This window comes from Bombina bombina, chromosome 9 (genome assembly GCF_027579735.1).
Source record: "Bombina bombina isolate aBomBom1 chromosome 9, aBomBom1.pri, whole genome shotgun sequence".
NCBI lineage: Eukaryota > Metazoa > Chordata > Amphibia > Anura > Bombinatoridae > Bombina > Bombina bombina.
Window position 1 is genome coordinate 186206437 of NC_069507.1, and position 144179 is coordinate 186350615.

Below are 144179 nucleotides of genomic sequence, written 5' to 3' on the forward strand. Positions count from 1 at the left end.
TTTAGAAATCAGTTTGAACCTACCTAGGTTTAGCTTTTGAAAAATACCACCAAGGGAACTAAGCAAATTTAGTGATACAAGTCTATTGGAAAGTTGTTTTTTTCATGCCCTATCTGAATCATGAATGTTTAATTTTGACCATACTGTCCCTTTAATAACCCATATATTCAATGATACTTTGTTGCTGGTTCTAAATAGCAAACAAGCACTTAACATTTTAATGTTTATATTTACAGCATCAAGATGTTAACTCTTAAACATAAAGCAAATGTATTAACTAAAATTACAAAGAAAAAAAAAGTTTTAAACTCTATCAAATAAACAAGAGCTGTTTAAGAACCAGTTTTAAAAAAAATAAAATAAAATTGTAACTGTTCCCCAGTCACATACAGGGACATTGTGTAATATGCCATAGTGCCATCTGTTGGTTGAAAGTTCCTTGACATGTGTAACACAGCTCCATCTATTGGTAGAAGGTTCATCACAAAAAAATGGGTACTGGGGAAATATACTCATTTGCATATATTTTGCATAGAGTAATTCAATGTATGGTTGTGAGTTTTATCGTTTATCCCTCCCCCGAATCCCCCTTCTTTTTGTTAGAGTTATATTTTATTATTATGTTGTTTTCTATATGTTTTCTATATATGTATGTTTTATGTTGCATGTCACCCTAAATTAAATAAGGTATTTTTAGAGTCTAGTACAGAGTGATATACAACATATTGAGTACCTCTATTTGGAACTGGTTGTTTAGCCTGGCTCAATCAGGTGGTATTGTAGCAGTCTTTGGAATTGCTACATGGTCACTGTTAAGTATGCAAACATTATTTTAAAGCTGCAGTGTGGCTATTATAATATTTCCTGAAAAAGTGCACATTAAATGAATGCATGTTTGAATGTTATATAAAAAATTTAATGGAACAGCATTTGTAATATGCTGTGTTGAGTACAAATTTGCCATAATGAGGTACAAAGGGCTTGTCACTATGGCAGTACCCTTAAAAGGCCAAATATGCACCATTTTCTAAGGGTACAATATAGTACCATAGGACTGAGGTCCAATCTAGTCACCAAAGGAACATATTTGCCTTTGAAAGGTACAATCTGCAAGGGTACCAATTTGTACCCATTTTAAAGGGTACTGCAGGTGTACCTTTGAAGGTACTGCCCCAGTGACAAGCTGTTGTACCCTTAAAGGTACAATTTTTGCACATTGTTTCTGACAGTGTACTTCCATGGAATGTAGAACCCTGACCCTCTGGCATGCTGCACAGTGATTGGTTGATATGTGCACTCATTATACATTTTGTATTGTATTGTATTTTGTATTGTACAACATGCATTGCTTTGCAGCCCTCCTTTGTACAACTATTGCTTATCCTCTGAAACATAGCAAATTTTACATATGGAGCCTGTTAATATATTTTATGCATATCTGTCACAGAGTCTGGTTTGTATTTATTTAGTTGTTTTTGTTTGTTATCAGAAATTTGTGAATTATGTTTTTCAATCTATCAAGAAATCTATTTGTCCAGTTATTGAAACCCACACAGGGTTGGAAACAAGTTACATAAATTTTAGTATTCTGCAAAGCATTTGGCAAAAATATGGTCATGGCATTTAGATTATGATATAATTCTGGATATCAGATGTATGTAATAATTCCTTACACAAAATGTTAAGATAGATTATTTGGCTACTAAAAGACAAATAGCATTATGTGTCTATTGTTTATTCTGTCCTTGAATTTTCATTGCAATAAACAAGTAATTAGTCAAATATATTACAATAAGGAAAAAAATAAAAGGACATTAAACACACTAAATTAATTTAATTCCCCTTTCTCTAATTAGGGATGCCACCATTTTGTAACCTAGGTATCATTACAGGTATGCTGTACATATGCAAACACATGTCAGCACTGGAATCAAGGGAAAGATAGATTTCAATATGGAGGAAACCATGACTAGAGGTAGAGGATAATCTCAATACTATATAAAATGTATTTTGTGCTTACAGTCCCTTTACACCCCACACATAATTTGCTCAGATAAAAGGGGTATATATTGACCCAAATTACTATAGAATAGTTAATATTCACAGTGCTCCTATATTAATACCTTAAAGGGACACTCAAGTCAAAATTAAAGTTTCATGATTAAGATAGAACAGGACATTTTAAACAACTTTCCAATTTACTTCCATTAACAAAGTGTGCATAGTCTTTTTATACTGAGCATGTGCAAGAATTCACAGAATAAACGTATATGCATTTGTGATTGGCTGATGGCTGTCACATGGTATGTGTATGCATTTGTGATTGGCTGATGACTGTCACATGGTACAGGGGGAGTGGAAATAGACATAACTTTTAAAATTGTCAGGAAAAAAATCTACTACTCATTTGAGGTTCAGACTAAGTGCTATTGCATTGTCTTATTATCTTGCCTTGGTTGAATATGCATATCTACTGTGTTTACTGGTCCTTTAAAGGTACCAGATGCTGAAGCCTTTTTACACTGGGCGCCGCCATCTTGGAGATAAGGTATTCTCACACACAGTGATAGAAATGGCGCACACTCACAGATCAGTGATGTTGCTTGCTTTTTTAGAGTGGTATCATTTGCTTGGGTCTAGTGTGCATGATACAGTGTGTGAGCTTTACATCTTTTTACACAGTTTAAAATTACACAAAATATATTTTAAAAAAAAAAGCACTCAGCAATAATATAGAACGATGCAGCCGCTACAAAAATGTAAAGATGCTTCTCGGCATTGTGCATGTTAATCTGAAACACATGATATAGTTGTTAAAAATCTAGAAGCCTCACTGTAAATGTGCACTGTTTCTGACCCTGGGTGGGAGAATTTATGAGTTCCAAGATAGGGGCCCTCAGTATGAGCTGGCGGAGCTTCACCACGTTGCACCTTTAAGGGGTTAAAATAGGAGAATGGCATTGAAGAGAGCTAAAGGAACAGGAGGAAAAGCTAAGCTATTGTAATTGTTTCCATAAGATTATGTCCCTTTAAATATGTACCATGTGTCAGTTTTATTCAGTATAGATGGCCCATAGCTAGTACCTTTGATTATAATATGTTTACAATAAATTAATATCTTAAACTTAAAGGGACACTGAACCCAATTTTTTCTTTTGTGATTCAGATAGAGCATGACATTTTAAGCAACTTTCTAATTTACTCCTATTATCAAATTTTCTTCATTCTCTTGGTATATTTATTTGAAATGCAAGAATGTAAGTTTAGACGTCGGCCCATTTTTGGTGAACAACCTGGGTTGTTCTTGCAGATTGGTGGATAAATTCATCCACCAATAAAAATGTGCTGTCCAGAGTTCTGAACTAATAAAAAAAGTTAGGATGCCTTCTTTTTCAAATAAAGATAGCAAGAGAATGAAGAAAATGTGATAATAGGAGTAAATTAGAAAGTTGCTTAAAATGTCATGCTCTATCTGAATTACGAAAGAAAAAATTTGGGTTCAGTGTCCCTTTAAGTTTAAGATATTAATCAATATCGAGGCATCACTGCAATACCCTGAAAGCGATCACAATCGCTTCCAGTGCTTGAAACCCCAGAGGACGTGTCCTTAACTGACACTTTTTGTAGGATGTGCCTGACAAATCCTTTGTCATTAAGAAGTTAAAGGGGTTAAAGGCGATATGGAACACTATTTTTTTTTCTTTCATGATTCAGATAGAGCATGTAATTTTAAGCAACTTTCTAATTTACTTCTTTTCTTTGTTCTCTTGGTATCTTTATTTTAAAAAGCAGGAATGTAAGCTTAACAGACACTCTGTGGCCCTCTCTGCATCAGTCATCGATGGTGCCAATCCTTGGTGGGTGGGAGCCATAGAAGGGAAGCAGGTGGGCGGCCCATTGATGGTTTATTCCGGGTTCCTGTCCTCCACAAGTGTGCGCGAGGTGGCGGGTGTGCGTGGGGGGGTAGCGTGTCACATTTACATTAATTACTTGAAAATGTATGGGAAGGAGGGAGGGGGGGAATAAATATTGGGCAAGGGATCTGGGAGGGGGAGGGTATTGAGGGGGGGCAGCTACACTACAGAATTTTTTTTTATTATATATATAACAAATTTATATTTTTTTTTGGCAAACTGGGTACTGGCTGACAGCTGCCAGTACCCAAGATGGCAGCAAATAGGTAGAGAGGGGAGGGTTAGAGAGCTGTATGGGGGATCAGGGAGGTTGGGGTCTAAGGGGGGATCCAACACTTCAGAATTAATATAAAAAATAAAAACATTTAAAAATAAAATGCTTTTTATTTTAGTACTGACAGACTTTCTGCCAGTACTTAAGATAGCTGTGACAATTGTGAGGTGGGGGAGGGAAGAGAGCTGTTTAAGGGGGGTCAGGGAGGGATCAGGTTGTGGAATGTGTCAGGTGGGAGGCTCTACACTAAATCTAAAATTAATCCTACAAGCTACCTAATTAACCCCTTAATTGCTGGGCATAATACAAGTGTGGTGCGCAGCAGCATTTAGCGGCCTTCTAATTACCAAAAAGCAACGCCAAAGCCATATATGTCTGCTATTTCTGAACAAAGGGGATCAAAGAGAAGCATTTACAACCATTTGTATTATAATTGCACAAGCTGTTTGTAAATAATTTCAGTGAGAAACCTAAAGTTAGTGAAAAAGTGAACATTTTTTTTTTATATGATCGCATTTGGCTGTGAAATGGCAGCAGGAAGTATACCAAAATGGGCCTAGATCAATACTTTGGGTTGTCTACTAAAAAAATATATTTACATGTCAAGGGTTATTGGGATTCCTGACAGATATCAGTGTTCCAATGTAACTAATTGCTAATTTTGATTAAAAAATTATTTGAAAATAGCAAAGTGCTAATTGTACTTATTGCAACTTGCAAACAAGCAAAGAACATATAAACATTTGGTATTTTTAAACTCAAGAGAAAATTTAGAAACTATTTAGCATGGATTTTTTTTGGTGGTTGTAGATGTGTAACAGATTTTGAGGGTCAAAGTTAGAAAAAGTGTGTTTTTTTCCATTTTTTCATCATATTTTATAATTTTTTATAGTAAATTATAAGATATGATGAAAATAATGGTATCTTCAGAAATTCCATTTAATGGCAAGAAAAACGGTATATAATATGTGTGGGTACAGTAAATGAGTAAGAGGAAAATTATAGCTAAACACAAACACAGCAGAAATGTAAAAATAGCCCTGGTCCCAAACGGTAAGAAAATTGAAAAATGGTCTGGTCACTAAGGGGTTAAAGCCAGCCCTTTCCTGGAATCATTGCCTGTTTATAGTCAAACTCTGGTGTGACTAATCTGGCTCCCCATTGCTAAACTCTGGTGTGACTAATCTGGCTCCCCATTGCTAAACTCTGGATTCCCTTTGACTTCTCTTCTACCTGAACCCTGTTCCTAATTGAATTCCTTATCTGACTTTTGGCCAGGGCTCTTGTTATCTGCTGTTTCCTGATTTGGTACCTTTTCTGCGCATATATACTTTTGATCCCAGCTTGTTATCTTGACTCTGTTTTTGTCTTTTACACTGGTACCTCTGCAGATCAAATGGACTTGACACCTGGGGGGCATACACTGTCGGCATTTAACATTGCACAAGCATTTCTGTGAAATGCTTGTGCAATGCCGCCCCCTGCAGATTTGCGGCCAAGACAGGGGGTGTCAATCATCAAGAACGTATTCAATCAGGATGATTGCTGTCCGCCATCTCAGAGTTACGACCGCTGCTTCTTAACTCTTGTTTCAAGCGATCTTGAAACTGTAGATTGCAGCATCCGCTGCTTGTTAAATCTACCCCCTTGCCTGGACATTTACTACTCTTTTTCCATCTCTGGTCACTTTCCAGTCCCTAACCACTCTGCTAGACTGTTAAGCCCGTCTAGCTCAGGATCCTATTTTGTGAACAACCTTGCAGGTGCTGACAAATAACACCTTTATAACCTACCAATTACCACAATGGTTCACCACAACCAAATCTCTGCTATTGCTTCACCAAATGGTCATGTTCAAACTCATCACCAAGGATCATTTTGAATCTCCCACCATAACTACCATGTGAAACCTCATCCCTTGATCATCAATGTCTTATAATTTGCAATTTGAATAGTTGCCCTTTGGGAAATATGCAAAGCAAAACCAAAAGATAAACGTATAAATAGGGAACACATTCTTCTTGCCTAATTGTTTTATGAATATTCTTCATATTCTTATCCTCAGTTCCTAAATTCCTAAAACTGGAGATCTGAAAGCAGGTTCCTAAGGTGCTATTTACTGATTCCTTTTAAACACTTTATGCACTTGTTGGCAGGTCTAATTGAGCCACAGTATGTCTTTCAGTTGGAAGCTTCAATGTGCTTGAACAGTTTAGCAACTGAGCTATTTATTTGAAGACTGTTGGATGAGTACTTACATATGCTGTTCTTGTTCTTCAGCAAATACTATTTTTACTGTCATATTTCCTTTTAATATAAATAGAGCATACCTACTCTTAAAAAAAGATATCGGGATAATTTTCACCCAAGCTGAACATACCCGACTTCAAAGGAAAAAGATTAACAGAAATGTTAAAATCATCCAGTTTTGTGTGTTTGTATTATTTGACAAGACAGGCAACCTTGATATTCTACTTGAATATTTACTTTTCATTTAAAATAAATAAGTAGGTTTTGATCTATTTGAATGAAAATATGGTTCTATATTTGAACCTTAATTTCCCAATTTGTTAAATATTAATGAGTAAGACTTTTAGAAACATGAAAGCCTACACAGTGTTATCAGAAAATGCAGGAACATGAGTGGCAATACTTTCTTCTCAGTGTTATGCCACTTCTTGGACAAGGAATGAAAAAAGTATGCTTATGTTCCTTTCCATTAACAATTCCCTTTTCCTTCTTAGTTACATGTGGTCTAGGTTATAGATCTATTGAAGAACCAATTTTGATTAAGCTCATGTAGTCAAAGTTCTTAAATTCTGTTCCATTTAATCAATAATTTATCAATATTCCATGAAGTGTGGCATGGGTTGGTGATTTGTTTTGCCACTGGGCAACTTCTACCAGCACATCAAACAAAAAGAAATGTCCTTCATACAATTTGACAATTTATACCTTCTTCTTTTCACACAAATGGATGCATTCCAAATCTCACTAAAATGGTGAGTGAGGTACTAGACTGACGTTTGCTGACATCTGATATACCAAATTAGTCCATCTAAAAAAAAAATGCCCAGATTATAATCACATAACTCAATACTCATGAACATTACTGTTATTTTAGACTATATTGCTATACTTTAAAGGGACCCAATTTTTTTCTTTTGTGATTCAGATAGAACATGCAATTTTAAGCAACTTTCTAATTTACTCCTATTATCAATTTTTTCTTCATTCTCTTGCTATCTTTATTTGAAAAAGAAGGCATCTAAGCTTTTTTCTTGGTTCAGACTCTGGACAGCACTTTTTTATTGGTGGATGAATTTATCCATCAATCAGCAAGGACAACCCAGGTTGTTCACCAAAAATGGGCCGGCATCTAAACTTACATTCTTGCATTTCAAATAAAGATACCAAGAGAATAAAGAAAATTTGATAATAGGAGTATATTAGAAAGGTGCTTAAAATGTCATGCTCTCTCTGAATCACGAAAGAAAAAATTTGAGTTCAGTGTCCCTTTAAGATTTCCAGTTGCACCTAAAACAAATATCTGTATCCCTGTTTCCATTTCAAAAAGATGGTAATAGATCCTAAAAATAAGTCCACCAACTTTGTTTTTCTGTATCAAACAAACTTGAAAGAACCCATTAATAAACTAAAATCAAAGTGGCACAAAACAAATTATATACAATTATATAAAAGTGCATATGCTATAATGTGTTAGAGCATTTTTATTGCACTATTCCTTGTATGTAAGTGTATGTTTAACCCCCACAAATGGATTAAACACATAGTAAAAGTCAGCTCCAGTCAGAGCAGCAATACACCACTGGGAGCTAGCTTAACACATCTGGTGAGCCAATGACAAGAGAGAAATATCTATAGGCACCAATCACCAGCTAGTTCCCAGTAGTGAATGATATGATGATATCAAGATACAAAGTAAATTTGAAAATATTGGTTAATGTACAAATGTCTTAAAATTGCACACTTCATCTGAATCATGCAAGTTTAGTTTGACTTTCCTATCCCTTTAAACAGCTATATAATACCACAAACTAAATTCTAGAATACCCTATGGATAGTAATGTATCTGGCTTTATAAATCCTGACAACTGGCTAAAATACCTTTATTACCTTTGTGGCACAAGCCATTGTATGCTGTATGTAGATATTATGAAATATATTCACTTGTTTTTCATATAAAATAGTTCTAAATATGTATAACTTTCAAATTTACTCAAAAATATGTTTGTTCTATTTAAATGACAGTATTTCAAAATGTATTTCAGTTATGTAACATTAGAAAAAAAGGTCAATCCTGTGCTGAATAAACCAACTTTTTCTTCTCAAGCGTGTTGCTCTCCACATGGAACTGCATGAGGTGTCTATGGGCTCCATTTATAAAAGGACAGGCGGACATGATTCGCTACCTCGCAAATCATGTCTGCTAGACCTTGCTGCGAGCAGACAGCATACACTGTCTGCATTTAACATTTTACAAGCATTGTCCAATTGGCCACTAGCAGGGGGTGTCAATCAACCCAGTTGGATTGGGATGATGTCAACCTGCCACATTGTAGATGGTGGACAGGTTAACTGTTTTAAGACTGCTGCTACTTATCTATCATTTCAGGTAGGGATGCACCGATAACGATACTAGTTTTGGTATCAGTGCTGATTCTGAGCATTTTAACAAGTACTTTTACTTGTTTAAACTGCTCCGATACATCAGCAGATACTTTGGTCACATCTTACTTTGGAGTGCTGTAAGGGAAGGAGGGACGTGACGTGAGGGAGCTTCAGCCGCGCTATGACCAATCAGAGAGCGCGCTAGAGTAGATGGGGGCGGGCCCAATGAGAGCGCAATTGCAGGAAGCTAAGGAGCAGCTAACATCTACATAGTTCAACAGCGCGTGGAGAGTGCAGACTTGCAGTCAGGTTAGGGGATTACTCAATATAACCCACTGTTGTTTTTAGTAAAATCTGTATATGCTGTTGGGGCGATATGTGTATTATGCACCTTTGTGGTTAGTTGAGTTGCACTGATGATTATTTACATGATAGGAAACAAGTGATATTCCCTGCTAAGCTGCTACACGCAGTGAGATATGTGGGATACGATTGTTGCTGTATTGTTGAGAGGTTGATTGTAGATGGGGTATGTTTAAAATTAAACTTTACATACAACTCTTTCAAAAACGCACAGATCTCACGCCCCCTTGCATGCCTCACCAAGTGTCAGCCAATCACGCATTGCATCACCGTGTCTAATATGCCCAATATCAACCTTGACAATATGTAGCCATTGCCAATCCCCAGATAATATCTGGGTATTGGCAATGGCTACATATCGTAAAAGTTGATTTTGGACATATTAGAAATGGTGATGCAATAGTGAATAAATAATGATAATTAGGGTGGGATTTCACTTTATGAAAACTCCCTTTAGTTTGGGGATTGTAAATGCTCAGAGTCATTCTACTAGAAAAATGTTGCATGATTACTCAAACAAAACGCTTTGGGTGCATTATGGGAGTTCACTTGAGCTGCAAGTACCCAACATGCTACACTTCAATTCAGATACACCAAGGTACTATCGGGTGATTCTACTCCTCATAGTTCTACATCATCTGGAATATAGCACTTAATTCTGCAGTATGCGCCTTCACTTCTAACAGGAATTGGAAGTCCCACAACGCTTTTTTTTAATGCACACATATGAGGGTAAAAAGCACTTCTAAGATTCACAGAAGCAATTTATTCAAACCACACACAAATAAAATTCCACTGGATAAAATCACTAAATGCAAGAGAACTGTACAGGGAGCTTTTACATGCATTTAGTGATTTTTATCCAGTGGGATTTTATTTGTGTGTGATTTGAATAAATTGCTTCTGTGAATCTTGGAAGTGCTTTTTATCCTCATATGCGTGCATTTTTTTAAAAGAAAAATATTTTAATTATTTATTTTCTCCCCTTCTAATTTAACTATAAAATTGTGGGACTTTAAATTCCTGTTAGAAGTGAACTGCAGAATTAAGTGGTATATTCCGCACAATCATTGGTTGCACATTCTAGAGTAGTGACCCATGTGTAGCTTTCTCCAACTAGCCTTAGCAGAGAAAGTTTGGTAAAAGAAACCTAGGTTGAACATGGCTGTACCTATTGGTTTATAGACAGTCAATGATAATGATTCTAGCTAGGAATGGATGAATAATGGATTTGTCCGTTTTGCTTATATAGTTCTTCTGGGTGAAGGATGCACCTCCGGGTGCAGATGCTTGCGCTGAACTATATCTTTGAGATTAGTATTTTTTTATGCTTACATTTTTGTTTTGATTTGGGTGTGAATAGGTGGGAGGTGCACACTGCACACAGGTGTGTTTGATTTATGGCTGCAATCACTGATTGGATGCAGTTATTAGTGTGTTTGTGGTGGGGTATATTGGTGTGGGATTTATAAGTTTGCAATGTATTAAAGGGCCATTAAACCCAAAAAATTTCTTTCACGATTCAGATAGAGAATACAATTTTAAACAACATTCCAATTTACTTCTATAATCTAATTTGCTGCAATCTTTGTATATACTTTGTTAAAGAAATAGCAATGCACATTGGTGAGCCAATCACATGAGACATCTATGTGCAGCCACCAATCAGAAGCTACTGAGCCTATCTAGATATGCTTTTCAGGAAAGAATATCAAGAGAGTGAAGCAAATTAGATAATAGAATTAAATTAGAAAGTTGTTTAAAATGGTATTCTCTATCTGAATCATGAAATAAAAAAACGTGGGTTTAATGTCCTTTTAAATATAATATAAATACAATTGCATCCCTGTAATAGCCAATGACTGATGATAAACATAGCAAATTAAATTTTACCATGTTTAATTAGCATAAATCATTTGCTAATACAAATAATGTGTGTTTTTTTATATTAATAAACTATTTATTAATAACAAAACAACAAGTACAACAACATATTTCTAATGTATCTCTGAAGTGACAATATTTTTTTTATTCCTTAGTCTTTCTGTTATATATTTATTTTAATATTTTATTTAAAATGTTCTGTTAAATGTTCTGTTACAACTTTGTGACAACAAGCCAATAGAACTGGTGTTATATATTTCATAATGTGTTTTGAGTTACAGTTCTTCATACTTATAAAGAAGCTATCTTCAAACATTAGTTAGTCTGACTTTGTGTTTGGGAAACTGTCACATGACAATAAAAAAGTATCAGTAATTGGTATCGGCGAGTACTCGAAAAAAAGTATCAGTACTTGTACTCGGTCTTAAAAAAATGGTATCAGTGCAAACCTAATTTCAGGCAAGCCTGAATCGCCAGGGGCACCCAAGTTGCCTTCTCAGCTTGATAATTGGAGCCCTATGTTAGTCAAAGAATACCTAGGTATCAACTTTCTCGAAAATGGATATCCAGTTAGTTTTAATTTAAACATAAACTATTTTTCCTCAACCTTTTTCAGCAAATTTAATTGTTTCTCTTATGCATAACAATTTTTGTACTATATATTTCTCTAACAGTTTGTGTATTTGTCACACATTTCGAAATAAAAATATACATAAAGCTGATGAATTGATTAAAAATGAACTGTACAAAAGAAAGCTTTTTTTTTTAATAAAAAACTTTATTTGCAATCCTTTAACAGCTTTGTAATGGTCATTTGTTTGGAATTAGAACATATTTCTAAGCGTTCTTTTTTCCCCCCAACTGTTTGAATAATGCCAAAAATCTAGTTGGTTGCAGTATTATTTTGCCAAGCTTTGAATTACAACTTTTCTTTACACAGCCATGATCTAATTCTGAAACAAGGTGCATATTTCACGGCCTGTTAAGCATATCGGAAAGAAGTATAAAACCTTGAATACAGAGCTGGTAAAATGATGTTCAGATAGTAAATTTCATATATTTTGTACTGTAAAGAAAAGATCCAAAACAAGAACATTGCTACATTTTTAATAAAAACCTATCTCCTTTTCTAATGCCAGAATGAATACATAGAATAATAAATCTGCCAACCATGGTGACCAGAAATGAATATTACAGCAGATCTATAGTCTTACATACCTTCTACTAGCACTGGGTTATATTTTCCAGTAATTAAACTGACAAAATTACATTTGCATCTTATGAACTAAAAGTCCATAATTTGGCATTTATGTCCTTGGAACAGGTGCTTTATTAAACTCAGCACGCAAATGTGGTGTTGTGAGGGGTAGCCGTGGAACAAGTGACACCCTCTGTATGGGAGCAGCGGCACAGCTGGCAGGAGGGAGGGGTTAATTGAAAAAACTAAATAGAGCTAGATGGGCATAAACAAATGAGGACAGACACTATGAATAGTATAATAGATGCTTAAGCAGGTGATTAGAATGAGAATGGAAACAAATATCATTACATATTGCTAGTTATTAGCCCACTCAGTGTTTAAAGGGACAGTATACTCAAGAAAACAGCAGTTAAGAGTTTATTGGATTTAAAGCTGATTCGGGAAAATCCTTGGAAAGGGTCTGGCTCTCTCTACCACCATCTACTGTGAGGTTGATTTCTTATGATGCCCCTTGTTTACATGGTTTTTATTTAGCCACTACTGCAGTATGCAGAATAATAAAAAAAATTCAGATGACAAATTGGAAGTAAAGGATATATTTGTAAAAATTAATCAATTAATATAACATTTTATAGTGCAACATCCTTTAAATACAAAAACCTAAAACCCAAAGATTGGTAAAAAAATATTTGCTTTCTGTTTGTTGTTTGCAATGACAGAGTTAAACTTACCACTCTGTGTGAATTTCTAGCAATAATGAGTTTGTTCTCTCAATTAAATGTGTGGCACAAATGTTTGCCTCATGTTTTTTGGGGTGGGTAGAGAAAAATATAAAAATGTCCACAAGAAATAAATAGCAAAAAAAAGCTGCTTGTTATAGGCATGAGCTCCACATCATTTGAAAAATGGTGGCTTATAGGCATCAAAAGGTTGACTAAAATTGGAGTGTATCTTCTTCCTCTTGCCTCAACATGGACGCCCATGCAATGGGGGTTGATGAAAGAAATAGGGTTAACACAGAGTTTAGATTGTGTATTACAGACAGAAAAGAGTTAACAATTAGCTTTGTGAGCTGCAAAAATGAGAGACAAAAATTATAGCAAAGTAAAAGGGAGTAGCAGATCTTTGTGTGCCTAGCGCAGCATTAACCCCTTAACAACCAGGGCCATGCCCTGTACGACGCTGGTCGTTATGCCCTTAAGGACCAGTGACCTGTACTACCACCCTGTACGTCGCTGCAGTCCTAGGCTTCTCTCTGCCGCAATCTCGCTAAAAATAATGAGATTGCACTATTTCCCAGAGAAGCATTTACAACCATTTATGCCATGATTGTACAAGCTGTTTGTAAATAATTTCAGTGAGAAACCTACAATTGTGAAAAAGTTAACAATTTTTTTTTGTTTGATGGTGGTGAAATGGTGGCATGAACTATACCAAAATTGGTCTAGATCAATACTTTGGGTTGTCTACTAAAAAATATATATAGTTTTGATAGGTAAATAAAAAAAGGCTCTATTTCTGTTTAAATGTAGTGATGAGAAAAATGCTAAAAATGCTCTGTTTTTGTCTGAAATGCCTGGTTCTTAAGGGGTTAAAGGGACAGTCTACACCAAACTTGTTATTGTTTAAAAAGATAGATTTACTACCCATTACCAAGCTTTGCACAACTAACATTGTTATATTAATATACTTGATAACATTTAAACCTCTAAATGTATGTCTGTTTCTAAGCCACTATAGACAGCCTCTTATCACATGCTTTTTTATTAGCTTTTTACAACAGGAGACTGCTAGTTCATGTTAGCCATATAGATAACATTGTGCGCTGTCCTGTGGGTTGTGAATTACACTGCAGTAATTGGCTAAAATGCAAGTCAATAGAAATTAAATAAATAGCCATGTGATCAGGGAGCTGTCAGAAGAGTCTTAGATACAGGGTAATCACAGAGGTAAAAAGTATATTAAAGGGACAGTCAAGTCCAAAAAAAACTTTCATGATTTAAATAGAGCATGCAATTTTAAACAACTTCCCAATTTACTTTTATCACCAATTTTGCTTTGTTCTCTTGGTATTCTTAGTTGAAAGCTAAACCTAGGAGGTTCATATGCTAATTTCTCAGACCTTGAAGACTGCCTCTAATCTGAATACATTTTGACAACTAGAGGGCATTAGTTCACATGTTTCATATAGATAACATTGAGCTCATGCACGTAAAGTGACCTAGGAGTGAGCACTGATTGGCTAAACTGCATGTCTGTCAAAAGAACTGAAATAAGGGGGCAGTCAGCAGAGGCTTAGATACAAGATAATTACAGAGGTAAAACGTGTATTATTATAACTGTGTTGGATATGCAAAACTGGGGAATGGGTAATAAAGGGATTATATTTCTTTTTAAACAGCAAACATTCTGGTGTTGACTGTCCCTTTAATATATCCATGCTGGTTATGCAAAACTGGGGAATGGGTAATAAAGGGATTATCTATTTTTTTAAACAATAACATTTTTGGAGTTATGCACAACACAGCACTAATTGATAATAGATAATAAATAAATAGCCATGTGATAAGGGGGCTGTCAGAAGATGCTTAGATACAAGGTAATTACAGAGGTAAAACGTATATTAATATAACCATGCTGGATGTGCAAAACTGGGGAATGGGTAATAAAGGGATTATCTATTTTTTTAAACAATAACATTTTTGGAGTTATGCACAACACAGCACTAATTGACTAAAATGCAAGTCAATAGATAATAAATAAATAGCCATGTGATAAGGGGGCTGTCAGAAGATGCTTAGATACAGGGTAATCACAGAGGTAAAACGTATATTAATATAACCATGCTGGATGTGCAAAACTGGGGAATGGGTAATAAAGGGATTATCTATCTTTTAAAACAATAAACACTTTGGAGTTGACTGTCCCTTTAAATCTAAGTACAAATTAAGTAAATTGACACTTCCTTGCTAGTTAAACGTTTTAGAACACTTACATTTCTCCAGTGTTGATTCAAACTGTGGAAAGCCTAAATGTTACAATTGTAAATGTTAAACTGTCAGAGGTTAAAGAAGCACATTTAGGTTACCAGAAACTGAAAAATAATGTACATATCAGAGCTATAAACAAAAGTTATTTTCAGGGAACAAGTCATGGATTACAAGTGTACAGGTGTTCTGTAGCAATGGAAATTAGGCCTTTAAAGTTGATGATAACAATTCCTATAGGTGTCCCAGGTTTAGTTGATTACTTAAAAACCCTATGTAAAAACTGTTACTAACTAACTTAAGAATTATTTGGACAATATTGTACTGCATGAAGTAGCATATTGCTATAATAATGGCAAGAAAAATGCAGTTAACAAAGGAAGACAGACAGACAGACCATAATCTCTTGGATTTGCAAAGAAAGCCAAGAGATCAGTGAATACAGTTTCCTACACCATCAAAAGGGATTTAAGTGGGGGAAACTGACAGAAAGAGGCCTGTCAGATTCAAAGCCACAACAGAATAAGAAGACATGTTTCTGATAGTCAACACCATATACTTTATGATAGGCGGCTCAAAGGGCAAATGCTTCCAGCTCAGTTTAACACTGGTCAAAGTGATCAAGTCTCACTTTCAACAGTGAAGAGAAGACTTCAAGCTGCTGGTTTGAAAGGTCAAGAGGCAGTAAGAAAGCTGTTGCCAATATGGTGAAATAAGAAAAAGAGTCTTACCTGGACCATGAAGCACCATCTGAGGACTACCAAACACTGGAAGAAGCTTATGGACAGATTCATCACAATTTTAAATCTTCAGTTCATCACACAGTTTTTTTGCATAGTGTTGAATAGGGGAAAGGAAGGTCCCTTATTGTATGATTCCAAATGTCAAACATGGAAGAGGAAGTGTGATGGTTTAGGGCTTTATTGCTGGATCCAGAGTCAGTGAGTAACACCCTGAACTAAAAAGGACTGCCATAAAATGTTTCAGCACCCTGTAATACCTTCTGGTAACTAGCTGGTCAGGGGTTTATTCTACAGCAAGATAATGACCCAGAACATACCTGCAGAACTACCTTGGAAGGAAAGGCCAAGATGGTAATCTTCCCATTCACTTAGGGAGACTAAATCTATAGAGAAAGAGAAGCACGCTCTCAAGCAAACTCTTTTTCCCGAAGTACCTTTTTTTCAGAAGAGTTCTCAGTTGCAAGGGTTATATTTCAATGAAAGGTATATTAACCCCTTGAGTGCTAACGACGGCTCTGATCCGTCGCAGAGTTTCCCACTCTGGTGCTAACGACGGCTCAGAGCCATCGCTAGAACTCTCCCACCTTGAGGGAGATCTGGGGGCTCCCACCCACTCCTACCCGGCGATTGAGCCTTCATAGTGACAGGCATCGTCGGGGCTTCATGTTATGCGTGGTGACATCACGCACAATGACGTGATGATGTCACCGCGCAACTTTATTTAAACGTAACAATGTTAAGTATAGGAGCAGGGGGCATTGTGCTTAGAAACCTGTATCTGAGGCATCTAAGCAGCTACAGACCCCCAAGATCCATAGTTGGAAAGGTAATCGCCTAACCTTTCCAACAGTGTAAGTCTTGGGGATCTGAAGAAAAAAAAAAGTTATTTTCTTTTCCCAAAAATAATAATAAAATAAAAAAACTTAAAAAAACTTAGCACCCAGGTGGGAAACTGTTTAGCACTCAAAGGGTTAAAATCTTTTTTTTTTTTTTTGGGTGGGGGGCAGTCTATTCCAAAGCCCACACCAATGTCACAGAGATCAAATTTAAAAACTAAAAAGTATATTAAAAAAATGTTATGCCTTGTAAACTGCAATATGCTATTGTTGAAATAGTTATTATTCTAGAATAACTATTTATAGATTCCCATATTACAAGCATCTATTAATCAATATCTGTAATACCTTTGTCATATTATTTTGTTGTCAATATTTAGGGGCATATTTATCAAAGCGTCAACTGAAAATACGCTTGAATCCCACGTCGTATTTGTCGCGAGATTGATCCACCGTATTTATCAAAGCATCAAGATCTTCAAATGCTGAAATTTTTGACGTAATATATGCCCCTGCGATCTCAATCTGATGCAGATCGATGCTTGTATCATTACAGATGTTTCAAATTCAGATTTGACTCTATTTGACCCTTTTCCAAATTGATCAAACATTTAACAGGTACGCTCGCGTCTATTCAGACACAGCGTACCTAGTTTTCAATCCGCACCCTTGAGGCCGCAGATGCCATAGAAATCAATGGGAGTCTGAAAACACAGAAAGCTTATGTTAGATGCTGCAAGAGAATGAAGTATATTACATAATAAAAGTAAATTAGAAACTCTATTAAAATGAAGAAAAATCTATGTGCACCATGTTTAAGCCATGTAATACAAGTCACACTCTCCACTTCGCACAAATTTTGACGCAACACTTTTTGCACCAATTATGACACAAATTCCTAAACAACCCACACACTTTTGATTGGAATATGCATAATTACATGATTTATGACATTAGCCAATCTGATTCAAATATACATTTTAAACTATCACTAACGAATCAAATTGCTCGATACTTGTGTCATTGATCACTCATCAGAACTTGTAAGTGCCATTTGTTACATTGTGTATTATACTTTGAAAGTATATATATGTGAAATTAGTGTTAAAGATGCTGACATTAGGACACACAGTGTAATATTTTAGACAATGATTTTACAATTCAAATTGATGTTTGATTCAATATAATCTTAAGATGATAGCTCAAAGGGATAGCCCACATAACATTAAACTGTCATGATTCAGATACAGCAGAAATTAAAATCACCTTTTTACTGTCATGCTATTTTCAGTGTATTTCTTCCTTCTCTTAATTTTTTTTTTCAGTAAGAAATGTCATCTTATATGCCAGCCCATTTTATAACACCTGTGTTGGGGTGGTTTTTAAAACTAGATTGCAATCAGGAGGGGTTACACAGGTATAGAGAGAAAACTGGCTTAGCTCTTAAAATATCCATTGATTGCAAATAAATACATATGATTACCCTGATTACATGCTATATTCGCAATTATTCCTGCTCAGAATAATAATACATTCACACTATATACATATAGTGGTATAAATAAACACAGATATATGACAGACAACATTGTTTCGAACCAAAAATGGAACTTAGGGACATGTAAATATGCAAAAGTTTTCTGACATATATATATATATATATATATATATACATACATACATACATACACACATACATATATATACACACACACACACAAGTATGTGCAAATATATATGTACAAATTCTAGCATTAATAATCATTTATAAAAAAAAAAACATGAGATAACGCGTTATTGATGACTGTTAGTTAACAGTCCGATGCTCATTGCGCCATACTGGACGTGCATGTTTATGACTTTTTTTTATAAATATGGGGATTGTATGTGGATCTGTGTCAGCGATGTCTGGCGAGTGTATTGACGCCGGTGAATACACTGAGATTGACGCTTTGATAAATATGCCCCTTAGTCTCTAGCTTGAGTTATCTCCCTGTACAGCTAGATTCCTTCATAAGCCTCTAAAAGTTTAAAATAAAAAAATGACTCTCACCAATAAGGAGGTGCAAGTAGAAAACGGACACTGAGAGAGCGCTCGCTTCATCAGAAATGATACCTACCTCATCTGTATCCTCCTGTAATAATAGATTGATTTCAGTTATTTACAATATAAGCATACTCATTGCTGATAAATACATGCTATACATTTCACCAGCACCACAATGTTGCATTTTCAATAGTTTTCCAAACCATTTTCAGAATACATTATGGTGAGTAAAAAGATAAAGAAAAGACCTCCTTCCACTGACAGTTTAGTGACACACAATATATAATTGTACAGCACATCTGCACATCTTCCCATGGGAAATCCCACTCCACTGGAGCAGAGGTTTCTGGGTAAGAATATACAAACAAGCTTCATATTTTGCTTAGAAATATTCATTTTTTAACATGCCAGTGCAGTGCTGATCTAGACAGCTTTAAAGCACAGCAAGGAGAATAGCAATAGAAATTACAGATGTTGCATAACGAAGCCAATTTGCCAATATGACACCACCTCAACAATTTAGTACCCAGAAGAAACAAATTACATTATTATGTGTAAAGAAAGTGACACATAAAAAGCACAAATGTATAAAAACATATAAACATAATATGCCCTCTAAATAAACCTAATATTTAATAAATGAGCGTGTTGAACAATACAAGTATGAAAAATTATAAAATTTGCTTTATGAACAGAGGGACAGTCATATTTAACCCTAATGTACATTGGCTTGAAAATAAAGTAGTATGAGGAATTCAACATGGAAGGGATCAGAAAATACTTTATAACCACATAAATACATGCTGTTAATTAACTAATTTGTCACCCATTACCATTAAGCCTCTTTCTGTTCTCAAGGAATATAGACTTGCCCTGAAGCTATATATAACTGATTCACCCCTTCTGCTCCATCCTTTGGGTCATAGGCCTTGCTAACCCATCCCTAACTGTCAAAACTAGGTATAAGAGAGCAGATGTAGTACTCTTGTATCATCTAATGCACTTCAGCCTTGTGTACCAGACATTTAATCATTAAGAAGTACCAGACTATCTGACATGACAATGCCTCTTGGGTGGTAAGAGGCAACAAGCTTTTTCAAGATAAAATTAGCAAAACACCAACACTGAAAAATTATTTTCAAGCAATACTGTTGTACAGCAGCACTATTTTTATTAACTGATATTTTTTTCTTTAACACTGCAGCAAAGACAGAGCCTGTATAAATCACCTGCAGGGATTTCACTCAACCAAACTGGCTAAATGCAATAAGAACATTACCAGGAAACCCTCAAATTCAGCTCTCCTTGCACTCCTATCATTTCATTGTGTGTGGCACATCTTGCACAATGAGAGTCCAGCGCACCTATGTCACAGAGCACACTGTAAGAGGATCGTTACCCCACCTTATTCAACAATAATAATGAAACAGCAGCACATGAAAAAACATTATTATTTTTTTTTTTAACAAAAGACACATACCATGGTTAGATTTATTAAGCAGCGGATGCTGTATTCTATGCCCATTGTTTCAGTCATAAGACCACTACTCCTTAACTTATCCGCCACCTCTTAGGTGGCGGACTAAAATCATCCTGATCCGATCGGAATGATTAACATCCCCTGCTAGTGGCCGATTGGCTGTGAGTGAGCAATAGGTGGCATTGCACAAGCATTTCACTAGAAATGCTTGTGCAATGTTAAATGCAGACAGCATATGCTATTGGCATTTAGTGAGGTCGAGCAGACATGGTTCACTACAGCGAATCATGTCCGCTCGACCTTCAGTAAATCTACCCCCATGTTTTTTTGTTATTAAACTAAAGACATTTTTTACATGTGTTGTTGTTTCATTGTTATTCAGTCTTTCTTGTAGACCAAACAAACTTTTGACGCTGGGTGTTGCTGCGAAAGAGAATCCATTGCTCACCCCCTTTCAAAGGAAGACAGCTTCTGTCCTCACACCTCATCTGCACTTTTTCTGTAATTTATCTCTGAAAGTCATGTGTTTCCCAATCCTCAGAACTGGAAATACACAGTGCAGACTTCATAAATCTAACTCTTCTACATATATGTCCCTAATCTGCCTTAGTAGAGGTGATAGCACACTGTAAAACAATGCAAGTTTTGTTAACCACATGACAGTCTTGAACGTTGACTACTCCAGAAATAAGACTCTATTAGTGTCTCCAAATAAGTCAAATAGATGGGGTTTGGTCACTAAAAAAAACAACTACAGCAAAGAAGGTGTCAATCTATTTAAAAAGTCATCACTGTTGACTGGTATGCTTATTTATTTTAAGATAAGCCTTGCAATTGCAAGGTATATTTTACCCCTTTAAGACTTGGCCTGTAGTATATTATAAAAGATCCCTTTAGGCATAAAACAAGGAGAGGAGGCAGACGAAAGAGGGGGAGGTGGTCATTCCTATCCAGGCAGAAAAAGACAGAGAGGTCGAGGGGGTAGATACAGGAACAGCCCCCGGAACCGAATGATAACCAGGAACCAGAGCAAGGACCTTCCATTTTAGGAAGGTACCAACAGGCAGAACAGACTATGGACGACATGCTAGTAGTTAATCTATCTAAGGCAAGATTAAGTTTAGCTCATGCCAATTTACTTAAAAAAGGTCTTACCTACTGCCCTTCTAGTGGTCTGGATAAATACGAATTCCTTAAAGACCTAAATTTATATGCAAGGAAATTACTCCTTAAGAAAATTTGGAGTAATAAGACAGATAAAATGTTAGTAACAGATGAAGCAGATGCCAAGGGACTGGACAATTTAATTTCTCTGCTGGAAGAACAAGATGAGGAAACAGTGGAAGATAGTTATCCAATAAGGACTAGCTTTAAGCCACCTTCGAAGTATATGCCACAGCTATCACTGTCTTCCAGCATACAGACTTTTGTAAAATGTGTTGAGCAAGATATTAACAACATTAGTCTAATAAGAATCATCAATGACAATTTAACAAATCATGAGAGAAAAGCCCTTAAAGAATTAATGGGTAGAAAAGACCTGCAGATTAAGTCATCCGATAAGGGTGGATATATTTTTGTATTAGATCAGGACAGTTACATGCAAGAGGTACAAAGACAGTTGCAGACTAAAGATCAATATGAAGAGGTCAGTAGATCCACATACGAAAGATCTTGCAATAAACTTCTGTTCCTGTTAAATAATGCGAGGGATAAAGGACTAATTTCAAAAAAAGAACGACTTCCTAAATAACCACCAACCAGTTGTACCGACCTTCTATTGCATCCCCAAATTGCATAAATGCATGGACAAACCTCCAGGATGTCCCATTGTCTCTGGTATATGGGGACCAACAGAAAGGATCAGTAAATAGGTGGATTTTTATCTGCGTCCCTTCCTTACAGAATTGTCCTCCTATGTCTAGGATACTGGAGATGTACTCAGGAAGCTTGACAAGGTAACGGTAGAAGAGAACATGCTTTTTCTCACATTAGATGTGGAATCACTGTACTCTTCGATTCCGCACAACGTTGGTGTGGAAGCTGCCAGCACTTTTTGGAATTGAGAGGACCTGATTACAGTGATAACACATCTTTTGTCCTTTTACTGTTGGAATTTGGTCTTACCAACAATATTTTTACCTTTAATGGCAAATCTTACAAACAGATTCAGGGAACAGCCATAGGCGCCACATGTGCCCCCACCTACACCTTTTTACATCTGGGGCTTTGGGAAACCAAGTTGGTCTTCCAGGAATTTGAGAAGTGGGTGGAGACACATGTGGTACTCTGGCTCAGATATGTGGACGACATATTCATTATATGGAAGGGAGATGTTACATTGGCTGTTGAGTTTGTAAAGGCTCTGAATAAAAATTATAGGAATCTATATCTCACGTACAACATAAGTGATAGCGTGGCCACATTTTTAGATCTTAAAATAGCAAAAGTAAAAATGGATTGTTACCTACCAAGATATATAGAAATGAGACGGCAACAAACAGCCTATTACATGCTACAAGCCATCACCCTGAGTCCTTAAAGAATGGGATCCTGGTGGGCCAATTCTTAAGGCTCAAAAGATGTTATTCTACAGTAGAAACTTTTGAAAAGCAGGCAACAGAAATGGCCCAATGATTTATTCAGAGAGGGTACTCCAAGAATCAAATTAAAAAAGCCTGGATCAGGGCTAGATGCACACCCAGAAATCAATTGCTATATGCAAAGAAGGACTCACAAAAATACCAGACCTATACAGGACTTATAACTAGTTATAATTCACATTGGGGTAAGCTACATGGTATCCTGCAAAAGCATTGGCATATACTAACTAATGATAACACCTTGAAAGAACATGTATCTGATTACCCTCTCCTTACTGCAAGGAGAGCCCCTAGTATTATGGATAAATTAGTCCATAGTGAATTCAGGAGAGAACCTTATACCAATTGGTTAACAAAATCACAAGCACAAAAAGGATGCCACCCATGTGGACATTGTGTATAGATTTGAAACTAATATTGAAGGTTTAAAATATTTCATCAACGAAAGGATCACATGTAACACTATGAATGTTATTTATCTTTTACACTGCCCATGCACCAGCTTTTATGTTGGGAAAACAACACATGAATTTAAGAACAGGATTAGGGAACATAGGGATGATATTGAAGAAAATAATCAAGATAGCCCTGTAGCTAGACATTTTCAGAAATATCATAGATCAGACTTCTCTCTTTTAAAAGTTTTAGATATTGAACATATCAAACCCAAATGAAGAGGGGTAATATTGATAAAATATTGCTGCAACATGAATCCAGGTGAATACATAGGTTAAACACTTTAGCACCAAACGGACTAAATGAAAAAATGGAATACTTTTTGTTTTTTGTAATATCTTGTCTATGTTATAAGAATGGCCTTAACAATATAAGAGTTTAAATGATGAGAGATATTAATATGCCTACAATTGTAAAAATGTAAAGAGGAATGGATTTATGTATTCACTTTCTTTCAGTCAATATGTAACAATTTTGTTGTAGTATCTATTTTTAACATGCCATTGGATTCATTTGTATAATAGGTATTTGTCACTCAATATATATATATATAAATATGTAAATAGAAAATGTTTCAATATGTTATCAACAGACCAAAAGCAGCAGTATAGCCCTTTAACAAATAAGGAGCATATAAGGAAACGTCACCGCAACAGGTATTTAAGGTGCATTAGTAACAGTAATTACACACATCTGACGAAGCCTCTATTCCAGCCCTTGAGGGGGAGGGGCAAAACACGTAATGGTGGAAGTTTACTTTCAGTAACAAGTTATGATTGTTGCCCAGCAGTTCTTCACATGGATTTTGTGAGCTCCCTACCCACAAACGTGGCAAATGAAGTCCCGCACCAGCTACCACGTAAGTCTGTGAGTGAAAGGAGGACCTATCGGGCACCGGAACCTGTTATCACGACAAGTGAGTCAGTTGTGCGGCTTGGAGTCTTGCATTGTAGATTCGCAAGTGAAGCACCGCAGGAACCGTCATACATGAGCCGTGAGTAAAGTAGAGGCCCATTGGGCACTGGATCAGAAAGGTCACGGTGAAAGGTAATCGAAGCAGCTCCTAAGTCTTGCAGTGTAGTTGTAGGAAGCGAAGAGGAAGGAGATTTCTCATCACCCACTAACAGGGAATATGGACATTTGTTCTAGTATCCGTCATACAGCTGCCCCATTATTTACACAAGCTGCTTGCTGATAGTCACTGGAGCATGTTTTACACTTGAGTGCCCGGACTGTGATCTCACTGACTGTTGCTATAGCCGGCTTTGGGACGTGTTAGCATGTGGGGTTAATTGAATGTGCATTTCCATGTGTTTTATCTGTCTGGGAAAGTACTTTGGTACTGTGATCTTTTTGTAAAGGGGTAGGTGAATTTTAGGTTGTTTGTTCTCATTTAAGCAATATTTTTATATTCAGTGCTGCCGTGTCCTACTTTAGTAATTGTTATTCTTCCTGCTTCATATGTATATATTATTCTTTATTGGGGCTGTAGCATGTATATTAATTGCTAAATTCATAAATTGTGACTGTGTGCACCCTACATATAGAAATTCTATATTATAAAAGACTGTTGTATATATTGCAATAGCCATGGGTTGTAATTTAACCCAGATCTTGCATTTAAAACACTTGGGCTAATCAACAGCAGTTGTCTAAGTAACTAGCAGTCTTTTCATCTACACCAATAAGTTACAGTAACATGAGATAGTGTTTATAAATATTTATCTACCCAGCGGTTGCATGATAGCTGGATTTCAATCTTAAGAAAAGAAATATTCTGATATGACTTTTCTTTATAATTGCTGCAGCACATTACATCACAAACACAGCAGCATGTGTTCCGTTAATGTTATGACTTGAAACATGCAGAATGCTAATTTTAACGTCAATTTGTTCCAAACATGTGCTTATTTGATGCGGTCATACGGTTGTTTGAATAAAAGTCTTTATTGTGCTCAGAGTTCAGTCTTGTAGCACGTGCGTTACAGGATTAACAAGCATGATTATACTGCTAAGGGATACCTTCTAAAATCATTTTTTTTCTCTCTACAGCAGTATTTTCCCTTCCAAGCATGTCACCAGTTTATTCAGCTGATGAGTCACTGACCTTAACTGCCTTAATCTTTTTTTTTTTAAGAATACTGTTGGTTACAGCTATGTCACATTGAGTCAGTTTTGTGTTTTGAACTACAATAGAAAAGGCAAAACAAAACATAACATACACAAGAAATGGGAAGTTTTTATTATTATTATTATTATTATTATTATTATTATTATTATTATTATTATTATTATTATTATTATCATCATCAAGTATTTGTGGAGCACTAGCAGATTCCAACAGATTCTTTTACTTGCAGTGTTTTTTTTTTATATATACAAAAAAATAATAAATGAATGCAAATATTAAAGGGACAGTCTACTTCAAATTTTTTATTGTTTAAAAATATAGATAATTCCTTTATTACCCATTCCCCGGTTTTGCATAACCAACACGGTTATATTAATACACTTTTTACCTCTGTGATTAACTGGTTTCTAAGCTTCTGCAGACTTATCACAGTTCTTTGACAGCCATGCATTTTAGCTAATCAGTGCTGACTCTTAAATAAATTCACGGGTGTGAGCACAATGTTATTTATATGACACACATGAACTAGCAATGTTTAACTGTCAAAAATTTTCAAAATGCACTGAAATAAGAGGCAGTTCAACGACTTAAGAAAATAGCATGTGAGTCTATGTTTAGCTTTTCACAAACAATACCAAGAGTACAAAACAAATTTGATGATAAAAGTAAATTGGAAAGTTGTTTAAAATGTGCGTACCCTTGGAAACATGAAACTTTAATTTTGACTAGACTGTCCCTTTAAGAGCCATTGTGTAGTTTAATGCAGAGCAGATTTGTAGTGTATACAAAATTTTGTATTATAAATATACATTAATGGGAGATCAATTTCAGAGTTAAACTCCCCATAGCATTATGAAAGGACTATTAAAGACAGTAGAGTAGCATAATCAAAAAATGCATTATAAAAAGATAGCACAAAAGCATTTGAATTTCATAAGGGTAGTAGATTATTTCTGACAAATTTCAAAGTTAATTCCTCTTCCTGCATCATGTGACAGCCATCAGCCAATTACAAAATGCATATAGCCTGTGAATCTTGCACATGCTCAGTAGGAACTGGTGCCTCAGAAAGTGTGTATATAAAAAGATTGTGCATATTTAGATAATGGAAGTGAATGGGAAAGTTGTTTAAAATTGTGTGTTGTGTCTGAATCATGAAGATTCATTTTTACTTAAAGGGACAGTCAACACCAGAATGTTTGTTGTTTAAAAAGAAAAATAATCTGTTTATTACCCATTCCCAAGTTTTGCATAACCAACACTGTTATAAAAATATACCTTTTACCTCTGTGTTTACCTTGTATCTATGCTTCTGCAAACTGCCCCCTTATTTTAGTTCTTTTGACAGACTCACTCCAGGGTAACTTCACGTGCATACACTCAATTTTATCTATATGAAACACATGAACTAATGCCCTCTAGTGGTCAAAATGCATTCAGATTAGAGTCAGTCTTCAAGGTCTAAGAAATTAAGGATATAAATTCAGCTTTCAACTAAGAATACCAAGAGAACAAAGCAAAATTGGTGACCAAAGTAAATTGGAAAGTTGTTTAAAATTACATTCCCTATTAAAATCATGACAGTTTTTTTGGACTTGACTGTCCCTTTAAGTGTTCCTTTAACAAAGCCATGCAGAATATATGCATTATTAATATAGCCTGCTACACTGTAACTTACAACGGCAAATTGTATTTAACCCTTCCCCTCCAGAAGACTGATAAAGTTGAATTTTGGCGTTCATGTCCCTTTAAGCATACAGTATGTATGCTTAAAGGGACATGAACGCCAAAATTCAACTTTATTGGTTCAGAGTATGGGATTTTAGCGACTTTTTAATTTACATCTATTATAAAATTTACTTTGTTCTGTTAATATCCTTTGTTTAAAAGGCATACCTAAGTAGGCTCAGGAGCAGCAAGTCTGTCAAAATAACTGAAATAAGGAGGCAACATCCAGAGGCTTAGATACAAAGAAATCACAGAGGTAAAAATTGTATTAAAGGGACACTGAACCCATTTTTTTCTTTTGTGATTCAGATAGAGCATGACATTTTAAACAACTTTCTAATTTACTCCTATTATCAAAATTTCTTCATTCTCTTGGTATCTATATTTGAAATGCAAGAATGTAATTTTAGATGCCGGCCCATTTTTGGTGAACAACCTGGGTGGTCCTTGCTGATTGGTGAATACATTAATTCACAGCTAGAGGGCATTAGTTCAAGTGTGCCATATAGATAACTTTGGAGTTATTTAAGAGTCAGCACTAATTGCCTGAAATGCAAATCTGTCAAAAGAACTGAAATAAGGAGGTTGTCTGCCGAAGCTTAGATACAAGATAATCACAGAGGTAAAAAGTATATTAATTATGGAAAACTGGGGAATGGGTAATAAAAGGGATTAACTATATTTTAAACAATAACATTGTCGGTGTTTACTGTACATTTTTAAATGCAAAGAAAGTCAGATTATTTTTTTCCATGCCGCACGTATTAAAGCTCACTAATGTCACATTTAATTCAAGTATAATTAGCTGGTCAATACTTAATAGCTGTCAATAACCCCTACAACAATATATCAAATCATTTTCAGATCTGTGACAAAATGTTTGCAAGTTAGATAATGGCAAATTTTCAGTTTTCCTCTACAACTTTAGAATCAACAATCAATTCTTAGAACATTTGGTTGTTCATCATAGGAAGAAAAAAAAACTTGCCAGACTGTTTATGTTTTGGGAATGAAAATAATAAGTTTACTATGGAAATAAGATTGATATACTGAGGACCTACACTGTATGGTTCAATGGTTTTTCACAGCTCATGGATGGATGAATACAGAAAATATATTTACACTTTGTAGACAGATCAACAATTCATATCACAGTGTTTCTCATGGGCAAAGAAAGATATGTGTGAAATTATTTTTAAATTATGTGCAACTGTGTCCTACTTTATTTTTTAATAATAAAGTATGCCCTTTATTTAGTTGTAATGAAACTGGGCTTAAACTCTGGACTTAGACAATCTATAGATATAAGGCACTTTAAGCTTAATGGAAAATACATTAACGGACCGCTCAATGCAGTAGAATTACATCGTTAACAAGTACATAATAATAAAAAGACAATTCAATAGCCCTTTCTCTGAGTTTCAAATAAGAAGTAGCTTTTTCTGACAAATTATTTTTTTCTCCCATGTTCTAGCCCCCTGTATCATGTGATAGACATCAGCCAATCACACTAGTATACGTATACCCTGTGAGCTTGTGCACATGCTCAATAGGATCTTGATCCCCAGAAAGTATGAATATAAAAAGACTGTGTAAAAGTTGATTATGGAAGTAAATTGGAAATTAAAACGGCATGCTCTTTCTGAATCATAAAAGTGTATTTTGACTTAAGTGTCCCTTTAAAGAATCATAAAAAAAACACACAAAAAAACACATCTTATAATAAAGATGGTCTTCTGTAGGATATTGGTCCATACAAAATTGCATAAGGATAAAATAAAGCAAGTCATGAGTTATAAATAAAAATGCAATTATTAGTAACAATGAACGATTAATAAGAATAGAAACAATTGTGTAGTTATGTAGAACTATTATAAACTCTTTCTCTTAAATAATAGGGAATAAAGAATGGAAGTCAATGTATTTCCTTTATATTGCAATGATAGTATGGTGTAATGATTGTGTAGAATTATCTGTAAAGTAATGTTTCAGTAATAGCAAAATATATGTGTGTATGAATATATATATATATATATATATATATATATATGTGTGTGTGTATTTATATATTCATTTATTTAGATTTAGTCCATGAGATGCTGCAGACATTCAGAGTCAGATTATGTTAAACGCTTCGGGGTTGGGTGTAATTTTTTTTTCTTTAAAATGAGACTAATACCGAATAGCATGGGCAACGAATATTCTAAAATTTCGTAACAAAAGATTTGGCCAAACTGATTTTTGTTTTGCCATTTCATACCTCTAATATATATCTATTTCAAAAAGAGATACTTAACACACATAATGCCCTATTCAGAAATTTTCATTTAAAAACGCATTCACACCGGTGGGTCTAACAAATTAAACAATACAGAATTGTTATCAATGGAGCTTACAATTTGGCCAGAAGGCAAAAAGCTTTTTTTAGAGCAAATCACTGATAAATTGTAATTAAGGCCGTAATTAGATATCTAAAATACACTTGAGCAGCTCATAGAAGATAAGGAGACTTAGATGGGTCAGCTGATACATTTCCACTAATTTTAAATGTCTCAATCTCTGATCCATTGGGGCCTATCTATCAAGCTCTGAATGGAGCTTGAGGCCCCGTGTTTCTGACGAGCCTGCAGGCTCGCCAGAAACAGCAGTTATGAAGCAGCGGTCTAAAAGACGCTGCTCCATAACCCTTTCCACCTGCTCTGATGAGGCGGACAGGAATTGCCACAATTCAACCCGATCAAGTACAATCGGGTTGATTGACACCTCCCTGCTGGTGGCTGATTGGCCGCGAGTCTGCAGGGGGCGGCGTAGTGTATTGCTCTCCGCATTAAGCGATGTCTGTCGGATCTGATCCACACTGTCGGATCAGGTCCGACAGACATTTGATAATTCGGCCTCATTGAGTCTGTATTCAATTGCTCTGGGCCTTCTAAAAGCTTCATGTCTGGGTTCTTCCTTAGGATTGATCTTTTTCTTAAGGTCACCCATCCCTCTTTCACCACATCACATGGACCCAGTCTTTCTCACAAACTTTGCCCATATTAACCCTCTTCCGAGCACAGCCTCTGCCTCATCCTGGACCTCATTATAATCACAAAAGTGTACATATGTTTAGAAAAGGCAATCCTAATCAAAACAAATGTAAAGTGTTTTCACCCCCCATTCAGCCTAGTACTCATCCACTATGATATTACTTGCCCAGCATCAATTAGAGGCTCTACTGCTCTGACTCCTCCCTACTTGGCTCATTCATTGGACAGTGCTTCTCTCACTCATCCTCACTAGCCCTTTCCTCACACACATTATGCCCCTCTCATTCTCCAAAAACGCATCATAGTATCAAGCAGAGGTAGATTAAGCATGGCATTGACTGGCATGTCCATTTAACTGATGTTTTTAAGTGGCTAAAAGGGACAACAAACACTAAATACATGTCATGCATCTGATTATAGGTGCCACCATTTTGGAACCTAGGTTTCACTGCAGGTATTACAAGGAGTGCTGCTGCACATGTGCAAACACAGCATCACTGGAATATAGTGAAAGCCAGATTTCAACATGGCTGAACCCATGACTACAGGGAGGCAGGGATAACCTTAATACTATACTTATCAATGTTTTAGTGTTTAATGTCCCTTTAACCATCATAATTTGTGAAAGATATACACTAAACCTATTTAATATCATAACAACACTATGTAGCACATTTTCTAAATGTTAAAGCATATTTGCAATTTGACTAACCTTTACTAGTAAACATAACTTGTTTAGTATGTTAAACATGGTTATTTCTTAGTGTTTATTGTTTAATTATTAACTGCAACGTGTTTATTTGAATGTACAGCGCATGCATGAATATTTCATCAACTGATCAAGCGCTCAAACCGCAAATGGGTTTGTTCATATTTGAATTGAACATGTGCAAAAATTTAAACACTGAAGAAAACTTGTGAACAGCCAATTTGTAATGTAGGGTCAAAATGTGTTGAAATGTGTTTTCAAGCTGTCAAAGTGGTTCAAATAGCAAAGCCCAAACATCAGGTGAAAAGTTGCTTGAAAGGTATTTTCTGGCGGATTAGAATACAACTTTAGATTTTTCAGATGTAAAACGTATTATTGACACAGGGAAGAGGCACTTGAAAACCACATAGGAGTCACATTTTAAAATGTATTAGAAAGACTTAGCAGAAAAAGCTTCTGATAGATTAGAATGGAGGCTGTTACATATCAAAAGTGTATTATGGCTTAGATCAGTGTTTATCAACCCCAGTCTTGAAGAACTCCTAACAGGCTAGATTTTCATGGTATCTTAGCTAGACCACAGGTGAAAGGTGAAATAGTCAGCTGATGGATGACATCAGTCTAGTACCTATAGATACAGTTGATTATGTCACCTGTGCTCTAATTTACCTACCATTAAAATCTCCCAATACTTTAAGACTGGGGTTAAGAAACGCAGGTTTAGACTAACTAAGCATGTGCCTAGGGCAGTAAGAATTGACCATCTCAAATGCTATTCTGCATGTCTAACCACACATCCAACAAGCCTAGCCGCACATCTGAACTACTGACCCCTATCTTCAGATAACCCATGACTCTATGTCTACCCTGACTCAACCCAGGGAACACCAGGGGCTTTATCCATGGATGTCTCTGACTTAGCTCCCTCTTTCCTTGCCCTGCATTAAGCAAATGTGGACACTACCTATGCATTAAAAAATGTTTGATTTAATTTATTTAATGACAAATCAGTGCAATAGTCACTCATTTTTAGTTGAGCAAATGACAACTCCATGTGTCCCTGGTCTCTGATTACAAGAAATGTATGAATCAAACTAGAGCTAAAAATTGTTGGAGATGGGAAATTTGGAGTGCAGCAGATCTCCCAGTGCCTATAGGGCATCACAAAACCTAAATAACACCCCTGAGGAACATTGCAGATTCAATTATTCCAAAGGCCAAACCACAGTGCTTCTTAATTTACTTTCTTTGAATGGAAATTGTTAGATATGAATTAATTTGTTTGATTTAAATATTATGTCTAACCACAAATTAGGTTGTTTTACTGAAATTAGATTTAAATAATTGATCAGTATAATGTTGCTGGTACTTGCATTAGGAAGTCACCTATTATTACAATATTTTTCATTTACAAAATGTCAGCATTTTTTTGTAGAACTCTACAGTGAGTAATGAAAATACTATAGATTTATGACAATACAGGTTTATATAAACACAAGGGACAAGACCAGTGCTTTTAAGAGTTTACTGTATGGTAATGTAAGTGCTCTTTTTTTAACAAGAAAAAAAAAGTCTTAAAATGCATAAAAAGCACTGCCTTTGTACAATTAAGATGCATTATATATGACTTTGAAATACAACCAATTATACTGTGTCTTGGGAGAGCCATGATGCATTTTATTAAACCTATCTGCGTGCAGAATATTTTATAGTGGGAAGAAAATTATTGTGCTTATTAATGTGTCACTGGTATTAGAAGAAGCTGTTCTAAATGTTAAGATATGGTTTATCAGATTCATTGAATTAAAAAAAAAATTGCAGCAACTGGAAGCCAAAAAATAAAGATTACGTATAAAAATAACATTGTCTAATTTCTTAGAGCATCTCATTTTTACATTACTGATCCTAGTTATTTGTTTAACCCCTGCAAAGTTGTTAAACACATAGGTACAGTACCACTTGTGAGCCTATGATTGGTGGGTTCATGCAACTTAGGCTCCTGATTGACTCAGTATCAGTTTCCTGCTCAGTAGCTATCATTTTCTCAATTTATAACTTAAATGGATATGAAACCCATAATTTTGCTTTCACAATTCGGATAGAGGGGCCTATTTATGAAAGGTCTGTCAGACCTGATCCGACAGTGCGGATAATAATAACTAGTATTTATATAGCGCCTTTCTCCCAGTGGGACTCAAAGCACTTTCTCTTGGAATTCACCAAATCAGCAGCTGAATAGTAATAGTTGTTATTATTACCCAATTTAAAGGTACTCATTTTATCGACCTCGGAAGGATGAAGGGCTGAGTCAACCCTGCCAGGATTTGAACCTGTGACCTTGGATCTTTTAAACAGGCTTTTTGTTGTAGTCAGGGCATTTACCAACTGAGCTACCTCACCGGCCTCGCTGAATGCGGAGAGCAATACGCTCTCCGTATTCAGCATTGCACCAACAGCTCTTGTGAGCTGCTGGTGCAATGTCGCCCCCTGCAGACTCACGGCCAATTGGCCGCCAGCAGGGAGTTGTCAATCAACCCGATCGTAGGCGAGCAGGTGGACAGGTTATGGAGCAGCGGTCTTTAGACCGCTGCTCCATAACTTGCGTTCCTGGCGGAGCTTGATAAATGGGCCTCAGAGCATTCAATTGTAAAAATACTTTCTAATTTACTTCTATTATCAATTTTTGTTTGTTCTCTTTGTATCTTTTGTTGAAAATCAGGGATGTTTGCTTAGGAGCCAGCCCATTTCTGCAGCACTATATGGCAGCAGCTTTGCAAGAATAGTATCCATTTGCAAAAGCACTAGATGAAAGCACTATTTCCTGCTATATAGTGCTCCAGGTGCCTACCTAGGTATCTCTTGAACACAGAATATTGTGGGAACGAAGCATATTTCCTAATAGAAGTAAACTGGAACTTTTTAAAAATGGTAAGCTCTGTCTGAATTACAGAATATTTATTTTGAGTTTCATATCCCTTTAATTAGACTGTATTTTGTGTATTCTTAGTTATAATTATTTCCAGTTTAAACAAATTCAAGAAACAGTGATTGGCGCTAGTTTTTCACCATCATATGCAGATTGTATATAAATACTTTTATAGAATTTGTACATTTGGAAATAACATTATTACATATTATACAATATCAGTAATATTGTATTTTGGGAGGGGGGGTGTATTTAACAAAGATGCACAGTGTTGTTATGTCACTGATGGCAGCCATCTTAGTTAAGGTTGCTGGCTGATCAGTATTTATAATAGGCAGAGTCCTACATGCCTACTGTGTCTTATTACAAATACAGCCCTGCAGTTATGGGGTTGCTGTTGATGTGGATATCCGAATATTCTGACACCGGATTCCTTTATCTTCATTCATTTATTTTTTTAATGGTTGTGAATGTATATTTATTGTTTTTCATTTTTATTTAGGTTGTTAGATACTGCACTTTGATATAGCTTGCAATACGTCTGATCAGCGTATTTTATTGATGTTTTTATGTGAATATATGTAATAAATTGTCATCTTTTTAATACTCCTTAGTTTAATTTATTTTTCTTTGGGGCCAATTTTACTATATTATTTATTTTCGAATTGGAATTTGTATCTCCTCTGACACTGGTCATATATTTATCTAGTCACTGATTTAAGCTGTATTTTTCAGCGCTGTGGGTTTTTAGTATCCTTTTTACTTGTGAATAGGATATTATTTTTGTTTTTGTGTACCGTTTGGAGAAAGGGGAATCTCCTTTACCCACTGGCTTATTGGTCTTGTGCTTCCCTGCGCAGGGTAACACAATTTGTGTAGTTCATCAAGAACTTTGACAGTTTAAGGGCTTTCCCTTCCCTTATGAACTTGTGATAAAAACAAACCTATGGTTTAAGGTTGTAGGGCTATTACTTTTATAATACCAGCTGAACTGGGGAAGCAAATCCCCACTGACGTATCATTATGTTTTTCACAATTGGGCACAGCAGTTTACCACTGTAAATAAAATACCTCTGTATTGATCCATAACAATCTCTCCTACTGTGGTTATGGAATGTTAACTAAAAGAGAACATTTTATTACTCAATACAAAGAAAAATAAATTATAAGCAGCAATTAACCTATTGTGCTTTTTACTGCGTTGGGAATGACAAAAAACGTTGCAGTGTATAATTTGCAGCTGTGACCGCCTGCTGGCTGCAATATTACCATTTTATCGACTAGCTTTAAATTCTGATTGTTTAACTCCTCTTGTTCTGAAGCGATAAACAAAGAATTATGCTCAATGTCTTTTATGATATAATGAGTTAAAATAATAAGATTATAAGTGGAGCGCAATATATCGCTTTTGCTGAAGCGATATTTGCGCTCCACTTTGTAATACCAGTGCACACTAATGTGCGCTGGTATTACAAGTTAGGTGCAATGTGAACACGCCCTTTGTTTGCATTGCATGGAAGCATTGGGCTCATGAGCACATGCTTCTATAGGCTTCAATGGGAACCTCGTTCTGATGCCGTCAGAGACGGAATCAGAACATCACGCAGCGTAGGAGTAAGTAGCTCAGCGATGGCAGCATATTTGTAAATATATATGTATATGACTATATACATATATATTTAGGTGTTAATATGTGTATATACAAATATTAACACATAAATATACAGGGAGTGCAGAATTATTAGGCAAGTTGTATTTTTGAGGATTAATTTTATTATTGAACAACAACCATGTTCTCAATGAACCCAAAAAACTCATTAATATCAAAGCTGAATAGTTTTGGAAGTAGTTTTTAGTTTGTTTTTAGTTATAGCTATTTTAGTGGGATATCTGTGTGTGCAGGTGACTATTACTGTGCATAATTATTAGGCAACGTAACAAAAAACAAATATATACCCATTTCAATTATTTATTTTTACCAGTGAAACCAATATAACATCTCAACATTCACAAATATACATTTCTGACATTCAAAAACAAAACAAAAACAAATCAGTGACCAATATAGCCACCTTTCTTTGCAAGGACACTCAAAAGCCTGCCATCCATGGATTCTGTCAGTGTTTTGATCTGTTCACCATCAACATTGCGTGCAGCAGCAACCACAGCCTCCCAGACACTGTTCAGAGAGGTGTACTGTTTTCCCTCCTTGTAAATCTCACATTTGATGATGGACCACAGGTTCTCAATGGGGTTCAGATCAGGTGAACAAGGAGGCCATGTCATTAGATTTTCTTCTTTTATACTCTTTCTTGCCAGCCACGCTGTGGAGTACTTGGACGTGTGTGATGGAGCATTGTCCTGCATGAAAATCATGTTTTTCTTGAAGGATGCAGACTTCTTCCTGTACCACTGCTTGAAGAAGGTGTCTTCCAGAAACTGGCAGTAGGACTGGGAGTTGAGCTTGACTCCATCCTCAACCCGAAAAGGCCCCACAAGCTCATCTTTGATGATACCAGCCCAAACCAGTACTCCACCTCCACCTTGCTGGCGTCTGAGTCAGACTGGAGCTCTCTGCCCTTTACCAATCCAGCCACGGGCCCATCCATCTGGCCCATCAAGACTCACTCTCATTTCATCAGTCCATAAAACCTTAGAGATATTTCTTGGCCCAGTCTTGACATTTCAGCTTGTGTGTCTTGTTCAGTGGTGGTCGTCTTTCAGCCTTTCTTACCTTGGTCATGTCTCTGAGTATTGCACACCTTGTGCTTTTGGGCACTCCAGTGATGTTGCAGCTCTGAAATATGGCCAAACTGGTGGCAAGTGGAATCTTGGCAGCTGGACGCTTGACTTTTCTCAGTTCATGGGCAGTTATTTTGCGCCTTGGTTTTTCCACACGCTTCTTGCGACCCTGTTGACTATTTTGAATGAAACGCTTGATTGTTCGATGATCACGCTTCAGAAGCTTTGCAATTTTAAGAGTGCTGCATCCCTCTGCAAGATATCTCACTATTTTTGACTTTTATGAGCCTGTCGAGTCCTTCTTTTGACCCATTTTGCCAAAGGAAAGGAAGTTGCCTAATAATTATGCACACCTGATATAGGGTGTTGATGTCATTAGACCACACCCCTTCTCATTACAGAGCTGCACATCACCTAATATGCTTAATTGGTAGTAGGCTTTCGAGCCTATACAGCTTGGAGTAAGACAACATGCATAAAGAGGATGATGTGGTCAAAATACTCATTTGCCTAATAATTCTGCACTCCCTGTATATGTATATTCTTATATACATACATATTTACTGGGAACACGCAGTTACCATAGACTGCAGTTTTTTTCCAACACCTCACTCCCACCAACTGTAGACCCCTAAAAACTGCCTATTGCAGTTTTTTTTTTATCTTAAAAAAGGCTATATTTTTTAAAATAAAAAAACATAATGTCTTCTATTTTGAGGGCATTTGGGTCACTTTAAGAAAATTGACCAGAGATCAGATCTCGGGTTAATTTTCTGAGCACTATTTACTACCGCGAGCTTGCGGTAGCAATAACCAGACACTTGTAATGCAAATTTGCCCCTTTAAGGGTGCACGATAATTTAGCCCTAAGTGAGTAACAAGACCATTATGAACTGCTGGGTAGAATAAAATATTTAGGAAACTGGTACTCAGTTGTATCAATAATATGACAAGACATATTAATACCATACTGATTTGAATTGTGCATATATCATTTAAATTTAAATAAAAAAATGTTTAGGTCAAACTGTATATAATTATTTGCAGTACAATGCAAAAAGAATTCATTGATACGTTGTTGATAACTGGCACATCGTAATTAGGGCTTTTGACAGGTGATTCTAAATACACATTCAACAGTTATCTGATGTCGCTGAGGTGTTCATTATCTGAGAGTTGGGCACAAGCGGTACCTGTTGTGTTGAAATAAGTGAGTATGTGAAGAAACCAAATAGATTGTTCTCAATTGATTTATATCCAGCGTTGACATTTAATCTTCTCTATGACCTTTGTAGGAAACATGCATTGATGACTTTCTAAAAGAAAGAAGTACATATATTTTCTTTTCACAGTCTTAGAATAATTTCTTTATAAATATAAATAAATATATATATATATATATATATATATATATATATATATATATATATATATATATATATATATATGTTATAACATGTGTGTTTTATTGTTTCTACATATTAGAATAGATTTTAATTGCAGAAAAGAACCAGAAAGCTTGTCTGGTCTGTTCACATTTTCTTTTTATCCAATTATAGGATAGCTTTATACTTATGACAGGCATTCTTGAATTACATTACCACCTCTTCTGGAAGTCTATTCTATTGGCTCCATTTATTTAGCAGCGAATGCTGCTTTGGAGACCCATCGTTTTAGGTCTGCCTGAAATAGAAGTTAAGTAGCAGCGGTAGTAGGTGGCAGACTGAAATCATCCCGATCCTATATGATCGGGATGATTGACAGCCCCTGCTAGCAGCCAATTGGCCACCAGTGAGTAGGGGGCGGCATTGCCCAAACATTTCAACAGAAATGCTTGCACAATGTTAAATGCTGACAGCGTATGCTGTCAGCATTTAGTGAGGGCGAGCGGACATGATTCGATACAGCGAATCATGTCCGCTCGCCTTTTAATAAATCTACCCCTATGTATCAACCAGAGATCAACCAGAAATACAGACAAATAATTGAAATTGATAAAACCACCTTGAAACCACCTATGTTCTTGGGATGCTTTTTAATATACTAGAATATTTAATGTCCCTTCCTTTTCTCCTCTAATAAATATATGTTAAAGGGACACCTTAAAATTACTAAAAATGAATTAACTTTAATCATGTGAAGCCGGCATTTAAATTTTCATTTTGCTCTGGTCTAATGATTATATCTTGGGCTCAATCTCCAGCCTAAGTTGGAAGCTTTTTTTCAGATCTGAATGAGCAGTTGGTCTGTCCAATCAAAATCTGTATCTCTTGCTCCTAGACTTCAGTAAGAGAACACTCATACTGCTCTGCATTATAGGTTATGGTTCCTGTACTATAGCCATGAAAAGGAAAGCCACCAACAGGGGACTGGCAGTGAGATAGATTCACAAGATCTGAGGCTAAACAGAGCCTTTGTTGCCTGTTTTTTATACAAAATGTATGTCCTAAATTGCTGCATGCATTTTCAATCTTTTTAAAGTTTTGCTCCCCTTTAAGATTATGAAGGATTTTCACGTAAAACATGAGAAACACAGTCAACCACTGCACACAGTATTCAAGATGAGGCCTAACTGATGTCTTATAATGTGGCATAAAATTATCCCTTTTTGTACTGCTAACATATCTCTTTCTGTACAACCAAACATATTATCATCCTGGTTGCTGCTTTATTGCATTATGCAACAATGATCAAATCATCTGAAAAATTTAACTTCAAGGTCTCATTCCTCTGCCTTTACTGTCAGTAAATGGCCATTGAGCCTATAATTAACCGTATGGCTTCCACTCTGAATGTATATTTTGAACTTTGAAGGGACGCACTTTAGATAAAGCTCATTTGATTATTCATCCTGTTACTTTTTTTTTAAATATCATTATCATTAATATACTTTGATCTCCCCCTACTGGAATGTCAACTCTGTCATAAATATATATATATATATATATATAATCTATTAGACATACTGAACTCTTTGACAGCTACATAAAACCTTACCCTTTATATTCACTTTACCTATTTCTTCTATAAAGTACATGTCAAATCCTTCATCCTTTACTGGAGGCCTACAGGGAGTGCAGAATTATTAGGCAAATGAGTATTTTGACCACATCATCCTCTTTATGCATGTTGTCTTACTCCAAGCTGTATAGGCTCGAAAGCCTACTACCAATTAAGCATATTAGGTGATGTGCATATCTGTAATGAGAAGGGGTGTGGTCTAATGACATCAACACCCTATATCAGGTGTGCATAATTATTAGGCAACTTCTTTTCCTTTGGCAAAATGGGTCAAAAGAAGGACTTGACAGGCTCAGAAAAGTAAAAAATAGTGAGATATCTTGCAGAGGGATGCAGCACTCATAAAATTGCAAAGCTTCTGAAGCGTGATCATCGAACAATCAAGCGTTTCATTCAAAATAGTCAACAGGGTCGCAAGAAGCGTGTGGAAAAACCAAGGCGCAAAATAACTGCCCATGAACTGAGAAAAGTCAAGCGTGCAGCTGCCAAGATGCCACTTGCCACCAGTTTGGCCATATTTCAGAGCTGCAACATCACTGGAGTGCCCAAAAGCACAAGGTGTGCAATACTCAGAGACATGGCCAAGGTAAGAAAGGCTGAAAGACGACCACCACTGAACAAGACACACAAGCTGAAACGTCAAGACTGGGCCAAGAAATATCTCAAGACTGATTTTTCTAAGGTTTTATGGACTGATGAAATGAGAGTGAGTCTTGATGGGCCAGATGGATGGGCCGTGGCTGGATTGGTAAAGGGCAGAGAGCTCCAGTCCGACTCAGACGCCAGCAAGGTGGAGGTGGAGTACTGGTTTGGGCTGGTATCATCAAAGATGAGCTTGTGGGGCCTTTTCGGGTTGAGGATGGAGTCAAGCTCAATTCCCAGTCCTACTGCCAGTTTCTGGAAGACACCTTCTTCAAGCAGTGGTACAGGAAGAAGTCTGCATCCTTCAAGAAAAACATGATTTTCATGCAGGACAATGCTCCATCACACGCGTCCAAGTACTCCACAGCGTGGCTGGCAAGAAAGGGTATAAAAGAAGAAAATCTAATGACATGGCCTCCTTGTTCACCTTATCTGAACCCCATTGAGAACCTGTGGTCCATCATCAAATGTGAGATTTACAAGGAGGGAAAACAGTACACCTCTCTGAACAGTGTCTGGAAGGCTGTGGTTGCTGCTGCACACAATGTTGATGGTGAACAGATCAAAACACTGACAGAATCCATGGATGGCAGGCTTTTGAGTGTCCTTGCAAAGAAAGGTGGCTATATTGGTCACTGATTTGTTTATGTTTTGTTTTTGAATGTCAGAAATGTATATTTGTGAATGTTGAGATGTTATACTGGTTTCACTGGTAAAAATAAATAATTGAAATGGGTATATATTTGTTTTTTGTTAAGTTGCCTAATAATTATGCACAGTAATAGTCACCTGCACACACAGATATCCCCCTAAAATAGCTATAACTAAAAACAAACTAAAAACTACTTCCAAAACTATTCAGCTTTGATATTAATGATTTTTTTGGGTTCATTGAGAACATGGTTGTTGTTCAATAATAAAATTAATCCTCAAAAATACAACTTGCCTAATAATTCTGCACTCCCTGTATATACAATCACTGCAATTACCCAACTACTTTGTACATTATCAGTACTATCAAATCCGGTTTCTATCAAATCAGCCACCTTTATATATTCTTTTTTTTTTTTCTCCACATAAAGAGCAAATTTTTTTTCCTACTCTGTTCTTTTTAAATAGAATGTAATCAGGTATGACTTTGTCCTAATAATGAAACCCATTGTACCATGACTCTGTTACCGCAACCAAATCAAAATTGTCTCTAGCCATTATTAAAATATCCCCTAAACTGTGGGCATTAGTACACATTGTATCATGAATATTTCTACTAGTAATGTTTTTTTGTAGATTATTTTGATTGTTCTATACATGATTTCATATGTTTAAGAGAGGGTTATTATTGTCTTACATTTTGGTATATTGTTACATTTCTTCTTATGAAGAATTTAAATTCTCATCTAGAATCTCTATTCTTTATCATCCAAGTGGAAATTAACCACTTTTAAAAATGTAAAAAAGAAAGATACTTTACCTCAAAATGTCTTAAGTATTCATACCCCATTGCAAAGGACTTTAAGCAGCAAATCAGTATGTCTGTCCCGGGACAGGCAAGGGAGTGAGCCTCATGCACACTTGTGTTATTTCCCTATTCAGTTTAAGGAAGTTTACTATGAAATGTCATGAGAGTTAAGTGAAATCTCATGAGATCACAGTAAAAGAGTTTATGACCTCAGCACTGTTGATGCTGATTGGCAGCTGTTCATTTCATATTTTTTTTTTTTTACCTGCAGCTGGACAGCAGCTGAAGTATAATTTTTTACACAGCCCTTACTCTGGGGAGTTGAGGAAGTTGGGAGGTAAAATATTTTCCTTTTTTTACGAAGAGATGCTCAGGTGATATTTTCCACTCAACTTTTTACAGTTATGCTGCATCACTTTCAAATGATTTCGCGTATGAGTATTATGTCCCTTTAAGTTTCTAGATTGGCAATCATATCAAACGTTTTTTCACTTCTTATCCGTACGAGCAGTAGCTCCTGAAAGACATATACCCAAATGCACATGGCTTAAGTTTGTAATACGTACAAGTAACTTTGTCTTTTGTCTTTGCAATTCAGACACCTATATCTGTCATATTTTTCTTTATTAGCCTCAGGTGGATTCTTCAAGAACAGCATACAATTTTTTAAAGTGTTAAAAGGACATGAAATCCAAACTTTTTCTTTCATGATTCAAATATAGCATGCAATTTAAAAAAACTTAAAATTACATCTGTTATTAATTGTTCTTTAATCTCTTGGTATCTTTTGTTGAAAAGCAGGGACATGAGCTCAGGGCCATGCACGTGTCTGGAGCTCAATATGGCAGCAGTTTTACAAGGATGTTATCTATATGGCAATAGCACTAGATGACAGCATTATGTCCTGCCATGTAGTGCTTCAGAAACCTACCTAGTTATGTATTCAACAAAGAATAACATGACCCCCATATTAGGCACTTTCGTTGCGCTTAAATAAACACATGACACAAGAAGGTGGGGTTACAAAGGCCGCAGCTTGCTTTATTGAACACCATAAATAATATATCCATAACATTACCGAATAATCAGTTAAACATTTCCATAAAAACCCCAGGGTGCCTGCCCATCCACAAAGCATGCCGATCTTACCACTAAGAAGGGTACGCCCCTTGTATAAAAATTCTCCCCTGCCAATCAAACAGGAGGTACCAACAATCTACTCTGATCCAAACCACCACAAAATAGGTAAGCACCCTCCGCCACCACCCAAGCTGTGACATACAGATCAACCACATAGAAAAAGGGGAGGGAGGGAGGGCGGGAGCTTCTTCTTGTGCATCCTGGTCGCCATTCGATGCTCCCGGTCCTCCGCTGATCAGCACTAACCTACCAAGAAAAACAATTCCTGACAGCAGGACAGGTAAGATCCACCTGCTGTTCACCAGGTCCCGCCATTCAGCTGTGCACAGGAAAGCTTCTCCTTGCACGTTCTGATCCTGAAATGCCACACTTCTGTTACCTTCCACCGCCTACCCTCATGGGGCCCAACCTACTGACCCCCATATGAACCCTTTACTTGGCCTCCATGGGGGTCACAGAACCCTTTCTTCAATGTTTTCCTTCAGGGTTCCTCTTGGGAACAAACTAAATTTGATAATAGAAGTAAATTGGAAACTTTAAAAAAAATAAAAAAATGGTATTTTCTGTCTGAATCACAATATAAATGTTTGGGTTTTATATCCCTTTAAAGTGCCATAAAACATGTTGAGATCTGTGCATATCCTAAGAGGGCTAATTTAGTAAAAAATAGTTTGCATAAAAAAATTGTTTAAAAAATTGCTGGCAAGTATTTTAAAATAATTTTTTAAAATAAGCAAAATGACTTAAATAGCTCTGCTGTCTGGAGTAATCAGATCCACCCCCCCTTATCAGTGTTTACCATCAGAAACACAGGCATTGTATTTTGCAGCAGCTTATTTGCTCCAGCAGATAATCACTGTGTACTTCTGCATTCTACCAAAACAATGGTAGATATAGATACAGCCATAGAAGGAAATTGTGTGTGTGGGGGGAGTTAGAGCTTTACAATTCAGAAATGAAAAAAAGGGTTAATGGCGAGGCACTGCCGTATAAATTTGCAGGTAAAGTAATTAAAGTACATATTATTATATTTTGTCTCTATCCCAACTTGTTTTTTGTCCCTTTAAGGTTAAAAAAACAAAATTTATGCTTACCTGATAAATTCATTTCTCCTGTAGTGTGGTCAGTCCACGGGTCATCATTACTTCTGGGATATTATCTCCTCCCCTACAGGAAGTGCAAGAGGATTCACCCAGCAGAGCTGCTATATAGCTCCTCCCCTCTACGTCACCTCCAGTCATTCGACCAAAGGACCAACGAGAAAGGAGAAGCCCAAGGGTGTAGTGGTGACTGGAGTATAATCCAAAAATTTTTTTAGCCTGCCATAAAAAACAGGGCGGGCCGTGGACTGACCACACTACAGGAGAAATGAATTTATCAGGTAAGCATAAATTTTGTTTTCTCCTGTTAAGTGTGGTCAGTCCACGGGTCATCATTACTTCTGGGATACCAATACCAAAGCAAAAGTACACGGATGACGGGAGGACAGGCAGGCTCTTTATACGGAGGGAACCACTGCCTGAAGAACCTTTCTCCCAAAAACAGCCTCCGAAGAAGAAAAAGTGTCAAATTTGGAAAATTTGGAAAAAGTATGAAGAGAAGACCAAGTTGCAGCCTTGCAAATCTGTTCAACAGAAGCCTCATTCTTAAAGGCCCAAGTGGAAGCCACAGCTCTAGTAGAATGAGCTGTAATTCTTTCAGGAGGCTGCTGTCCAGCAGTCTCATAGGCTAATCGTATTATGCTACGAAGCCAAAAAGAGAGAGAGGTAGCCGAAGCTTTTTGACCTCTCCTCTGACCAGAATAAACGACAAACAGGGAAGACGTTTGACGAAAATCCTTAGTTGCCTGTAGATAAAATTTCAGGGCACGGACTACATCTAGATTGTGTAGCAGACGTTCCTTCTTCGAGGAAGGATTAGGACACAAAGATGGAACAACAATCTCTTGATTGATATTCCTGTTAGTGACCACCTTAGGTAGGAACCCAGGTTTAGTACGCAGAACTACCTTGTCTGAATGAAAAATCAGATAAGGAGAATCACAATGTAAGGCAGATAACTCAGAGACTCTTCGAGCCGAGGAAATAGCCATTAAAAACAGAACTTTCCAAGATAACAACTTGATATCAATGGAATGAAGGGGTTCAAACGGAACACCCTGTAAAACATTAAGAACTAAGTTCAAACTCCATGGCGGAGCAACAGTTTTAAACACAGGCTTGATCCTAGCTAAAGCCTGACAAAAAGCTTGAACGTCCGGAACTTCTGACAGACGTTTGTGTAAAAGAATGGACAGAGCTGAAATCTGTCCCTTTAAAGAACTAGCGGATAACCCCTTTTCTAAACCTTCTTGTAGAAAAGACAATATCCTTGGAATCCTAACCTTACTCCATGAGTAACTCTTGGATTCGCACCAATATAAGTATTTACGCCATATTTTATGGTAAATCCTTCTGGTAACAGGCTTCCTAGCCTGTATTAAGGTATCAATAACTGGCTCAGAAAACCCACGTTTTGATAAAATCAAGCGTTCAATTTCCAAGCAGTCAGCTTCAGAGAAGTTAGATTTTGATGTTTGAATGGACCCTGGATCAGAAGGTCCTGTTTCAGAGGTAGAGACCAAGGCGGACAGGATGACATGTCCACTAGATCTGCATACCAAGTCCTGCGTGGCCATGCAGGTGCTATTAGAATCACTGATGCTCTCTCCTGTTTGATTCTGGCAATCAATCGAGGAAGCATCGGGAAGGGTGGAAACACATAAGCCATCCCGAAGGTCCAAGGTGCTGTCAAAGCATCTATCAGAACCGCTCCCGGATCCCTGGATCTGGACCCGTAGCGAGGAAGCTTGGCGTTCTGACGAGACGCCATGAGATCTATCTCTGGTTTGCCCCAACGTCGAAGTATCTGGGCAAAGACCTCCGGATGAAGTTCCCACTCCCCCGGATGAAAAGTCTGACGACTTAAGAAATCCGCCTCCCAGTTCTCCACTCCCGGGATGTGGATTGCAGACAGGTGGCAAGAGTGAGACTCTGCCCAGCGAATTATCTTTGATACTTCCATCATTGCTAGGGAGCTTCTTGTCCCTCCCTGATGGTTGATGTAAGCTACAGTCGTGATGTTGTCCGACTGAAACCTGATGAACCCCCGAGTTGTTAACTGGGGCCAAGCCAGAAGGGCATTGAGAACTGCTCTCAATTCCAGAATGTTTATTGGAAGGAGACTCTCCTCCTGATTCCATAGTCCCTGAGCCTTCAGAGAATTCCAGACAGCGCCCCAACCTAGTAGGCTGGCGTCTGTTGTTACAATTGTCCAGTCTGGCCTGCTGAATGGCATCCCCCTGGACAGGTGTGGCCGATAAAGCCACCATAGAAGAGAATTTCTGGTCTCTTGATTCAGATTCAGAGTGGGGGACAAATCTGAGTAATCCCCATTCCACTGACTTAGCATGCACAATTGCAGCGGTCTGAGATGTAGGCGTGCAAAAGGTACTATGTCCATTGCCGCTACCATTAAGCCGATCACCTCCATGCATTGAGCTACTGACGGGTGTTGAATGGAATGAAGGACACGGCAACAGAATCTATCAGAGTCCCCAAGAAGGGAACTCTTGTGAGTCCACAGTCCTCTCACACATCCTATCTATTCGTTGGGTGCAAGAGAATGACTGGAGGTGACGTAGAGGGGAGGAGCTATATAGCAGCTCTGCTGGGTGAATCCTCTTGCACTTCCTGTAGGGGAGGAGATAATATCCCAGAAGTAATGATGACCCGTGGACTGACCACACTTAACAGGAGAAAGGATGCCTTTTATCTCAATGTTTACTTATTTATAGCTATTGCTAGCCAATTTCCCACTCCTTGTTGTTATTTTGATTAGTGGTATTTCTTCCAAGTCAGACTTGTTATAAACCTTAACTTTAAGTTTAGCTATAACTTCCCTTATAGAGAATTCTGCATAAAGACTGGACGGCATCTGAGTTTCTAAAATTTAAAAAGACTAAACATTTAGTGACATATGATTTTAGATAAAATGGTATATTTTGTGATTTAATTGCATTGCCTTATTTTCTATTTAATCATTATTAACTACCAAATAACTCAGTCTATCCTTATCAGCTGAGATCATGCAGTGGGAATATATTTTAATGCATTGCAATAGCATACAGTGAGTATACCTTTCTTTAAATGAGATGGGTATGTTTTTAGTGAAATGGGTATACTGCACAAGTATAGTTCCAAAAGTATTTAGATTATAGCATTTTTCATAATCATCCAATTTATAGTAGAACTATGGATATAGAACAGTATAAATAATACCCTACTGGTGCTTAACATACAGTGTAATAAAAAGCTAACTTTTAAAGTTCATATAATATCAAATTCATACCCTGAATCAAAAACAAATAGAAAAATAACCACTTAAATGGAGAGCAGATTAAACCATCAATTCAGATAATGTTTCTAAAGGATTGTTTCTTCCAACTGAAGGAAATCAATGAGTAAATATCTCACGAAACCCAGTAAAATGTAGTATTTTGCTGACAGAACTACTCTCCTGAACTTACAATACAATAGCCAAACAAAATCTCATTTTAACATTTGAATTTTAAAATGTACAAATATAAAACGTATATGCTAAATAAACTTGTTAAATTATATTTGCATCCTTTTTTTGTAAATGCTTTAGCTGACCAAGACCTAGTTTACATTGAGGTGGTAAAGCTTGGAAACTGTGATAAAAACATTTATCTCCATTAAAGTCTATGGAGATTTTTTAAGTTACCACACTTTACCACCTCAATGGAAGCTAGGCCATATTCTGCAGCACTGTACATGGGTACAATTTGTATAAACAAAATAATAATACAAGACTTGTAAGAAAGAAGACATTTGACAAACAAATACAGGAAGAATTGAGGGCCTTATTCCCATGGGAACTTACAATCTAGAAGGGTAGGAGGGGGGAGAAACAGGAGGTGAGGACTGCAAGGGTGAGAATGATGTTAATACAGAGTTAGATAAGGGCAATTATTAGGTAGGTGGAAATTAAATTAAATTGGAGTAGGTTTTATATTACTACCTGACACAACCAACCCCCCCAAAAAAAATCCTAAACACTGACCCCCAAAGATCCACTTACAGTTTTTGAAGACCAGACATCCATCCTCAACAAAGCCGGGAGAAGTCTTCATCCAAGCGGCAAGAAGTCCTCAATGAAGCCGGGAGAAGTCTTCATCCAAGCGGCAAGAAGTGGTCCTCCAGATGGGCAAAAGTCTTCATCCAGACGGCATCTTCTATCTTCATCCTTCCGACGCGGAGCGGCTCCATCTTCAAGACATCCGGCGTGGAGCATCCTCTTCTTTTGACGGGCTACTGAAGAATGAAGGTTCCTGTAAGGGACGTCATCCAAGATGGCGTCCCTTGAATTCCGATTGGCTGATAGAATTCTATCAGCCAATCGGAATTAAAGTTGAAAAAATCCTACTGGCTGATGCAATTAGTCAATAGGATTGAGCTTCAATCCTATTGGCTGATCCAATCAGCCAATAGGATTGAGCTTCCATTCTATTAGCTGATTGGAACAGCGGTTTAGGGGTTAATATTTTTATTATAGTGGTGGTGATGTTGGGAGCAGCAGATTAGGGGTTAATAATTGTATGTTTGTGTTTGCGATGTGGGAAGGCCTCGGTTTAGGGGTTAATAGGTAGTTTATGGGTGTTAGTGTTTTGTACCCATAACTACTGGCTTTCAGTTTACGGTACGGATCTTGTAGTTATATGCTGTACCGCTCACTTTTTGGCCGGACTGGCAAACTCGTAATACCGGTGCTATGGAAGTCAAATTGAAAAAGGACTTTTGGAAAGCTGCGGTAGTTACGTTGCATTACGGCCAAAAAAGTGTGCGGTACAGCTGTACCTGCAAAAATCGTAATACCCGCGGTAGTGAAAAAAGAGCCATAACGCTGCTTTTTCACTCATAACGCAAAACTCGTAATCTAGCCGTATGTCAGCACAATCTTTATTCTGCATCATTTTAAACCATGGTGTTAACAAACATTTTAATAAAAAAATAAAATAAAAGGGGCAGGGAACCCCAACATTTTATTTCATGCTTTGGACAGAACATACAGTTTTTTTTTTTTTTTTTGTAAATCAAAGTTTTTTATTGAGGTTATTAGCAATACATCATTCATTACATGACAACATATATATTAATTCTGCAGACATATGACACCATGGATGATCTCTGCAACACACAATGTATAAAGAATATCATGCCATTTCTAGAGATAGTTAAGTCTACATAAAAAATAAAAACAAAAGAGAGAATATATACATAATAATGAAACCTCTTTTTCTTTAGCTATGTTCCTCATCTGCTTGAAGTAATGCTCTTGAACCTGTCAAGGCTAATGATAAAGGAAAGAGGAATGATAGTAATGACCATAGCTGTGAATAAAAATATATTGGACATTCTTGTAACATATACATCCTATAGTATGGTAAACTAAATATAACATACAGATGTAAGAAAAACTTATAACAATATATCAGCAATTGCGGATAAATACCGCTGATTTGTTCACTTGCAATAAGGGTGAACCCTGATGGGGGGGGCAGAGCCATGTGGGATACCTGGATAGTGGCGTGTTACAGGCAAGACCATTAATATACTAGTTTCTGGTCATTGGTTTTCAGGTTATAGGTGAGAAAAATGGCGTAGATGGCTGACTAGTTAACAGTTCTCTAATAAGTCCATTAGTTTCATGGAAATGGGATAGCACTTGGTAGTCAGTTCTGTGGCCTCTACTGGGCCAAACAGTAGCATAGAATGCAGATGTGCAATATATAGTAGTTAAGACTGTCTAGTCTTTCTCGGCCGCAGAAAGCCAGACAGTTACTCCACATGCTAGCTTAGTTGCACAATTAGCTACACTGAAATAATACTCCTGAACCTAAGCTGTTTTTGTATATGGTTAAAGAAGGAATGAGCATTAGCAGTACCATAATTATGCATGGGGACCACAGTATAATATACCTATTTAGGACAGCAATGATACAGGGCATGTTAGCCTATTGCAGGCAGGAAGACCATGCCTTCCTATATCTGAATATAATTGCATTTTAGCCCATTAAGAAGGAAGCTATTTATTATAGGTAACACTCCTTATCTAGACCATGCAGTTAAAGCTCACATTAGTGAGCAAATATATTGTAATATAAAGCACTCAGGTATTTAGTACATTAAAGAGTATGTGCACTAAAGAAACTGATCATGCATCGGTATTGGAGGGGGTATGAGCAATTCCAATCTTATCTAAGGTCAGTGGGAACTTAAGCCCAGGACCCCAGCAAGTACAGCTACTCATTTGGATGAGTAAAATCTTAAGTTAACATGATATGTGGGGGCAACTATATATTAATATTTAAGTACGTCTATAGTGTACCTGTTACCCAGCCACAAAGTGTGGCAGTGCTGCATATGAGCTATAGGGTTCCAAATGAGAGAAAATATGCTGATGTTCGGCAGATATTTGTAAAACAGTTTACATATCTAATCTAGCAAGCATGTTAAACTTTACACACTAATAATTGTATTAACTTTAATTTAAACTGGAAGTGCGTGAAGTGTAATTTTAAAGCTCTACCAGTGCACCCAGACAAGGGATGTAAAATAGCAAGTGACATAATATACAATGTGAAACTGCATATAGCTGCTTTAAGATAGATTTAACCATTATGTAACAGCTTTTAGATTAAACAGACCATAAGTTAGGAACACATATATGTTTGTTAAGACACACAGTGTTATGCGTGAGGAATAGTTAGGCCACATATTGTAATATTTAGTCTAGAGTGAGGGGTCTAATTATAGCTTAGTCAGAGAAGAATAGCATGGGGAGACATATTTTCTGTATATCCAAGTGTAACTCTCAAACAGGAATCCACATGCAAAACATATTATGTGAGTAGGTTTACCGTATTTGCTGCAGTATATATAATAACTGATGTCATATAACTTATGAAAGATTAACCCCCAGAACTATATTTTGCGTATACATTATGACAGACCACTCAATAACACACAGGGCCAAGGTAGCACTGTTACCCAAACAGATAAATAGTAAACATACAATATAGATAAACTTTAAGTACAGTCCTGAATGATTAAATAGGGAGGCACAAAACATTATTAATCTTAAACATACACATTAACTATATAGTGTAAAGGTATATTATCAGGCATAATACAGTAATAACCTAGGTGAAGTATAATAAGCGAGCATAAAAGTCTGTTCCTCGATAAATCGTCAAGCTAAGCAGCTGTCATTAGGGAATGGAGGGTTAAAATGAAAATGCTACAGGTCACATATTTATACTTGGTTAGAGGAAAGAGTTTAATGCCGTGCACCGTTTGAAATGAATTTGCAGTTGTTTGACTAGGGTGCGCTAATCTATCTGCTCAGGTTTGCAAAAGCTGCAGGAGGGAGCTGTGTAGATGCACTAAAACAGTGATAGGGCATACACCTTAGCCAGATACATAGATTTAAAATAACATTTCGCTTGTTGTAAAGGCCTGTGAGAAGAAAATATGCATCTATGTCTATGAACATCAGTCTTTTAATCCGGTGACAATCAGATCTCCTGTAGTCAGTTACAAGTAAATCAAGCGCTCATCTAGCTTTAATGGGTGTTTTATGCCTGATCCCTATTGTCATGTAACGGCAGGGATAAAGAACCCATCTTGAATATCTTACATATCTCTAACCCACACCCCTGGCACAAAACACCTGGGAAAGGCCTATCTTACAGCAGATGCTAGTCCCTTCCGATAAATACCCTAATGGAAGAGAGCCTGTCCACGAGACAGTGAGGACATCCAGAGCAAACCTCACTGTCCTAGCATCAGAGGGATCTTTATGGAAACTTATGCAGCGAACCAGTCTAGCTTCATCTTGGCTGAGGAGGGTATGTGTGACGGCTATCTGTGGTCTCACCCAGCGCTTCGGTATGTAATCCAATCTAAGTCTCCTCTCTAACGGTTGCTTCTCGTGGGAGCTCAGGTTTGAGTTCCCCTTCGTCTCGATCTTGGGTGTTGCGCAACATTCAGTGGCGATATCTGGTAAGATTTTCCCCAGCTCTAGGAGTGGTGTATCTAAGCCGGCAGGCTCGCGTGTCTCAATATCAAGACCTCCACTGCACATCTCCATCAAGTCTCTCAGAGTCTGTGTAGGCTCCGGCGCTGCTGTCATCTTCGGATCGTCCTCCCGCTCTGCTCTCAAGGTCCGAGTGAGAGAGAGAAAATGATACTCCATCTTGAGCTCTAGCATTTTTAGGAGGACCCTGGGAGAAGACTCCATTTTGAGCTGTCTGATGTTTCTCTGTTTATGAAGAGGTAGTGGTATTCAGAATGTAGTATATTAAGGGATCCGGTAGTGTGTTATCGTCCAGCAAACTCACCAGGTTTTATTACCCCTGTGCCTAATTAGTTGATCCGCCAGTGGGGGAGTGTTAGGCAGGAGGCTTAGGCTGCTAGTGTCGGTCACAATCAATTTGAGTCTTCTGACAATGGGATCTCAGCAGTGCCGATATTATCTGACTCCCCAACCCCTTCTCAAGGTATATGTATGTCCATATTGTAGGATGTCGCATATATTTCAGGATATTTATTAGATAAATTAGTTTGCCTTAGGAGCTATAGAGAAGAGCGTCTGGACATGGCTGCGGCTTGGCCCCCAGAACATACAGTTTTAAACAACTTTCCAATTTACTTCTATAATCAAATTTGCTTAATTTTCTTGTTATCCTTTGCTGAAGACATAGCATTGCACTACTGGCAGGTAGCTGAACACATCTAGTTAGCCAATCACAAGAGACAAATGTGTGCAGGCACCAATCAGCAGCCTGCTCCCACTAGTGTAGGATATGTGCGTATTCTTTTTCAAGGGATACCAAGAGAACAATGCAGATTTGAAAATAGATGTAGATCTACAAGTATCTTTAAATGACATGCTCTATCTGAATAATGCAAGTTTAATTTTGTCGTTCCTATCCCTTTAAATATTCCTGATTCAGAAAGAGTATGCAATTTACTTGTATGATCATTTTTTCTTAGTTCTCTTGGTATCCTTTGTTAAAGAGTAATCCTAGGTGAGCTCAGGAGCGTGCAAGTGTATTTAGTCCTTTGGCAGCAATGCCTACAACAATGTTTATAGCAATGTTATACATATTTGCAAGCTTTGCTGCTATAGAGTTTCTGTATCATTCTACGGCAGCAGTGTATGTAACTATGTATAACATTGATATAAACATTTTTGCAAACACTGGTGCCAGATGGTGAAAGACGTGTGCATTCTCCTTAGCTCACCTAGGATTACTTTTAACAAGGAATACAAGAGAACTAAGCAAAATTGAAAATAGAAATAGATTGGAAAGTTGTTTAAACTTCTATACTCTATCCAATCCATTTAACTTTACCGTCCCTTTAACTACAGACTAATTCATTATTTAAATAAACAACTAAACATACATTGTCACCAAATATTATCAGACCAAAATAATATGTTCATTTAGTAAAAGCTATTTCTCTGTATCTGTCTTCTAATCATTTCAATTTAAGTTCTGTTCCGTAACATAAATCTCAGAATAGATATATTACACACAGAACTCCGAAAATCGAAAGGGGAAAATAGTTTCACAGCTTCAGGGAACAGGAGCTAGTGTGGGAGCTGGAGAATGATAATAGGAGGAATAGGAGTCTCTGATCTTGTGTGGTGAGAGCGTTGATTGATGCATCGCTGCATGGTATGGGATTTGTAGAGCGTTCCTTTATCTACTGAATAGAGAGGCACTGAAGAAACATTTAACTTCACTTCCTTTGATGAGTTAAAGTACCAGATGAGGTAAAACTAAACATATCACTCTGATTGTCAGAGTCTTTTGTTCTTTTTTTTTGTTTTTGCTTATGGCTTAACATACAGTGTTAAAAACTATCGGCTAGATTACGAGTTTTTGTTGGTAAGGCTTGCGGCTCTAACGCTCCTTTTTTTTCCCACCACTCCCTTAAGTTAACGCTGGTATTACAGGTTTTTTTAAACCCGCCATTAGCCGCAAAAAGGTGAGCGTAGAGCAGAATTTAGCTCCACATCTCACCTCAATACCAGCGTTGCTTACGGTAGCGGTAAGCTGGCTAAACGTGCTTGTGCACGATTTCCCTATAGGAAACAATGGGGGAGAGCCAGCTGAAAAAAAACCTAACACCTGCAAAAAAGCAGCGTTCAGCTCCTAACGCAGCCCCATTGTTTCCTATGGGAAAATAAAAAATATGTCTGCACCTAACACCCTAACATGAACCCCGAGTCGAAACACCCCTAATCTTACACTTATTAACCCCTAATCTGCCGCCCCCGACATCGTCGCCACCTGCATTATACTATTAACCCCTAATCTGCCGCTCCAGATACCGCCGCCACCTACATTATACTTATAAACCCCTAATCAGCTGCCCCCAACTTCGCTAACACCTACATTATATTTATTAACCCAATGTCGCCGCAACTATATTAAATTAATTAACCCCTAATCTGCCACCGCCAACATCGCCGCCCCCTAAGTCTAACCCTAACCCTAACACCCCCCTAATTTAAATATAATTTAAATAAAATCTAAATAAAATAACTACAATTAAATAAATTATTCCTATTTAAAACTAAATACTTACCTATAAAATAAACCATAATATAGATACAATATAACTAATAGTTACATTGTAGCTAGCTTATGATTTATTTTTATTTTACAGGCAACTTTGTATTTATTTTAACTAGGTACAGTAGTTATTAGTTATTAACTATTTAAAAACTACCTAGCTAAAATAAGTACAAAATTACCTGTAAAATAAATACTAACCTAAGTTACAATTACACCTAACACTACACTATCATTAAACTAATTGCCTAAACTACCTACAATTAATTACAAAACTAAATTACGGAAAAACCCCCCCACTAAATTACTGAGAAAAAATAATTACAAGAAGTTTAAACTAATTACACCTACCGTAATCTAAGCCCACTAATAAAATAAAAAATCCCCCCAAAATAATAAAATGCCCTACCCTATACTAAATTACAAATAGCCCTTAAAAGGGCCTTTTGCGGAGCATTGCCCCAAAGTAATCAGCTCTTTTACCTGTAAAAAAAATTACAATACCCCCCCCAACATTACAACCCACCACCCACACACCCCTACTCTAAAACCCACCCAATCCCCCCTTAAAAAAACCTAACACTACCCCATTGAAGATCACCCTACCTTGAGCCGTCTTCACCCAGCCGGGCACAAGTGGTCATCTGATGGGGCAGAAGAGGACATCCAGACCGGCAGAAGTCTTCATCCTATCTGGGCAGAAGAGGACATCCGGACATCGGATTGAAGTTCAATCCGATTGGCTGATTGGATCAGCCAATGGAATGCGAGGTCAATTCAAACATTAATTTTATCTTAAAGGAACATGAAACACAAAACATTTATTTGATCATTCAGATAGAGAATACCATTTTAAACAACATTTCCAATTTACTTCTATTATTTAATTTGCTTTATTCTTTAGATATACTTTGTTGAAGAAATAAAAATGCACATGGGTGAGACAATCACACAAGGAATCGATGTACATCCACTAATCAGCAGCTTTTTAGCCTATTTAGATATGCTTTTCAATAAAGGATATCAAGAGAATGAAGCAAATTGGTTAAAAGAAGTAAATTGGAAAGTTGTTTAATAATTCAAATCAATGTTTCTATCTTTCTATAAGGTTCAGGTGCATTGTCAATGCTGGTACAATGGGCTGAAGCCCTGATTTTTCTTAACTAAAGCTTTGAGATCTATTTGGGTTTTACTAGTGCACAATCAAACTAAGTTAACACCTTCATGATGGACGCATGAGCGTCACTGTTTCATAAATGGCACTGATTGGTTCCGGGGAGACTTCCTGCGTTGCTAGGCACGTTCCCAAGTCAGATCACAGAATGGAGCAGCATGCTGCAAAAGTTAGAACTTTCCATGCCGTCCTAAAGGCATTTAAGCCCAGAACTTTTAGGACAGCATGGAACGTCCTAACGGCATCTAGATTTATTTTCCTGCAGGGTGCCCTATGTTCTCACAATAAATAGCTACTCAAAATAGATGTGGCTATAGAAAATCTACCCAAGAAGTGGTATTCAGGGAATAACTAAGACAGGAATATATAGTAGAACTTCTTTAGGGGGCCTTGACTTTTGTTGTGGCCTTTAGCCAAGGTCTATTAGAGCCTATTAATGCCCCTGCTTAAGTAACAATCCAGTAAAAGATTAAATAGATCAAGGAGGACCAAAACAGATGTTTTCCCCTAATGAGTTTCTATTGAGTTGTTATACCAGCTGCAGGGTATAAAATATATTTTAAAATATCATTTAAGTTTATTTTCTATATGAAATAGCTGTTCTTGCTGTTTAAATCATGACTCATTTAAATTGGCTAAGCTTTAATAGAGAGAAGACACTCTTATCTTATCTTTACTTTTATGCACAGTGACTTCATTCTATCTGTTAAATAAAAACCAGTACTTGGAGAGAGCAATTGAAAATAAGCATTTTACTACTTATCTCTCTCACTTTGTGCCACTGCCACATTTTCTTGCTTATTTTTTGGCTCCATCTGCTTGCCAGCTGCAGAGGGTAACCTAATCAGCTTTTTACTACATGAGGCTACTGGGCATACAACTCCTGGCCCTAACTCTATTTGTACCTCTGTTTTTATCTAAACCTACTGACTGTTTTGATAGCTGTTGACCCAGATTGTTCTACAGACTCTGCCTTAGGATTTTCCTTGTTGCAAAGCCTACATTGTTTGATACCATGGTTTTTTGACTCCTTAGATTGGACTTGGACTCTGCCTCCTGATTACTTGACTCACCTCGGTACTTCCACTTCAATGCACATATTTCTAGCCCTGGTTTGGTGGATTTGGTGTAACATATTTACTTATATATACTTAATGCAAATGGTTGATACCTATGGAATTTTCACACTATGGTGATTTAACATTGCTTGAGTGCACTCCACACTTCTTCCAATTGTGTGCTCATATTTCAAGTCCTAATGTATTTTTGTGCTTGAGCAATAGTCTAGTGTGTGCTAATATCTTCACTTAGATAATATGGGTGCGTTAATTCCCACTTTTATGGGAGCATGTGGTAAAATTAATGTTGGATAACGCTTGATCACTAAGCCTATAAAGCACAAGCAATCTGCTCAAGTTGTGTATTTACTTTGTGCTGTACTATTTAAAGTGCCCCTTCCCAGTCCTGCCCATTGTGAAATAACATATTTTCATTATTAAACCTTTGTTCCCTAAGTAGTAATGTAAATTACATCATTTACATAATAGTACACTCTACACTACCCATTAAAAGTATAGGGTACTGTAAATAAGTTTCAGATGATACCCAATATATTATTTAATTCAGATAGAGCATGTCATTTTAAATAGCTTTCCAATCTACTTCTTTTATCTACTTTGCTTAGTTTGCTTGGATATCACTTTTTGATTAGGATACCTAGGTAGGCTCAGAAGCTAGGAACTAGCTGCTGATTGGTGGCTGCACATATATGCCTCTTGTCATTGGTTTACCAATGTGTTTAGCTCACTCCCAGTAGTGCATTGCTGCTCCTTCATCAAAGAATACCAAGAAAATGAAGCAAAATTGGTACTTGAAGTAAATTAGAAAGTTGTTTTAAATTTTATGTACTATCAAAATCATGAAAATTTCAGAAAACTAAGGAGAATCACACAAGGAGTGTGGATATCTCCTGGAAGTATGCACCTGAAAGCACTCTTAGCCTAGACTCTGTGGCAGTAATTCCAGAACGGGTAAAATTAAAATATAACTTTTATTATGAATTGCTCTTAAAATAAGGGTAACACACAAATTAAAAACGACACTAGCACCTCCAAGACATCTATTAAGTGGTTCACTCTTTAGGAGGACTTATTAGATAAAAGGCCTAATGTATATAATTATATTCTCCTTAATAGAGTTATCTTTGTTCTGCTATACTGCTGCTATTGGGTCCAAATAATGTATGTGTGCAGTCATAATATGACTACCACCCTATATAAGGATATTTGGCTACCCTAATGACTCTGGATCATGTGGTGTTAGCCAGAATTGTGTCTGTTTGTATAAATATTTTCTGAGAGGACAATAACTGATTGATTTCTCTCAGTGAGGCCAAATATCCTCACTGTTTAATGGTACAACATGTGAATGTTTATTGAAAAAACAATATTCAGTGTTGCTTGTATCTAGATGTATACTATTTAGACTCTGTACTCTAAATAATAGTTGTGAAGTTTTGTGTGCAACACTATAGTGTTATATTATATTGACCACATATGTGAAATAGTTTTCTGATATCTAAGCTCAATATAATCCCCAACCGTTTACTCAGTGCAAATCCTTGTTGTTATATTATTACTATTTTGTTCAGTTATCATTCACTTTGTAAGTAATATGGGAGTGCTCTCAGTCAAGCTAATGTTACGGTCACTGCTTGACTACTGATATATACAGCATTAGCACAACAGCACTAAACAATATCACTATAGAGTTAATGTGGGTTACAATATTTTCTTTTATCTTAGCGCTGCATCAATATCCTTTGTGGTATCTAGTATTGGTTGCAAAGCAGCAGCACTGTTATTGTGTTTCTATTTTGTATCACATTTCAGTTACATTCAATTCGTGCTGTAAACTTGTAACTAATTCCTATACTGGATAGTATAGTTCTATTTGAATTGGTTGGTATCTATACTCGTGTCAATTCAGATTGCAACTGACTCGGTAGGTTCTATTATACCCTCTATTGTCCTGCACAGTAATAAGTAAGACTGATTGTATTTCAGTTAGCCAAAAATTCTAGCTAAGTCTGGCACAACCCAGACTGTACAACAAGTTAACTACGTATAGCAGATATTGAGTATTAGATTGTCATTGAGGTGCTAGGCTTTTAAAAAAAATTTGAGAGCGCCCAAACACTCGCTGTGACTCCTGACTAGTTTCGCCCCTCCGGGCTTTGTCAAAGCCCGGAGGGGCGAAACTAGTCAGGAGTCACAGCGAGTGTTTGGGCGCTCTCAATTTTTTTAAAAGCCTAGCACCTCAATGACAATCTAATACTCAATATCTGCTATACGTAGTTAACTTGTTGTACAGTCTGGGTTGTGCCAGACTTAGCTAGAATTTTTGGCTAACTGAAATACAATCAGTCTTACTTATTACTGTGCAGGACAATAGAGGGTATAATAGAACCTACCGAGTCAGTTGCAATCTGAATTGACACGAGTATAGATACCAACCAATTCAAATAGAACTATACTATCCAGTATAGGAATTAGTTACAAGTTTACAGCACGAATTGAATGTAACTGAAATGTGATACAAAATAGAAACACAATAACAGTGCTGCTGCTTTGCAACCAATACTAGATACCACAAAGGATATTGATGCAGCGCTAAGATAAAAGAAAATATTGTAACCCACATTAACTCTATAGTGATATTGTTTAGTGCTGTTGTGCTAATGCTGTATATATCAGTAGTCAAGCAGTGACCGTAACATTAGCTTGACTGAGAGCACTCCCATATTACTTACAAAGTGAATGATAACTGAACAAAATAGTAATAATATAACAACAAGGATTTGCACTGAGTAAACGGTTGGGGATTATATTGAGCTTAGATATCAGAAAACTATTTCACATATGTGGTCAATATAATATAACACTATAGTGTTGCACACAAAACTTCACAACTATTATTTAGAGTACAGAGTCTAAATAGTATACATCTAGATACAAGCAACACTGAATATTGTTTTTTCAATAAACATCCACATGTTGTACCATTAAACAGTGAGGATATTTGGCCTCACTGAGAGAAATCAATCAGTTATTGTCCTCTCAGAAAATATTTATACAAACAGACACAATTCTGGCTAACACCACATGATCCAGAGTCATTAGGGTAACCAAATATCCTTATATAGGGTGGTAGTCATATTATGACTGCACACATACATTATTTGGACCCAATAGCAGCAGTATAGCAGAACAAAGATAACTCTATTAAGGAGAATATAATTATATACATTAGGCCTTTTATCTAATAAGTCCTCCTAAAGAGTGAACCACTTAATAGATGTCTTGGAGGTGCTAGTGTCGTTTTTAATTTGTGTGTTACCCTTATTTTAAGAGCAATTCATAATAAAAGTTATATTTTAATTTTACCCGTTCTGGAATTACTGCCACAGAGTCTAGGCTAAGAGTGCTTTCAGGTGCATACTTCCAGGAGATATCCACACTCCTTGTGTGATTCTCCTTAGTTTTCTGAAATTTATCTACTTATGCATTAGCACCATTCCCTATATAAGCAATATTTGTTTCACAAATACATATTATATAGTCTGTAATTATTGAATAACAGGGAAAAAGCCCTTGTAGTGCCATTGTTCGTGTGTAATAATACAAAATCATGAAAATGTTTGGGATGCATGTCCCTTTAAGGTGCTTTGGTTAGCAACCATGCACTTTTAATACCAGGCTGCGCATTATATTTTGTGCAAGGCTGAGCGCAAACAACAAACCCTACGCTATCATTAATGCTCCACTTGCCATCTAGGCCAATGTCTGATACATACTGTATATTACTTCTTTTCATTTAAAATTATTTTGTTTCAATATCTGCTGAAAATAAAACAATAAATTCAGGTAGCCTACTATGTAGAGAGCCCAGTACTAGAAAACATACTCCGTGCTGTGCTTTTGTCAATCTAATATTCTTTGCTGTTTATGTACAAATCTGGAATGACTGCTCTGCATTTTATAACTGTATAGCTTTGTGTACTCCTCATTTATTCCTTATGACAAAGACAAAATCAGTGCTGCAGGGTAAACTCAAATTGATTCCGCGAGCCAGATGCTCAGGGCCACTATGTTAATGCTACATAATCCATATTAAAAATATTAAATGCACCAGATGTTTTCTTTCCTATTTATAGATGACTTCTTAATTATTTTGCATGCCATTAATTTCATTTGTAAAGTAATAAAAGAAAGTGTCAAAAAGAAACAATGTGCTCAAAAGCTGGAAAACAAATTTAATATTTATCATATAACTTTATAAATATACTGCCTAGGCATATGGGGTCAAATATTTCATTTAGTAGACTCTAGTTGCCATACTTTTATATTGATTTATAAGGATTTTGCTAGTGTACCTGAAGCCTCAATAATCATTAAAGGGACAGTCTAGTCAAAATTAAACTTTCATGATTCAGAGAGGGCATGCAATTTTAAACAACTTTCTAATTTACTTTTATCATCCAATTTGCTTTGTTCTGTTGGTATTCTTTGTTGCAAGCTAAACCTAGGTAGGCTCATATGCTAATTTCTAAGGACTATAAAGGTGTTGGTTATAAAAAAAAACTGGGGAATGGGTAATAAAGGGATTATAAAAACACTCACACACACGTGTGTATGTGTTTGTGTGTTGTACGGGTGTGTGAATATGGAGGTTTGAGGACATAAAAAATATAGGAGGAAACAATTCTGTTTGTACTCCATAGAAAGACCATAAAGCTAATTCTTTCACCAGCAAATGCAGCAAATAAAATAACTGTATTTTGCTTGGTTTTGTATTATTAGGTGTCTTTGACCCTGAGTTTTTTGTACAGATAGCAGTCATACAAAATTATTTATTATTTTATTGGAAACTATATCACACCAATGAATTCAATAATATAGCGTACCCTAAACTTCCTAGCACCACTATAAAATACTGAAGTAACAAAAAAACTAACTAGAAACATGTTAAAATAGACGTATTTAAAGCTGCCTATTAAAAAACTAGTAAAGTTTGTAAAATAATATAAATCCTAAAAATATCCTATAGAATACAGCAACATATCCTATGAAATATGTCAAAACAAATTACTTCAGCCAATTAGAAGCCGCCTAACCCTGTAGCCACCACTCACCAGTCCTTTTATGAGAAGCTGAAAAGTGTTGCCGCTCCATAGGACTTTAATTTGCGAGTTTAGTCCCTTTATGAGGGTTAAGCACATAGTTAACAAGAGAGATTAATGTAAAAATGACAGGCTTCAGTAATTTTGCATTAAAATGCCCCTTTAACATATTGTAAATAAAAGTAATAGGTGAGTGTACATATGCTCAGTGTTTGTATGTGTGTGTGTCAGTACATGTGTGTGTGCACGTGTATGTGTCAGGACATGTGTGTGCACCTGTATATGTATGCACACATTGGTGTGTCAGCATGTGTGTGTGTGCACCTGCATGTGTATGCACATATGTGTGTGTGTACATGTGTATGTGTGTGCACATGTGTGTGTATGTGTGTGCACATGTGTGTGTGTGTGTGTCAGCACATGTGTGTGCACCTGCATGGGTATGAATATATGTGTGTGTGTCAGCACATGTGTGTGCACCTGCATGGGTATGAATATATGTGTGTGTCAGCACATGTGTGTGTGTACTTGCATTTGTATGAACATATGTGTGTGTGTGTGTCAGCACATGTGTGTGCACCTGCATGGGTATGAATATATGTGTGTGTGTGTGTCAGCACATGTGTGTGCACCTGCATGGGTATGAATATATATGTGTGTGTGTGTGTACGTGCATGTGTATGTGTGTGTGCGCACATGTGTGTGTCTATGTGTGTGTGTGTGTCAGCACATGTGTGTGTGTGTGTGTACCTGCATGTGTATGTGTGTGTGCGCACATGTGTGTGTCTATGTGTGTGTGTGTGTGTCAGCACATGTGTGTGTGTGTACTTGCATTTGTATGAACATATGTGTGTGTGTACATGTGTATGTGTGTGCACATGTGTGTGTATGTGTGTGCACATGTGTGTGTGTGTGTCAGCACATGTGTGTGCACCTGCATGGGTATGAATATATGTGTGGTGTGTGTGTGTGTGTACCTGCATGTGTATGTGTGTGTGCGCACATGTGTGTGTCTATGTGTGTGTGTGTGTGTCAGCACATGTGTGTGTGTGTACTTGCATTTGTATGAACATATGTGTGTGTGTGTGTCAGCACATGTGTGTGCACCTGCATGGGTATGAATATATGTGTGTGTGTCAGCACATGTGTGTGCACCTGCATGGGTATGAATATATGTGTGTGTGTGTGTACCTGCATGTGTATGTGTGTGTGCGCACATGTGTGTGTCTATGTGTGTGTGTGTCAGCACATGTGTGTGTGTGTGTGTGTGTACCTGCATGTGTATGAACATATGTGTGTGTGTGCTTATGAAAGAGAAGGTATGCATGTATGTATTGCTGTTTGTATCTGGGTGTCCATGTCTACTTGGGAGATACAAAGAACAATTTGAAGAGAAATGCAGTGAAATATTTTATATGAATCCTTGGTGAAAGCATTTGTCAACAGAGCTATAAATGCCATCAGAATACAAGAAATAGAAATGTTTTATTGTCTTGTAGTGGGCTTCTATACATTTTATCTTCAGTAACTCGCAATATCTCAATAGTCAGTCTGATCTTTACATTTCAGATCTTAAAAGTGTCAAAAAGTCTTCACTGGCTATAATCACATACTAGTTTTAAGGTCTCTAAAAATATTAGTAAACTGCCCATCATGTCAATGTTTGGAAACTCTCTTGTTGCAGAATGGTTTGATGCCTCTGAAAAAAGATTTATGAGGGATTTTGGCAAGTTTTGGGTATTGTAGCATTGTTCTTAAAGCAAATACGGAATTTCACAATCCTAATGTGATACAGGTGAACTTGATAAGCACTGTGAGAGCACTAAAATTGCATACAAAAATTTAAAAACAGAAATAAATACATTTATTGTAGGCGTGTGCCCTAAAGATTGATTTTAAGTTTTGTTTCGATGACATGCTTTAGTAACCTCTTCTCTAACCTCTTAAATGTAATGAAATAAATAAATTGAAACACAAGCAACCAAACATGCAAATATCTGTTAAAGGGACATACACATGTAAAAATGTATTTATTTTATGTTATAGCATTTTATTAATTTGCATATAACTATGTATTTAAACTATGTATTTAACTATGTGTTTGCATATAACTATGTATTTAAGCCATGCAAAGATGTTAAACACATTAAGGGCTAGATTACGAGTGGAGCACTATTTAGCACTCCTGCTCACTCGTAAACATCATATGCAAAAACCTGACGTGCACAAAAAGTTGAACTTCGAATATCACAAAAGCGCTAACGAGGGTTAAGCACATAGACTGCAATGGAGAGCGAAAACTTAAAAAAACAAACATATATATATATATATATATATATATATATATATATATATATATATATATATATATATATATATATATATATAGGAATCAAAAAGATGCACTCACAGGACTTTTCTTGGTGAAGTAAAGATTTACTTTATTTGTAACGTTTTCGGGGATCAAGTCCCCTTTCGTCAGCATTATCCCCAAAAACGTTACAAATATAGTCAATCTTTACTTCACCAAGAAAAGTCCTGTGAGTGCATCTTTTTGATTCCTGTATTTTGCACAAGTTTGCACCCAGGCGGATGTCCATTTGTGGGAAGGAGTTGGTGTTTGGATATATATATATATATATATATATATATATATATATATATATATATATATATATATATATTAAAAAATACTTAGAACATATTCCCCTATGTAAAGAACATTGGAATGTGAACTATTTACAGTACATACACAGTTAAACTCTTTATTAAATATGTATATTTTATAAATATGATTTTTCATGTTTTATACATATGTATTTATGTTTTTTATATGTGTATATGTGTCTGTAAAACATAAATACACACATATAAACATATATATATTTAGACATGTATATATCTCACTATTTCTATTTTAAAGCCCTTTGCAGCCTTTTTTATTTCTAACACATGAGACCTCATATCTTTGAGCCCTTATAACTTTTTATAAATGTTTTTAAAATCATTTTTATCAGACAGTGTTATTATGAGTGTACCTGTACTTTAACATGTATTTTTGATGTTTTTTGTGCAATTTTTTAACAGTAACAGTTAACTTGAGCTATGAAGTAACGCTGACCCAATGTGCGTTAAATTCAATTGCGCTCAAGTGAACCCGTTTACTTTCAACTCATAATAGGCTCGATATTTCTGTTTTGCGTGCCTAGAGCCTTGAAATACCCCATATCGCTTGCACGCTACAGTTAGCCCTAATTAAAATACAGAGCAGCGATGCTCTAATTGGGTCTAGCTTGCACATAAAGAGCCAATGACAAAAGGTGTATATTTGTAGACACCAATCAGTAGCTAGCTCCCAGTAGTGCATTACAGCTCCTGAGCCTACTTAAGCATGCTTTTCAACATATGACACCAAGAAATAGAACTAAATTACAAAGTCTTTTAAACTTGCATACACGAAAGTTTAATTTTGACCTTTATGACCCTTTCAGTACTTTAACAAACTCCAAGCAGACTCACCATTACTAGTTCTGTGAGCGGAGATCTTGTTGCTAATTTGCTGATACTACTGAGACAGACAGCACTCAGAAGATCTGGACCCAAACTATAACAGTATCAGAAAGTACTGACACTGGGGTCAAGCACAATCCTTTAGGAAAAAATAGCAAATGATTTATCAAAAATCCGCCTAGACTTAAAAGGAATATTAATTTGTGCTCCTATAGTAAAACAAATATGTTAAATCAAAGTTAACATAAAACGAAACAGATTGTGCAAAAAAAAAAACAGCAAAATTTTTTTTTACTTGTTTTCTTGCAAAATGAGCACTTAGAATTGTTCTCATTGCAGCCCCTGCCCTCAGGGAGATGAGAGCAGACATGTTTGGAACTTAAGTTGCATTCTGCCTCTACTGAGCATGAGCAAAACAAATTGACCCACTCTCTAGAAGTATCTGAATAGTAAACCTGCTCAAGTTACTCTAGAAGATTTATGATATTAACCTAGATAAGCCTTCTTTTAGAGCCCACAGCCTCCTTGTAGGGCTGTCACAGGAAGTAATAGGCATTCTTTAATGGTGAATTATGTAGAAAAATAATTAGATAAACATTCATAAAGGCCTGGGATCAACCTCATTATATGACATCCTAGATTTCTGTATGTGAATGCTCTCTCTGCTGACTTCCTGCCTTCTTTGCCATGTGCAAGTGAAGTGGTAACTCTAGTGCCACCCTTGCCTCCGACACAGCTTTTTGTCACACAAAATACTCTTTTTTTTAAAAGAGACACTAAACCGAAATTTTTTCTTTCATGATTCAGATAGAGCATGCAATTTTAAGCAACTTTCTAATTTACTCCTATTATCAATTTTTCTTCACTCTCTTGCTATCTTTATTTAAAAAGCAGGAATGTGATGCATAGGAGCCGGCCCATTTTTGGTTGAGAACCTGGGTTATGCTTGCTTATTGGTGGGTAAATGTAAGCCTCCAATAAGCAAGCGTTATCCATGGTGCTGAACCTAAAATGGGCTGGCTGCTAATATTTACAACCTGCTTTTAAAATAAAGATAGCAACGAAGAAAAATTGATAATAGGAGTAAATTAGAAAGTTCCTTAATGCTCTATCTGAATCATGAAAGAAAAAAATGAGGCTCAGTGTCCGTTTAAAGGATTACTTTCTGTTACAATTTTTAAGCTAAACAACTAACATATTAAAGTTAATAAACATTAATTAAAACCTACTGACCTATATTTTCTCCAAAATGAAGTTTCATAACGTTCTAAAAGTTATATCTTTTATTCGCCGATGATGTCACGTTATCCTGCCCACTATTTTCAGCACTGCATGTTCAAAATACTTAAACCAATAACTTTGTGTTTAAAGCGCCATTTTGAAACCTAGGTATTGTAAACGGATTGGTACAGAGCAAAGGATACCCACAGAGTGGGTTTGGAAAACAATTAAATTTGCAGACAAGATTTCTGATATACGGTAGAGATATGTTAATGAAATGCTATTGATAAAAAGCGTATTTGGGGTAGTTAGTTAGTAACAGGCATAGAAAATATTTACTTACAGTGGCCCTTTAAGTATTATAAAGTCTAATGTTTTTGTTTAATCCTTATAAAGCAAAGACCCGGTTTATAAATTAAAAAAAATCTTAATTATGTAGTAAACTTAACTTATCTGCTGATATTTCTTCCCAATACTAAACTAAGTTTTAAGTAAAGTTCACATAGATGGTAGCTCAGTTTCCAACTGCAGTAAATGAAATCAATTCTAGCTGAAAGAAATTCTCATTGACTGATTATATTGCTTTGTATAACATTAAAATAGAAGTTAACATTTCAGGAAGTGCATAAACTAAAAAGTGTATATTTTAGCAAGAGTTTTGAACATATAACAAAATGGTAAGAAAATGTAATGAAATTATATCTAACGTTCTACTAAAAATCCATTTAAATGTGTATTTTTGTAATCACTAAAACACGGTAATGCAATGCCACTCTTCTTCCACAAAAGAATATTGAATTGTTCCATCGCTGTAAAGAGTTGAAAACAAACTTGCTAAATAATTAAATGTTTCCCCCTTTTAAAAAAAAATAGTATTTATCATTGTCAAGAGTTTGCAAATCCTGCAGTTACTTCCAAGAGCTGTTATAACCGATAACCAATGAGAAATGTGGCTTTAGGAGGAAATAGTAGAAAACTAACCTGAAATACCTTGTTCTGTAAAGCCACGCTTCTCAATTTCAGTTCTCAGGGCACATTACCAGGCCATATTTTTAGGATTACCTTAGGTGAGAGCAGGTTAATAACCTATCATTAGTGATGTCGCGAATAGTTCACCGGTTAATAGTTCCCGGCGAACATAGCATGTTCGCGTTCGCCGTGGCGGGCGAACATATGCGATGTTCGATCCGCCCCTATTCGTCATCATTGAGTAATACTTTGACCCTGTACCTCACAGTCAGAAGACACATTCCAGCCAATCAGCAGCAGACACTCCCTCCCAGACCCTCCTACCTCCTGGACAGCATCCATTTTAGATTCATTCGGAAGCTGCATTGTTAGTGAGAGGAGGGACAGTGTAGCTGCTGCTGATTAATAGGGAAATCGATAGCTAGGCTAGTGTATTCAGTGTCCACTACAGTCCTGAAGGACTCATCTGATATCTGTTGTAAGGACAGCACCCCAAAAAGCCCTTTTTAGGGCTAGAACATCAGTCTGCTTTTTTTTTTTCCCTGTGTAATCTAATTGCAGTTGCCTGCCTGCCAACGTGTGTGTCAGGCTCACAGCGTATACTGTGCCCACTTGCCCAGTGCCACCACTCATATCTGGTGTAACAATAGTGTAGATTAAAAAAAAACAAAAAACTTTTTTGACTGTGTTAAATAATAGCAGTCAGTTTCCTTCACACGTGTGCGTTTAAGTGCCTGCCAGCCAGGGCACAGTGTCACCCCAGTGCAACTCATATCTGGTGTAACAGTAGTGTAGATTTTAAAAAAACAACACTTTTTTGACTGTGTTAAATAATAGCAGTCAGTTTCCTTCACACGTGTGCGTTTCAGTGCCTGCCTGCCAGGGCACAGTGTCACCCCAGTGCAACTCATATCTGGTGTAACAGTAGTGTAGATTTAAAAAAAAAACACTTTTTTGACTGTGTTAAATAATAGCAGTCAGTTTCCTTCACACGTGTGCGTTTCAGTGCCTGCCTGCCAGGGCACAGTATCACCCCAGTACAACTCATATCTGCTGTAACAGTAGTGTAGATTTAAAAAAAACAACACTTTTTTGACTGTGTTAAATAATAGCAGTCAGTTTCCCCCTCCGGCATGCCACAGTCCAGGTGTTAGTCCCCTTGAAACAACTTCTCCATCACTATTGTGTCCAGAAAGAGTCCCTGTGGGCTTGAAAATTCGCCTGCCCATTGAAGCCAATGGGGGTTCGCCCGGTTCGCCGGTTTGCAAACTTTTGGTTTTTTTTTAGGTTCGCTACATCACTACCTATCATGGTTACTGATCAGCTGGATATTTCACCTGTGCTACTCTGAAAATATGGTCTGAAAGTGTTTCTTGAGGACTGGAGTTAAAACACTGGTGTAAAGCATGAATTGCCCTTGTAGGTCTACTAGAGTAGGATTCCTCCAGTCCTCAGAGCACCCAGTAACAGGTCAGATTTTCAGTATTGCCTTGAGTAAGAGCAGGTTGTTAACCATGGTTACAGCTGATTGTGATCACTGGTGCTGTAGTTCAGTAATCTTTAAAAATCTGGCCTGATGACTGAAATGGAAGAACCCTGTACTAGAGACCCTTATGGACATTAGTCCCTAGTTAAAAACACACACAAAACTAGCATAAACCTTGAAAAATAAAAATAAATCTGAAAAATTATTATATAGGGAAATTGTTAAAGCCTATAACCTTTAAATTTAAAATGACATTCAGTATTTAGCATGATCACTGCAATTTATTTAGCAAAGCACAAAAAACTGCAGGAATCTGGTTCAAATTGACCTTTCAAGTTTTAATTTCAGACATTTCAGGGTCACAAGTGTTGTTTTTTTAGCATATGCATTACAATACCATTTACTGATACAGCAAAAAAATTATGATTACGATAGTCACAAGGGGATACAACATTCTGTTTAGGAATTTTAGATCATTACAAAAATATTTCCAGACTAAAAGGGAATCCGTGTTATTCTATAGAGATTACAAAATAAATTTGTTGAAAATGTATACATAGTATTGTGTAGAGATTACAAAATTAATTTATTAAAAAAAGAATACATTGTAGAGCTTACACAATATATGTAGAGCTGCGTACATTTGTTCTTTAACTATTAACCATTTAAGATTTCAGATGATAGATGACAATATTGTTTCAATATTAGAAAAAAATATAAAAATGTGTATTGTTCAGTAACTGTATAAAATGTAACCTTTGTAACACATGACTTGTAATAATATAATAACATTGACAATTGTTGCATGTAAACCAGGGTATTTAAATTGAAGAATATTTCCTGTAATACAAATTAACTCTGTATAACTCTTTTGTTATTTACAAATACCTTTTCTGTACATCTGTCCAATTCAGAAAGAAATAACTGTACATGACAATAAATATTTAAGTACAAAACAGGCATAAAATCTCTGTTATATTACATACATTACATTGCTGGGAAAAAAAAATATTTTGTATAACTTTAATTACAAGTGATTTTATGAAAATGCAAATAGGTTGCACACACATAGGGCAAAATATAGTTGTTAGATGAATAAAGATTATTAGCGATCACTGTAAATATAATAATGCATTTTAGAGTGCTGTTTAATATATATAGCTTTATTAACAGTGGTAGGTCTAGGCCATAAAATATGGTGGTGAAGAGCAGTGTTCCTTCTAAGGACAGTTTTGTTAGCGGCTCAGCAGTGAAACAGTTAATTAGAGCAATTAGCAGACACTACAAAACAGTTCCCTTATTAACTGTTTCACTGCTGGGCTGCTCACAAAACTGGCCTCAGAGTGAAAACTGGTGCAGAGCTAAGTATCAAGGGTGCAGATGGGGTATCATACCTATTCTTACATTTATTTTATCGAAACCCCATTTTTCTTTCTTCCCCTCTCCTTATAGACCAAATATAAAAAAAGGCTTATGTTTATGAACAACAGGCACCTCTTTGTTTTGGGGGTGCTACAGTAATGAATAGCACCCCCAGTATTTAGAATTAAAAATGCCTCTCCAGCATCATCAGTTGCTGGGGGACAGATTTTCTACAGTTCTCTGGTATGGCAGGATTATCTAAGAAGTTTTGTCATTACTGCAAAGGGTTTTAGAAAGGCAAATTTTCGCTTAAAGGGACAGTCTACACCAGAATTGTTATTGTTTTAAAAGATAGATAATCCCTTTTTTTACCCATTCCCCAGTTTTGCATAACCAACACAGTTATATTTATATATTTTTTACCTCTGTGATTATCTTGTATCTGAGCCTCTGCAAACTGCCCCTTTTTCAGTTCTTTTGACAGACTTGCAGTTTAGCCAATCAGTGATAGCTCCCAGGTAACTTCACGTGCATGAGCACAGTGTTATCTATATGAAATTCACGAACTAACACCCTCTAGTGGTGAAAAACCTGTTAAAATGCATACTTAAGAGGCGGTCTTCAAGGTCTAAGAAATTAGCATATGAACCTCCTAGGTTAAGCTTTCAACTAAGAATACCAAGAGAACAAAGCAAAATTGGTGATAAAAGTAAATTGGAAAATTGTTTAAAATTACATGCCCTATCTGAATCATGAAAGTTTATTTTGGACTAGACTGTCCCTTTAAAAGCTTTTCAACTTGCTAAGAAGTCTTCTGGGTCACGTAGGTTTGCCTCCTCAGTCATGTTTTCCTGGACACTTATGAGTTAAACATACTTCAGGGTGTGCAGGGCGGAACATGTATTGTGTTTCTGGACAGCACTATCCATATTCCTCCCTGCACACCCTGCAGCATGTGTAACTTATAAGTGTTCTGTATTTTAAGGGACAGTTGGCAACCCTATCTGGGTGTGAAGGCACAACACCTACAGTACAATATAAATATGTCAAAAAATATTTTTTGTGTTATTTCTCTCAGGGAGTTTTTGATAATCAGACACTATGTTATTCTGTGCATCTGAAATAACAGGAGAAATTAGAGATTTTTTGGTAATTCGGTTGCACAGTGCAACATAGCAGCTGGTTGGTCAGACCCGTAAACTTGGAAGGTTTGGGGAGATCTACTAGTGAACAATTCTCTCAGACTTAAAACTGTAAGTAGACGGTGAGATTAGAAAAGAAAAATCAAGCAGAATCAGAAAAAAATACAAGTTGTAAGTAGGAAAGAACCAAGTTAGAATGGCAAAGGCTATTAAGAAGCTAAATGCTCCCCTGATGAAACATAAAACTCTGGTAATGCAGAAAATTATAAAAATGCAAACAGAACTTGCTTGTGCAATAGTTCATCTTAATGCTACAACATTTACTAAGTTTCTTACAGTAAATCTTTTTTTTTATTGTCATAAATTAACAGTTTGCTTGAAGTTCCTAGGAAATAAACTAGCAAGGAACCTATAATTGATTTGATTTATTAAGATGCTCCCAAAATATATTCATCTTTTAGCATCTCTGCAAAGTTATCTGAATTCACTGTGTGTGTTTGATGGTTCTTCTTACTAAAATACGCTTTGCCTTTTCTTTTTTCTCTCTAGGCAAGAATGTGAACAGTAAATTGCAATTGTCTAGGCAACAGAACCCGCAGGAACACAATGGACATTATGAAATTATAGTACCTTATTTTTTGAGTGGAGAGCAGTGGAAACCAATAGATAACATCTTTTTCACGGTTAGTTTTCATTTTTTTTCTTTCTCATAATAAAAGGCTTTTTACTAGACAATAGTAAATGAAAAGAACAAAATGCAGACTGCAAGAAAATGTATGTTATTTGTGAAAAAATGTGAAAGATTGGAACATATCTGAATCTTACAATTTGGAATACTTTGTAAGCAGCTATATTCAATATTTGATTCAATGTAATGTTTTCAATGAAATTACATGAACATATATGCCATCCTCTATATTTATATTACTAGGTGCTTTACCGATAATGACCTAGATACCCAATAAAGTCCACAAGTATCAGTGCTATTGTGCATTAAAGGGACATGAAACCCAAATGTTGAAACATCTGACTAGAAAATATCACCTGAGCATCTCTATGTAAAAAAGAAAGATATTTTACCTCACATTTCCTAAGTATTCACACCCCACTGTAAAGAGACTTTAAGCAGCCAGTCAGGATGCTTGTCCCAGGACAAGGGAGTGTGCATCTGTCATGTGCAGGCACAGTCATGTTATTTTCTTATTCAATTTAAGTAAGTTCTATGAAATGATCATAGCAAAAGGCAAAACATTACCTCAGCACTGCTGATGCTGATTGGCTATTGTTGTTTTTGTTTTTTTTCAACTTGCAGCTGGTCAGCAGCTGAATTTTAACTGTTCAAAGAGCTCTTACTCTGGGGAGCTGAAGACATTTTGAGGTAAAATATCTTCCTTTTTTACATAGAGATGTAAAATATCTAGGTGATATTTTCTTGTCAGCTTTTTACAGTTATGCTGTATCACTTTCAAGTGATTTAGCATATGAGTATTATGTCCCTTTAACATTTATCAAGCTTAAAGGGACACTGAACCCAATTTTTTTCTTTTCTAATTAAGAAAGAGCATGCAATTTTAAGCAACTTTCTAATTTACTCCTATTATCAATTTTTCTTCGTTCTCTTGCTATCATTATTTGAAAAAGAAGGTATCTAAGCTTTTTTTTTGGTTTCAGTACTCTGGACAGCACTTTTTTATTGGTGGATGAATTTATCCACCAATCAGCAAGGACAACCCAGGTTGTTCACCAAAAATGGGCCGGCATCTAAACTTACATTCTTGCATTTCAAATTAAGATACCAAGAGAATGAAGAAAATTTGATAATAGGAGTAAATTAGAAAGTTGCTTAAAATTTCATGCTCAATCTGAATCACGAAAGAAAAATTTTGGGTACAGTGTTCCTTTAATCAATAGAGCCTCTATTTTTCTCTCATATAGTCTAAAGTTCTTTTTCATTGATCAAATGATAGTCTAGTGTGCACTAACATCTACATGTCTGGCAGTGCTTGTGCACTCAATCCCTTATAGACTTCTAGGGAGATGAACAGTAACATTCATTTCAGACATTGCTTGAGTACGAAGTTGATGGTGCGCTAAGAAGGGGTTGCGCAAGTAGTGGAGTTCTTCATGAAGGTCTGTGCTGTAGTATTAACAATGGAATTTAGAGTGTGGTACTAGCGCTTCCTACTTAAATAAGACAATATGACAGCCACTTAAAAACAGTTCAATAGAATCAGTACAATGTGAACAGATTGGAGCATGGCAAGCGTTCCTCATTGAGTGTGGTAAAAATTCATTAGAAGTTGCACTCTGTGTAGGTGTTTTCTTTGGGTCACCCCTTAGTGAGCACCGAAAGTGAGCAAAGGAACAGAAGCGTGTATCAATCTAAGTGAAGTTTTATTAAAACCACATGAGTGCATTTATAAAAGCTACTCACTCAGTTAAAAAATCAAAAGGCACTGAAAAAAGCCATGTCTAATCAGCAATGCATCACTCAAGGCAGGAGAGGTCCATTCCACAGTCATCCACTAAGCCGTACAGCTATGCTTGGAACAAGGGATTCCGGATCGCTTCAATTGCACGCTCCTCCTATGGGTGCCTGAGTAGGACATGTGTTTAGTTTGGACACGGCCAGACTTTATCAAGATATATTCAACATTGGATATTTAACATGAACATTGTTCGATTTTTCTTTTACTTTTTCGGGTCCATTGAAGCCTAAGGGGGAAAACAAATGTTCAAACTTTTTACTTTCAACTTGTAATACGAGCGTGAATCTCTAAGCACAAAAAATTTCTTCTTGTGACTTTAACTCTGAAAAGTCTTATGACCACTGCTTCTTAACTTAAAGGGACAGTCTAGTCCAAAATAAACTTTCATGATTCAGATAGGGCATGTAATTTTAAACAATTTTCCAATTTACTTTTATCACCAATTTTGCTTTGTTCTCTTGATATTCTTAGTTGAAAGCTTAACCTAAGAGGTTCATAGGCTAATTTCTTAGACCTTGAAGGCCGCCTCTTAAGGATGCATTTTAACAGGTTTTTCAGCACTAGAGGGTGTTAGTTCATGAATTTCGTATAGATAACACTGTGCTCATGCACGTGAAGTTACCTGGGAGCTATCACTGATTGGCTAAACTGCAAGTCTGTCAAATGAACTGAAAAAGGGGCAGTTTGCAGAGGCTCAGATACAAGATAATCACAGAGGTAAAAAATATTTAAATATAACTTAACTGTGTTGGTTATGCAAAACTGGGGAATGGGTAAAAAAGGGATTATCTATCTTTTAAAACAATAACAATTCTGGTGTAGACTGTCCCTTTAAGTTTCTGGGGAGCATGAAGGCTTGCGCGGAACCAGCTGCATCCGCAGCTTAGTAATTCGGCCCCCATGCATGCAGTTGCGCACAAAAAAAGAAAAACATTTTTTTCTCCATTTGGTTTGCTTAATTCTTAAATTTCTACATTTTCCCATTTTAAGAAAACTTTAATGACTGTAGAATGTCTGTTTGATATAATGAAACTAAATTAGCTGATCAGCATAACATCCAAACTAATTATATATACCAGATCAAGAGGATTCCCTAAACTGGAATAAAATTGTATGTCAGTCTGGTACTTTAAACTAAAGCTGTGCATGCTATTAAAATATTTATCATTTTTTATTTTTATTTTTTATTATCTAATACTGCACATTGATCTTAGATGTTTAGATTGTTCTGGTCTTGTGGACTGTGCTTAACAATTTTCCTACATTTTATTGACATTGTTCATGTTTTTTATTAGTATGTAACTTTAAGTAACCTCTCTTTTGTTTACCATTCCTTTTTCTTTTGTATTTTCATAGATACTATGTTTTAATATTATTATTATTATTATTTTTATTATTATTATTATTATTATTAATAGTAATATATTGTGTGTACAAACTGTCAGACCAAAGACATTAGAAATTGTAGCATTTAATCTGTTGTTTTTCTATAGATATATAAATACATAAATAGATGGATGGATGGATGAATAGATAGATAGATAGATACACTTTATGACCAAGTACATAGGCACCCTTTCTAACAGATGTACACAATCTGGCACATAGACATGAAATCTCAATAGACAAACATTGGCTGTACATTCAGTAGTACTGAAGAAACCAGTGACTTTAATTATTACACTGTAATAGGATGCCATCTTTGCTACAAGTCAGTTCAAGAAATCCCGGTCCTACTACATCTGCCCCAGTCAAATGTAAGTGCTATTATATTAAAGTGGATGTGTCTAGGAGCAATAAGCTCACAGAGCAGGTCTGTGAATGCTGAAGCTCATAGTGTGTAAAACTTTCTTATGATATGTTGCATCACTCTCTAGAGAATTCCAAACTGCTTCTGGAAGCGACATCAGCAGAAGAACTGTGCATCAGGAGCTTCACAAAATTGTTTCCATGGCTGAGCAGCTGTAAACAACCATCAGATAAACATGAAAAATGCCAAGTATTGGCTAGTGTGGTGTAAAGCACATGCCACTGGACTCTGGAGCAGTGGAATTGTGTTCTCTGAAGTGGCAGTCTGATGGAAAAATCTATGTGTTGTGAATGCCAGAAGAACTCTGCCTAACAGATTGCATAATGCCTGATGTAAAGTTTGGTGGAGGAGGGTTAATGGTCTGGGGATTTTTACAGGACTTGAGATAGACCCCATAGTTCCAGTAAACAGTGTTCTTATTGCTAAGGTATACAACAGTTTAGACAATTGGGTGCTTCCAAGTTTGTGGCAACAGTCTGGGGAATACCTTTTCATGTTCCTGCATGACTGTGTCCCTGTATCAAAACAAGGTCCATGAAGACATGAATTGATTAGTTTGGTGTGGAGGAACTCATTGGTTCTGCCCAGAGCCCTGACCTCAACCCCATCAAGCACTTTTGTAATAAATTGCAATGCTGATTGTAAGCCTGACCTTCTCGTCCACAACCATAGTTAGAGATACAGTATATGACCAAGTATGTTGACACTCTAATTACTGAGAGCAGGTATTTCAAACATACCCATTCTTACAGGTGTATAAAATCCAGCAAATAAACATGAAATTTCCCTAGACAAACAGTGGTGGTACTATGAATCCTACCGAAGAGCTCAGAGACCTTAAATTTGGTATTATCATAAGGTGCCACCCTTTTGCCACAAGTCAGTTCATGACATTTCAGCCCCACTAGATCTGCCCCTTTAAACTGTAAGTGCTATTATTGTAAAGTAGAAGCATCTAGGAGTAAGAACAGCCCAGCCATAAAGTGGTACAACGTAAGCTCACAGAGAAGTGATTCCAAGTGCTGAAGCAAGTAGACCATAAACTCAGCTATCATATGTTGTGTCAGTCACTACAGAGTCCCAAACTGCCTCGGGAAGCAACATCAGCACAAGAACTGTGCGTCAGGAGCTTTGTGAAATGGGTGTCCATGGCTAAGCAGCTGTACATAAGTCTTACATCAACCTGAGCTATGCCAAGTTTCTGCTGAAGTTCTGTAAAGCATGCCAACACTGGAATCTGGAGCAATGGAAATGTGTCTAAATCACTGGACTAACACAGCTACTCAAATCAGCGTACTACAAGATGCAAAGACATTTTAGACATTTGAGTGCTTTCAACTTTGTGGTGGCAGTCTGGGGAAGGCCTTTACCTGTTCTAGCAACACTCTGTCCATTTGCACAAAGTGAGGTCCATGTAGACATTGGTTGAGGAGTTTGGTGGGGAGTAACTTGGATGGTCTGCACAGAGTTTTGACCTTAACCCCACTGAATACCTTTGGGATAAATTGTAACACCAATTGTGTTTGGAGAGGGATGCTCAAAAATCTGATATAGGTGTGATAGCCAAGTGTCCAAACACTTTTCTCCATATAGTGACAGATAGATAGATAAATAGATAGATAGATGATAAATAGAAAGGCAGGTAGACAGATAGATAGACGTTAAGCAATATCATAATTTAAACTGTTAAACATTGCTTTTTGCTTTTTTATTGCAAGAAAGTAATTGGAAGCATTGAAATAGTCACCTAAAATGATTAGCAACAATGGGGTTAAAAGTCCTGGAAAAAAGCACTTAATTTGCAGGAATTTGACATCTAACTTAACGTGACACAGTATATAAAACCAAAGAGCAAAAAGAATCTGTTATTTAAAAGACATTTAGAAAAGTCAGAAGAGCTTCAGTGCTTGAAATCAGCAGCACTGAATGGTGAAGTATTGTTAACACTTGACAAATTTAGCTACGTAGGAAGTGTCAGTGAAATAAGAATGGCCCAGTAGTGTGGGAGGAGAGAAAAAGATAAAGACACAATTTGACAAGGAGTTCATTAGGCAGGATTCCGAAGCTATTATTCTATTATATAAAGCAGGCTGTTCTGTAATTAAAACTTCCTAGCATTTGTACGAAAAAAGCAAAACACAATTATCTTTTTTATATTACTCATTGCATTGTAAATCAAAATAGATTATATATGTCTGTTAATGCAGATGCAACAGAAATGGACGAATTTGGTTTATGGGCATACCATGCAAGCATAGACATATAACTGAAACAGCATGAAGGTCTAGACACATCAATGACATCCCCTGTAGGTCTAAACATATTTATGGCACCCCATGGTTCCCCTTGCATGTCTACACATCCCATGCAAGCATAGCTATATATTTTGCATCTCACTCATACCTATACATAGCTCTGGCTCCACATGCAGACCTAGACATATCTCTGCGCCCCCCCCCCCCCACCACCACCATGCAGCCCTAGCCACATGTAAGCCCTCCTCTGCAGACCTAGAAAAATCTATGGTACCTCACATAGATCTAAACATATATCAGCACTCCATCCAAGTCTAGACATATAAATGGCATCCCACACAACCTTAGACAAATGTCTGGCACCCCTTACAGACCTAAACATATCTCTGGCTTTCCCTGCAGGTCTAGACAAATCTTGGTCAATCTTTGCTACCCTAGACATATATGTGGCGCCCTTTTAAGGTCTGGCCATATCTCTGACATTCCATGCAAGCCTAAACATATATCTTGAACCTTTGCTGTACTAGACATACATCTAGCACCTCAAGCAGGTCCAGCCATCACCATCATGCCAAGTCTATCTATTTTTATCTCTGGTATACTGTGTCAGGCCTAGACAAATCTCTGTCACTTCATGCAGGCTCTGACATATTTATGGTAACCTATTCATACATAGGCATATCTCTGCCTCGCTTGCAGGCATCTCCAGAGCTCCATGGAAACATATAAATGTGCACTTTATGCAGGCCTACATATTTATAGTTAAAACATATTTGTTGAATAATCCTATTTTGTTTTTGTTTGTATACTTGTGTACCTGTACATCAATAGAGACATGGAATAGAGGCATGGAAGTTGTCTTTACAACTGATGCACAGCAAATACTTGAGAATCAGCTGCACACAAACGTACATTTTCCTGAATTATTATCAACTCAACCTGGAATAGCAGCATTTTAAACCTTTGTAAACATAGTGTTATAACATTGTAATATAAATTTGAATGTCATTTTCCATTAATGTATTTTTAGAAATAAACTGGAGACATTTCAGGGTTCTTTCTTAGGGTCATACTATACATAGAGGGCAAATAAAGGCAGATAGGATCAACAGTAGGATGTAGTAAGGACAACCTAGGGCTCTTGATAATGCCTGGGAGTTAATTATCTCTGCGTAATAATATATATTTAGACGGATAAAGACCTTAGGTACAGTAAAACGGCTCAAGGAAGCAAAAGAACTCTAGTGACAGGATACAAAAAACTTAGGTGATGATCCAGAGGGACAGGCAAAGACAAAGTCAATGTTCAAGCCAAGGTTGGGTAACAGGGAGTCAATCCAATGCAGCAAAAATCCCAGAACAGGGCCAGATGGGGAGCAGCTTAAAGGGACATGAAACCCAAATTTTTTCTTTCATGATTTAGAAAGAGCATGCAATTTTAAACAACTCTAATTTGCTTCATTCCCTTGATATCCTTTGCTGAAAAGCATATCTAGATAGGCTCAGTAGCTTCTGATTGGTGGCTGCATATAGATGCCTCGTGTGATTGGCTCACCCATGTGCATTGCTATTTCTTCAACTATGGATATCTAAATAATTAAGCAAATTAGATAATAGAAGTAAATTGGAATGTTATTTAAAATTGTATTCTCTACCTGAATCATGAAAGAAATATTTTGGGTTTAGTGTCCCTTTAACTTTTAATAATAACCTTAAATAACAAAGAGCTGAAATAGACTGATAAAAATATGAATGTTTCAACATCTATTATCATAAACTCAGTTAATTCAATACATGTAATCCGTACAACTATACATTGTCAAAATAGTGTCAAATATCAACTATACACTGGAAAAACATGTGACAAATAGTAACACTGGAAATCGTGCCCCACAAGTAATAAGGGAAAAAGTTGAACAAAATGTTTGAGGAAAATGGTTGTGCAGTATGATACAATATGGTTAATAAACTGCCATAAAATACACTTAAAGGGACAGTCTAGACAAAATTAAACTTTTCTGATTCAAACATGCAATTTCAAACAACTTTCCCATTTACTTTTATCATCAAATTTGCTTTGTTCTCTTGGTATTCTTTATTGAAAGGTAAACCTAGGTAAGCTCATATGCTAATGTCTAAGGCCTTAAAAGCCATGTCTTATCTCAGTACAGACAGTTTTTTTACAGCTAGACAGAGCTACTTCATGTGGGCCATATATAAAGCATTGTGCACATGCCCGTGGAGTTATTTATGAATAAGTACTGATTGTCTAAAATACAAGTATGTCAAAAGAACTGAGATAAGGGGGCAGTCTGCAGAGGCTTAGATACAAGCTAATCACAGAGGTAAAAAGTGTATTAATATAGCAGTGTTGGTTATGTAAAACTGGGGAATGGGTAATATAGGGTGGTCTATCTTTTAAAAAAAATAAACATTTTCAAGTAGACTGTCCCTTTAAGCACATTTGTAATTTAGCAATTGCCAATATTCAGATTGATCCTTATGTGGGTCCTGTAAGTAGAAGTGTTACTGAGACAGATAACAATTCAGAGTGCTTACTCATCATTATTTTTGTATGCGTTTACAACCCACTTTATTCCGGCAGTAAATGTATTTATTACTAAGGATTCATTTTGTACTGTCTCATTATAAGTTTAGCACTATAGTGCACTATCACTTTTCCTTTGTTGAAAGTTGTTATTAGAACAAAGCAGCACTTTCTCTGCAAATATTATTTACTTAAAGGGACACTGTACCCAATTTTTTTCTTTTGTAATTCAGAAAGAGCATGCAATTTTAAGCAACTTTCTAATTTACTCCTATTATCAATTTTTCTTCATTCTCTTGCTATCATTATTTGAAAAAGAAGGCATCTAAGCTTTTTTTTGGTTTCAGTACTCTGGACAGCACTTTTTTATTGGTGGATGGATTTATCCACCAATCAGTAAGAACAACCCAGGTTGTTCACCAAAAATGGGCCGGCATCTAAACTTACATTCTTGCATTTCAAATAAAGATACCAAGAGAATGAAGAAAATTTGATAATAGGAGTAAATTAGAAAGCTGCTTAAAATTTCATGCTCAATCTGAATCACGAAAGAAAAATTTTGGGTACAGTGTCCCTTTAACAAAGAATGAGTGCATCTCATATAAAACCTTCTTGTACCAGGTCTACCAGAATTGTTGCCTATTTCTGTAGCTAACGGACACCTTTTTTCTCTGGTCCTTGGCAAGCCATTGAAACCTTTAAATAATGTTCTAGTGTTCTATTCCATTAGAGTATTTTATTTTAAACTATTTTTCCTTTTACTGTGTGCTTAAAGTGATAGTAAAGTCAAAATTAAACTTTAAGGATTTAGTGACAGAATACAATTCAACAATGCACTACTAAGAGCTAGATGCTGATTGGTGGCTGTACACATATGCCTCTTGTCTTTGTCTCACTCAATGTGTTCAGTTTGCTTCCAGGAATGCATGGCTGCTCCTTCAACAAATAATACCAAGATAATGAAGCAAATTTGATAATAGGAGTTAAGAGCAAAGTTGGTTAAAATAGTATGTTCTATCTGAATTGTGGAAAAAAAATATGTTGGGTTTCATGTTCTTTTAACCTCTTCAAATAGGTTTACAAATATAGGGCCCCAGTTATGAAGCTTCAGTGCCAAACAAGCCTGAAACACTAGTTTAGTAGCTGTGGTCTTAAGATTTGCTTAAATCATCCTGGTCAGGATTTACCCTAATGATTGACAAGCTCTGCTCTCGGGCAATTGGCTGTGCAATGATAACTGTGGGTGGGAACCTTGTCCACCCAGACTATGATAAATGAGGTCTATAGTCAAAGTTGTGCTCCTGTGACAGGCAAAGATATAGCTGGTAAGCCAATGAGAAGCAGACATAGGTGCATATGCTCCAATCACTGGCTCATCCTTATCTGGAGCAGAAAGGTAATGTTAGAGGAGTTCAACTTTGACCACATGTTTAAACGGACACTGAACCCAATTTTTTTTTTCTTTCGTAATTCAGATAGAGCATGCAATTTTAAGCAACTTTCTAATTTACTCCTACTATCAATTTTTCTTTGTTCTCTTGCTATCTTTATTTGAAAAAGAAGCTTTTTTATTAGTTCAGAACTGTGGACGGCACTTTTTTATTGGTGGATGAATTTATCCACCAAACAGCAAGAGCAACCCAGGTTGTTCAACAAAAATGGGCCGACATCTAAACTTACATTCTTACCTTTCAAATAAAGATACAAAGAGAATGAAGAAAATGTGATAATAGGAGTAAATTAGAAAGTTGCTTAAAATGTCGTGCTCTATCTAAATCACGAAGATTGAGTTCAGTGTCCCTTTTGTTGAAGGAGTTAAACTCATAATAAAATAATAGAATGTGTCTAAAAATAACATATTCCGCATTTTACACTGCACTGTACCCTTAAAGGGACAGCCAAGTCAAAATTAAACTTTCATGATTCATATGTGGTATGTCATTTTAAACTACTTCCCGATTTACTTTAATCCTCAAATTTGCTTTGTTCTCTTAGTATTTTTTGTTGAAAGCTAAACCTAGGTAGGCTAAAACTGATTTCTAAGCCTGTTATCTCAGTGCATTTTGACATTTTTTGCAGTTACACACTGCTAGTTCATGTGTGCCATATAGATAACATTGTGCTCACTCTTGTGGAGTTACTAATGAGTTAGCACTGATTGGCTAAAATGCAAGTCTGTCAAAAGAACTGAGACAAAGGGGCAGTCTGTAGAGGCTTAGATTCAAGGTAATCACAGAGGTAAAAACTGTATTAACCCTTTCACTACTGGGACTTCCATCCAGAGCATTTTTAGCATTTTTGCTATCACTCCATTTAAACAGAAATAGAGCCTTGGTTTTTACATAATTTATGTAAGAACTTACCTGATAAAATAATTTCTTTCATAGTGGCAAGAGTCCATGAGCTAGTGACGTATGGGATATACATTCCTACCAGAAGGAAGCAAAGTTTCCCAAACCCCAAAATGCCTATAAATACACCTCCCACAACACACATACCTTAATTTTATGTATAGCCAAGTATTGAAGTGTAAAAAGGAGTAAAAAAGCATCCAAAAAGAAGAAATGGAAAAAATAATGTGCTTTTATACAAAAAAATCATAACCACCAAAAAAAGGGTGGGTCTCATGGACTCTTGCCACTATGAAAGAAATGAATTTATCAGGTAAGTTCTTACATAAATTATGTTTTCTTTCATGTAAGGAGCAAGAGTCCATGAGTTAGTAATGTATGGGATATAATACCCAAGACGTGGAAAACCACAGAGTCACTAGAGACGGAGGGATAAAATAAAAACAGCTATTTCCGCTTAAGAAAATTAAATCCAAATAAGTTTTTTTAAATTTCCAAAAAGCTTAAATCATTGGCAAAGGAATCAAACTGAGACAGCTGCCTGAAGAACTTTTCTACTAAAGACTGCTTCTGAAGAAGCAAATACATCAAAATAGTAAAAATTAGTAAATGTATGCAAAGAAGACCAAGTTGCTGCTTTGCAAATTTGATCAATTGAAGCTCCATTCTTAAAAGCCCAAGAATTGGCAACTGATCTAGTAGAATGAGCTGTAATTCTCTGAGGCGGAGACTGACCCGCCTCCAAATAAGCTTTGTGAATCAAAAGTTTCAACCAACATGCCAAAGAAATGGCAGAGACTTTCTGACCTTTCCTGGAACCAGAGAAAATACCAATAGACTAGAAATCTTTCTGAAATCCTTATTAGCCTCAACATAGTATTTCAAAGCTCTTAACACATCCAACGAATGTAGAGATCTCTCAAGAGAATTCTTAGGATTAGGACACAAGGAAGGGACAACAATTTCCCTACTAATGTTGTTAGAATTTACAACCTTAGGCAAAAATTTAAATGAAGTCCGTAAAACCGCTTTATCTTGATGGAAAATCAGATAAGGAGACTCACAAGAGAGAGCCGACAACTCAGAAACTCTTCTAGCAGAAGAGATAGCCAAACGAAATAACACTTTCCAAGGAAGCAGTTTAACATCCAAAGAATGCATAGGCTCAAAAGGAGGAGCCTGCAAAATCCTTAAAACCAAATTGAGACTCCAAGGAGGAGAAATAGACTTAATAACAGTTTTTATATGAACCAAAACCTGAACAAAACAGTGAATATCAGGAAGTTTAGCAATCTTTCTATGAAATAAGACAGAAAGAGCAGAGATTTGTCCCTTCAAAGTATTTGCAGACAAACCCTTATCCAAACCATCCTGAAGAAACTGTAAAATCCTAGGAATTCTGAAAGAATGCCAAGAAAAATTATGAGAGGAGCACCATGAAATATAGGTTTTCCAAACCCAATAATAAATCTTCCTTGAAACAGACTTACGAGCCTGTAACATAGTGTTAATCACTGAGTCAGAGAAACCTCTATGACTAAGAACAGGGGCCTCCATTACATAAGGAGCATCGCCCGCAAAAGCCGGCGACGCCAGATTTTACACGATTTTGGTATTACATATACGGCGTAGCATACAAGTTACGCGCGTATCTTTCACCCTTCGGACGCATTTTTTTTCCTTTAGACTAACATAGAACAGCCGCGCAATTTGGTATCCAATATACAGCGTAAGGACTTACGCGTGCAGAATTCAGAAAATCTACTCCATTCTCATCTCTCCACAAATTGCAGGCGCAGCAACCCTTGCACTAACTAAAAAAGCAACGTAACTCCCTGATAGCCTTAACAAACACATACATTTAAGCAGCATCTCAAGGTTAAAGGGACAGTATACTATGATATTGTTTTTTTAAGGTTTAGTTGTGTATTTGAAATAGTTTGAAGCCACAACATAATCAAATGGATTGAGCTTGTAGGTACTTTATCACATTTGGGACATATAGTTGCTTATTTACTTTAAATTTGTTCTCAAAACAATCAACAATACTTGGAGGAGAGAACAATGGGAAATCATAATTGTATTACCTTCATCTCTTTATCTATGGGTTTATATATGAATTTTGAATAGCATAATTACCTGTCGCATTTATTTGAAATCGCGGTTCATTTTTACGAGTGTTAGCCTAATTTGCATAAAACTACTCTATATTGAGACTTTCCGTGGACAAAATACTGGCGTAAGTTACTTGCGACGACTAAAATGTGTATTTGCACACATTTCAGAAGATCGCCAGTTTGTCCTACTTACACCAGTTTAGCATCTGACTGCGCAGTATATGTAATACCCCAATATGCGAGGTGAAATTAGGGGCGGTGCGGGTTCCCTCGCTTGCGCTGAAACCTGTGCGTATATTTGATAGCGCCCTAAGTGTTCAATTTCCATACCTTCAAATTTAGAGATTTGAGATCCTGATGGAAAAACGACCCTTGAGACAGAAGGTCTGGCCTTAAAGGAAGTGGCCAAGGTTGGTAAATGGACATCCGGACAAGGTCCGCATACCAAAACCTGTGAGGCCATGCTGGTGCTATCAGAAACACATGAGATTGTTCAATTATAATCTTGGAGATCACTCTTGGAAGAAGAACTAGAGGTGGAAAAATGTAAGCAGGTTGGTAAAACCAAGGAACTGCTAAAGTATCCACCATCTCTGCCTGAGGATCCTTGGATCTGGAAAGATATCTGGGAAGTTTCCTGCTCAAATGGGAGGCCATCAGATCTATTTCTGTAAGACCCCACATCTGTACAATCTGATGAAACACATCTGGATGGAGAGACTACTCCCCCGGATGCAAAGTTTGACGACTGAGATACTCCGCTTCCCAATAGTCTACACCTGGAATATAAACCGCAGAAATTAGACAAGAGTTGGACTCCGCAAGAAAGTATCCGAGATACTTCTTTCATTGCTAAAGAGCTGCGGGTCCCTCCCTGATTATTGACATATGCCACTGTTGTTATATTGTCTGTCTGAAAATGAATAAAAAGTTCTCTCTTTAATGCTGTATTCAGCATTGCACCAGCAGCTCACAAGAGCTGCTAGTGCAACGCCGCCCCCTGCAGAATCGCGGCCAATAGGCCGCCAGCAGGGAGGTGTCAATCAACCCGATCGTACTCGATTGGGTTGATTTCCGGTGATGTCTGTCCGCCTGCTCAGAGCAGGCGGACAGATTATGGAGTGACCGCTGCTTCATAACTGCTGTTTCAGGCGAGTCTGAAGACTCTACAGAAAAAGGGGCCATCAAGCTCCTTACGGAGCTTGATAACTAGAGGCCATAGCCTGAAGAGCTCTGAAGATAGCACGGAGTTCTAAAATATTGATTGGTAACCTTGCCTCTTGAGGTTTCCAAACCCCTTGTGCTGTCAGAGACCCCCAGACAGCTCCCCAACCTGTAATACTTGCGTCCATTGAGATCACAGTCCAGGAAGGACGAACAAAAGAGCCCCCTCGAACAATATGGTGATGGTCCAACCATCAAGACAGAGAGAGTTGAATGCTGGGATTTAAGAATATCCGTTGTGATATCCGAGTATAATCTCTGCACCATTGATTCAGCATGCAAAGCTGCAGAGGTCTCATATGAAAACGAGCAAAGGGGATCACATCCGATGCTGCAGTCATAAGACCTAAAACTTCCATGCATATAGTCACTGAAGGGAACGATCAAGACTGAAGGTTTAGACAAGCTAAAACCAATTTCATTCGCCTTTTGTCTGTTAAAGACAGAGTCATGGACACTGCATCTATCTGGAAACCTAAAAAGGTGACCCTTGTTTGAGGAATCAAGAAACTCTTTTGTAAATTGATCCTCCAACCATGCCTTTGAAGAAACAACACTAGTTGTTTTGTGTGAGATTCTGCTAAATGAAAAGACTGAGCTAGTACCAAGATATCGTCCAAATAAGGAAACACTGCAATACCCTGCTCTCTGATTACAGATAGAAGGGTACAAAGAACCTTCGAAAATATTCTTGGAGTTGTCGCTAGGCCAAATGGAAGATCGACAAACTAGTAATGCTTGTCTAGAAAAGAGAATCTCAGAAACCGATAGTGGTCTGGATGAATTGGAATATGAAGATAAGCATTCTGTAAGTCTATGTGGACATAAAATGCCCTTGCTGAACAAAAGGCAGAGTAGTCCTTATAGTCACCATCTTGAAAGTTGGGACTCTTACAAAATGATTTAAAAGTTTCAGATCCAGAACTGGTCTGAAAGAATTCTCTTTCTTTGGGACAATGAATAGATTTGAATAGAACCCCAAACCCTGTTCCTGTAGAGGAACTGGAACAATCACCCCTGAAAGCTCTAGATCTGAAACACATTTCAGAAAAGCCTGAGCCTTCACATGATTTGTTGGAACATGAGAAAGAAAGAAAGAATCTTCCCATGGGAGGTCTCATTCTGAAACCTATCCAATACCCTTGAGACACAATATTCTGAATCCACTGATTCTAAACAGAACTTGTCCAAATTTCCTGAAATAATTTCAATCTGCCCCCCCCCACCAGCTGACCTGGATTGAGGGCTGTACCTTCATTCAGTCTTGGGGGCTGGATTTGGTTTTTTATAAAGCTTGGTTTTATTCCAATTTGAAGATGGTCTCCAATTGGAACCAGAGGCCTTAGGGGAAGGAGTAGACTTTTGTTCCTTATTCTGACGAAAGGAGTGAAAACAATTAAGAGCCTTAAATTTACCCTTAGACTTTTTATCTTGGGATAAAAAAAAACCTCCCTTCCCCACAGTGATAGTGGAAATAATAGAATCAAATTGAGAACCAAATAAATTCTTACCCTAGAAAGATACAGATAGTAATCTAGATTTAGACACCATGTCAGCATTCCAAGATTTAAGCCATAAAGCTCTTCTGGCTAAAATAGCTAAAGACATAGATTTAATCTTAATAATGTCAAATATAGCATCACAAATGAAATAATTAGCATGTTGAAGCAGAAGAATAATTCTAGACAAATCAGGATCTTCTACCTGACAAGCTAAACTGTCCAACCAAAAAGTTTAAACAGCAGCCACATCAGCCATAGAAATGGCAGGTCTAAGAATATAACCAGAATGTAAATAAGCTTTACCACCTCCATAGGAGGCAACGTTTGTAAAACTAAGGTATGTGTGTGGTGGGAGGTGTATTTATACGTAGTAGTTTATGTAGTGTAGTATCCACCCACCCCTACCTGCAATCTTTTTGTTAGGGGACCTCCACACCCCAGATCCCCTTTTCTGTAGTATAGTTGCCCCATCCTTCCCTGTCCCTTTATTTTTTTATTTCTGTAGGTAGGGTCCTCCCACTCCCTCCCTCTCCCTCCCGCCTCCCCTGCTGGACTGCCCACCCACCTCCCGCCTTCACCTCCCACTGGCACCAGCAACGATCGTTACAGACGGTGACGCACACAGTGTCACCGTCTGTAACGATCAGGCATCTGCCCTCATATGAAGCTGGAGTACTGATCGTGTTCCGGCTCCATATGAGGCAGATGCCTGAAGCTTCAGGAGCTCCAGATCTCGGCTGTAACTTAACAGCCAAAAGTGCTGGAGCTTCCTGAAGCAACGACGTGTATATATACGTGGTGAGGTACGATAGCCAAGGGGTTATATATAAAAAGTCGTATAGATTCTATAGCTAATGTTGTTTTTTCTACTCTCATCACACTTTGGCTCACAAATTTAGAACCAATAGAAGGAACATTTTTTGCCAGATAACACTAAGAGTTTGGAGGTATTTTTCTCCTGTAATTTGTAACATTAAATTGTACCAAAAGGATATGGAATGGTTTCCCATTCTTTATCCATTTTTACTTGTTAATTTTTAAAACCAATTCCAAAGTTAAAGATAGGTGAAAAAAATCCTTATTCGAGAGATTGAATTCTGATTTCAGAGTTTCAAAGGATTTAACTTTATTGTACCTTTTCCCCTTATATTGAGTAACTGTTTTCAAACCATTCCTTGCCCAGTTCATAAAGAATACTAGCTTTATTCATGCTCTCTTTAGATCATAATCTATCAATATTAGATTTAAAAGTAAAATTAAAATCCCTGTTTACAATGTAGGATTTAGTTTCCATTGAGGTGGTAAAGTTTGGAAACTGGGGGTAAACAAAAAATTCTCCATAGACTTTAATAGAGAAAAATGTTTTTACCACCAATTTCATAACTTTTTCACCTTTATGGAAACTAGGCCTAAGTTAGATCCTGAAAATGTAATATATGTCTTCTATTTTTCTCCAAAACTCTCTACCCATAACATTAGGCCCATAGATTACATATAGTAACTATTGTTACTTGTATATATTTTTCAAATAATAATAATAATAAATCTCTCCTCTGGGTCCAGTTGTTAATATAAAATTCTATAAGACAATCTTTTGTTCAATAAAATTGCCACTCCTTTCTTTCTAGTGGAACATGAGGGGGCGATAACATCCCCTACCCACCAACTTTTCAATTTATCACTTTCTTGTTAAGACAAATTGGTTTCTTGAATACATGCTATATCTGGATTCTGTTTTTTAAATGTCTAAGGGGCCGATTTATCATGGTCCCAATGGGGCCAAATACCCTTGTTTCCTTAACTTGTCCGCTGCCTCTGAGGCTGCGGACATCAATCTGCCCGATCGAATACAATCGGGTTGATTGACACCCCCTGCTAGCAGTGCGAATCTGCAGGGGGCGGCATTGCACAAGCAGTTCACCAGAACTGCTTGTGCAACATTAAATGCTGACATCGATAAATCACCCCCTAAGAATCAATTTCAGTTTAATAGGGGATGTTATGCCCCCCATGTTCCATGACACTAATTTTACAATAATACCAACCCAATAATATTTAATAAAAAGTGATGGAGAACCAGTAATATCTCACGTAACTGGAGGAGAGAGTGAAAACGAAAGAAAAAAAAAATTACCCATAAAAACTTGATAGATTGTAACTGCAACATTTTTAAATCATTCTTGAAAGCAGTTATCTTCATTTCTAAAATATCTCAGACAGTCAGTCTATGTTTATATTGTTTTCCCTTTATTATTCTCAAAGAAAGAGTTTCATTTTTATAAAAGATTTTAATCCTATTGGTATAAATTAACATGGCTCTCAATACGGCAGGTATAAGTTTAGTACAATACAGAGCCATCTCTTTTATTTTATTTGTTGTTTCTGTTGAAAAATCTTGGAATACTGTATAAGAATTTTTCTCTTCCAATTTCTAGTACCTTTTTCTGTCTGTGCTCTCATAATAGTCACCTTGTCTTGGGAGTTTAAGTATTATACTATAACTGTTCATTTTTTTAATGGTACCATAAAATATTTTTTTTCTCAAGGCCATTTCTATGTGCCCTCTCTACTAAGAGGGGACTATGTATGTTAAGTCCTAATAACTGTCACAGTTACATAGAAGTAACTAATTTCTGGACGACTCACTATTCTTTCTTTTTTTTTAATATATATTTTTATTGAGATTTTGAACAATTACAATGAAAATCTTTCGTCCATCTACAGAAAAAGAGAATATATATATATATAATAAGCAGGTTGACATGTTACATACATAGGTTTAGGAACCTAAGATATATATACGTCTGTGGTAACTCCCTTGAAGGGAATAGTAAATAACTTGATGAATACCACCTGATAAGAATCCCTCTGGTCAAGGTAATATATGACCATGTATTAGAATATGATAAAACAGTTACTATTATGAAATTTCTAGGGACGTATCTATTGATCAACCAGTAAATATGTAAGTGGACTAATCTTAGCACGGTTTAGTATGGAGTAGTAAATAATAAAAAAATTGGGGGGGGGGGGGTAACAGCAGACAAAAGCTGCTCTATATTAAAAGGGAAGGAAGAGGGGGCGTTGCCAGGGAGTTTAAATGATAATGTTACTATTAAATGGAACTTAATAGCAGGTAAATTTCTCCTGGGGTCTATATGAACTTCGTGAACTAACACTTAAAGGGATAAACCTCCGTTCTTTTCTAATTAACACCAAGATGCCTCACCCTCTGAGATAAGATATATAGTTCTCCTTCTCCATAACATATAGAGGACATTATAATATCAGGGAGAAGAGTGAGGAAAACAGAGCCCAAAAGTTACTAAAATTTGGATAATTGAAGGTGTCTTTTATAACTGTCTATATGAATGCTACATAACAGTGAGGTTATCATGGGACCTGTAGGGGAGGGGTATATTGGAGCATGTAACAGAAAAACTCACATAGTGGCTAGCTCACTTATAAATGGATCATGTTAAAGATGGTTGATATAATTTGATTTAAATAAATGGCAGTAACATTTATAACATATATAGAGGATATGCTTACTTCTATCTATCTATCTATCTATCTATCTATCTATCTATCTATATATATTCTTGATGAACCAGGAGTAAATATAGTTAAACAAACACAACAAACAGGTAATCTCAACATAGGAACCAGTATGACTTATAGTGAGTAATAATGTCTAGGGTCCCAGCCTTTGTGATGTTCAGCTATCTGATTCTGCTAATCAGACATTAACTGTCGTCATCAAAAACACAGTGAGAAAAGTCAGTGTTCTAGAGGTAGAGCTTCGTGAGGAAATGAGGTGTCACAGAAAACATTACCCTACGCCGGTCTTAAGGCAGCACAGTGATAGGGCAGCGATAGAGGTGGAGAAACTGCAGATCGCCGTCAGAGAGAGGCATCCCATTATTGATGAGGAGTTTGAAAGCCGGTGTCGCCAGGGCCAGGACCATCTTCTGAGCAGGTGTTCTAGTGAGGACGGAGCAGATCGGTGCATCAGAGGGCCGGCGCATCCCCCAACACATCAATTTTTCTTTTTTAGAGAGCTCGATAATTTTTAGGTGTTTCTTCTCCGATGCCTGCACCACATGACAGCGAGAAACTCCTCCAGGATTGGACCCCAGTAGTCGCGGAAACCTGAGGCAGCTTGGTGACCTGTAGATCATGTGGCTCTGGTTCCATGTCCACCATCAGAGTCTGCTTCCTTATTGGAAGATGAGAGGGTTTGAGGGCCTCAGGTAGTAACTTATTTTGAATGGTTGGAATTGCGATAGAGGGAACCATTTGGTGCAGATTTCCATACGTGATCTCCATCTCTGACTTTAGTACAGTCCTTAAGTCTGCCATTTTCGCACAGTATTCCTGCATAAAATTCTGTATAAGAGTGGATATTAGGCAATGTGTCTCCTCCATATTTGCTTATGTGACAGATTTCCTTTGTCAATATTGTAGCTCTTATCTTATTTTAGTTCCTTTCATTTTATCGAATGTTAGTGCGTTTGCCGCTTAACCCATGCAGCCGGGGGAAGGGTGAAGAGTATGTTTGGCAGGCCATCTTCAAGCGAGGGTCCATAAAGAGCAAAAAGATAAATAATCTGGAAAGATGTTCATAACATTCTGTTCAGTAGGTGATTAGGCTTCATTATATAGCTGTATGAACGGGAGATGCTGAGTATTTAAAAAGATATATGACGGATTACTTGATCTTCTTTTGGAGCCTTAGAGATTACGACCGGCCATGTTCCTTGCTTAGCCACGCCCCCGACGACTCCCTATTCTTAAGTTGTTTCTTCTTTCTCCTCTCTCTTGCTTCTACCACTGGAAGCGAGTCTTCCAATTCTTCTATTTTATTCTGGAGAACTTTAATATTATTATCTTGCGTTTTATTATTAGGTCTTGCTTGATCACAGAATCTTTCACATCTGTGACTTTTACTTTCCCTTCTGTCAGCTTATTTGAAAACTGTCTCACTTCCGAAGATGCAATATCGGATCTTACCTGACCAAACTGAGAAATAAGAATCTTCATTAATTGTTTCATTATTAACAGTATATATAAGTTATTTGAATTAGTAATATCAGAAGATGTTTCAGCATTGTTCCTATTTCTTTTGCCTCTAGTTTTAATTGGCATTGCAGGTGATTTAGTCTTGGTGCTCAAAATATGTTTTTTCATGTGGAGTTAAAGGGGCAGTCTACTCCAGAACTTTTATTGTTTAAAAAGATAGAAAAAGATAGATAACTCCTTTATTCCCCATTCATCAGTTTTTCATAACCAACTTGGTTATATAAATATACTTTTTACCTATGTGATTACGTTGTATCCAAGCCTCTGAAGACTGCACTCTTATTTTAGTTTTTTTTAAATACATTTTAGCCTATCGGTGCCCTCTCATAAGTAACTCCACGGGCGTGAACATAATATTATCTATATGGCACACATGAACTAACACCCTCTAGCTGTGAAATTAACCCTTTCAAATGCATTCAGATAAGAGGAGGCCATCAAGGACTTAGAAATTAGCATATAAGCCTACCTAGGTTTAGCTTTCAACTAAGAATACCAAGAGAACAAGCAAATTTGATAATAATTGATAAAAATAATTTTCACTAGACTGTCTCTTTAATTAACACTCAGTGAGGGAAAAAAAGATAGACGAACACTCTCATTCACCAAAATGTTATGACATATACAACCTCATGCGTAAAAAATAAGTGATAAAACATTTATGTGCTTTTAACTCAAAAATATTCACAGAAGAAAAGAGTGATTGCTAATCCAGCAATGCAACTTAGTTAAGCTAAATAAGTGTACATTTAAATTGTGCAGAAAAAAACATACGAATAAGGGAAGGCAATCTAGTATAACAATAAGTAGTATAATAGGACAGTAATTGTATATTCATTGCAAGAAATAAACACCAGACCAAACTGCTAGGCTAAGCTTTAGTCTTTCATGTGGATAAATTAAGGGATTTAGATTGTCTTCAAGGATGAAGAATACTTTCAATCTGTCGCGTCTGTCTCCTTTATTATGATTTTCCCTCTGGAAATAATTTGAAAATGATTGCATCCAGATTTTAGGAGAGAATTCCTTCTATATATCCAAGAATGTTCCTTATCCAAACACAGTATACACCTTGAGGCCTATTTATCATAGGTCTTGCGGACCTGATCCGACAGTGCGGATGGCCCAGCCAGAGCCCAGACCTGAATCCAATTCAAAATCTGTGGGGTGATCTGAAGAGGGCTGTGCACAGGAGATGCCCTCGCATTCTGACAGATTTAGAGTGTTTTTGTAAAGATGAGTGGGCAAATCTTGCCAAGTCAAGATGTGCCATGCTGATAGACTCATACCCAAAAAGACTGAGTGCTGTAATATAATCAAAAGGTGCTTCAATAAAGTATTAGTTTAAGGGTGTTCACACTTATGCAACTATATTATTTTATTTTTATATTTTTATTTCCCTTTACCTAAAAGATTTCAGTTTGTTTTTCAATTGAGTTGTACAGTTTATAGGTCACATTAAAGGGGGAAAAAGTTCTGAAATGATTTATCTTTGTCTCATTTTTTTACATCACAGAAACCTGACATTTTAACAGGGGTGTGTAGACTTTTTATATCCACTGTATATATATATATATATATATATATATATATATATATATATATATATATATATATATGTATGTATGTGTTTATGCATGTATGTATTTGTGTATTTATGAATACATGTATGTATTAGCACTGCGGAATCTGTATGTATGCATGTATATTATTATTATTCTTTATTTATAAAGCGCCAACAGATTCTGCAGCGCTGTCCATGGGTAATAAAGATAAAAGGACAGTACAATAGGAGACACCAGACAAAATTTAACAAACAAATACAGGGGGAATTGGTATATTTGTATGTATTTATACAAGCATGTATGTATTTATCTCCTACTCTCCTCCTCTCTTGTTACTTCCTCACATTCCCGTTTACAGGACTTCTCCAGACTGGCTCCCATCTTGTGGAACTCCCTGCCTTGCTCCACAAGACTCTCCCCTAGTTTTAACAGCTTCAAGCGCTCCCTAAAGACTCTACTATTCAGGGATGCATACAACCTACATTAACCTTTTGTAACTCCATTTCTTTCCCCTTGAACCCCTTAGAATGTAAGCCTATGAGCCCAGCTGCTTGTAGATCGCCTTCAAAAAAGCCGACTACAACAGTGCAACTCTCGGCAGGGCCCTCTACCCATTTGATCCCTGTAAATGTTATCTTGTATACCGCCTATGCTTATAGCGCTGCGGAATCTGTTGGTGCTCTACAAATACCTGATAATAATAATTTATTAATGAATGCATGTATGTATGTATATATTTATTCATGTATGTTTGTATGTATGTAAATACGTATGTATGTATGTAAGTGCATTTATTTATATATATATGTATTTTTATGGCATTTTTCATTTGGTTTGAAACAGACCTTTTAACCTGTTTTAGACAAGCAAATATGAATATGCAGTGCTTGAAATTTGCAGTAATCTGCTACTCCCAGATAATAAAAATTGCAGTGGAGAAAGACGTTTATTTGTTTTCTCTATATTATGTAATATTGAGCAGAATAGAAAATAGTAAACTACAGTGATATCTCTCCACCTCTGGGCATTTCATTGAAGTTGTACATGTAGCAGAGATATTTTATCTATCCTCAGCCCACAGTAGGATAAATGAACGTCTTGGCTGTAGCGTTTTCACTAGATTTTTATAGCATGAGTTAAAGCAAACAGTGTCATAATGATGGTACAGGGTGGAACAGGCACCTTATGTCTGCCTTGTTCTGAATCACATATTCTGCCATTTGCTGTAAAAATGGTGCCATATGCGCCTATAGGGTATTATATTAAAAATGGTTTTGGAATTAGAGTTAGCATGAGATAAGTACTTGGCTTTCTCTGAGATGCTGTAGTAGAAGATTTTGAGACTCTTAATTGGATCTAGATTATTTTAGACTAGTTTAATAGTTTACATATGCAAATAGATAGCATTCATGCTATAATCATTATGCCTCCATGTATAGTGGAGGCTTCTATACCTATTGCATCTACTTTAAGCTAAATGAAACTTGTGCATGCAAAGTAGGATAAAATATGCCCATTTCTTTATAAGTCCAAAGGTTGTTATTATGAGTTTCAGTTAATTTTCTCTCTGAGTAACAGTGAGTTGCAAACTCAGGCCTAGGTTCCATTGAGGTGATAAAGTTTGGAAACTTGTGGTAACATAAAAAATCTACATTGACTTTAATGGAAAACATGTTTTTATCACCAGTTTCCACACTTTACTTCATTAATAAAAACTAGGCCTCAGTGAAGTCTGGTAGTTCATTCATTATTAAATCTAGTTATCCCAGTGTTTGCTTGTCTTTTAATAGAACTGCCAAATCTGTCATGTTGTGTAATAAATGATGTTGCTAAGGTTCTTGTTGAATATCAGAAGTGATTTAATCATTGTCGTGATATATCACCAGTGCCATACATGATGTAATCACTGAGGTGATATATCAACCCCAAACACAGTAGAATAGGTGATATAGAGATTAAGCTCCAAGAAATAAGAGAAAAACACACAAAAAAAAACCAGAAAACAAAAAACCTAAATGCAAATGCATCACTATAACTGAGTCTAGAAACAGCAACGTTTACATGGCAACCAAATTATATTCACTTCACTTAATAAAATTGATAACTTCTCCTCCAACTGTGAGGGATCTTGTAAGCCCAATTACTGACAGTATCTATATCACATAGAAACCAGTCTTATAGGCTTTTAACCTTAAAGGGACACTGAACCCAAATGTTTTCTTTCATGATTCAGATAGAGCATGCAATTTTAGGCAACTTTCTAATTTACTCCTATTATCAAATTGTCTTCATTCTCTTGGTATCTTTATTTGAAATGCAAGAATGTAAGTTTAGATGCCGGCCCATTTTTGGTGAACACACTGTGTTGTTCTTGCTGATTGGTGGATAAATTCACCCACCAATAAATAAGTGCTTTCCATGGTTCTGAACCAAAAATAGCTTATGTTGAATGAAACATATATTTATTTCAAAGGTACTTGTACCTTTGAAATAAATATATTTTTCATTCAACATACCTATTTTTCAAGTTGGTGGTGTTATCGGACGGTTAGCCGGATTCTCTTCAGTGTTCCATTGTAGCTTTCTGACGTCATTGGACTGAGACGCCTGGCTCTGGCTCCTGTCTGCACCCGTAGGAATGAGGTCACAGTGCACACGCTGAAGACGTGCTGGAGGAATCGCAGAAGAAGCCTCTTTACACATTGCCTGGGAGTAAGCACTGCTCGTTTTGCATGTACAAAAATAGCTTAGATGCCTTATTTTTCAAATAAAGAAAGCAGGCGAAAGAAGAGAAATTGATAATAGGAGTAAATTAGAAAGTTGCTTAAATTTGCATGCTCTATCTGAATCATAAAAGGAAAAAAATTGGGTTCAGTGTCCCTTTAACTGTGACCTTCCACTGTAATAATATTGAACTGCCACCCTGTACCAACAGAAATGAACCTTTCCTCACTGACTTGGCCCCCAAAACATGTTCAATAACTGAATTAAATCCCTATGTCCTGGATCTACCAATACCTAACCTATCTCTAAAAACATCCTCACTGCACTTTATTTATCAAATCTCTGTTAGCATTTTACCTCTCGGATAACTCCAATAGCTCATCTACAAACAGCCCAGGTCATAAACTATTATTGTTCCTTATCTCTAAACTGTCTCCCTCCATTAATCTCAACTAACCTTAGCTCCATTAACAATAAAGGGCTATTATACAGTGATTCTTCAGTAAAACCAAATATGTTAAATCAAAGTTAACATAAAAAGAAGGGGGTTGTGTAAAAAAAAATAATCAGCAAACAATGTACTTGTTTTCTTGCAAAATGAGCACTTAGAAATTCCCAGTGTAGTCACTGCCTGTAGCTAGATAAGTGAGAAGACATATTGGCAACTTAGGTTGCATTCTGCCTGTTTTGAGCATGAGCAAATCTCAAAGACTCCCTGTTTAGTATTCAGTCAATACTAAGCCAGCTCATGTTACTCTAGAAGTTTTATAGCATCAAGCTATAAATGCCTTCCTGCAGAGGCCCATTCTTCTTGTATGGCAATAACAAAAAGTAATGGACATTGCACAAATGAATTTGTGAAAAAAAGAAATAGAAAGTAAAACATATTGCAATGACCTTTTTTAAGTATAAGCCACTGCTTAGTGCTTTTTTATTACAACAATGGTATAGACTGTTTAATATCGCTTTAAAACTCATCTTTTCTTTGTATCAATCAAATTATAGCACAGAGAAAGACACATTACAAGCCTTCTAATGTTTTCTGACGTGTTTGAACTATCATGTACTTTTATTTAGTTTCTATGTTTCTGTTGTATCAGATACAGTTTGATAATATATATTCTATCAACAAAACCCTGCTGAGCTGGAGCATATATAGAAGATCAATATACCTGTCAGGTGATTGCTTCACAGCTCTCATCTATTAGAAATAACACCACCTAGAACTAACTCAAGGGAATATGAGGCTAGCTTTCCGTATGAACCACAAAGAAAGTCACAAGATTGATCATTTAAAAATGAACATTCTGTTTATAAATGATGTATGGATTTACTAAACCTCCCAAATTGCAAATACAATATAACAAGGAAATATGGTTTTATTAAACATGGACTGAATAAATAAGCAAAAAGATACACATCAGATATGAAAGATAAACATGGCAGCTAATTTATTCATTATTGAAGACTGTTTATTAGGTTTCAGTTGCAGTTTTTTTTTCCAGTTAACCAATGTATTCAATTACCAATCTAATAATATTTTATTTACCGCATTTTTCGCTCCATAAGACGCACTTTTTCCCCCCTCAAAAGTAAGGGGAAATGTCTGTGTGTCTTATGGTACGAATGTGTGTGTGGCCTGGAGCCAAATCGCCAAGTGCAGGGGCAATGTTCCCTCTAGTACAGTGCTTTCCAAACTGTGTGTCGGGACACACTAGTGTGTCGGCAGCAGTGTGTAGGTGTGTCCCTGCTTCAGCACAATTTTTTTTAAATTTAATTTTTAAAAAAATGTTTTTTGGTTTCTGACTTTCCGCCTGCCTGCTACGCATATCACATGGTTGACACGTGATTGATACCTAGGGGGTCACAGATCATCTTAACCTATTGGCGCAGCTCAGTAGAAACTGAAACTATTCCCATTAGCAGGTTTGACGGCACATTGGCTCCTGACTGCATGTGTAGACTCCTTAATTGGCTAGTGACTGCATGTGTAGTCAGTGAGTGGGACAGCAGTGTGTTTGCAGCGTGGGCAGTAGTCAGTCAGACTCGAGGAGCTCTAAGGGCGGCAGCTTAAACACTGAGCTGAAGTCAGAAGTCAGTGGGTTTTTTTTTTTGCAACTAGCTCCCAGTAGTGCATTGCTGCTCCTGCTCTTGATATATGGATAGGAAGGGGAAGCTTAAAAATGCTTGATGATGAAATGCGAGCCTCTTTATCTAATATTCCACCAAATATTCAGAAATTGTGTTCATCCCATCAACCTCATACATCCCATTAAAATAGTAAGTAGCTATTGGTGTTATTAAACTTTTTTTTAATTCTGGCACATACTGTACATACTGTGACTTGTAAATACATTTTGTTATTATATAATTTATGTATGTGTCCGTATCTCTTAAAACAAGTTAGTTTAACCTCCTGTTTGCCAGTACAACTGAATTACTGTGTCGAAAATGATGTAGGTCTAAAAAGTGTGTCACCAACATGAAAAGTTTGGAAAGCTCTGCTCTAGTAAGTGGCAGCACATTGATTTGATTGACAGCACTAAAAAATTATTCCCGCGCACAGAACTGTGCTGCACCCAACTCCGCCCACCTGGGAGGCACCTACACGCACCGAGCCCCGGAGTTGCTGAGAGAAGAGCCGGTCACAGTAAAGGCGGACATTTACTCCTTTGCAGTAACCCTGTGGCAGATGGTGACTGGCGAGATCCCATATACTGGAGACCGTCAATGTGTGCTCTATGCAGTGGTGGCTTTTCACTTACGGCCCAGCACTTCAGTCTGTGACATGCAGAGGATCAGTGTCGGAGTTATACTCAGACCTTCTCATCAGTATGGTAAGCCATCATCAGCTGCCCCTTGTCACTTCAAGATAGATAGATAGATATGATAACCTTTGATCCTATTGGTTTTGTCTTATTCCTTATGGCTCTAGAATTACTGCTATATTTGCTGCCTACAGCTATTTATGGGGAAAAAGTTACAGCTCTAATTTGCTTTGCAAAAAAGTTTTTCACTGCACTTACTTTGACATAATAGATTGCAGCTCTATATGAATTGGGTTAAATAATTGTATGCACTTATTTCTATTATTCAGTTTTTTCACTGCATGGGTATGTGTGTGTATGTATGTGTGTATGTTTATGTAGTGTGTGTGTGTTTATGTAGTCTGTGTGTGCATATGTATTGGTGTGTGTGTTTATGTATGTGTGTGTATTTATGTAGTGTGTGTATGTGTGTTTATGTAGTATGTGTGTGCATATGTATTGGTGTGTGTGTTTATGTATGTGTGTGTATTTATGTAGTGTGTGTGTGTTTATGTAGTCTGTGTGTGTTTATGTAGTCTGTGTGTGCATATGTATTGGTGTGTGTGTTTATGTATGTGTGTGTATTTATGTAGTGAGTATGTATAGGTGTGTGTGTGTGTGTGTGTTTATGTAATGTGTGTGTTTTTATGTAGTATGTGTTTTTATATAGTGTGTTTGTGTGTTTATAGAGTGTGTGTCTGCTTATGTAGTTTGTGTGTGTTTATGTAGTGTGTGTGTGTGTGTGTGCGTATGTAGTGTGTGTGTATTTATATAGTGTGTGTGTTTGTGTTTATGTAGTATGTGTGTGCATATGTATTGGTGTGTGTGTTTATGTATGTGTGTGTATTTATGTAGTGAGTATGTATGTTGGTATGTGTTTATGTAGTGTGTGTGTGTGTTTATGTAATGTGTGTGTTTTTATGTAGTATGTGTTTTTATATAGTGTTTTTGTGTGTTTATAGAGTGTGTGTGTGTATGTATGTGTGTATGTTTATGTAGTGTGTGTATGTGTGTTTATGTAGTATGTGTGTGCATATGTATTGGTGTGTGTGTTTATGTATGTGTGTGTATTTATGTAGTGAGTATGTATATGTGTGTGTGTTTATGTTGTGTGTGTGTGTGTGTTTATGTAATGTGTGTGTATTTATGTAGTATGTGTTTTTATATAGTGTGTTTGTGTGTTTATAGAGTGTGTGTGTGCTTATGTAGTTTGTGTGTGTTTATGTAGTGTGTGTGTGTGCTTATGTAGTGTGTGTGTATTTATATAGTGTGTGTGTTTATGTAGTGTGTGTTTTTATATAGTGTGTTTGTGTGTTTATAGAGTGTGTGTCTGTATGTATGTGTGTATGTTTATGTAGTGTGTGTATGTGTGTTTATGTAGTATGTGTGTGCATATGTATTGGTGTGTGTGTTTATGTATGTGTGTGTATTTATGTAGTGAGTATGTATATGTGTGTGTGTGTGTGTTTATGTAGTGTGTGTGAGTGTTTATGTAATGTGTGTGTTTTTATGTAGTATGTGTTTTTATATAGTGTGTTTGTGTGTTTATAGAGTGTGTGTGTGCTTATGTAGTTTGTGTGTGTTTATGTAGTGTGTGTGTGTGTGTATATAGAGTGTGTGTGTGTTTATGTAGTTTGTATGTGTTTATGTAGTGTGTGTGTGTGCGTATGTAGTGTGTGTGTATTTATATAGTGTGTGTATGTGTGTTTATGTAGTATGTGTGTGCATATGTATTGGTGTGTGTGTTTATGTATGTGTGTGTATTTATGTAGTGAGTATGTATATGTGTGTGTGTGTGTGTGTTTATGTAGTGTGTGTGTGTGTTTATGTAATGTGTGTGTTTTTATGTAGTATGTGTTTTTATATAGTGTGTTTGTGTGTTTATAGAGTGTGTGTGTGTTTATGTAGTATGTGTGTGTTTATGTAGTGTGTGTGTGTGTGTGTATGTAGTGTGTGTGTATTTATATATTGTGTGTATTTGTGTTTATGTAGTGTGTGTGTGTGTTTATGTAGTGTGTGTGTGCATGTATGTAGTATGTGTATGCGTGTTTATGTAGTGTGTGTGTATTTATATATTGAGTGTATTTGTGTTTATGTAGTGTGTGTGTGTGCATATGTAGTGTGTGTGTATTTATATAGTGTGTGTGTTTGTGTTTATGTAGTGTGTGTGTGTGCGTATGTAGTGTGTGTGTATTTATATAGTGTGTGTGTTTGTGTTTATGTAGTGTGTGTGTGTTTATGTAGTGTGTGTGTGCATGTATGTAGTATGTGTATGTGTGTTTGTGTTTATATATATATATATGTAGTGTGTGTGTGCATGTATGTAGTATGTGTATGTGTGTTTATGTAGCGTGTGTGTGTTTGTATATATATGTAGTGTGTGTGTGTCTGTGTGTGATTATTGTTCATGTCTCTGTTTATTTAATTTTGGATCAAAAGCTTCACAGCCATCTTCGGTATATTGCTTTTTTAGCAGTGCTTAACACGCCTTATGTTTCATATATAAAGAGTACAGTTTATCAGTGTTTTATAAACTTCCAGTCTTATTAAATTGTAATATTGGTATTTTGCTACCCTTCTTATCCAGTCAAGCAACACTTCATCTTACGATGCTTGCTAGACAAATACTAAGTAGTTTCTCATATCGTAGAAGTTACTTTTGCACCACAAGCATATTTCCTTTGCTTTTTAAAGATATAATAAAGGGCTGGTATTTCTTTTAGGGATTTTATTAGTTTAAAAGAATAACTGGTAAAAAAAAAAAAAACTTTAATAGACATTAATAGAAATCCTTTCTCTTGTTCAAATGCGTGTTATCCTACTTCTAAATATCTGGTGCAATAATAATGTACTATTATTATAAACTTTACTTTGTCCTTTTTGTATAACTAGGTAGATAGCTCCATTAAACACTCTGAGATTGTAATTTAAATCTTTAATTATGTGTATTAATACAACATTTCAAAATACTTCTGAAAAATGGATGCTGTCTTATCGAATCCTAGGTTTCTCCTTCAGATCTGATGTGGACACTTAGGAAGAGATAACAGAATACAAGTAGCACGCTATCATTAGCGAGAGAAGTGCAAACGTGATCGGAAAGATTGCAGTGTTTTTTTTTTGCACTCACATCCACATTACAAGTGGTGTTAAAATTACAGCGGATATGTTTGCATGAACTTGCAATAATTTAAAATCCCCATTTTTTCTGAGAGTGGAGTTGAGCCTCAATGTGCACTTGTATTACAAGTTGCGATTACTCAAACGCAATTGTATTTTATGCTCAAAACTCACGTAAAGTGTTTGGGCTTAGAAAAAAGTTGCACTAAACACCAAAAAAATTAAAAGACAATAAAGTTTTTCCACCTACACTATTCACCCTTACACTATTAACCCCTAAACTGACACATAGCCCATAGAAAATTACACTGCAACACTATTAACCCCTCAAACACCCAAGCCCACCACAAATTACCCCACTACACTATTATCCCCTAAACTGCTAAATAGCCCACCACTATAAACTCCCCATACTAGTAACCCCCAAACCGTCACACCCCCATCGCAAATTACACCCTGACCTTTTAATCACCTAACCACACTAACCCCTAATTGCAAATACTCCCTAAACAATAAACCCCCTAACAACCACAACCACCAGTGCAAGATACACAACCTCTGACCTATTAACCCCCTAACCACCACAACCCCACTTCGCAAATACCCCCTAACTAGGGAGTTGTGGCGGTTTGGGGGTTAATAGTGTTGCTGGGTAATTTGTGGTGGGCTATATGGAGGTTTAGGGGTTAATAGTGTAGAGAGTTTAATGCGGTAGGGGTTGTGGTAATGTAAGGGGCTTATTGTGTTGAGGGTTAATATTAATGAGTGTAGATATTAGGTTTTATTTAACATCTCTGCTTCATTAAATTAAATGGGGTTACTGTGATATCGTGAACGTAATATCCTCTGGTTAACTTTTTGCACGTGTTGGGTATCGTGCAAGCAAAAAACTTTTACTTTCAACTTGTAATACAAGCGCTACAAAAAGTTAACTGACGCATGCAAGAGTTAACCTCCATCGATGTTAACGCTCGAGCGGGTTCCACTTTTAATCTAGCTCAAAACGTGCAAACAATGTCTGTATGGAATATAGAAACTTTAAAGCCTGTTTATAGGTTAGGGGGTATTTTGTGATGAGGGCTGAGGTGGTTAGGGGGTTAATAGGTTAGAGTGTATTTTGCGATGGGGGGTTGTGGTGGTTAGGGGTTACTAGTATTGAGCGTTAATAGTGGTGGCTATGTGGCGATTCAGGGGCTAATAGTGTAGTGGGTTAATTTGCGGTGGGCTTTGTGGTTGTTTAGGGGTTAATAGTGTAGGAAGTTTATTGCAGCGTGGGTTGTGGTGGTTTAGGGGTTATTAGAGTAGGGGGCTTATTGTGATGGGCGTTAACACGTAATTGTAGGTGTTAGGTTTATTTAACATTGCTGCTGCTCCATTGAATTCAATGGGGTTACTGTGATATCGCAAAGGCGATATCCCCTAGTTAACTTTTTGTGCAGAAAGTTAACCTCTAGAGATGTTAGCGCTCGAGCTGAAGCGGTAATTACTGCTCCACTTGTATTCTTGCCCAAAATGTGCAAACAATCTCTGTGTGGAATGTAGAAACTTTAAAGCTTGTTAAATAGTCACCTTTGATAATAAAACCCCTAGATTTCAACATGGATGTGCCTATTTGTTTTTAGAAAGTGAAGTATTTATAGCATATATAGTATTTATTTTAGTTATGAAGTATAACTAAAATGTTACACTAATTTCTTCATTATATTTAAGCAACTGTGCACATGTGACCTCGCTTTCGCATTGCGATCATTAGAGCCCACTTCAATTTGAGCCTCGTTTTGATGCCGATAGACACGGCAAACCACCTAGAGCAGCGCAGGGGGCAATTCGTGCAGCAAAAAATAAATATATATGTATGTGAATGTATACATATATATTTATGTATTTATATAATTAACACATAAATATACATGTATATAAGCATATACATATATATTAATAGTAAAAACACAGTCCCCCATTCAGTGCGTTTTTTTTCCTTACACCCAGCATCCCCTCACTTTAACCTTGCTTCATGCAGTTAAAGATGCTCATATGTTTATTTGATATTACTGTACTGTCCTCTTTATTTTGGGGGCAATTGGGGAAACATTTCAGAGATCTGATCTCTGGTAAATGAATTCTAGTGCAAAGTGAAAACGCGGTAGCATTAACCAGCCACTTGTAATGGCTGGTTATTTAACGTTATTTAAATTTGCCCCTTTACAGGCGCACGTTAAGATTGCGCTCCACTCATAATCTAGCCCTTAATGTTTAATATCCCTTAACAGTGGAATGTATTCTGCACACCTAGAAAATCTAGGACTTTATTTTTACATTGTATTACATTTTATATTCTTTTAACTGAATTTAGTTATCAGTGAATTTGCTCTAGGTGCCAGCGATTTTTTTGTATTTCCTGTAAAGCTTAATAGCTCTAAGGCATTAATAAAATATGGGTGGGAGCTGATTTCTCCATATTCTGCAGGATCCTATTATGTCAGAAAGACAACTATATCCTTTGCCCTATTGGGGATTACACAAGTCTCTTGTAGCTATTATATTTTTTTGACTACATTGCTGCAGATTCAGTACAGTATTTCATAATCTGGTTGAAAATATAAGCATAATTTATTTTAACACAGTGACATTGCGGGTGGCAAGACCTTTAAACAGACTACATAAGGCAAAAGGCCGTCAGCTTGTAGCATCACAAAACGCAATGATATAAATAGACGGAATAAATGTTTATGGGGTATCTAATAAAATATTTTATTTAAAATATGAAGGTGCTACAGTTGGAAGTAAGTAGCAGTAAACAGATGCAAATTTGCAAAAATATAATTTATTACATGAAAACAAAGGAAGCAAATGGAATTTAATTCCAAAAACTGCATATGCCTGCATAATATATCTATCTATCTATCTATCTATCTATCTATCTATCTATCTATCTATCTATCATCTATCTATCTATCTATCCATTTATCATCTATCTGTCTCATCTATATCTATCTATCTATCTATCTATCTATCTATCTATCTATCTATCTATCATCTATTTATCATCTTTCTCATCTTTCTGTCTGTCTCATCTATATCTTTCTTTCTTTCTTTCTTTCTTTCTTTCTTTCTATCTATCTAATCTTTCCATCTATCTATCTATCTATCTATCTATCTATCTCCATCCATTGCATACCCTTAAAGTTTATTTTACTGCAGTGTATAATATATGAGCTTTTAAAAAATAAATAATAATAATACGAATAAAAAGTTATTGGAATTGAAAAAAACAAAACAACAACATAATTTGTATATGCCATTATTCAGCAAAGACAAATCTCATTCTTGACAGTGAGGTTTGGAACTTTGCAAATATTTTAAACCTCATAACTATAGCAGTTTTGCAATTTACAGTATTAGTATTGTTAAATTCCGGTACAGAAGATGATATCACTTGTAACCACTTTCTTCTTATAGGAAAAAAAATCCTGCACTGTTCTTCTTGATCCACTCCAAAAAGAGTAGCAGCAAACAATTGTGTTTATTGGGTACAACACAGCATTAACAGCAACGTTTCGGTATTGCTACCTTATTCATGCTCACGCTGTTCTTCTTGATTCCAGATGAAAATCTTACCAAAACAGAAAATATTGTTTTCTCGATAAATAAAAAACTTTGGCCTAGATTATGAGTTTTGCGGTAGCTGAAAAAGCAGCGTTAACAGGTGCTAACGCTGCTTTTTTCCTACAGCTGGGATTGCATGCAATAGGATTTTTTCTACCTTAATTCCGATTGGCTGATAAAATTCTATCAGCCAATCGGAATCTAAGGGACGCCATCTTGGATGACGTCACTTAAAGAGATATTCATTACGAAGAAGCCGTCGTTTGAAGAGGATGCTCCACGTCGGATGTCTTGAAGTTGGACCCACTACACGCCGGATGGATGAAGATAGAAGATGCCATCTGGATGGAGGACCACTTCGCCAGGCTTGGATGAAGAAGTCTCCCGATAAGTCGATCTTCAGCTGGGGGTTAGTGTTTTTTTAAGGGTGTATTGGGTGGGATTTATTTTTAGGTTAGGGTCTGGGCGCAATAGAGCTAACTGCCCTTTTAAGGCAATGCCCATACAAATGCCCTTTTCAGGGCAATGGGGAGCTTAGGTTTTTTTAGTTAGTATTTTATTTGGGGGGTTGGTTGTGTGGGTGGTGGGTTTTACTGTTGGGGGGGTTGTTTGTATTTTTTTTTACAGGTAAAAGAGCTGATTTCTTTGGGGCAATGCCCCGCAAAAGGCCCTTTTAAGGGCTATTGATAGTTTAGTTTAGGCTAGGGTTTTTTTTTATTTGGGGGGGCATTTTTTTTATTTTGATAGGGCTCTTAGATTAGGTGTAATTAGTTTAAATATCTGTAATTTGTTTTTTATTTTCTGTAATTTAGTGGTTTTTTTTGTACTTTTTAATTTAATTTATTTAATAGTTTTTAATTTAGTTTATTTAATTAGAGTGTAGTGTTAGGTGTTATTGTAACTTAGGTTATATTTTATTTTACAGGTACTTTTGTATTTATTTTAGCTAGGTAGCTATTAAATAGTTAATAACTATTTAGTAACTATTCTACCTAGTTAAAATAAATACAAACTTGCCTGTAAAATAAAAATAAAACCTAAGCTAGATACAATGTAACTATTATTTATATTGTAGCTACCTTAGGGTTTATTTTATAGGTAAATATTTAGTCTTAAATATGAATAATTTAGTTAATGATAGGAACATTTATTTAGATTTATTTAAATTATATTTAAGTTAGGAGGTGTTAGGGTTAGGGTTAGACTTAGGTTTAGGGGTTAATACATTTAATATAGTAGCGGCGATGTTGGGGTGGCAGATTAGGGGTTAATAAATTTAGGTAGGTGGCGGCAATGTTCGGGACGGCAGATTAGGGGTTAATAATATTTAACTAATGTTTGTGAGGCAGGAGTGTGGTGGTTTAGAGGTTAATATGTTTATTATAGTGGCAGCGACATTGGGGGCGGCAGATTAGGGGTTAATAAGTGTAGGTAGGTTACGTCGACATTGGGGGCGGCAGATTAGGGGTTAATAAGTGAAAGATTAGGGGTGTTTAGACTTGGGGTTCATGTTAGGGTGTTAGGTGTAGACATACATTTTATTTCCCCATAAGAATCAATGGGGCTGCATTACTGAGGTTTACGCTGCTTTTTTGCAGGTGTTAGACTTTTTTTCAGCTGGCTCTCCCCATTGATTCCTATGGGGAAATCGTGCATGAGCACGTTACACCAGCTCACCGCTGACTTAAGCAGCGCTGGTATTGAAGTGAGATTTGGAGCAAAATTTTGCTCTACGCTGACTTCTTGTCTTTTAACGCCGGGTTTCTGAAAACTCATAATACCAGCGTTGCATGAAAGTGAGCGGTGAGAGTAACGTGCAAGTTAATACCTCACCCCTGTTACCGCAAAACTCGTAATCTAGCCGCAAATAAATAATTTTAGAATATTAAAAGCTTGAGAATTTGCTCAGCAGGAATCCTCTATGCAGATATGAAGCATACTCTTGTGGCACAGGTTGGCTAGAGAGGAAAATCCAGGAACGTAGTCAGTGGAAGCCAAGGTCAGCCAGGAAATACGTTACAGTAGGATTAAGCAAAGTCGGGAAAGCCAAGGTCGGGTAGACAATCCACCAGGCAGTAATCCAAAACAGGTGGTAAAATAGAGGCCAGAGTCAGGGCCAAGCCAAGGTCAGATTAGGTAATCAGATGTATGTCAGGCCAGAGGGGGCAATCAGACTCAAAGTCGAACTTGGAAGCTAGAAGTCAAGATGCCAGAAGACAACAGGTAGGACAGGGCAGGTAACAAGTAGTGGAGAATATAGAACCAGGAACACCAAGGAAGGTAACTATGAGCTGGGGTAAATAAGGACTTGTCACTAGAATAACCAAGTGAGCAATTGTATTTTTTAGAGTCCCTTATAGGGCTTAGTGTGACGTCATCATGAAGTGCCGAAGTACCACTAAATTGGATGCTGTCTCTGGTATGTGCTAGCCCACCAATGGCCCCTTTAAATAATTGCGTGGTCTCCAACGGGTGGGTAACTCTTAGTTGTGCCTCCATAAGTAGAAGCAGGAGAAGCAGAAGGGGTTAGCGCGCCAACACAGATATTGGCTTTCTCAGAAGACAGCAAGGTGGAGGCTCCTGTGTAGAATAGACCTGGCTTTGGATGTAGCGTGGCTACGTGGCGACAGTGCAGTTAAATATAGCTCTGACACAAACATGCAAGTATACCCATCATGCCTATAAACAAATGGCATTCAAACTGTTTAACATATATTAGAATGGTTCATTTTACACATAATTATTTGTTAGGGTAACCAGATACAGACATTGCTTAAATCAAAATCCTAAATACATAATCATGTGTCAAATTAACCATCCTGAAACACTTAACAATCTGAATGCCATTTTTTATAATACTTCTGTGTATATTTTACTATTTATATTGCACATATTTTTTCTTAATTAACATTTCCTGGGTTGGACAGAGGAATTCCCTAGGTGTATCTGAAGTTCTTTTACAACCCACAATGCCTTCTATAAGTATTTTATAAATGGAGTTCTCATGGATCTATCTGGCCAGCTGTTTGCAGGTGAAGTTTGTTTAAAATTCACTACACTCATGTTATTGACAGAAAATTAATGTGCACTAAACTAGAAGCAAATACAAAATAACTTGCATTAAAAACATTTCAGTTTCATTTATATTTTCTTCATACAGAATTTATATCAGTGCTGGATGCTCTCCCCTGTGAGATTTGTGATCCCAGAGAGCGTTGTTACTTTCAGTAAGAGGCAGCTCACATCTCCCTGTGACTTTCAGGTCCTACCCTTTTTTTAGAGCATTCAGTGAGTTCTGACCCTGGGAAGTCTGTACAATAAATTCTCTCCAAACTGGAGAGTTTTTCAGATTCTGGCTATAAACATTCCACTTAAAGGGACATGAAACCCAAACATTTTCTTTCATGATTCAGATAGAGCATTACTTCTATTGTGCCATTTTCCTTGTTCACTTGGTATCTTTTGTTGAAAAGCATAAGATCAGGAGCGTGCATGTGTCTGAAATACAAAATGCAAGCCGCTTTGCAAAAATGTTATCTTTTTGCAAGAGCACTAGATGGCAGCACTATTTCCTGCCATATAGTGCTCCAGACACCTACCTATGTACTTCTTCAACAAAGAATACCATGGGAATGAAGCAAATTGGATAATAGAAGTTAATTGAAAAGTTTTAAAAATTGTGTGCTCTGTCTGAATCACAAATTAATTTTTTTTAGGTTTCATATCCCTTTAAAGGGACATAAAACCCAAAACTTTTCTTTCATGATTTAGACAGAGCATACAATTATTAACAACTTTCAAATTTACTTCTATTATTTAATTTGCTGCCTTCTCTTGTTATCCTTTGCTGAAAGGTTTATCTAGGAGAGTTCAGGAGCAGCAAATAACCTAGGTTCTAGCTGCTGATTGGTTGCTGCATATATACTGAATATCATTGACTCACCTATGTGTTCAGTTAGAAACCAGTAGTGCATTGCTGCTCCTTCAACGAATTATACCATGAGAATGAAACAAATTTGATAATAGAAGTAAACTGGAATTTTTTTTAAAATTATTTGTTCTACCTAAATCATGAAAGAAAAAATGTGGGTTTCATGTCCCTTTAACAATTAAACATATTGCATACTGTAAAAAGTTTGTCTTTGGCAAGTTGCAAAAACATTGTTTACATTAAAGAGCTTTTGGAAGTTGTCATCAATCATTTATCAAACCCTGGAAACAAAACTAGGGCAGACTAGACCATAATAATAAATGAATGACATTTTTCTAGCACACAATTAGCTTTCTTGATTGAAATATCTAGTGCAGTATGCATCCTATCGTGAGTTTGCAAGCAAAACAATCTGATAAATGATTTATGATGATATTGAACTCTTGAATTCAATTATCAATGGACCGGGTAGGGGGGTCTAAATGAAATGGCTTCCCTTAATCTGTAATATCAATCAGGGGCTATAAATAAACTAATTGACATTCTAATAGTTGTAATAGTAATAATTACAAAGTAATATTTAATATTTTCTACACAATCAGGCTATGACTACCTAATTAGTAATCTTAATTACATAAAAGAATAATCTTTTTATTGTTTAAAACATAGCTGTAAATTAAATATAGACTTTTTCAGCATTATTGAATAATCCTCTTGTTGCCCAGTATGTGTAATAAAACAATAAGGTATCACATATGTTTAACTCCCTTTTCTTGTAGTTTATAAACATTAATAAAGTAAATTAAAGGGTGTATATAGCGATTTTATGTTCAATAAAGCTTTTGAAAGAAAAAAAAAAAGTAAATTAAAGGGATATTAAACATGAATTTGACGCACCTCCCTCTAATTATGGGTACTGCCATTTTAGAACCTGGTTACGCTGCAGGTTTCTGAAGGAGAGTTACTGTACATGTGCAAACAAATCAGTACTGGAATGCATTAAAAGTTGGATTTCAACATGGCAGCACCCACAGCTAGAGGAATGGGGAGCATATCCTCAATACTATGCTTATAAAATGTACTTAGGGCTCAATGATTGAAAGCTCTCAGGGCTGGCGAGATTATTAAAGAATGCTCCCCAGTTCTTCTATTTCCCTGGTGGAATGATCTAAAGCCACTTTTTACCCTGAAAACAGGGTGTCTCGCTAAGGGGCGTATAATGTATTTTCATATGAAATGTGCACAATAAAATTCATATTTTAAACATTATACAAAACAAATATTTGAATCATTTACACAAAAATAAGCAGGGAAAAAGTGTATTGTTAAGGTGCATCAAAAATCGTAACAAAATTCTTCACCAAAAATCGTATGTTAACAAAACGTAAAATGTGTATGTAATTTACACAGCAATAAATCAAATTAAATATGCACAGCGTAAATCGTAATTGTAGTACACTGGATGTGCAAAAATCACACAGAAATATGTACTTATAAATACAAATGTAAAGCGTAATTGTTGTTTTTTTCGTAAAATGGGCTGAACATGGGCGTTCCATGGGCGTATATGAAAATGTCTCTCTAATCCCAGCGTAATTCTATAAAGATTTTCAAACTGCAGATCTCAGAGGGTTTTTTTGCCAACTAAAAGGTGTCAAGTTTTTTTCAAAACAATTTGAATACTTAATACCCTAATAGAAAAACACATGCATATAAAAATATAGGCAAATGTAAGATGTTATACGCAGAAAGCAGCATAATGTGATTTATATTGGCTGCAGGATTTCATTTTTAAAGTGAGCTCCCTGCTAACTTCACTCTAAGGAGTGGTGTCCCTATCCAGCGAGCTCCATTACTTTTAATAGGAGCCATATCGCCACTCAAAGCGACTGCCCCTTTTTTTTCATTCCACCAGGGTAGCTCTGCATGAGTGGGCGAGAATAAGTAGCTTTGAGCAGGCTAAGTTTATATCATCGATCCCTTAGTGTTTCATGTCCATTTAATTATTATAAACTTGATAGAAAGCATTTACTGTGTTAGCAACTCTGCATTCTTAAGCATGCTATTTAATGTAATTCGGTATTTAAAGGGACATAAACTTGCAAAAAGAAATTGCTTTAAAATGCTAGAGCATGTTATCGTTGCACTTGCTCTGTAATGAGAACGCTATTAGAGACTTTTTAACAATTTTTCAAGACTAATTTCGACTTTGCAAAGTAGACACCTCAAGGCACTTGATAAAGCCTCAGAATACACTTTTGGAAATATCTGCATTTATTCCAAGACTATTTTCTTACACATGTGCAAAACATTCTGAAATGGCCACAGAAGACATTTTAGAGGTGTATTAACATGTATGGTATCCATTCATTAAAGCTTTATTCATCACTTTTGCTGTATACATTGGACAAGGCACACGTTTACATATCTAAAGCTACATATATATGTATATGTGTTGAGTATGTGATATCATGTACAGTACAATACACTCACAAAGATGGTTCCTGAGACCCGCTATTTAATGGGACATGATACCCAAATGTTGAAGCAATTGAAAGTCATGCAGCGTAGCTGTAAAAATCTGTAGCCACATCCCATTGTAAATGGATTTTCAGTAGCCAATCAGGAGGCTAGTCCTGGGACTTGTGAAGGAGCGTGAACCTGGCATGTACAGGCAAAGTCTTGTTATTTCCCTATTCAGTTTAAGCAGGTTTACTATGAAATCTTGTAAGATTTCAGTAAATTCTCATGAGATCACAGTAAGGAAAAGCATGACATCATTTTTTTCAGCTGAAGGATAACTGTTCACTGAGCACTTAAAAGTGTAAGATGAAGACATTTTGAAGTTAAAGACCTTTTTTTTTTTTTTTACATAGAGATGCTCATGTGATATTTTCTTGTCAGCTTTTTACAGTTATGCTGATTCACTTTTAAGTGATTTTGCATATGGGTATTATATCCCTTTAAATAGAGTATTGTGGGAAATATGTGAACATGCTAAAACCCAATGGGTCACATTACAATAGTGCACCTGAAAGAGCAATACACAAAGCAACCACAAGAGGAGTGTTACTAAGAAGGGCTATAAAAATAAACAGCATGCTATTCTATCCCATATCTGTCACCACCCTATTTCTGCAATGATAATGATAATAATAATAATAATAATAATAATCATGTGATTTTACTGTAAGTCTTAAAATAACATAATTTATGTAAAAACTTACCTGATAAATTCATTTCTTTCATATTAGCAAGAGTCCATGAGCTAGTGACGTATGGGATATACATTCCTACCAGGAGGGGCAAAGTTTCCCAAACCTCAAAATGCCTATAAATACACCCCTCACCACACCCACAAATCAGTTTAACGATTAGCCAAGAAGTGGGGTGATAAGAAAAAAGTGCGAAAGCATAAAAAATAAGGAATTGGAATAATTGTGCTTTATACAAAAAAATCATAACCACCACAAAAAGGGTGGGCCTCATGGACTCTTGCTAATATGAAAGAAATGAATTTATCAGGTAAGTTCTTACATAAATTATGTTTTCTTTCATGTAATTAGCAAGAGTCCATGAGCTAGTGACGTATGGGATAATGACTACCCAAGATGTGGATCTTCCACGCAAGAGTCACTAGAGAGGGAGGGATAAAATAAAGACAGCCAATTCCGCTGAAAATAATCCACACCCAAAACAAAGTTTAAATCTTATAATGAAAAAAACTGAAATTATAAGCAGAAGAATCAAACTGAAACAGCTGCCTGAAGTACTTTTCTACCAAAAACTGCTTCAGAAGAAGAAAACACATCAAAATGGTAGAATTTAGTAAAAGTATGCAAAGAAGACCAAGTTGCTGCTTTGCAAATCTGATCAACCGAAGCTTCATTCCTAAACGCCCAGGAAGTAGAAACTGACCTAGTAGAATGAGCTGTAATCCTTTGAGGCAGAGTTTTACCCGACTCGACATAAGCATGATGAATTAAAGATTTCAACCAAGATGCCAAAGAAATGGCAGAAGCCTTCTGACCTTTCCTAGAACCGGAAAAGATAACAAATAGACTAGAAGTCTTTCGGAAATTTTTAAGTAGCTTCAACATAATATTTCAAAGCTCTAACTACATCCAAAGAATGCAATGATTTCTCCTTAGAATTCTTAGGATTAGGACATAATGAAGGAAACACAATTTCTCTACTAATGTTGTTAGAATTCACAACCTTAGGTAAAAATTTAAAAGAAGTTCGCAACACCGCCTTATCCTGATGAAAAATCAGAAAAGGAGACTCACAAGAAAGAGCAGATAATTCAGAAACTCTTCTGGCAGAAGAGATGGCCAAAAGGAACAAAACTTTCCAAGAAAGTAATTTAATGTCCAAAGAATGCATAGGTTCAAACGGAGGAGCTTGAAGAGCCCCAAGAACCAAATTCAAACTCCAAGTAGGAGAAATTGACTTAATGACAGGTTTTATACGAACCAAAGCTTGTACAAAACAATGAATATCAGGAAGATTAGCAATCTTTCTGTGAAAAAGAACAGAAAGAGCAGAGATTTGTCCTTTCAGACAAACCTTTATCCAAACCATCCTGAAGAAACTGTAAAATTCTCGAAATTCTAAAAGAATTCCAGGAAAAATGATGAGAAAGACACCAAGAAATATAAGTCTTCCAGACTCTATAATATATCTCCCTAGATACGGATTTACGAGCCTGTAACATAGTATTAATCACAGAGTCAGAGAAACCTCTTTGACTAAGAATCAAGCGTTCAATCTCCATACCTTTAAATTTAAGGATTTGAGATCCTGATGGAAAAAAGGACCTTGTGACAGAAGGTCTGGTCTTAACGGAAGAGTCCACGGTTGGCAAGAGGCCATCCGGACAAGATCCGCATACCAAAACCTGTGAGGCCATGCTGGAGTCACAAGCAGAACAAACGAGCATTCCTTCAGAATCTTGGAGATTACTCTTGGAAGAAGAACTAGAGGCGGAAAGATATAGGCAGGATGATACTTCCAAGGAAGTGACAACGCAACCACTGCTTCCGCTTGAGGATCCCTGGATCTGGACAGATACCTGGGAAGTTTCTTGTTTAGATGAGAAGCCATCAGATCTATTTCTGGAAGACCCCACATTTGAACAATCTGAAGAAATACCTCTGGGTGAAGAGACCATTCGCCCGGATGTAACGTTTGGCGACTGAGATAATCCGCTTCCCAATTGTCTATACCTGGGATATGAACCGCAGAAACTAGACAGGAGCTGGATTCCGCCCATACCAGAATTCGAGATACTTCTTTCATGGCCAGAGGACTGTGAGTCCCTCCTTGATGATTGATGTATGCCACAGTTGTGACATTGTCTGTCTGAAAACAAATGAACGATTCTCTCTTTAGAAGAGGCCAAGATTGAAGAGCTCTGAAAATTGCACGGAGTTCCAAAATATTGATAGGTAATCTCACCTCCTGAGATTCCCAAACCCCTTGTGCTGTCAGAGACCCACAAACAGCTCCCCAACCTGTCAGACTTGCATCTGTTGAAATTACAGTCCAGGTCGGAAGAACAAAAGAAGCCCCCTGAACTAAACGATGGTGATCTGTCCACCACGTCAGAGAGTGTCGTACAATCGGTTTTAAAGATATTAATTGAGATATCTTTGTGTAATCCCTGCACCACTGGTTCAGCATACAGAGCTGAAGAGGTTGCATGTGAAAACGAGCAAAGGGGATCGCATCCGATGCAGCAGTCATAAGACCTAGAATTTCCATGCATAAGGCTACCGAAGGGAATGATTGTGATTGAAGGATTCGACAAGCTGAGATCAATTTTAGACGTCTCTTGTCTGTCAGAGTCATGGACACTGAATCTATCTGGAAACCTAAAAAAGGTAACCCTTGTTTGAGGAATCAATTAACTTTTCGGTAAATTGATCCTCCAACCATGATCTTGAAGAAACAACACAAGTCGATTCGTATGAGATTCTGCTAAATGTGAAGACTGAGCAAGTACCAAGATATCGTCCAAATAAGGAAATACCACAATACCCTGTTTACAGACAGAAGGGCACCGAGAACCTTGTAAAAATCCTTGGAGCTGTTGCTAAGCCAAACGGCAGAGCCACAAACTGGTAATGCTTGTCTAGGAAAGAGAATCTCAGAAACTGATAGTGATCTGGATGAATCGGAATATGCAGATATGCATCCTGTAAATCTATTGTGGACATATAATGCCCTTGCTGAACAAAAGGCAGAATAGTCCTTATAGTTACCATTTTGAATGTTGGTATCCTTACATAACGATTCAATATTTTTAGATCCAGAACTGGTCTGAAGGAATTCTCCTTCTTTGGTACAATGAAGAGATTTGAATAAAACCCCAGCCACTGTTCCAGAACTGGAACTGGCATAATTACTCCAGCCAACTCTAGATCTGAAACACATTTCAGAAATGCTTGAGCCTTTGCTGGATTTACTGGGACACGGGAAAGAAAAAATCTCTTTGCAGGAGGCCTTATCTTGAAGCCAATTCTGTACCCTTCTGAAACAATGTTTTGAATCCAAAGATTGTGAATTGAATTGATCCAAATTTGTTTGAAAAAACGTAATCTGCCCCCTACCAGCTGAGCTGGAATGAGGGCCGCACCTTCATGTGGACTTGGGAGCTGGTTTTGGTTTTCTAAAAGGCTTGGACTTATTCCAGACTGGAGATGGTTTCCAAACTGATACCGCTCCTGAGGGCGAAGGATCAGGCTTTTGTTCCTTATTGTGGCGAAAGGAACGAAAATGATTATTAGACCTAAATTTACCTTTAGATTTTTTATCCTGTGGTAAAAAAGTTCCTTTCCCTCCAGTAACAGTTGAGATAATAGAATCCAACTGAGAACCAAATAATGTATTACCCTGGAAAGAAAGGGAAAGCAAAGTTGACTTAGAAGACATATCAGCATTCCAAGTTTTAAGCCATAAAGCTCTTCTAGCTAAAATAGCTAGAGACATATACCTGACATCAACTCTAATGATATCAAAGATGGCATCACAAATAAAGTTATTAGCATGTTGAAGAAGATTAACAATGCTATGAGAGTTATGATCTGTTACTTGTTGCGCTAAAGCTTCTAACCAAAAAGTTGAAGCTGCAGCAACATCCGCTAAAGATATTGCAGGTCTAAGAAGATTACCTGAACATAAGTAAGCTTTTCTTAGAAAGGATTCAATCTTCCTATCTAAAGGATCCTTAAAGGAAGTGCTATCTGCCGTAGGAATAGTAGTACGTTTAGCAAGAGTAGAGACAGCCCCATCAACCTTAGGGATTTTGTCCCAAAATTCTAATCTGTCTGATGGCACAGGATATAATTGCTTAAAACGTTTAGAAGGAGTAAATGAATTACCCAAATTATTCAATTCCCTGGAGATTACTTCAGAAATAGCATCAGGGACAGGAAAAACTTCTGGAATAACTATAGGAGATTTAAAAACCTTATTTAAACGTTTAGATTTAGTATCAAGAGGACCAGAATCCTCTATTTCTAAAGCAATTAAAACCTCTTTAAGTAAAGAACGAATAAATTCCATTTTGAATAAATTTGAAGATTTATCAGCATCAACCTCTGAGACAGAATCCTCTGAACCAGAGGAACCACTATTAGAATCAGAATGATGATGTTCATTTAAAAATTCATCTGAAAAAAGAGAAGTTTTAAAAGACCTTTTACGTTTACTAGAAGGGGGAATAACAGACATAGCCTTCTTAATAGATTTAGAAACAAAATCTCTTATGTTAACAGGAACACTCTGAGTATTAGATGTTGATGGAACCACAACAGGTAATGTACCATTACTAAAGGAAATATTATCTGCATTAACAAGTTTGTCATGACATTCATTACAAACAACAGCTGGAGGAACAGATACCATAAGTTTACAACAGATACACTTAACTTTGGTAGATCCAGCACCAGGCAGCGTTTTTCCAGAAGTATCTTCTAACTCAGTGTCAATCTGGGACATCTTGCAATATGTAATAGAAAAAACAACATATAAAGCAAAATTGATCAAATTCCTTAAATGACAGTTTCAGGAATGGGAAAAAATGCCAGTGAACAAGCTTCTAGCAACCAGAAGCAATAAATAATGAGACTTAAATAATGTGGAGACAAAAGTGACGCCCATATTTTTTAGCGCCAAAAAAGACGCCCACATTATTTGGCGCCTAAATGCTTTTGGCACCAAAAATGACGCCACATCCGGAACGCCGACACTTTTGGCGCAAAAAAAAACGTCAAAAATGACGCAACTTCCGGCGACACGTATGACGCCGGAAACAGAAAAAACTTTTTGCGCCAAAAAAGTCTGCGCCAAGAATGACGCAATAAAATGAAGCATTTTCAGCCCCCGCGAGCCTAACAGCCCACAGGAATAAAGTCAAATTTTAAGGTAAGAAAAAAATTGATTTATTCAAATGCATTATCCCAAATATGAAACTGACTGTCTGAAATAAGGAACGTTGAACATCCTGAGTTAAGGCAAATAAATGTTTGAATACATATATTTAGAACTTTATACAAAAGTGCCCAACCATAGCTTAGAGTGTCACAGAAAATAAGACTTACTTACCCCAGGACACTCATCTACATGTAGTAGAAAGCCAAACCAGTACTGAAACGAGAATCAGTAGAGGTAATGGTACATAAGAGTATATCGTCGATCTGAAAAGGGAGGTAAGAGATGAATCTCTACGACCGATAACAGAGAGCCTATGAAATAGACCCCGTAGAAGGAGAACATTGAATTCAAATAGGCAATACTCTCCTCACATCCCTCTGACATTCACTGCACGCTGAGAGGAAAACCGGGCTCCAACCTGCTGCGGAGCGCATATCAACGTAGAATCTAGCACAAACTTACTTCACCACCTCCATAGGAGGCAAAGTTTGTAAAACTGATTTGTGGGTGTGGTGAGGGGTGTATTTATAGGCATTTTGAGGTTTGGGAAACTTTGCCCCTCCTGGTAGGAATGTATATCCCATACGTCACTAGCTCATGGACTCTTGCTAATTACATGAAAGAAATAAGATTTTTTTCCATGGTTTGTCAAATTTGTATTGGTTTGGAATAAAGGGAATCTAGGTCATAGCTTTATATCCTTGCTGAATTCCTTCATGAATTGGTAGCATTTAATAAACAAGCAGGTTTTATTGCAGTTGCGCTTTTTTACTTTATTGTAAAATTGTTAAAAATATTAATGACCACTATAAATTGCTAACAATTTCCTAGAATGGTTACTCTATACTGCTTTTTTTAAATGATATTCATTTGTTAATTCTTTATATTGTGTATATTTTTATTAACTAATTTATCATCTTTAAACATCATCAAACCGATATTGTGCCGTACAAGAAAAGGGAAATTAGATGTTGACTTCTCACATTTGGCCAATCTCCCATTATTTCAGTTGCAAAGGGAACGCACATTCAAAAGCACATCTGTGATTAAAATCAAATCAGTTATTACTGAGCGCAATAACAAATTAGGAAAGCAGATTTCATCTGAACAGAGACTTGCATAGGGATGTTTACAGAAGATACAGTCTTGCTGGAGAAAACTCAACAGATATTCTTAGAAACTGAAGAAAAACTGAACAATACATAATAGATGGCAGTAAAAAAACAGAAAAAAATAATGATAAAAAATAATGCATCCTAAATTTAGATTAATGCTACTTGTTTTTTTGATAAAAATAGTAAATATTGTTTATTTTTTATTTTATTTTATAGGGGATGCTAAGTACAAACACGGTAATGAATGTGCTTGCATCTATATTATTGAACTTGTAAAATGGAAAGAGCATTTGTGACCCCTTTAAAAACCTAATCTTGAAGGCACAATCTAGTTTAAAGGGATACTGCACCCAAATTGTTTCTATTATGATTCAGATAGAGCATGCAATTTTCATCAACTTTCTCATTTACACCTGTTATCATTTTTTCTTTGTTCTCTTGCTATCTTTATTTAAAAAGGAGGAAAAAAAACAATTTTTGGTTCAGAATCTGGGTTATACTTGCTTATTGGTGGCTAAATGAAGCCACCAATAAGCAAGTGCTATCCAGGGTTCTGAACCTAAAATGGGCCAGCTCCTAAGCTTTACATTCCTCCTTTTTAAAAAAAGATAGCAAGGGAACGAAGAAAAATTGATAATAGGAATAATTCGAAAGGTACTTAAAATTGCATGCTCTATCTAAATCATAAAAGACATTTGTTTGGTTTCATGTCCCTTTAAAATATATCATTACTGATAGTGAATCACAATGGTGCAAGTCAAAAACTACAAGAAAATTAGAAACACGCCTTTTGTAGATGTTGGGGTCTTGAAATGATTATAGAAGTATGCCCGTCATGCCAATAAACATTTGGCATTCATATGGTTAATAAGTGTTAGAGTGAAGGTAAACTTTGGTGAATGAAAGCACGTTTTTTAAAAATACTATTAAAAGCAGGGGCACTTTCATTCATCAAAGTTTAGAAGGCAGCCGTTTTGATTAAACACTTAACTTTGTTGTTTTCACAGCCAGACCAGCTTCCTCCAATCATGGCATGGACTCAGGCAATGACTACCCTGGGGGGAAAGCCGTGATTGGAGGAAGCTGGATCAGTCATTGATAACGTGTGAAGAGAGGATCTCCTGGTGGGGGAAGCTGCTCTGGCTGTGAAAAGAAGAGAGGTACGTTTTTAATCAAAATGGCTGCTTTGTAAACTTTGATGAATGAAAGTGCCCCTGTTTTTAACAGTATTTTTAAAAAACGGTCTTTCATTCATCAAAGTTGACCTTCACTTTAAGGATGGATTCAAATTATAAAAGGCTAATGTCACACAAGTAAATTAATATTTCTCTTGCACGTTGAACAAAGGAATTATTTGAATAAAGCTTTACTGTAAGAGGTGTGACTGGGCTATTGTATTAGTCAGTTCCGGGTGATCCATAGTTTCTATTCTTAGAACAGGTACCTAACACAAAAAAAGGCCTCTTTCGGGGGTTTCTTTGAAAACTTTTTTGTGGCATTTAACAAACAAAACTATATTGCATCGGCCTCACAAGAGGAATCTGATGACCAATTTTGCCGTAAAGTCTTTTTAGGAGCAAATCGGTGGTAGATTGTGATCGATGCCTATATTACAAACATATTTGAGGTAGCTAAACTAGCTCAAAAAGCAACCCTTAGAATTGACTGGAAAGCCATAAGAAAGGAAGGCGGAAATAAAACATCACAAATTCATTAAAAAATGGAACCACTCTCTCAGGAATGAACAGCAGCTGAGTAGCTTGTGCTATGGCTATTTACCACCTGGGAGTAGTCTCTTTTAGCCCAATTTTGCTTTTTGCAGAGAATAACTTTCCTAAATTATATCAGTCTGACCCCTCCTAACAAGGTCAGTCCAGACCTGAATTACCAGGCAATCCTTCTATGAACAAGGAACATGGCAACCGCAGATGATCGTTCCTGGTAGAGCACTTCTGTTTTTGTATGGAAAAATAAAACATGTTGAATACAATGTTTATATTTGTTAGGAACTTTCAAAAATGTACTTTTGTATAATGCCCAACCTAGATAAAATACCTTAAGTTGTTGTGCAAATCTATTCATGTATTATGAGCAATCAAGGATGTTGTGAACCAATTTACAGGGAGTGCAGAATTATTAGGCAAATTAGTATTTTGACCACATCATCCTCTTTATGCATGTTGTCTTACTCCAAGCTGTATAGGCTCGAAAGCCTACTACCAATTAAGCATATTAGGTGATGTGCATCTCTGTAATGAGAAGGGGTGTGGTCTAATGACATCAACACCCTATATCAGGTGTGCATAATTATTAGGCAACTTCCTTTCCTTTGGCAAAATGGGTCAAAAGAAGGACTTGACAGGTTCAGAAAAGTAAAAAATAGTGAGATATCTTGCAGAGGGATGCAGCACTCTTAAAATTGCAAAGCTTCTGAAGCGTGATCATCAAACAATCAAGCGTTTCATTCAAAATAGTCAACAGGGTCGCAAGAAGCGTGTGGAAAAACCAAGGCGCAAAATAACTGCCCATGAACTGAGAAAAGTCAAGCGTGCAGCTGCCAAGATGCCACTTGCCACCAGTTTGGCCATATTTCAGAGCTGCAACATCACTGGTGTGCCCAAAAGCACAAGGTGTGCAATACTCAGAGACATGGCCAAGGTAAGAAAGGCTGAAAGACGACCACCACTGAACAAGACACACAAGCTGAAACGTCAAGACTGGGCCAAGAAATATCTCAAGACTGATTTTTCTAAGGTTTTATGGACTGATGAAATGAGAGTGAGTCTTGATGGGCCAGATGGATGGGCCCGTGGCTGGATTGGTAAAGGGCAGAGAGCTCCAGTCCGACTCAGACGCCAGCAAGGTGGAGGTGGAGTACTGGTTTGGGCTGGTATCATCAAAGATGAGCTTGTGGGGCCTTTTCGGGTTGAGGATGGAGTAAAGCTCAACTCCCAGTCCTACTGCCAGTTTCTGGAAGACACCTTCTTCAAGCAGTGGTACAGGAAGAAGTCTGCATCCTTCAAGAAAAACATGATTTTCATGCAGGACAATGCTCCATCACACGCGTCCAAGTACTCCACAGCGTGGCTGGCAAGAAAGGGTATAAAAGAAGAAAATCTAATGACATGGCCTCCTTGTTCACCTGATCTGAACCCCATTGAGAACCTGTGGTCCATCATCAAATGTGAGATTTACAAGGAGGGAAAACAGTACACCTCTCTGAACAGTGTCTGGGAGGCTGTGGTTGCTGCTGCACGCAATGTTGATGGTGAACAGATCAAAACACTGACAGAATCCATGGATGGCAGGCTTTTGAGTGTCCTTGCAAAGAAAGGTGGCTATATTGGTCACTGATTTGTTTTTGTTTTGTTTTTGAATGTCAGAAATGTATATTTGTGAATGTTGAGATGTTATATTGGTTTCACTGGTAAAAATAAATAATTGGAATGGGTATATATTTGTTTTTTGTTAAGTTGCCTAATAATTATGCACAGTAATAGTCACCTGCACACACAGATATCCCCCTAAAATAGCTAAAACTAAAAACAAACTAAAAACTACTTCCAAAAATATTCAGCTTTGATATTAATGAGTTTTTTGGGTTCATTGAGAACATGGTTGTTCAATAATAAAATTAATCCTCAAAAATACAACTTGCCTAATAATTCTCCACTCCCTGTATATACGTCAAGCTTGTATTTAGAGATATTTATAGGTATAGGTGAATAACAAGCAGCACAGTCCAGCACACAGGTCACTGCACGCTACGTAGGGACACCACCACACCCTACAGGTAATTATAAACATTCAAATTCGCAAGTGACATTCGAAAACCTTAAATAACATTCGATTATAGAATTTTTAAGATCATTCGTTCGTATCAACATTCAGTAATAACATTCGTTCCAACATTCAAATTCGGAAATTTACACATTCGCCCATCACTACTCAGGAATCAATCAACTGAAAAGGGTATCATTTGACCACTATTGAATAATGAAAAACTTTATATTTTAAGCCTTTCCCTCCAGCTGAAAAGTGTTTCTTGTCTACAGATATATCTTTTTGTGCTTTTATAGTAACAGTTTTAATTGTATTGATGAATCAACTATGTTTTTTTTAGTTATACTCATTTATTTATTAGTTTATTCCTCCAAACAACCGCTAAATTTCTGTTTTGAATCAAATTATTTACAGAAACCCAGTTATGAAGTGTTGATGAAAAATACACTTGCAGGTCATAGGATGTTGTGGGGAACGGAGATAATTATGTAGAAAGCACACACTATAACTGCTTATAAAGTGCTAGTGTACAGCACGTAACTAATCTATATCACATTTATCAATCTAAGATACAGACCAATACAACAAGATGTTTACTAAAATGTAATAATAATAAAGAACATTTACTAAGTATCATGTCTGTAAGCCAGCAGGGGACAGTAATTATATTATTAAACCTGTCACTACTTTACTGTCAAGCTGCAACGATCTGTTAAACATACTCCTAAGGCTAAAAGCAGAGGGACAGGTATTTGTCCTTTGTTCTGCGTAAAGTGTTTTTGCCACTGTCCAATAATGTTACACAGTCACTATCTAGTAATGCACTGCAGCTGTTATGGATAATAAACCTTTAAGTCATACATAAAAACAGGACACATTTACTTTACCTTCTTAGTAAATATTACAGGAAATGCTGCCCTTAAGACAACAAAAGCATGTCAGCATGTTAAAACAAACAGGGATTACATCACTCCAAACACCACAGCTGTGATCCAACGCGTTTCCTGCCATAATCGGCACCTCCATCTTAAAGGAATATATACAATAGAAATAATAGTAAGACTTAAAGGGACACTAAACCCCCCATTTTCTTTCATGATTCAGATAGAGAATACAATTTTAAACAACATTCCAATTTACTTCTATTATCTAATTTGCATCATTCTATAGATATCCTTTGTTGACGAAATAGCAATGCACATGGTTAGCCAATCACGTGAGACATCTACAATATGTGCAGCCACCAATCAGCAGCTACTGAGCCTATATAGATATGCTTTTCAGCAAAGGATATCACAAGAATGAAGCAAATTAGATAATAGAAGTAAATTAGAAAGTTGTTTAAAATTGCACGATCTTTCAAACTTATGAAAGAAAAAAATGGGTTTCATGTCCCTTTAAAGGAAAATACAACTTTGAATATGCCTGATTTGAGTGCTGTTAGTAATTTATATACAAAAAAAGAAACCGTTAGTAGTTTATCTACAAAAAAAGGGGTCACATACATATGAAAATAATGATGTTACCTAGTAGGGAAATAATGATGTTACCTAGTAGGGAAATTCATGGAAATCCTCTTAAAAGAAAGAATTATGACTTACATAAAGACAAGCAATTTAGAGGACCAAAATCAGCATGGTTTTACTTCAGGGAGATCATGTCAGACTAATCAAATCAACTTATTTGATTATGTAACAAAAGTATCAGACAAGGGTGGAGCAGTTGATATAGCATATCTAGATTTCAGCAAAGTATTTGACACCATCCCACACAATAAACTAATTCACAAACTGTATCTCCTTGGTCTAGACTCAAAAATTGTGAACTGGGTGGAATGCTGGCTTAAGGACAGAAAACAAAGTGTCTTAGTAAATGGAGTTCATTCAGCAGAGGGGGCTGTTGCTAGTGGTGTTCCTTAGGGGTCAGTTCTGGGGCCTGTTTTGTTTAACATATTTATCTGTGATATCAGAAAAGGGCTACAGGGGAAAGTATGTCTGTTTGCAGATAATACAAAAATTTGTAACACAGTGGATGTTCCAGGGGGTATACAAACTGAGAAGTGATATAGAACAATTTGAGGATTGGACAAACAACTGGGATCTAAAGTTTAACACAGCAAAGCGTAAAATAATGCATTTAGGGAAGAAAAATCCAAATGTTATTTTTGGATGTATTGGTAGAGGTATTTGCAGCAGAAATAGTAAGGTTCTTATGCCACTTTATAGATCATTAGTTAGGCCTCATCTTGAGTATTGTGTGCAGTTCTGGAGGCCATATCTTCAGAAGGATATTAACAAACTTGAATCTGTGCCAAGGAGGACCAAAATGGTACATGGTTTAAAAAATAAAACTTACCAGGATAGGCTCAATGACCTAAATATGTATAGCTTAGAGGAGAGAAGGGAAAGAGGTGATATGATAGCAACTTTCAAGTACGTTAAAAGGCTTAGTAAAACTGAGGCTGTGGGTATTTTACATAAAATGGAAAACTCAAGAACAAGGGGTCATGATCTCAAGCTGAAGGGTAGTAGATTCAGGAGTAATTTGAGGAAGCACTTCTTTACAGAAAGAGTGATTGATTTATGGAATAAACTTCCTCAAGAGGTAGTAATGACAAACACTGTCGGGGACTTTAAAAATGCCTTGGGCAAGCATAAGGCTATCCTACAAACTAGATAAGTTTATACTGTTAGGTAATATCGGGCAGACTTGCTGGGCCTATGGCTCTTATCTGCCGTCAATATCTATGTTTCTATGTTAATAATATTAACAACACCTTACTATACGCATAGTATAAGTATCTTGAATTTACTCAAGTACTCCTAAATATTCCATATACTCAAAACATTTAGACAAATATTAAAATATATATATACATACACATAGTTACCCCTAGAGAAAACAAGACTAACAGCGTAGTCGGGAGATAGACAAACTTAGTACCATATGATCTTTCAATATTCTTTATAGATAATTTAGACATTACAGAACCAAAGCCAATTAATGATCTGTTTATCCACAAGTACATAGTATAATACCGTTCTGATTCTATATTGCGTACACTACAAACCCGTAAATAGTTTGATATCTGATATTTCATTAATACCCAAAGGACTACCTGTCTTAAAGGTATAGATCCAATATACCTCTTTTTTATCTAGGGCTAGCATCCTATCATCACCTGTAATCAACTTAGGTACCTGGTCATAACCCTGAAACTCAAACAATGAACTAAGGTAATCTATATGCTCCTTATAATACTGATACCCCATTCTGTGAGATGCAAAGTGGTCTATTTAACAAGCTGCGGATGCAGCTGTTTCCTTGCGAGCCTTCAGGGCACTGCTCCTTAAATCACCTGCAACCTCTGAGGTGACGGAGAGCAATCATCCTGATCAGATACGATCAGGATAATAGACACCCCCTGCTAGCGGCCGATTTTAAACATTTTTCCAATTTACTTTTATCACTAATTTTGCTTTGTTCTCTTGGTATTCTTAGTTGAAAGCTAAACATAGGTAGGCTCATATGCTATTTTCTTAGACCTTGAAAGCCGCCTCTTATCTGGCTTCATTTTGACAGTTTTTAACCACTGGAGGGAATTAGTTCATGTGTTTCATATAGATAACATTGTGCTCACGCACGTGGAGTTACCTAGGAGCCAGCCTGGGTTTGGTTAAAATGCAAGTCTGTCAAAAGAACTGAACTAAGGGGGCAGTCTGCAAAAAGCTTAGATACAAGGTAATCACAGATATAAAAAGTGCATTAATATAACTGTGTTGGTTATACAAAACTGGGGAATAGGTAATAAAGAAATTATATATCTTTTTTAACAATAAAAATTCTGGTGTAGACTGTCCCTTTAAGTATAAAACCCTATTTATATGTGTGTTTGAAATGTTTTAGAAACAACTTACCAATTTGAAAGTATTTTCATAACCAAACAAACTCTCTCACCTAGATTACGAGTTTTGAGTTAACAGGGGTGCGGTGCTAACGAGCAGTTTAAGCTCACCGCTCACTTACAGACAGCACTGGTATTACAGGTTTTTAGAAACCCGACGTTAACCGCAAAAAAGTGAGCGAAGAGCAAAGTTTTGCTCCACATCTCACCTCAATACCGGCGCTGCTTAAGTCAGCTGTCAGCTGGTGTAACGTGCTCGTGCACGATTTCCCCATAGGAATCAATGGGGGAGAGCCAGTGAAAAAAACCTAACACCTGCAAAAAAGCAGCGTTGAGCTCCTAACGCAGCCCCATTGATTCCTATGGGGAAATACTTTTTATGTCTACACCTAAGACCCTAACATGAACCCCGAGTCTAAACACCCCTAATCTTACACTTATTAACCCCTAATCTGCCGCCCCTGACATCGCCGACACCTGCATTATATTATTAACCCCTAATCTGCCGCTCCAGACACCGCCGCCACCTACATTATAGTTATGAACCCATAATCTGCTGCCCCCAACATCGCTGAACCCTACATTATATTTATTAACCCCTTATCTTCCGCCCCAATGTCGCCGCAACCTAACTACATTTATTAACCCCTAATCTGCCGCCCCCAACGTCGCCGCCTTCTATATTAAACTTATTAACCCCTAAATCTAAGTCTAACCCTACCCCCCCCCAACTGAAATATAATTTTAATAAATCTAAATAAAATTACTACAATTACCTAAATAATTCCTATTTAAAACTACATACTTACCAATAAAATAAACCCTAAGCTAGCTACAAAATAACTAATAGTTACATTGTATCTAGCTTAGGGTTTATTTTTATTTTACAGGCAAGTTTGTATTTATTTTAACTAGGTACAATAGTTATTAAATAGTTATTAACTATTTAATAACGGCCTAGTTAAAATAAAGACAAATTTACCTGTAAAATAAAACCTAACCTAAGTTACAATTACACCTAACACTACACTATAATTAAATTAATTACCTAAACTTAATTACAATTTAAAAAAATTATCTAAAGTACGAAAAAAACAAAACACTAAATTACAGAAAATAATAAAATAATTACAAGATTTTTAAACTAATTAAACCTAATCTAATCCCCCTAACAAAATAAAAAAAGCCCCCCAAAATAAAAAAGCCCTACCCTACACTAAATTACAAATAGCCCTTAAAAGGGCCTTTTGCGGGGCATTGCCCCAAAGTAATCAGCTCTTTTACCTGTGAAAAAAAGTACAAATACCCCCCTAACATTAAAACCCACCACCCACACAACCAACCCTACTCTAAAACCTAACACTAACCCCTTGAAGATCACCCTACCGTGAGACGTCCTCACTCAACCGGGCAGAAGTGGTCCTGCAGACGGGCAGAAGTCTTCATCGAGACGGCATCTTCTATCTTCATCCATCCGGCGCGGAGCAGGTCGATCTTCAAGACATCCGACGCAGAGCATCCTCTTCATCCGACGGCCGATGACTGAATGAAGGTTCCTTTAAGTGACATCATCCAAGATGGCGTCCCTTCAATTCCAATTGGCTGATAGAATTCTATCAGCCAATTGGAATTAAGGTAGAAAAAATCCTATTGGCTGATGTAATTAGCCAATAGGATTGAGCTCGCATTCTATTGGCTGATTGGAACATCCAATAGAATGCAAGCTCAATCCTATTGGCTGATTGGATCAGCCAATAGGATTGCACTTCAATCCTATTGGCTGATTGCATCAGCCAACAGGATTTTTTCTACCTTAAATCCGATTGGCTGATAGAATTCTAGAAGGCCATCTTGGATGACGTCACTTAAAGGAACCTTCATTCAGTCGTTGGCCATTGGATGAAGATGTTGCTCCGCGTTGGATGTCTTGAAGATGGACCTGCTCCGCGCCGGATGGATGAAGATAGAAGATGCCGTCTCGATGAAGACTTCTGCCCATCTAGAGGACCTCTTCTGCCCGGCTTGGATGAAGACTTCTGCCCGTCTGGAGGACCACTTCTGCCCAGCTGGGTGAAGATGTCTCATGGTAGGGTGATCTTCAAGGGGTTAGTGTTAGGTTTTTTTAAGGGGGGATTGGGTGGGTTATAGAGTAGGGTTGGTTGTGTGGGTGGTGGGTTTTAATGTTGGGGGGGTATTTGTACTTTTTTTTTTACAGGTAAAAGAGCTGATTACTTTGGGGCAATGCCCCGCAAAAGGCCATTTTAAGGGCTATTTGTAATTTAGTGTAGGGTAGGGCTTTTTTGTTTAAAAATCTTGTAATTATTTTATTATTTTCTGTAATTTAGTGGGGGGTTTCGTACTTTAGATAATTTTTTTAAATTGTAATTAATTGTATTTAGTTTAGGTAATTAATTTAATTATAGTGTAGTGTTAGGTGTAATTTTAGGTTTTATTTTACAATTAAATTTGTCTTTATTTTAACTAGGTAGTTATTAAATAGTTAATAACTATTTAATAACTATTGTACCTAGTTAAAATAAATACAAAGTTGCCTGTAAAATAAAAATAAACCCTAAGCTAGTTACAATGTAACTATTAGTTATATTGTAGCTATCTTAGGCCTAGATTTAGAGCTGGGCGGTAGCCGTGAAAACCAGCGTTAGAGGCTCCTAACTCTAGTTTTGGGCTACCGCCGGTATTTGGAGTCAGTCAGGAAAGGGTCTAACGCTCACTTTCCAGCCGCGACTTTTCCATACCGCAAATCCCCTTACGTCAATTGCGTATCCTATCTTTTCAATGGGATCTTTCTAACTCTGGTATTTAGAGTCGTGTCTGAAGTGAGCGTTAGAAATCTAACGACAAAACTCCAGCCGCAGAAAAAAGTCGGTAGTTAAGAGCTTTCTGGGCTAACGCCGGTTTATAAAGCTCTTATCTACTGTGCTCTAAAGTACACTAACACCCATAAACTACCTATGTACCCCTAAACCGAGGTCCCCCCACATCGACGCCACTATATTTAAATTTTTTAACCCCTAATCTTCCGCTCCGTACACTGCCGCCAATTATGTTATCCCTATGTACCCCTAATCTGCTTCCCCTAACACCGCCGACCCCTATATTATATTTATTAACCCCTAATCTGCCACCCCCGCTATCGCTGACCCCTGCATATTATTATTAACCCCTAATCTGCCGCTCCGTACACCACCGCCACCTATATTATAGCTATGTACCCTTAATCTGCTGCCCCTAACACAGCCGACCCCTATATTATATTTATTAACCCCTAATCTGCCCCCTCAATGTCGCCCCCACCTGCCTACACTTATTAAACCCTAATCTGCCGAGCGGACCGCACCGCTACTATAATAAAGTTATTAACCCCTAATCCGCCTCACTCCCGCCTCAATAACCCTATAATAAATAGTATTAACCCCTAATCTGTCCTCCCTAACATCGCCGACACCTAACTTCAATTATTAACCCCTAATCTGCCGACCGAATCTCGACGCTACTGTAATAAATGGATTAATCCCTAAAGCTAAGTCTAAACCTAACACTAACACCCCCCTAAATTAAATATAATTTAAATCTAACGAAATAAATTAACTCTTATTAAATAAATTATTCCTATTTAAAGCTAAATACTTACCTGTAAAATAAACCCTAATACAGCTACAATATAAATTATAATTATATTATAGCTATTTTAGGATTTATATTTATTTTACAGGTAACTTTGTATTTATTTTAACCAGGTACAATAGCTATTAAATAGTTAAGAACTATTTAATAGCTAAAATAGTTAAAATAATTACAAAATTACCTGTAAAATAAATCCTAAACTAAGTTACAATTAAACCTAACACTACACTATCAATAAATTAATTAAATAAAATACATACAATTACCTACAATTAAACCTAACACTACACTATCAATAAATAAATTAAATACAATTCCTACAAATAAATACAATGAAATAAACTAACTAAAGTACAAAAAATAAAAAAATATTTACAAACATTAGAAAAATATTACAACAATTTTAAACTAATTACACCTACTCTAAGCCCCCTAATAACATAACAAAGCCCCCCAAAATAAAAAAAATGCCCTACCCTATTCTAAATTAAAAAAGTTCAAAGCTCTTTTACCTTACCAGCCCTGAACATGGCCCTTTGCGGGGCATGCCCCAAAGAATTCAGCTCTTTTGCCTGTAAAAAAAACACATACAATACCCCCCCCCAACATTACAACCCACCACCCACATACCCCTAATCTAACCCAAACCCCCCTTAAATAAACCTAACACTAAGCCCCTGAAGATCTTCCTACCTTATCTTAGCCCTGCCAGGTTCACCGATCCGTCCTCGGAAGTCTTGATCCAAGCCTCGGAAGTGTTGATCCAAGCCCAAGCGGGGGGCTGAAGAGTGACATCCATCCTCGGGCTAAAGTCTGGATCCAAGCGGCGACTGAAGAAATCCATCATCGGGCTGAAGTAGGAAGTCCATCATCAGGATGAAGTCTTCTATCAAGCAGCATCTTCAATATTCTTTCTTCCGGAGCGGAGCCATCTTGTTCCCAGCCGACGCGGATCCATCCTCTTCTAACGACGCCTACTAGCCGAATGACGGTTCCTTTAAATGACGTCATCCAAGATGGCATCCGTCGAATTACGATTGGCTGATAGGATTCTATCAGCCAATCGGAATTAAGGTAGGAAAATTCTGATTGGCTGATGGAATCAGCCAATCAGATTCAAGTTCAATCCGATTGGCTGATCTGATCAGCCAATCAGATTGAGCTGGCATTCTATTGGCTGTTCCGATCAGCCAATAGAATGCGAGCTCAATCTGATTGGCTGATTCCATCAGCCAATCAAAATTTTCCTACCTTAATTCCGATAGGCTGATAGAATCCTATCAGCCAATCGGAATTCAACGGACGCCATCTTTGATGACGTCATTTAAAGGAACCGACATTCGGCTAGTAGGCTTCGTTAGAAGAGGATGGATCCGCGTCGGTGATTGCACCTAGAGTGGCACAGGAGCCAAACAATTTTGATGAGCATTTCATTTTTCAACTAATTCCTTTTTTTCACTATTGGATGCATGTACTACGCATTGTGCAGACAAAGTTCTCAACTTGAAAACCTGTCCGCACAGCTTCACATCGAGGGCCAGATTACAAGAGGAGTGGTAATTTATTGCGCACTCGCAAACGGGCAAATTTGCCTGTTTGCGGGCACGCGATAAATAACCAGCCTTTACAAGTGGCTGGTTATTGCTATCACGAGCTTGCGGTAGCAGTTAGCGCTTATAAAATTAACCAGAGATCATATCTCTGGTTAATGTTATAAATGTGCCCCAAATGCCCTCAAACTTAAGTCTTAAAATAAAAAAAAATGTAGCATTTAAAAAAAATCAAAAAAAACCCTGCACTTAGCAGTTTTTGGGGGTTAAACTTGGAGGCTGTGGGATGTTAGAAAAAAACAGCACTGAAAAGTGCCTTTACATTGCCGTCTATAGGAACGGTGTGTTCCCAGTAAATATATATGTATATGCTGATATAGATATATTTATGTGTTAATATGTGGAATAGTTTTAATGAGCAAAAACAACTATTTCCAATACAAAAATAAACACCAAGGAACAATTTCATATACATGTAATACTCCGAAGTATGTATAAGAAGTAATTTGGAACACATTAAGGGGTAACTTTAAATATGTTCACAAAAAGATAAAAATATCTAAATGTAGAAATAAAATAATAAATAATTATGAAAATCAGAAAAAGCAATGCCACTGACAATACATTTTTTAAATCAATTATTATATCATCCCACAGAAAAGGTTGGTTTATGCATAACAGTATCCTCAATCTCTTCAAATGAAAGAAAGATTGGTATTACATTGTGAAGCATTCTGTTTTAAATAGAACAAAGAAAATTGTTGAGTATCATGTCCCTTTAAATCTGGAACCTGCAATACCACTTCTACCAGGAATCGGAAAGCCCACAATGTTCTGAGTTAAAAAGGTAATGATGACAAAATAAATAATGAGAAGACATTGTAGGGTTTTTACTTACTACAAAGAATTAAACATTTTGATATTACAATCTCAAAATGTTTCATATCACTTAAAAGGCACAGTCTACTCCAACGTTTTAATTGTTTAACCCCTTAACGACCAAGGACGTACGCCACACGTCCTCAAAAAAAATACAGTTAATGACCGAGGACGTGTGGCATACGTCCTTGGTCTGGAAAGCAGCTGGAAAAAAATACGCAAAATTTTTCACAATTTTAGGTTTCTCATTGAAATTATTTACAAACAGCTTGTGTAATTATGGCACAAATGGTTGTAAATGCTTCTCTGGGATCCCCTTTGTTCAGAAATAGCAGACATTTATGACTTTGGCGTTGCTTTTTGGTAATTAGAAGGCCGCAAAGTGCTGCTGCGCATCACACGTGTATTATGGCTAGCAGTGAAGGTTAGTTTGTAGGGAGCTTGCAGGGTTAATTTTAGCTTTAGTGTAGAGATCAGCCTCCCACCTGACACATCAGACCCCCTGATCCCTCCCAAACCGCTCCCTTCCCTCCGCCACACCACAATTGTCCCCGCCATCTTAAGTACTGGCAGAAAGTCTGCCAGTACTAAAATAAAAGTTTTTTTTAAAAAAAATAAAAAAATTTTTAGCATATTTACATATGCTACTTTGTAGGATCCCCCCTTAGCCCCCAACCTCCCTGATCCCCCCCAAAACATCTCTAACCCTCCCCCTCTGCCTTATTGGGGGCCATCTTGGGTACTGGCAGCTGTCTGCCAGTACCCAGTTTACAAGAGAAATGTTTTTTTTTTTTAATTTTTATCTTCTTTTTCTGTAGTGTAGCTTCCCCCCCACACAGACCAATCCCCCACCCCCTGACTGATGTAGTTTGATATAAATATAGTCTACTTTTTTAAAACTTTTAATACTTCCTTTTTCTGTAGTGGAGCGGTTCCCACCCGCTCCCTCCCCGTGCATGCGCCCGCCCTCCCGTGCGCGAGTGCGCGCCCGTGCGTGCCCCCGATCACCCCCGCCCACGATCCCGCCCCCCTCCACATCATCAGGGCCATCGATGGCCGCCACCTGCCTCCCGAACCGGCTCCCACCCACCAACGGATTTAGCCGGTGATGTCCGGTGCAGAGAGGGCCACAGAGTGGCTCTCTCTGCACCGGATTGCTAAAAAAGGTTATTGCAGGATGCCTCGATATCGAGGCATCACTGCAATAACCGGAAAGCAACTGGAAGCTTTCCAGCTGCTTTCCAGACCAAGGACGTATGCCACACGTCCTCGGTCATTAACTGTATTTTTTTTGAGGACGTGTGGCGTACGTCCTTGGTCGTTAAGGGGTTAAACAATTAAAACGTTGGAGTAGACTGTGCCTTTTAAGTGATATGAAACATTTTGAGATTGTAATATCAAAATGTTTAATTCTTTGTAGTAAGTAAAAACCCTACAATGTCTTCTCATTATTTATTTTGTCATCATTACCTTTTTAACTCAGAACATTGTGGGCTTTCCGATTCCTGGTAGAAGTGGTATTGCAGGTTCCAGATTTAAAGGGACATGATACTCAACAATTTTCTTTGTTCTATTTAAAACAGAATGCTTCACAATGTAATACCAATCTTTCTTTCATTTGAAGAGATTGAGGATACTGTTATGCATAAACCAACCTTTTCTGTGGGATGATATAATAATTGATTTAAAAAATGTATTGTCAGTGGCATTGCTTTTTCTGATTTTCATAATTATTTATTATTTTATTTCTACATTTAGATATTTTTATCTTTTTGTGAACATATTTAAAGTTACCCCTTAATGTGTTCCAAATTACTTCTTATACATACTTCGGAGTATTACATGTATATGAAATTGTTCCTTGGTGTTTATTTTTGTATTGGAAATAGTTGTTTTTGCTCATTAAAACTATTCCACATATTAACACATAAATATATCTATATCAGCATATACATATATATTTACTGGGAACACACCGTTCCTATAGACGGCAATGTAAAGGCACTTTTCAGTGCTGTTTTTTTCTAACATCCCACAGCCTCCAAGTTTAACCCCCAAAAACTGCTAAGTGCAGGGTTTTTTTGATTTTTTTTAAATGCTACATTTTTTTTTATTTTAAGACTTAAGTTTGAGGGCATTTGGGGCACATTTATAACATTAACCAGAGATATGATCTCTGGTTAATTTTATAAGCGCTAACTGCTACCGCAAGCTCGTGATAGCAATAACCAGCCACTTGTAAAGGCTGGTTATTTATCGCGTGCCCGCAAACAGGCAAATTTGCCCGTTTGCGAGTGCGCAATAAATTACCACTCCTCTTGTAATCTGGCCCACGATGTGAAGCTGTGCGGACAGGTTTTCAAGTTGAGAACTTTGTCTGCACAATGCGTAGTACATGCATCCCATAGTGAAAAAAAGGAATTGATTGAAAAATGAAATGCTCATCAAAATTGTTTGGCTCCTGTGCCACTCTAGGTGAACATATGGCTGTTGAGAAAATGGGGAGCAAACACACATGTGTAAGCTCCAATCACTGACCTGATCTTCATCTGCAGCATAATGCGGGTGTTCTAGGGGTGCAAGGAAGGGTTTAAACCTTTAGAAGCAGTTAAATTAATAGTAAGAGAAGGGAATTTGTTTAAACAAAATAGGAAGAAAAGCTCTTTTACAAAGTTAAGCATTTTATTTTTTATACAGAGTATGGGGTAGAAGGAAAGGATTTAAAGGGACATTAAACACTATTTTATAAGAATAGCATTAATGTTGTTCCCAACCTCCATCTTGTAATGGCTGCCGCCTTGTAGTAAACTAGTTTTCACTGTGCTGACATGTTTGCACATGTGCAGCAACTCTCCTTCAAAAACCTGCAGTGTAACCTGGGTTCCAATCGCCATACTTCAAGGACGGCACAAATAATCTGAGAACTTTTCCACAGGACACCGGAAGGGATATTACAACCCCTGAGAGTCTATACACAGGTGTTGGTGCTGGTAATTTTTACTTGGCTCTTTCAAACCAAACAGTGATTTAGTTTAAAATATCTATTTTACCTGATTGGTTCACCATCATTTTACTTAATTGTATAATATTTTTTTAGATGCTGAACAGTTTATTTTATTTATATGTTTAATTATTATTATTGGGAGCGCTAAGTATATATACTTTTCTTGGGTTCCAAAATGGCAGAACACATAATTAGAGGGAGGTGCATGAAATGCATTTAGTGCTTAATGTCCCTTTAAAGGGGCAATTAACACCTATAATTTTTGTACAAAAATAGTGCTTTGTCCAGTTTTCCATGGAGAGGCCAAAATACCATGGGTCAGATTACAAGTGGAGTGCAAAATATTGCTTTAGTATTCACGTTGCTTTCACATTGCATGGAAGCATTGGGCTCACTAGAGCTCTGCCATAGGCTCCAATGGGAGCCTCGTTCTCATGCTGTCAAACACGGCATGAGAATCTAGCTCAGCGAAGGGGGTAAGTCGCACAGCGATGGACAGCAGATTTAAATATGCATGTATATGAATATATACATCTATATTTATGTGTTAATATGTGTAAATACACATATTAACACATAAATATATATGTATATAAGCATATACATATATATTTTGAGTATTAACACAATCCCCATAGACCACAATATAAAGGCACTTTTGAGCGCCATTTTTTTTTTCACACCCCAGACCTGCTCACTTTAACCGCTTAAAAATGCTTTGTGCAGTTATATTAAATGAAAATGCACATAATTTTTAATAATAAAAAGGAAGATTATTTTTTATTTAGGCGGCAATTGGGGGAACCTATGGCTGTAACATAGGTTTTCAAAATACTGTAAATTACTTAACCCATCTGATTTGCAGCATTTGCAGGTTAAATAATTTGTTTTAAAAAGTGAGAGCAGTGCTGACATATATTTGTGTTTGTGTATATAAAGCATAAGAGAAATGCCAGCTAGGAGACAAACATTTAATTTTATTTTTGCATGGAAGTTGCTACTCCTATTTTGGGATGTGTTTACTAACTTTTGTTACACAGATATCTCCAGTGGCAGTCTAATGTACTGGAGAAAATTCCACATAACATGTACAATCTCTTCACATTTAATTCCTATATAGTTAGCCATACATTGGTGTGTGTGTGGTTGAGGTGTGTGTGTGAGGTGGGTGAGGTATGTTTGTGGGGGTGAGAGGTGTGTATGTGATGGTGAGGTGTGTATGTGGAGATGAGGTGTGTGGGTGAGATGTGTGTATGTGGAGGTGAGGTGTGTGTGTGGGGGGGTGAGATGTGTGTGGGGGGGCTGAGGTGTGTGCATGTGGGGGTGAGGTGTGTGTGTGTGTGGGGGGTGAAGTGTGTATGCGGTAGTGAGGTGTGTGGGTGAGGTGTGTGTGTGTGTATGGGTGAGATGTGTGTATGTGGGGGTGAGGTGTGTGTAGGGGTGAGGTGTGTGCATGTGGGGGTGAGGTGTGTGTGTGGGTGAGGTGTGTGTATGTGGTGGTGAGGTGTGTGTATGTGGAGGTGAGGTGTGTGTATGTGGGGGTGAGATGTGTGTGGGGGGTGAGATGTGTGTGGGGGGTGAGGTGTGTGCATGTGGGGGTGAGGTGTGTGGGGGGGTGAAGTGTGTATGCGGTAGTGAGGTGTGTGTGTGGGTGAGGTGTGTGTGAGGTGTGTGTGTGTGTGTGTGGGTGAGGTGTGTGTATGTGGGGGTGAGGTGTGTGTAGGGGTGAGGTGCGTGTGTGGGGGTGAGGTGTGTGTGTGGGTGAGGTGTGTGTATGTGGAGGTGAGGTGTGTGTATGTGGAGGTGAGGTGTGTGTATGTGGAGGTGAGGTGTGTGTGTGGGGGGTGAGATGTGTGTGTGGGGGGTGAGGTGTGTGCATGTGTGGGTGAGGTGTGTGTGTGTGTGGGGGGTGAAGTGTGTATGCGGTAGTGAGGTGTGTGTGTGGGTGAGGTGTGTGTGTGGGTGAGGTGTGTGTGTGTGTGTGGGGGTAAGGTGTGTGTATGTGGGGGTCAGGTGTGTATGTGGGGGTGAGGTGTGTGTGTGGGGTTGAGGTGTGTGTATGTGGAGGTGTGTGGGGGTGAGGTGTGGGGATGTGTGTGTGGGTGAGGTGTGTGTATGTGGAGGAGAAGGTTGTGGGGGTGAGGCGTGTATGTGGAGGTAAGGTGTGTGGGGGGGGTGAGGTGTGTGTATGTGGGGAAGAGTTGTGTGTGGGTGAGGTGTTTGTATGTGGGGGTGAGGTGTGTGTGGGTGAGGTGTGTGTATGCAGGGGTGAGGTGTGGTTGTGTGTGTGTGGGGGTGAGGTGTGTCTCTGTGTGTGGCGGTGAGGTGTATGTATGGGGGGTGAGGTGTGTGTGTGGGGGTGATGTGTGTGTCTGTGTGTGGGGGTGAGATGTATGTAAGTGGGGAAGAGGTGTGTGTGGGTGAGGTGTTTGTATGTGGGGGTGAGGTGTGTGTGTGGGGGTGAGGTGTGTGTCTGTGTGTGGGGGTGAGGTGTGTGAGGGGGAGAGAGTTGCTTTACTAGTGAAAAAGCCAACATCATTATGTATGTATCCCATTGCATCTCAAATCATCTTCTTCAGTAATTATAAGTAAAAAAAAACTTTACAAAGGAAGTAAATTGCACATCTGTAGTTGGAAATTGGATGCATAACTCCATTTTCAAAACATGGAAGCAATTAATTTCATTAATACAAAACTGAAAAAGGAGAATTAACCAGGCATAACAACCGTGTGTGTAATTAAACTGCAAATCATTTCATTTGGTTCTAAACAGGTGCTAAATTTCTTTTTTAAGAGAAGTTCAGATGCTGACCACTTTACCAGCTTCATGCCCATTTGCATGTAATGAAAAATAAAATATATATTTTCTGTAGTTCTGTGGACAGCTACTATCTGGGAAGAAGCCAGAGGCAGTTTGCATTTGTTCTTAGCAAGCTTCCAGGAACATTTATGCAGGAAGAGGTGGTCCTCACTTGAGAGCTTTTTCATTACTGAAGAGAATGCTTTCTGACGTGGCTTGCATGTGTTTAACGTTTTTTAATTGAAAAAAGGCACACATAATGCTGATGTATAAAATCTTATTTTAAAGGGACAGTCTACTCAAGAATTTTTATTGTTTAAAAAAAATAGTTTTGTTTTTCTTTATTGCCCATGCCCCAGTTTTGCAAAACCAACATGGTTATATTAATACACGTTTTACCTCTGCAGACTGTCCCCTTATCTCAGTTCTTTTGGCAGACATGCATTTTAGCCAATCAGTGCTGACTCCTAGGTAACTCCATGGGTGTGAGCACAATGTTGTCTATATGGCACACTTGAACTAAGCGCTGTCTATCTGTGAAAAACTATCAAAATTGACTGAGATAAAAGGTAGTCTTTAAGGGTTTATAAATTAGCATATGAGCCTACCTAGGTTTAGGTTTCAACAAAGAATACCAATAGAACAAAGCAAATTTAATGATAATAGTAAATTGGAAAGTTGTTTAACTCCCTTAACGACTGCAACATTTACTGCATATTTTCAATTTATTACTTAATTGATTTGTTTTTTTAAGATTTTTATTAACCCTGTTGTAATGTAGGCAATGCATCATCTTCAGAAACTTAAATGGACATAATACTTATATGCTAAATCACTTGAAAGTGATGCAGCATAACTATAAAAAGCTGACTAGAAAATATCACCTGATCACCTCACAATTTCCTCAGCTCACCAGAGTAAGTGCTGTATAAACAATTATATTTCAGCTGCTGTCCAGCAGCAAGTTGAAAAAAACAAACAAACAAACAATAGCCAATCAGCATCAGCTTTGCCTTTACTGCGATCTCACGAGATTTCACTGAAATATCATGAGCTTTCATAGAAATTACTTAAACTGAATTGGAAAATAATATGACTGTGTCTGCACATGGCAGATGCACACACCTTAGCAAGTCCTGGGACAAGCATCCTGACTGGCTGTTTGAAGTCTCTTTACAATGGTATATGAATACTTAGGAAATTTGAGGTAAAATATCTTCCTTTTTACATGTAGATGTTCACGTGATATTTTCTAGTCAGCTTTTTACAGTTATGCTGAATCAGTTTAATGTGCTTCAACATTTGAGTATCATGTCCCTTTAATGGAATTCTAAAGTTAAAATCAAACTTTTATGATTCAACTTGAGCATGAAATTTAAAACAACTTTTCTTCACTTTCATTAGACTAGTGTTTTTCAACCAGTGTGCCGCGGCACATTAGTGTGCCATGAGAGATCCTCAGATGTGCCGCGGCAGACTGACGACAGTGTGACATATTTTTTTTAAATTTTGCTTGTTTTTTATTCTGGGCCGTTTTTTTATTTTGAGTGAGATGATGACTGAGGGTAAGGGACCAGCGCTCTCTAAGTTCTTATTTTAAATTCTGAATTTGACAAGATATCTAAATTCAGTGTTTGTTAAACCAACTATGTATGCAGATATCTGTTTGTGTATAATATGTGGTATTGTGCAGCATAAACTAATGATAATGTGTACCCCTAACACAATGGATAAAATATACAATAAAGAGAGGTTGTGGGATGGAAGGCAATATGGTACATGTGTGGTGGGACTGCCCACTACTAGTTCATTACTGGGACGAAGTTTGGGAAGAAATACACACAACCACGGACTTGACGATCCCCAAAACCCCGGACACGCTGCTTTTCCACTTCCCATTCAAATTCCAAACACAGGCCCAAAAATCACTACTCATGCTACTTTTGACATGTGCTAAAACCCTAATTCCTCTGAACTGGAAGTCCACTCATATACCTTCTAGGGCGGAGTGGAAAGCAAGGGTAGACACTACATTACAACTAGAGCGATACCACTATGTCTTAACAGGTCAGTTAGAAATACACAAGACAATGTTGGCAATGTGGGCGAGAAAAAGACATGTTAATGATGCAAGTTGAACAACAATTAATGACCAGGTACCCATGGAAGGGGGGGGGAGGAACTACCCGGGGCCCGCCCGGGGATTTTCAGACTTTAGGATGCTAAATTAATGAATCAGTGTCACATGTTAGGTTTTAGTTTGTGTGCTGAATCCTTGAGAGGGATGTAAGGAGATGGATTTGCACATACCTTTATGTATAGGAAGATTGGGTTTCACAGTTGAATTTGCAAATAGTTTTTGACAGCAAAGTACTCTAAATGTTACTTATAATCTATATGTTAACAGAGAGGAGGAAGGAAGGACATCAATGGACAGATTTTTTCATACTTTTTCAAAGGAAAACACATTTACTACCCATGGGACTACCATCTGGACTTCCCTGGGACACTCAGTCCAGGGAATAATAGTTTTCCATATTCTACCGCTCAGGATGTAACTCATGTTAAAATTGCTTACTTAAAACTTAGCATTGTATCTTTCTTTATTTTTCCTACCCTTTGTAACCATGTGGTAAAGATTGTACTTTTTTGCAAAAGCTCAATAAAAATAATAAAAAAAAAAAAAAAAAAATATACAATAAAGAGAACAAATCTTTGGTAGTTCAGCGCAACAAAATACAATAGATATAGTTACTCGTGATGGAATTTGACCACAGAATAATAAACGTTATACAGTCTTCTTTGCTGTATTGTTCACAGCGCAATTGGATATATATTCTTAATAGAGTTCTACTTCATATATATATATGTAGATGAGTGAAAAGATGTCTCCTTACCGGATATTACCCCAATCGTATGAGGTAAGGTATGATCATGTAAGGAGTATTTGGCGTCCTGTCTTTGGTAACAGCTGATAGTGATGTCTCAGACGTGTGCGTCCGGGAACAGGAAATGTTTCCCCCTCTGAGGGTCCTTCTCTGTGACTTTGTGTATGGTCTTTATCCGGTAGAAACGTCAGTGAAGGTTGGAGTCTAAGTGACTCACAGGAGTATGGTACTTCAAAAGGAATCCCTCAGGTTCTCAGTTTCTCAGATGAATATAGGAAAAAAGAAAACGAGAACACATAGCGTAATACTGTATAAAAAATCAATTTTATTCTAGACAGTTGTGGTAAGATATACGCTCACATGTGTAGCCCTCAATCCCTGATGAGGTAAGATTATAACATATCAAGGATGTGTACACAGTTTTCTTTTTTCCTATATTCATCTGAGAAACTGAGACCTGAGGGATTCCTTTTGAAGGAGTACATTTGAGGAGAGTGGAGACAATTCATTTTATTATTATTGTATGAGGACTATGCTCCCTACAGAGGATCCAAAAAGTGCCCTCCCCCAAGATGCCATCCTACACAGATGCCTTATTTGCCTAAGAGGTAATACGCCCCTGGTGCATCATCTTTTAATAATTCTCAGATTATATTTATATGCATTTTCTGATTGGCTGATGACTGTCACCTGATGCAGGGGGAGGAAAATTAAAAATGAATGTCAATTTTGACAAATCAGTCCCCGGATTTTAATAATCCTAGTAAAATCAGGGGCACCTTCATTCATCAAAATTTACATTTCACTTCTTTTGTTCAAATACTTACCTTTTGATCCTGACAGCCGCTGCAGCGCTTCCTCCGCCCGTCGCAAGCCCTCTTCGCGGGTCCAAAATGACATATCCGGCTTCCGGATTTGTCATTTCTGACATATGAAGAGGCTTCCGACGGCCGTGGGAATCGCTGGAGCGGCTGTGAAGATTCAAAGGTAAGTATTTGAACATAACAAGTGAAATGTAAATTTGATAAATAAAAGTGCCCCTGATTTCAATAGGATTATTAAAATCCGGGCACTGATTCGTCCAAATTGACATTCACTTTAACTAATTTTGAAATTTGACAGAAAAAAAACTACTAATTTAAATCTCAGACTATGGCCTAGATTCCGAGTGGAACGCTATCGCTAGCGTAAGGAGCGTAAATGAGATCGTAAAATTGTGGTGTTCATTATGCTCAAATACATATTACAAGTGGCGCTCTGTTAAAATTACAGTGAATTTGCGCAAACTTGTGGTAATTTACACTCCCCATAAAAAAAAAACTAACATTACCAAAAA